Source organism: Mesocricetus auratus, unplaced genomic scaffold, assembly GCF_017639785.1.
Source record: "Mesocricetus auratus isolate SY011 unplaced genomic scaffold, BCM_Maur_2.0 Super-Scaffold_100021, whole genome shotgun sequence".
NCBI lineage: Eukaryota > Metazoa > Chordata > Mammalia > Rodentia > Cricetidae > Mesocricetus > Mesocricetus auratus.
The window spans coordinates 11,028,043-11,169,858 of NW_024429202.1; the positions used below are offsets into that span (position 1 = coordinate 11,028,043).

The window sequence follows — 141,816 nt, forward strand, 5'->3', positions numbered from 1 at the left end:
AGTCTTTTCCACTAAACGCAGCTATAGATTTCCTACAGAATGCCTGGAGCACCTATTTAAAAAGCAGACAATGGCAAGGTGGTAATTTAAGGGGTAATCCCAGAATCTGAAGTACCACTGGCCCATGAAATGTCAATCTTACTGGTTTGGGATTTGCTTTCTCCAGTTATCAAAAGACTTATCCCTGAGGGCGAACTCACCCATAGAGGTTTATAGGTCAGCAGTGTAAACAGAGCCCTGCCCTAGTTAGGTTTTCCATTGCTATAATAAAGGTCATAACCAAAAGCAACTTGGGGGAGAAAGGATTTATTTGGCTTGTACCTCCCAATCACAGCCTACCACTGAGTGAAATCGGCACAAAAACTCAAGTGGGGCAAGAACCTGGAAGCAGGAACTGAAGGAGAGGCCAAAGAAGAATGTTATTTACAGATTCGCTTCTTTGGGCTAGCTCTGTTTGCTTTCTTATGTACCCTGGGACCACCTGCCCAGAGATGGCACCGCCCACAGGAGGCTGAGCCCTCCCACATTAATCAGGAAATTCCCCACCAACTTCAATATGATGGCAGCATTTTCTCACTTGAGGGTCCATATTCCCAGATAACTCTAACTTCTGTCAAGTTGACAAAAACCCCAAATGGTAATCGGGACAGAGGCAAGGCTCAGTGGATAAAGGAACTTGCTGTCAAACCAGACCATCTGAGTTCTACCCCAGGGATTCACATGGCGGGAGGACAAAACTGATTCCTCCCACAAACAGGCAAGTTCAAGCTCACATATATGCAGCTACGCACACACACATAAACAAACAAATGAATAAATAACAAATAAAGTGTTTTGCTTAGTTTTGCTTTAAGATGAGAGGGGCTGAAGATATAACCCAGTGGTTAAGGCCTGTGGTGCTCTTGTAGAAGACCTGAGTTCAGTTCCAGGAACCCATGTTGAGCAGCTCAGAGCTGCTTGTAACACTAACTCCAGGGGATCTGATGTTCTCTTCTGCACTCCTTGAGCACTACACTCATGTTCACAAATGCACAAATATATATAAATATTATATATATAATTTTAAAAAGGAGAAGAATTCAAGAAATCAGAGGGTATCAGGAGATCTAGGAAAAAGACAGGCTTTAAAAAGTGACTCTATAACGTTACGTGCCCATGACCTCAGTAATAAAGAGGCTAGCACAGAATATGCATGAGTTCAAGTCAAACTTGGACTGTATATTGAGAGTCTGCATAAAAGTGTTATTTATAGCCAGATGGTAGTGGTGCATACCTTTAATGCCAGCACTCAGGAGGCAGAGGCAAGCAAATCTCTGGGAGTTTGACGCCAGCCTGGTCTACAGAGTGAGTTCCAGGATAGCCAGGTTGCATAGAGAAACCCCATCTTGATTAACCCCCAAAAAATGTTATATATAAATGCTGAGTTCACTTTAATACTACTTGTGCATGGACCTTGCCCTATCAAAAACTCTTGATAGCAGTTCTATTTATAAAAGTCATAAGCTGGAAACAACCCAGCTCCTCTTTAGTAGGTGAGAGGTGAACACACAAGTCATGGTTCGTTCTTGTAAAAGGACTTCAGAAGATTTTAAGAATTCACCAGAGGCACTAGCTGGACAGTTCGTAGTACACATACAAGGACAGGTTTAGCAACATCACAAAAGCTTCGAGAACTGACTTGCTATTGAAAGATAGCACTGAATGTGCATTGAAAATCATTAACTGGATTCACCTTAGTTTGCTGTCTATTGTTGTGGAAAAGACCGGGACTGAAACCAACTTGGGGCAGAGACTGGTTCTTTGACTCAGAAATCCCAGGTCACAGTCCACTGAGTGAAGCCAAGGCAGGAACTCAAGGCAACAACTGAAGCCCAGACCATGGAGGAATGATGTTTACTTATACCACCCCCTAAAGGCCATTCTGGGGTTTTTAAAAAATGATTTTATGTTTAAATGTGTCTGTGTGTATATGCCACATGTGTGCAGGATGTCCTTCGAGGCCAGGAAAGATCATCAGATCCCCTGGAGTTGGAATTGCAGGCGGCTGTGACCCATCCAACTTGGGTTCTGAATTCAGGAGACTGAACCTCTACAAGCAAGCACTTTGTGGTAGCTTGAAAGAAAATGGTCCCAAAGGGAGTGGCACTAGTAGGAGGCGTGTCTTTGTAAATAAATCCGAAATGCTCATTAGTTCACCAAGTTGGACTTTGGCAGAATTGTACTCTGATCTCTCACTGATGTTCTATCTGGGGTGAGTAGATGTTTGTTTGTATTTCCCCAGGAAAAGATCACAAAAGAATAGGTAATGGGAACTGGGTGGCTGCGGCGAATGCCTTTAATCCCAGCACTTGGGAGGCAGAGGCAGGTGGGATCTCTGTTAGTTTGAGGCCGGCCTGGTCTACAAATTAAGTTTCAAGACAACTAGGACTCTTACACAGAGGAAACCCTGTCTCAAAATAAATAAATAAATAAATAAAACAAAACAAAACCAAAACAGAGTGAGTGATGTGAAGATCTGATTAAACTCTAGAACTCTAGAACCTCTAGAGGTGTACTCTGATAATTCTACTTCACTTAATGTGAAGATAAACTCTACCAGGTCATTCAGATGGTTCAATAGGTGTATTTTTCAGTGTTCTCTAGAGGAACAGAATTTAGGGATTGACTGTCTGTCTCTTTCATATATATGAATGTGTGTGTATTTTTATATTGTATTATAATATGTATATGATTTATTACAATGGCTTATAGGCTGTGGTCCAGCTAGTCCAACAATGGCTGTCTACCAACAAAAGGCCCAAGAGTTCAATAGCTGTTCAATCAATCCATGAAGCTGGATGTCTCAGTCAGTCTTCAGTAGATGCTGAAATCCCAGAGAAATAGGCTGTAATGCCAGTGAAGGAATGGACTTACCAGGGAGGGTGAGAGCAAGCAGGCAAAGAGTTTCCTTCTTCCCAGTCCTTTGTAGAGGCTGCCAGCAGCTGTGTCCCAGATTAAAGGTGAGTCTTCCTGCCTCAGGACAACCGGATTAGAAGTGAGCCTTCCCACTGCAGATGATTCATTAAGAAAAAAATCCCTCACAGGTGAGCGCAGCCATTTGGATTCTAGTTCATTGCAGATGTAGTCAAGCTGACAATGAAGCGTAGGCATCATAACAGGTGAAGACACCCCCTGTCAAGCACAAAGACCTGAGTTCAATCCTGCTCACCTACTTGGTGGAAAGAGAGAACTGACTTCCACAAGTTGTCCTCCAATCTCCATTCTCCACACATGTACACACACACACACACACACACACACACATACACACACACACACACACACACAGTGATTTTAAATGAGTTTTCTAAAATACACTCTGCTGCTCTGTAGCAATCTTTTTGTACACTGCAAATAGATTGGTTAATATTAAGTCTTTGTACATTTATTTTCGGTGTGTGTGAGGTCCCCATGAAAAACTCCAACTACACTCTACCTCTCCAAAGCTCAGGAAACATCAAGGAAGTACAGTAGAAAGTCTAAGAGCCTGGAGAATGCTGAAGTGCAATGGAAGGATTCCTCCTGGGTTTTACGTGACCATGGCACTATTGAAGTCTCAGGAGTGTGGGCATCAACACAAGATTGGGCTGGTCTGTGCTCTTCCCAAGTGGCATGGCACTGATGGTGTGCTATGTGTTTGTAAATCGCCCCTCACCCATGCTCCTGTGAGCATCTCCAATTAAACACCGTGACCATCAAGACAGAAGAGGTCTGACTGGGAAGAGGAGAGGGATCAAAAAGGGATTATAAGGGAAAGTTCCAGATCAGCAGGGTCTACAGTGAGTTTCAGGCCACCCTGGGCTGCACAGGGAATCTGAAACCAGCCTGATTACAGATTGAGTTCCCTAAATTACACAGTGAAGTCCTGACTAGGAAGGAAGAGAGGAAGGGAGTAGGGAGGGAGGGAGGGAAGGAGGGAAGGAGGGAGGGAGAGAGGGAAGGGAGAAAGGAGACAAAAACATTACTGCTTTATCCTCCCCAAAAGGGATATGGGGAGTACTGTGATCAAAATACATTATATACATACATGAAAATGTCAAATGAAACCAATTATTGTATATAATTGATAAATGCTAATAAAAACTAAAATAAAAGATTTTAATGATTTGAGTTCTCTAGATCAAAAACCTCCATAGTAATACCCTTCATTCCTGGGTTTGGTGAGGCATTCTTTTAATCCCAGCACTGGGGGGTGAGGGTGGGGCGGAGACAGGCAGAACTCTGTGAGATCCAGGACAGCCAAGACTATACAGCGAGACTCTGTCTCAAAAAAAAAAAAAAAAAGACAAACTCGTTCCTCTTTCTTCCCAGTGCCGAAAGTCAGCGACACGGTTTCACACGCAAGAACTTCTCAGGTCGGCTGTTTCCGAGTCTTTCCTGGGTCACAACTCTCAGTTCTTCCTCACGGCTGTCATCAGGGTTGGTGACTCATGTCACTTTCCTGTTGTTGGGCTATGTCATTAAAGTTGACGACCTCTGTCACTTTCCTGTGTCAGAGGATTTGGACAGGGTCACCAAAGAGCACAGTCTTCTCCACTAACCCACAGCGAGGCTGCCCTGACTCGGCTCTCAGTTCCCTGTTCTCCAAGAGAACCGCTCTGCTGCCCCCATGGGACATGCATGGCAGGGAAGTGCTTTAGCTCCCCTAAATGTTCTCATGTGCTCAGGAACTTATTTTTGATTTTATCTTAGTTTTATTAATTATATCATCATATTTTGAGACAAGAGTCTCATGTAGCCCAAGCTGGCCTTGAACTCCCTAAGTAGCTGAGGATGACTTTGAACTCCTCAACAAGCTATTCCTACCTCCAATGAGATCATGGGTATGGACCAACAAATCTAGTTTACGGGTTGCCAGGGATTAACCCCACACCTCACGCATTCAAGTCAAGCACTCCACCAACTGAGCTATGTTCCCAGCCCTAGGAGATTCAACCCTGAGGACCTGAAAACTGGAGAACTGGCCACACCCCCTGTTGGTTGCTACAAAGGGGTAAAATCCTGGTGGTGAGGACAAGGGAGAGCTGGCAGACTGACCAACCCTGTAACTATCCCCGCCCAGAACCAGGGTTATGCCTTGGCTCACCCCATCTGTGATCTGATGGGGCACGCGAAGAGACGGGTCCTGCAGATCCAAAGCTGCAGGATCCTCACGACACAGGACAACAGCAGATAACCCAGAGGAGTCCCAGTGAGGGCCCAGCATTGATAGTGTAGCAGAAGCCAGAGGCCTCGAACCAGACAGATGACTCCTTTCAATGAACACTTGCAAGTGAACACATATGGACTACAGGGTTTCCTGTGTGACTCACTGTGCCACACTACAGCGTCTGTGATGAGATTCCACCCCCCTTTGTTTCTTGTTTCTCTTAAATTATATGGGGGGGTGCTGCAATGGAAAAGGGCAGATACTCAGGGATGGGAGATGACTGGGGTCTCCATGCATGATGTGAAATATACAGAGAATAATGAAAAGAAAGGTAAATAAAATGGCTTCCTTGAGGCCAGAAGTTTTGGGATCATTCCTTTTGGGAAATGCCTACCCTAAAGTCTAGTTCACGCTTGACCTCATAGTATCACCCTGTCTATCTCTTCTGTTCTTTAAAAAGGCTAGCAATCCTCCTGTGTTCCAATTCCACTCCCTTCTCAGAGGCAAAAGTTCCTCCCTCAATGGAACACTAACTTCACTTTGGTTTCTGTTTTTGTTTTTTCCTTTTTTCTCGGTTAAGGCAAGGTCTTACATAACCCTGGCTGATCCCAAACTCTATGTAGCTGAAGATGACCTTAAACTCTTAATTTTTGGGTGTGTATTGGTGTGTGTGTGTGTGTGTGTGTGTGTGTGTGTGTGTGTGCTGGTGTGTGTGGACCACGGGGTGTGTGGAAGGACCCTTGCAGAGGACAACTTGCAGGCGTGAGTTCTCCTCTCCTTCCACCTTGTAGGTCCTGGGAATCAAATTCAGGACATCAGGCTTACAGGGCTAGCACTTTGCTCTACTGAGCCATCCCAATGTCCAACTTTGAACTCATGTGCTTTCTACCTCCTCCTCCTCCTTAGGCCTGGGATTACAGGTGTTCGCAACCACTCACAGTTTGGTTTTTCTTTGCTTGTTTGTTTTGAGCTCAGGCTGGCCTGGAACTCACTGTGTAGCCCAGGCTATCCTCAGACTCACAGTCACGCTCAAATCTCAGCCTCCCACATGCTCCACACAGGCATGCCCCAGCTCCTAGGCTTGAAACTAGATGTTTTCCACGAAAATATCTTTGAATCAGAACAAACTAATTGTAACAGAGCCGTCTCCTGAAAAGTGGGGGAGGCATTTCATTTTTGTGTCAGGCCGGTGTTTGTTTATATACGTATGTGTAGGTAACGCATTTTCCTAGTTTGTTTCCTTGCATAATCTGTTTTCCTACCTCTGCTTTATGTTACTTCTGCGGTGTTGGGAATTGAACCCAAAGTCTTGCACAAGCTAGGCAAGTGTTCTAGACCGGCTCCTCCCAGTCCTGCCTTCCAACCTTTACCCCACAGAACACTGGTTCTCTTCCTTTTCATTGTTGCCTGTTAACAATCCTTCTTAGACATTTTTCCCTAACTGACCCATCTCAATATGTCCATGCCATTGATAACATTTATTTAATGTACATTTCTTCACTGTTTTCCATTGTTTTTATATTAATTTTTCATAAGTGTGAGTGTTTTGCCTTCATGAATGTTTGTGTATTCGTCATGTGCATTTCTGTTTCTCTTGGAGGCCAGAAGATGTTGGGGCCTCTGGAATTGGAGTCATAGAAATGAATCCAAAAATGTCAAAAATTTCAGTGCTTTAGCTAGGGTTATGGTTGCTGTGATGAAACACTATGACCACATCAACTTGGAGAAAAAAGGGTTTATTTGGCTTACAATTCCACATCACAGTTTATCATCAAAGGAAGTCAGGCCATGAACTCACACAGGACAGGAACTTGGAGGCAGGAGCTGATGCAGAGGCCATGGAGGGGTGCCTCTTACTGGTTTGGTTTGTTCCTCATGACTTGCTCAACCTGCTTTTTTTTTTTTTTCCTGTTTTGGAGGCTGTCCTGGAACTAGCTCTTGTAGACCAGGCTGGTCTTGAACTCACAGAGATCTGCCTGCCTCTGCCTCCCGAGTGCTGGGATTAAAGGCGTGCGCCACCACCGCCAGGCCCAACCTGCTTTCTTATAGAGCCCAGGACCATCAGCCCAGGGATGGCACCACCCATACCCATTTGGGCCCTCCCTATCAATCACTAATTAAGAAAATGTCCTACAGGCTTTGTCTGTAGCAGGATCTCATGGAGGCATTTTCTCAACTGAGGCTCCCTCCTCTCTGATGACTCCAGTTTGCGTCAAGTTGACATAAAACCAGTCAATACAGTCACTGCAATGGAATGCAAATCCTTTCTACTTGTTTCTCAAACAAACTCAAGGTGAGAGATGCTTCCTTGGAGCTAGACATCTGAGGAATGCACTCTACTTGATCTGATTTTTACAATTTTTTTGGTTAAAAAGTATGAAAAGATACTTTGTTTTTTAGATTGCATTTCAAGATTTGTTTTATTTTTGATTATGTATATGCATATGCGTGTCTCTGGGCGAATATGCATGTGAGTGCAGGTGCCAATGGAGACCAGAGGTATAAAATCCCCTGGAGCTGAAGTTGCAGGCAGTTCTGAGCTGCTCCATGGGGATTCTGGGAACCCAACTGGGGTCCTCTGGAAGAGCAGCACATGTTCCTAAGTGCTGAACTATCTCTCCAGCCCCAAATTATATGTATTTATTGTACGTGTGTACACACATGCCACAGCAAAGGAAAACTTGGAAGAGTCTGTCCATCCGCCGGGTAGATTCTACAGATAAAACTCAAGGCTTGGAAACAAGTGCTTTGCCCTCTGTGATGTCGTGCTGGCCCAGAAAGATACTTTATCTTCATTATAATTAGTCAATCTTTTTAATTGTTGATCACCTTAAAGTTTTCTTTCGTGTGTGTGTGTGTGTGTGTGTGTGTGTGTGTGTGTGTGTGGTATTGTGTTGTTTTCTAACAAGGTCTTACTTTGCAGCCCAGGCTGGTCTGAAACTTATTAGTAGTCCAGATTGGCCTTGAACTTGTGGTGATTCTCCTGCCTCAGCCTCTCGAATGCTAATAATACAGGTGTGAGCCACCAGATTTTGCTACAGCTTAGAAAATTTTTACTTAGTCTTTGCAAGCCATGGTTTATAATATTATGTAAGTCTAATATAAGTGACTGAAGGGGTGAGGTTGTAGCTGCAATGTCATTCTTTTAAAAGTTTTATGGAACCTAAGGCATTTTAATTCCTACTATTTGAGACAGTTTCCTGTATATTAAACTGACCTCAAATTCATCTTGTAACTGAGGGTGACCTTGAACTCCTGCTCCTTCTGCTTCTACCACACAAGTGCTAGAATTACAGGCATGTACCACTGTTGATGTTTGCAATGCTGGGGATGGAACCCAGAGCCTTGTGCATGGTATGCAAACACTCTACTCATTGATCAGCATCTCCTGAAAATTAGGACAGTTCTAGGACATTCCCAGGGCCATGAGGAAGTCCACAAAAAAGTATGCCCTTGGCACTTAAGGCTGCTGAGGTTTGTCTTTCCTCCATCCCACACATGTGTTTCATACACACAGACAGACATAGAGACGGACATAGTTACAGACCTGAGGTCATGAAGAAACAACTTAGGAACATCAGCCCTTGTAAGCTACAGTCTCACAAGAATGGTCACAGAGGCATCACCCTTTCAGGGACACAAAAGCTGCACTTTCCAGTGTTGAGCAGTCCTCATAGTATGTGGTCTTGGGGCCTGACTCTCTTGCCCATTGCTGCCAAATACTGGTCTTTGTTTGTTTGTTGTTATTGTTGATGTTTGAGACAGTCTTTCTCTGGAGCTTTTGGAAGCTGTCCAGGAACCAGGCTGATCTTGAACTCACAGAGATCCGCCTGTCTCTGACTCCTGGGTGCTGGGATTAAAGGCGTGCACCACCACTGATCTGCCAAATACTGTTCTTAAATTCACTTTTTTTTGGGGGGGGGGTTTCGAGACAGGGTTTCTCTGTATTGTTTTGGAGGCTGATCCTGGAACTCGCTCTGTAGACCAGGCCGGCCGGCCTTGAACTCACAGAGATCCGCCTGCCTCTGCCTCCCGAGTGCTGGGATTAAAGGCATGCGCCACCAACACCCGGCTCACATTATTTTTGAATGAAAGAAAATTGTTTCTGCCTGCAGCTATGACTTTTTGACTCTCAGTGTGGGAATGTGTTCTATGGGGGGAAGGCTGGAGTTGTGGCATCCTGTATCTCCCTGAAACGTAAACAAAGAATGGAAAGGTGTGTCAAAACACAGAGGAGCCAGGAAAAAACTAGTGCCCAGAGAGCAGATATGTAAGAATGAGGCTCAAATACAGGAGCCCAGCTGTAAGGCAACATGATGGGGGATGTCCTTCTGTATGCCGTGAATGTACAGACACGAAGTGAGGTGGCTGGGCCGACAGGATCTAAGCAGGAAGAAACAGGATCTCGCTCTCGTCTGTTGTACAGACCTTCAGTTCTCTATGGTTAGCCAGTGCAAGCTCCATTCTGTGATCTTCGGACAGGCTTTCTTTGTACAAGCAAGATACCACAGCAGCAACAGAGCCAGAATCACGATGAATCCAAGGACAGTAAAGCAAAGAATGGATAGTGACACAGAATATAAATCTAGCCCTTGAGAGGTGGAGGCAGGGGTTCAGAAATTCAGTCATCTTTGACCCCATCCCACAAACCAGAAGAAACCCCAAAACAAACAAATGAAAATAACCATAAAACAAATAGGCTTAGGAGATGGTTCCATGGTTAAGATGACTCCTGCTCATACGGAGCACCGGAGTTAAGTTTCCAGCACCCGCATAGTGGCACACAACAAGTTATAAGTTCATTTCTACAAGATATGATGCCCTCCGCTGGCATCCATGATTGCCAGCCACAAGCATGTGCGCAGGTGACACATCCACACATAAAAATATATAAGAATAAGAAGTGGGCCGGGCATGATCAGCAGGCAGATCTTTGTGAGTTCGAGGCCAGCCTGATCTAAACTGTGATTTCTAGGACAGTCAGGTTTACACAGAGAAACCCCTGTCTCAAATAAATTAATGCATTAAATAAATAAAATAAAAACTGGGAGCTTTCCATTTCCTACAGAACATTGTGTAACTCACTAGTCTGGCATGTGGCCATTTCCAGTCAGCTTACCCTATCTCTCTGATGTAGTCCTCATTGACTCGTCCTATATTTTATGCTAGAGCGGCACTTGGCTAGCTCGTATTTCTTAGGCACGCACTCCACCTTCCCTGGTTCATGTTAGTCCTCCCTGGGATGCTCTCTGCGTCAGTTCTCACCACATTCAAATCACTCTGCTTTCCAAAGCCCGGTTCCAATGCCCCTTCCTTCCCCGGCGGAAATGGTTTCTCCCCCGGAGCTCCTGAGCTCTATCTCATGTTACCATTTGCTTTCCATGTTGCCCGCACTCGGGCATGTAACTGCCAGCCCCAACATGAAACCCGAAGCTCACGTTGAACAAAATTCTTGGCATAGAGCCTCGTATATTAAATGTGCTGAACGAAGAGTTGAGTGAAGCAACAATCTCGTAGTTTCTTGTGGGTCAGGAAGCAGGTGAAGGCGCCCAAGAGGTGGCCTGAAATGACACCAAAAGTGGGGTTGCCGTTCTCACTGATACAGGATGCTGTAGCAGTTATTCCTCTGTCGCTGCGATCAAACGTCATGACTGAGGCAACTTACAGAAAGAAGAGTTTGGGTTTACAGTTCTAGAGTTCACAGTGGCCAGGGAGGCATCGTAGCAAGGGGCAGACAAGCTGACACAACCCGGAAGCCGAGCCATCTCAAAAGGAAACAAGAAACAGGGACATCAGATTCAAAGCTGGCTCCCAGTGAGGTACTTCCTTCAGCAAAGTGGCGCTTCTCAGACCTCCCCGGACTGTGCTGCCAACTGTCTGAGGCTCGAGTGATCAAAGCCCGGAGTCTACTGGGTGGGGGCATTTTTTATTCAAACCACCACACGCTTAATCTCACAGAGACACTAGTGAGGCAGAAGCGCTCACAGCGCATGCTGGCAGCTCAGTCAGGTTCTACAAGGCAGAGAGGAGACGAATGTGAGTGACTTTCTTCTCTTCTTTGGTCTTGTCTTTTATCTTTCATCCCACATACTGTTTCTCAAGTCGAGACTATAGGTTGTGACACTACCGCCTGTGTAGGCGAACTTTTTTTTACCCCACCTACCAACTCCAAAATAACCACCCAGAGACTTATTATTAATTATAAATGCTCGACTGGTCACTTGGGCTTTTTACTGACTAATTCCTACAACTCAAATGAACCCATATTTCTTGTCTACGCTCTTACTACGTGACTGTACCTTTTCCCAGCATGGCATATTCATCTACAGTTCTCTCTGAGTCTGGCTGGAGATTCTCCCCTTCTCCCCAGTGTTCTCTTAGTCTGGCTCTCCCTCATAACCTGTTTCTGCCTAGATGTTGGCCAGTCAGCTCTTTATTAAACAAATGAGAGGAAAATATCTTCACAGTGTACAAATGGATTATTGCACATCAGAACTGTTGGTGACTGTTTGGTCAACATTGCTCCTAAATGTCTGAGTACTAATGCTCCCCAAGTGTGACCCAACTAGGTCACAGAACCCTGAAAAGGTTGCTTGTGACTTTGACTAAGATTTGGAATTAACTAAAACCTTCAGATTATTTTTAGAACAACTTATTATCCTCTTCTTTTAATTAAATATTAAATATTATACTGTTCTATCAGTAGACTACTAGAAAAAAACTTCAGTAATTAACATTTTTAGCCTTTGTTTGTTTGTTTGTTTGTTTGTTTTTTCCCCAAGATGGGGTTTCTCTGTGGCTTTGGAGGCTGTCCTGAAACTAGCTCTTGTAAACCAGGCTGGTCTCGAACTCACAGAGATCTGCCTGCCTCTGCCTCCTGAGTGCTGGGATTAAAGGCGCCACCATGCCCGGCCCTTTTGTTGTTTTTAATTTTATAGCATGGATGTTTTGCCTATGTGTACCCCTAATGCCTTTCGAGGCCGGAATAGAGTGCTGGATCCCCTGAAACTGGAGTTAAAGATGATTGTGACCAGTGAATAAACATTTTATTTATTTACTTTTTGACTGTATCTCATTATGTAGCCCTGGCTAGTCTGGAACTCCCTATGTAGACCAGGCTGGCCTCAAACTCCCAAAGATCCATCTGCCTCTGCCTCAAAAGTATCGGGATTGAAGGCGTGAACCAACAACACCCATGACTCAACTTTGACTTTTAGAACCATTAGGAAAAAATACGTGGGAGGCTGGGATGTGGCTCGGTTGGTAGAGGGCTCGCTTGGCGTGCACAGAGCCCTGGATCTGACCTCCAGCACTGAGTAGAAGCAGGAGGCACGGCATAACAAGGTGACGCCAGCACTCATGAGTTGAGGCAGGAGGGTGAGGAGCTTAAGGTCACCCTCCACTTGTTATTGCACTTGAGAACAGCCTGGATGACGGCAGACTCTGTGTACAGAAGGAAGGGAGGATGCTGGGGTAGTGGGAGGAGCATAAGTAATATCTTCAGACATTCTCCTTACTTTTACTTAATTGAAAATAAACACCTCTCCTGTGGTCTGTCCTGCAGGCTAGCATCCATGACTGTGAGAAGGAGAAAGGGTGACTCTTGCAATATGCCTCCGTCAATCACAGCCACACATATAATTAAACATCTACATACTGAGTAATTAAATAGTAGTGCTATATTTTTGTAGATGTAGCCTTAAGGGAAAAGAAAAGAGGGGGGATACACTCTCAGTTTTAATTAAACATCAACAGCCTGATGTTAAAAAAAAACACTTTAGTAATTTATTCTGCCAAAAAGCAAAAACTATGAAATTTAGGCTTCTCAGATGCTATATAAACAGAATAATAGTCCCCCCCAACATGTAAAGTAAGCAAGACGAGGTAAAATGAAACTTCTTTTTTGTTGTTGTTGTTGTTCTAACTCACTTGTCTCTTTTTTATGTAAATTTTTAAAAATTAAAAGCAGTCTTATTTTACATATCTATCCCAGTTCCCTCTCCCATTCTCCCCACCATCTCCCCATCCCAACCCCTATCCACTCCTCAAAGGGTAAGGCCTCCCATGGTGAATCATTGAACTCTGTCAGATCACTTGGGGCAGGACCAAGGACCCCCCCCCCAATCTAGGCTGAACACAGTATCCCTACATAGGCAACAGGCTCCAAAAAGGCCAGTTCATACACTAGGGATAAATATTGGTTCCACTGCCAGGGGCCCCATAGACTGCCCAAGTCCCCCAACTGACACCCATGTTCAGGGAACCTAGTTGGGATACAGATCTAAATAGAGAACTCTCAACAGAGTAATCTCAAATATCCAAAAGGCACTTAAGGAAATACTCAACATCCTTAGCCATTAGGGAAATGCAAATCAAAACAATTCAGAGATACCTGTCAGAATGGCTAAAATCAGAAACACTAATGGAACACTAATGTTGGGGAAAATGAAGAGTAAGGGGAACACTCCTCCACTGTTGGTGGGAGTGCAAACTTTTTCAGCCACTTTGGAAATTAGTATGGCGATTTCTCACAAAATTGGGAATCCATCTACCTCAAGACCCAGTAATACCACTCTTGGGCATATACCCAAAGGATGCACACCCATACCACAAAGACATCTATTCAACTGTGTTCATAGCAGCATTATTTGTAATAGCCAGGACCTGGAAACAACCTAGATGCCCCTCAACTGAAGAATGGATAGAGAAAATGTGGTACATTTACACAATGGAGTACTACTCAGTGGGAAGAAGAAAAAAACCCTACAGCATCTTGAAATTCTCAGGCAAATGGATGGAACTAGAAGAAACCATCCTGAGTGAGGTAACCCAGACACAGAAAATGAAGCTTCTTAATGAAGGTTTTTTGCTTTATTTTGTTCTGAGACATTGTCTTACTTTGTAGCCCAAGGTGAGTTTTTATTTTCAGTCCTCCCAAGTGCTGGGTTTACAAGCATGTACCACCACACCTAGCTCACCAAAGGTCTTCTGAGAAATTTGTCCCATGAAGGAGGGTGACTGCTGTGTATCTTGTCAGGAATCTACAGGAAATATTCTTGGGCCCCTTTGATTTTCTCTTATCAAATGGACTGTGTATGTGTTTGTCCAAAAACTCCAGTGTTGAAAACCTAACCTCAGTGTTACGGCACGTAGAGGTGGGGCCTTTGGGAAGTGGGTAGGATGCCAGGGAAGATGGCTCAGGCGTGGGATTAGTGCCAGCCGGGTGTGGTCTTCCATGCCTTTGAAACACTCAGGAGGCAAAGGCAGGTGTATCTATTAGCTTGAGGCCTCCCTAGACTACATAGCAAGCCAGGGCTACACAATGAGACACTTCTTAAAGGTGGGATGTAGCACTAGCTAGTCCCAAGTAGTGTCATATACATTCAAAAACTTTGAAATACTTGTCATTGGTCAGGGACAAAAGGAAAGAAAGTGATCAGTGGAACATCTGTAATTGCACATGACTCGTAGAGGTGTTAGGACAGAACAGAGGCTGCAGGGCAAGGGGTTCATTCACAGTGTGAAGAAAGCACTGCCCTGCTTGCCTTATGCTCCTCCTCCCCTTCTTCTTCTTCTGCTTTAGCCCAGGCTGCCCTTAAGCTCTCCATCCCGACCCTGCTTCCTCAGCCCCTGAGTACTGCACTCTCAGGTGAGCCTGGCAGCATTTCATGTCTCTCTAACTCCAGGGAGGCTGAAGTGAAGAGAACGAGATAAAGGTAAAGGAGGAAAAAAAATCTGAAAACTAAACATCTGTATCAGTAAGCCTGTATTCCAGGCTTTCCTTCTAGTCGTATCTTAAATTGTTTTTCTTTAACGTATATTTATTTTTTTATGTGTGTGAGTGGGCATGCGTGTGGACGCCAGGGGACAATCTGTGGGAGTCAGTTGTCTCCTTCCGCCGTGTAGGCTCCAGGGATTAATCCCAGCAGTTTTAGCAGCAAGTACCTTGACCATTGAGCCATCTTCTCACTGCCCTTCATTCTTTTCCTTTGTCCTCCTGCTTGGGAACCTCAAAGTTGCTGGCTGCTCCACACATCCTTCCACTGGGAATAGCTCCCATGCACCTCTCCCCAGCTTTGAAGGCCTGGGTGCTGGTGTTTATGAGCATCGGTTGCCAGTGATCTGTAACTGTGCTTCCTAAGCTGCTTCCACATTCTTACACTAAAAGGACGCCTTTTATGAGAATGCGGAGCATGTTTCTTCCTTAAATAGAAAATTCATGTTCACCGTTTGGGGAAGTGGGACTTTCACGATGGTTTGCGCTTTAGACCTCCTGACAGGCATCAATTCACTGTCTCAACTTATATTGATATCTTTGTTCCCCAAAGTAGAAAAGGTCACATTCAGATTCTCATTTTATGCATTGCAGGACACAATTGTTTCTTTTAAGACTTTCACAATGTAACTTATAAATAGAGACAATCAATTGAATTTCAATTTTGTTGCTTAAAGACATCCTATCATACCAGGTGGTAGAGGCAAGTAAATCTGTGAGTTTGAGGCCAGCCTGGTCTGCAGAATCACCTGTCAGGTTGAGCATGGTGGCGAATGACTTTTATCCCAGCACTCAGATGGAGAGGCAGGCAGTTCTGAATTTGAGATTAGCCTGGCCCATAAAGCAAGTTCCAGGCCAGAGGGGCTACAAAGGGAGATCCTGTCTCACAAAAGCAAGCAAACGAGGAACCAGAACAAACCCAAATAATCTCTAGGGGCAGTTTAACACCGAATCTTCACTAGCTAGATATGGTGATGCAGAACTCTAATTCTAAGAGTGGGAGCCTGAAACACAGTGATGGTGACTGTGGGGTCAGCAAGTCCACCATGAGTTCCATGCCAGCCTAGGCTCTATACTGAGACCCTAACTCAAAAAACAACAAGCATCATGGGGGAGTTGGCTCAATGGTTAAGAGAACTTGTTGCTCTTGTGAAGGACCAGCACTCATGTGGCTACTGACAGCCTTCAGTAACTCCAGTCCCAGATATCCAATGCCCTCTTCTGACCTCTGAGGGCACCAGAAACCCATGTGGCCACATATATACACACATACAAAACACTCGTGCACATAAAACAGTAAATAAATAAGCCCTAGAAAGTAAAAAAGCAAATAAGTATGTGTATTGAATCTTCCAAATTTGAATATGTTTGATAGGAATGACAAGTTGTGCTGTTATTCATATGTACTGACATATCATAATATATATGACAGGAATGGCATAAGTGTGCTGGCCATCCATTTCTGTCACTTAACTTGTCAGTTAGTGACTGAGTTGGATGGTAGCTATATTTGTCCTCATCCTAGATTGTATACCAAGAGTGTAGCTTTTTATGCAGACTGATAAGATGACTTATGGGTAAAAGTAACTTGCTACACACACTCCAGGCCACTTGAATTTGTTCCTCCAGGCATTTTTACTGTTAAGTTATCATACCTAGAGTCACCTAGGAAGAGGGAGTCTTAGTTGAGGAATTCTCCAGGTCAGACTGACCTGTGGCCATGTCTGTGACAGATTGCCTTAAATGATGATTGACATGGGAGTACTCAGCCCACTGTGGGCGATGCCATTCCTAGGCAGATGGACCTAGACTTTGTAAGAAAGCTAACTTAATCCAAGCCAGCAAGGAAGCCAATAAGCAGTATTCCTCCATGATTTCTGCACTAGTTTCCTATGTTAAATTTCTGCCTCTTCAATGATGGACTAGGACCTGGACATCTAAACCAAACAAACTCTTTCCTTCACAACTTGATTTTGTTCAGAGTGCTTTTGCCATAGCAATAGAATGGAACCAGGAATCCAGAAAGAGAGAAGCAACTCCAGAAAGTTTTCTTCTGCCCTCCACATGTGCACCCCTGTGTACACACACCTACATGTGATACACACACACACACACACACACATACACGCACACACGCACACGCACGCACACGCACACACACAACCCGGTAGTGATGAATAAAATTTAAAATAATAAGGATACCATGAGGCAAATGTCCTCTTCCTCTTGGAGGCAAGAAGACTTCAGTGAGTGACACAGTTCATTTAAGTTACCTCGCAGTTCCCTTTCACCATAGACATATCCATGTTTTTACTCATTGTACCCTGTGTTCCAGGCAGGCCTTGAACTCGATAAGTAGTTGAGAGTTTTTGGCCTTCTGATCCTCCTGTCCCTCTCTACCTTTTGCTGCGATTACAAGCATGTGCCACTGTACCGGGTTTCCAGGGATTAAGGATTGAACGCAGGGCTTTGTACACACCAGGCAAGTGCTCTACCACCTGAGCTACATTCCCCGCCCTAGACTCATGAACTTTGTCACCCTTTTACATGCTGTGACTCAAATCAGAAAGAGCAATCCGGTCAAAGAAGGAAAGGGAACTGCATTCCAGTTTGCATGCACCAAGTTGCCATCACACAGCACAGACTCATCCTTCTCTTCCCCAATCTGCTGCTTTTGCACTGTTTTGAAAACGAAACTAACTAACCAGTATGAATGCACTGTGCTTGGAAAGTATAGCTAGCCAGGATCTTTGAAAGTGTGCCACTTGGCATTGGTCAGCTGTATGTAATGTTCTAATGTTTCCCTTTCTCTGGGTGCTGGCATAATGAGGTGAAATTAATCTCAAAGTCATACTTGCAGCTGTGGGAGGAAAAACACTTTCTGGTCATCGAGCTCCTGGAATCTTTTCCTGGTTAAACTGCACGTTAAGCAACATATTTCATTCTTTATTTTGTTTTGTTTTTGAGACAAGACCTCACCGCGTAGTCCAGGCTGGCTGGAAGTCACGGAGATCAGCCTCTCTCAGCCTGGCATTAAAAGTGTCTGCTACAACATCCAGTCAGTAATGATTGTGAGTCACACTGCTCTACAGCCTCACCTCCCAACCCTAAAGAGTGTGAGGACATATGGTCTACTATACATGCAAACGCATGCTTATTTCCTTTATGAATGCCCGAAGCACACGAACGCTTCCTGAACAGAGTTGACTAGTCTGAGCCGAAAGGTAAATAGGTGAGATAAGTGATTCTTTCCCATCAGCCAATGCTCTCAGAGTCCTTCCACCCGGCTTTCTGTCATCATCACCTGCTATTTGTATACCAATCTCTAGTCCTTGGTGACTGTTTATGCATAACCACGGCTTTCACAGCTTCACCGAGCTTCAATAATGTGTCAGTGGGTGCTATGTTTTTAGGTGGGAGACAGGTGCCTTTGGAGTAGTCACCAGTCTTTGATGGTGTTAGCGACAGTGTTTTGTAACTTGTCTACCAAGTACCTAAAATGAAACAAGAGCATGGGCAAGTTTTAGTCTGCAGTGTGTGCTGTGGGTTGGGGACTTTAGTCTATAGTGTGTGCTATGGGTTGGGGGCTTACTGTCCTTATTATGCCTCCTTTTTCAATTGTTATTTGGAATTCTTCTGCAGTTCTGGAAGGAATCCTGGGGTGTCCTTTGATAGTTATGCCATCACCACCACTGCTACCAGCAGCAGCAGCAGTAGCAGCAGAGGTAACAGGTTGGCAGTCTGATCCTCAGCCTCCTCCCCAGCTCCAAGCAGAGTCTCAGCATCCCAGCTGGCCAAAGTAGTAGATGCCTATAATCCTATCACTTGTGAAGCAGAGGCAGGAGGATCAATATGAATTCGAGGCCAGCGTGGTCTACAAAGAAAGGTCCAGGCCAGCTAGGGTTGGACTACCTTGCAATAAATGAATGACTCAATCAGGTGGTTTTGGTGTACTATGCATCTCAGAAACTGACGTCTTTTACCTTACTATTGTTGTTGGTGACCATGTTGGTTCGGATGTGTGTCTGCGTTGTTACAGCCTGTACCCAGGGTCACGCACATACTAGGCAAGTACTAGACCACTGAGGTGTCTCCAGATCTTGGTGTTTGAGACAGTAAATCTTTACATGGGAGCTAGGGGTTCAAACTCAGGTCCTCGCATTTATTATGCATTTATTGTGTAGGTGGGGGACACTCATGCCATGGTATTCAAGTGGGTGTCAGAAGACAGTTTTTGGAAATCAGATCTCCATGTGAGTTCTGAGGACCGAACTCAGGTCATCAGGTCATCAGACTTGGTCACAAGGACCTTTACCTGCCAGTACATCTAGCTGGCCCTGAAGGGAGATCTCTTGACAAGACAAGGCAAGGCTTTTATCATAGACATCACACGTTAGGAAAATCACCAGCAGCCAGCATTCCTGCAGTCACTCTGAGTCACTGGGGACCTGGACTTTCTGCCACAGGCATGTCACCCTCCTCCTGGCTCTGGCCTTTTCCCCTAGTCACTGGTGCGGAGTGTATCTAACACAGTGTCTTGCAGCAGCGTCCTTCGTTGGAGTTAGGTTTCTGGTCACGGGTCCGATCATGGACGCTAAGTCGTTTCTTCCTCCACACCCAGCGAATTCTTGGTGGAATCACTGGGGCATATTCTGACTTCCACAGGCACCTGTGGGTATCACTGATCGCTGAGAACTGGGAGGGCAGTCTTCCTGGTTCTAGTCAGTCATTAACTCAGCAGGTGACTTCTCCACTGTGTGTGTGTGTGTGTGTGTGTGTGTGTGTGTGAGAGAGAGAGAGAGAGAGAGACAGACAGAGAGAGAGAGAGAGAGAGAGAGAGAGAGAGAGAGAGAGAGAGAGATACCCCTTCTACAGAGCAGTCCCTGACTCTAATTGTCACATTAAGAAAGACAAAAGTTACCAGGCGCCGGTGGCGCAGCCTTTAATCCCAGCACTTTGGAGGTGGAGGCAGGTGGATCTCTGTGAGTTCAAGGCCAGCCTGGTCTACAGAGGAGTGCCAGGACAGGCTCCCAAGCAATATAGAGAAACCCTGTCTCGAAAAAAACAAAAAAAAAAAACAAAAAACAAAAAAAAAGAAAGAAAGACAAAAGTTGTTCCCAATTCCCACACAAATCAGGCATTCCTTTGCTAGAAAGGGGAAATCCACAGATGTATGCCTGTAACATGAATAATAAAAATCCAGGGACAGATCAGAAAAGCAAAATAGCCAAGTCCTAGAGATTTCTCACCTCTACCCATGCTCAGACCAAAGGGGCAATTGTGTCCTCTGATTGCATTCCAAACTGCACTGCTCTCCTCAGACTGCAATCCTAAAACTGGACACTAGTCCTAGATCTGACTTTGCTTCTTTTTATAGCTCTCAGATCCTGGGATTAAAGGCGTGTGATCTCAAGTGCTGAGTTCATATTTGTGTGGATCAATTTCATGTAGCTCAGTGTGGTCTTGAACTAACAGAGATCCAGGTGTGTGCCACCTGGCTCTGTGGCTTGTGGCTGGCTTTGCTTTCTGTACCCTCAGGCAAGCTTTTTTTTTGTTTTGTTTTTGGGTTTTTTTTTTTTTTTTGGTTTTTACAAGACAGGGTTTCTCTGTATTGTTTTGGAGGCTGTCGGTCCAGCCCAGCCTCGAACTCACAGAGATCCACCTGCCTCTGCCTCCCGAGTGCTGGGATTAAAGGCGTGCGCCACCACCGCCTGGCCCTCAGGCAACCTTTAATAAATCATAAATAATGCATCACCACATGTGCCCAGGCACAGTGCTCTGGGGTAAACTTTACCTTAGGGTGGGGTAAACTTTTCCACTCGGTTCTTTTAGCCTGTGGGAGTCCAGAGGTCCATACTCTGACACATGCTTGTAAGATACTGCAATTGAAGTGGCATTTCGAGCACACTGCAGAGGAAAAAGCCCCAGATTGCTATTTCTACTCACTTCCCATGAAAGACATCAGGATGTGTGTTGATTCATGGTCAAGCCTGCCCAATGACGAGCTGGCTAATAAAGGTTTACAGGTGTCTGTGGTTACTATGCCCGATGTTACTATTTTCCTGTCCTCTCTTTAAATTTGGGTCTCTTAACTGAGTTTTCTATTTCTGTTTAAGGGACTGTCTTTTTGTTTTGTTTTGTTTTGTTTTTCGAGACAGGGTTTCTCTGTGGCTTTGGAGGCTATTCTGGAACTCGCTCTGTAGACCAGGCTGGCCTCGAACTCACAGAGATCTGCCTGCCTCTGCCTCCTGAGTGCTGGGATTAAAGGCATGCGCCACCAACGCCCGGCTTAAGGGACTCTCTTAATGTGTAGACCCCTGCTTGTAACCTCAACATTTGATGAGGTGGGAGTAGGAGACTCAGGAGTTCAAAATCATCCACAGCAATATAGAGTTTGATACCAGCCTGGGCAATATGAGACCCTGTTTCCAAAAAATAATTTCTATCCTGGTTGGTTTTTGTCAGCTAGATACGAACATAGACATTATATGGGAAGAGGGAACTTCAGTTGAGAAAATGCCTCCGTATGTTATAGGCCCATAGACAAGTCTGTAAGGCATTTTCTTGATTAATGATTGGTGTGGGAGGACCCAACCTGTTAGGGACAATGCCACCTCTGGGCTGGTGTTCTTACGTTGTATTGGAAAGCAGGCTGAGCAAGCCAGTAATCAGCATATCTCCAAGGCCTCTGCTCCAATTCCTGCCTCCGGGTTCCTGCTCTGACTTCCACTCACTAAGGATGTAAGCTGAAAGGTGAAATAAATCCTCTGCTCCCCAAACTGCTCTGGGTCATTTGTGTTTATCACAGCAATAGAAACCTAACTAAGACAATCTCCAAGAAGCATCCTTGTTTTTGAATAAAACAACTCATTATTCTCCCAAGTCAAAATAGTACCTCCTTTGAATTTTCACATTTTTATCCCCATTTCTCAGGCTCTTTGGTTCAGTATTGCACTTAGCTTACTACTCAAGGTTTTCTCATGGTTTAATAAGTTTGACTATGTAAGACTGGCCTAAGGTCCGTTCCTATGTTGGTTTCATTCTTTCGACCTCACAGTTTTCAGCACTGAAACTGTGGTTCTTGCCTTAGCCAAAAGAGGGACAATTGGTAGTGTAGCGTAAGTCACCCTTCTGAGTGTATGTTAGTTACCCAGCCATACTAAAATATGAGGAAAGAAGCAATAAACCCGAACAAAGTTCAAGGGGAAGAGAATAAACAGCAGGCCAGTGAGGCGGCTCCCTGGGGGAGGGCTGCGGCTTGACACCTGACAGCCCTAGTTTGGTTACCCAGACGGGCAAGGTAGAAGGAGAGGCCTGATGTTCATGCGTTTTCCTCTGACCACCACACAGACTCTGTGGCTAAAAAACAGAAAGACTTACACAATGTAGACAAATAAATGAGATGTTTAAGAAGAAAATGAAAAGTTGAGGGTGCCAGTGTACAGCTTAAATCCTAGCACTGGGGAGGCAGAGGCAGATGATTCGTTACGAGTTTGAGGCCAGCCTGGTCTATGCAGTGAGTTCCAGACCTGTCAGAGCCACACAGTGAAATCCTGTATTTAAAACAAAACAAAACAAACAACCCAGGCAGTTGCTGACTGCAGTCCCAGCACTCCGGAGGCTGATCTCTAGTTCCAGGGCAGGCAATGGTATGCAGAGAAACCCTGTCTCAAAAAACAATACACAAAACAAAGCAAATCACAATAAAAACAAGTAAACAAAGGCGAAACACACATGCATCATGCACAAACAATAATAATAATAATTCACAAAAGCTAAAAAAACACGTCAGGTCTTTTTATTTTTGTTTATTTGATTTTGTTTTACCCTCTACTACTTAGAAATGCTCTTGTTTTGAATAATCATGCGTAAGGTTGCAGATTCCAGTAGTTACAGGTGAAAGGCTATAAAGTGAAAATAAAATATTCCTCTACCCACCTTCAGTTCTCTCTGGCTATGTCCACTGTGCTGGTATCTTAGATTTCCCTCCACAAAGACGCAGTCTACAGCTGGAGTCCCAAGCACCTACTTCCTAGCAGGTGTCTTGTTTACAATGTTTAGCATCTGTCCCTACCGTTTTCTGCATTTCCAGAGGCAAGCAAACTAAAAATAGAAACCCAAGACAATACTAGAATCCACATTCCTGGGACATAGAGGGAAGCAGATTTCTGAGTTCAAGGCCAGCCTGATCTACAGAGTGGGAGAGTTCCAAGACAGTCAGAGCTACACAGAAAGCACACTGCCACCACCCAAAACACCCAAATTCCTCATGCAATTTAGTTTTCTCTACTTGGATGTGCTTGATTCGCACCTGCTTTTGAAACTCAGCTAAAAGACAGACAGCATTAGTTGTATTGGTGTGGGTTCTAACAAGGGTCACATGGCTCAACAGCATTGTTTTGTTTTGCTTTGGGGACAGGGTCTCCCTATGTTGTCCACGTTAGCCTCCAACTCACATCCTCCTGATTCAGCCCAGAGACTGCCCATCCCATCGCCCAGCCACAGGTAGCGTTCTGAGAGGAGTGGAGGTGATGTGCCTGCTACACACAGTTGCTTGCCTCACAAGCTCAAGATTCCAGAGATTACAGCCCAAGAGTCAAGTCACTGGTCACCTAGTTCTGCACTGCATTCTTTGGAAGTGACTGTGGGAGGCTTAGCTAAGTTTAGTTAATTAGTCAGCCAACAGTTCCAAGGCCTCTGGAACAAATTCTCTGCTCAGCCCAGAGTAGATAATATTCTTTACAATCGACCTTGACAGTCTTGGTCTACAAAAATGCATAAATATATTTGACATGGTAGGCAGAATAATGCCTCCTGGTGTCTATATCCTAATCTCTGGAAGCTGAGAATATGACATGTTACATGGCCAACGGGGATTTAAATGGAATTAATGCTGCTCATTTGAGCACCCTAGATTGTGTCAGTGGGCCTAAAGTAATTGCAAGTGTCGTTAAAAGCAGCGGGAAGACGCTGGTATGATGGTGAGAGCCTATAATACCACTTAGGAAGTCAAGACAGGTGAATAGTAAGTTTGTCCAGGGGCTTGGGAGACCTCAGTCAGTAAAGCGCTTGCTGTACAAGCTTGAGGACCTGAGTTTGATCCCCATCACTCACACAAAAAGCCAGTGTGGTGTTGTCCACTTGTAATTTCAACAGAGAGGAGGTAGTTCACCAAGGGACCCTGTCTTAAAAACCAAGATTGGTAACTCCCGAGGAGTGGTAGCTAAGGCTGACCTGCCTCCCACATGAACACACCCAAACACGCTGCCCCCACTCCACATGTAGATGTGGGCAAAGGAAGAGTACTCGTCAGAGGAGGACTGAAGCTTGACAAGAGAGGGCCTAAGTCGTTGGTTCTAAGGCTGTAAAAAGGAGACAGAAGCCAAGGGATGTGTGCAGCTCCCTGCATAGAGAGTAAAGCTGAGTGTTGAGAAAGGGTAGTGGGGAAAGCATCCTATCCTTTCCAAGTCAATGAAGGTTTCACTTTTCACTGATTCAAACATTTACAAATTTTATGAAAAAAAAGGCGGTTCTAGGAATAACTGCATGGCTTAGAAGATTAAGGTGTGCATGGTGACATACAGCTGTCACGCCAGCATTTTGGAGGCTGAGGCAGGAAGACATAAAATCCTGGAATATGTTAACAAGAGGGCCTATCTCAAACCGGAAAAGAAAGTGTTCTGGGAAGACAACACACATCCTTTGGTCTACAAGACAGGTCTTTGTCAGTTATCACTGGGAAAACAAGGAAGCTCATAAAACTGGTAGCCATAATACAGGAGCACTCTACCAGGCAAGGACATTTGAACCCTGGATCCTAGTCACCCACAGACCATTGTTAAGATGTGCATGTACGCGTCTGGTGGCGGCGCTCATTCCTTTAATCCCCAGTACTCGGGAGGCAGAGACAGGTGGATCTCTGTGAGTTCGAGACCAGCCTAAGTCTACAAGAGCTAGTTCCAGGACAACCTCCAAAGCCACAGAGAAACCCTGCCTGGAACCCCACCCCACCCTGCAAAAAAAAGGATGGACATGTACAAAAACTGGTAGAAGATACATTACAATGACTATGGGAGCACTAGAACAGGCAAGGGCAATGAAAAAACGGCCCTATAACGTCAGACTAAAATATTAGACTTCCAAAATGTATTCAATATTTTCACTCTTATCGCATTCATTATTAGCATGTACAGTGTGTATGTGCATGATGACGTGTGTATATGCGTGTAGGTGCATGCCCACCGCAGCACACGTGTGGAGGCCAGAGGACAACCTGTGGAGTCAGCTCTCTCCTTCCATTGTGTAGGGTCTGAAATTCGAACTCAGATTGTCAGGCTTGGTGACAAGAACCTTTACCCGCTGAGCTATCTCACCGCCTGGCACATGTTTCTTTGTGCACGTGTGCACTTGTGTTTGTGTGTGAGAGAGCAGGTAGGTGTGCACACGCATGTGAATATGTGTGGATGAATGTGGAAGCCAGAGGTTTCCTCCTCAACCACTTCCCAACCTTGGTTTTGGGGATGGAGTCTCTCACTAAACCTGGAGCTCCATGACTCAGGCTAGCTGGCTGACAAGTGACAAGCCTCGAAGGGATCCTCCTGCCTCGGTGGCCTCAGCACTAGGCTTACAGGTGGTATAACTGCCAAAGCATCTTTTTAATATGGGATCCGAAATAGGATCCACATCGATTGCACGGCAAGCACTTTATCCAATGAGCCATTGTCCAGGCCCTTGCATTTTATTTTTATTATTTATTTTTCAATTTAAATTTAAATTAGAAACAAGGTTGCTTCACAAGTCAGTTCCAGGTCCCTCTCCGTTTCCCTCTCCTCCTCCCATCAGGCCCTTACATTTTAAATAATAAAATTGGAATGATAATTTTTTTCTGAGATAAGGTTTCTGTGTAACAGTCCTGGCTATCCTGGAACTAGCTAGGGTAGACCACGACTTGAACTCACAGACATCTGCCTGCCTTCGTTTCCCAAGAGACGGGATTAAAAACATGCACCATCACCACCACCCAGCTTGGAATGATAATTTTTTTTTTTTTTTTTGGTTTTTCGAGACAGGGTTTCTCTGTGGCTTTGGAGGCTGTCCTGGAACTAGCTCTTGTACACCAGGCTGGCCTCGAACTCACAGAGATCCGCCTGCCTCTGCCTCCCGAGTGCTGGGATTAAAGGCGTGCGCCACCAACGCCCGGCGGAATGATAATTTTTTTAACAACAAATTTGCCCTTATTCTAGTGTGACAGGATTTTAATCTACGATACTGGCATCCAGCAATGATCGTTTTCTGCTAAAACGTGATTTTACCACTCCATCTGGAATTTAGCCAAAGTGTGCATTTGCTATACTTACAATGCTCAGCTGGGCTACTGCTTTCCTGGATATTTACATATGTCAGGACATGGTGAGGCTGGCAGGCAACAAGAGGATAAACATCACATCAGCTCGGAGCTATACAAGACAATTTACCTGGCCAGAGCTTGGTTTTCTGTTTTGACTCATTCTTTCTTACAAGGGCAAGTCCCCTGTATTAGTCTACACATTTAAAGCAATTTACGTTCTGATGGCCAGTCATCACCAAAAGGAGATGTCCAACACAACTGTGAATTACACATTATGAAACAGTGAGGCTGGGTATGGTTGCTCATGCCTGTAATCCTAGCACTCAAAAGGCTAAAGGCAGAAGGATTGCTGTGAATCCAAGGCCAGTCTGGGATATATAGAGAGAAACATCTCAAACGGTGAAGAGTGCTTACTATTCTTTCAGAATCCATGAATTAGGGTCCCACTACTCCTATTGGGGCCTCAGACTCATAGATCTGCCTGCCTCTGGCCCCTAAGTGCTGGCATTAAAGGTGTGCACCACCACTGCCCAACAAAAACCTTTTAAAAAAGAGAGAAAATCCATCAAGTTATATACTTATGATATATATATATATACACATATATACTTCTGTGGTTATATATTATACTATATAAGAAATATCTTAAAATGAAAGATTTGAGAATAGATAAAAATTGCCTAGGGGTGTAGCTATAAGTACATGTAGGAATGTACAAGGCCCTGGATACTATCCCAGCATGACAAGAAAAAGGGTTTGTCTCAAAGTCTTGGGAGCTAGGGAGATTGGTCAGCAGTTGAAGTTCTTGTTGTATAAGTCTGAGTTCAGATCCCCAGAACCCACATAAGTTCCAGGCATTCATAGCAGCCCATTACTTGAAGGTAGAGATGGGGTCCCTGGAACAAACTAGGTAACTAGACCAAGAGGTGTTGGTTTGAGTGAGAGACTCAGCCTCAGTGGATAAGAGGTTGAGCTATCAAGGATGACTCCAAATGTCAGCCTCTGACCTCCATGTGCATGTACATATGTGCATATGCCCATATATAAGTGAACATGTACACACACACACTCATGCTACACACATGAACACATGCAAAAACAAAGCTTTCAAGCCTCTGTAAAAGTATTAATAACATAACTTCATGCAACTTAATATCTTTTCTTTTTCTTTTTTTAGACAGGTTCTGTATGAAGGCATATTTTCTGTGATTGGTATAATAAAAAGCTAAACGGCCAATAGTTAGGCAAGAGGTAGAAGAGGAATTCCCGGGGGAAGTAAGGAAGAGAAGGAGATTATAGAGGCTCTAGAGAAACTCCAGGAGATAGGGAAGAAGACATGGACCGTACATGACAGAACATAGATTGATAGAAATAGGTTAATTTAAGAGTTATAAGAGCTAGTGGGACAAGTGTAAGATAAGGCTGAGCTTTCATAACTAATAAGAAGTCTCCATGTCATTATTTGGGAGCTGGCTGGTGGGACAGAAAAAGACTTGTTACAAGGTTCTTCATTTAGCCCAGGCTAACCACAAACTCTATAAAGCAAGGTTGGTTTTGTGCTCTGGATACTTCTATATCTCTACCACCCAAGGGCTGGGTTTAGAGCCCTGTGCTACTATCCCAGATTCAATTTTTTAAAGGGCATAAAGACACCATGGAATGTCAAAAACCAATCAGACAAATCCTAAAAATTAAACATAAATCCAGTGATACTTGACTGAATACATCAAATAGCGTCCAACCAGGAAAAGAAAGTCTACTCCAAGTGTCTGCTACAGAGACAATCAAGTATAAGGTTTGCCATCAGAAGAGTTGGGAAGCCAACAAGAAGGTCTGGTAAGTACAACAATGCATGGCTTCATCACACTGGAACTGGAGGGACAAAGTTAGATGTGTATCCCAGCAGCCAAAGAACAGAGCAGCCAGCTGAGTCCGAACACTACAGATCTCATCAATGGGAGCATAAGTCAGAAGGGATGCACCATGGTTGATGAAAGTGGTCTCGGTGTAAAAGAAGTGTTCTGACTGAGTTCAAGCCCTGGAACCCATATGGGGGACAGAGAACCAACTCCCCCAAATTGTCTTCTGACCTCCACATGAGTGCTGTGGATCTCTCTCTGTCTCTGTCTTTGTCTCTCTCGTACATAAGTAAATGTAAGAAAGAAGTGAGGTCTTTGGAATTTCTAGAGTGTTGTCTTTTTACCTATTTCTGGGGTGAGTTTGTTCAAAATCAAATTACTTTTAAGATTTTATTTTTCCTTATGTGTATGTTTGTGTGAAGGTATGTATACATGTGGGTATATGTCTGGGGAGGCCAGAAGAGGGTGTTGGGTCTCTAGGAGCTGGAGTTTTGTGAGTCTCTGGTGTGGGTACTGCTAGTGGTCTACTCCTCTGGAAGACAGGAAGTGAGTGCCCTTTACCTCTGGGGCATCTCCCTAGACCCCCGTGGAGCAATTTTTGCACTATGAGAAGAGGAGGAAACTGAACTCTAGGGCTTCTAGTCTTGGTCCAAGGCTCTCAAAACAAAACAAACAACAAACAAAAAACAACTTTCCTTTCCCCGATGAATGGATGGATAATTAGAAGTGATTTTCTCAAAAAAAAAAAAGTGATTTTGTGATTTTCTCGGAGGCCTGTAGTTGACTGATATTTCTCCCTCACAAACTAAATTTGTTTAAACTCAAATTCCTCTTTTTCAAGGTTCTTTCCCTCAAAATAAAGCTGTCCCCTTGTACTTTCGATTCCTGTCTCTTCGAAGAGTCAGCAAGGACATTCCTTTCCCTTTCATTTTGATTTCAGAAGCATGCCAATGGTTACTTTCATTTGGGGAAGAGGCTGGTCTGGGACTTATGTTAGACATGGAAAGCCCTTGTCAGCAATTTCTCATGAATCATGTCACTTTCCAGGTCCTTGGAAAAGTGTTGATATGTGGTGATTAGAAGGCCTTTTCATTCTGCCAATCTTCTGAAACATCCAATGTGTCTATGAAAACTGACTTATTATTTGACATTTGGTTTTAGGTTAAAACACAAAAGTAGTGATTACTTCTCTAAACAGTAGGTCATGACTCTTGGATATGTTTGGGGTAAGAGGTTGTAATAGGCTGGATTTCTTCATTCTTTGCTTTTTTTTTTAAACAGGTGAGAGGTAAGTTTTGAATAGGGTGTCTATTCTATGGTAGATAAACACACACACACACACACACACACACACACGAGTGTAAACACAAGTATGTGTTAGTACGCACAGAAAACAGGCTGCAGAAGGCCAGCTTTCTTCTGTTAGGACTGGCTGCTCAAACGGGGAGCACTGTAGAGTCAGACGCATTCAGTATCACACACAAAGGACATTTATTTCCCTACTCCTTTGTACCCAGTAGCTCTTAGCAACGTTTATGACCTAATAATAAGAAGATATACCTACTCTTCCGTTTTAAAAATATTTATTTGCCAGGACATGGTGGTGGCACATGCCTTTAATCCCAGTGCTTGGGAGGCAGAGGCAGGCAGATCTCTGAGTTTGAGGTCAGCCTGCCTGGTCTACATAGTGTTCCAGGACAGCCAGGGCTACACAGAGAAATCCTATCTTGAAAAACAAACAAACAAACAAAAATGTATTTACTCATTTATTTACTGAGACAGGGTCTTACTATGCAACACTGACTGGCCTGGAACTCTCTTTGTATTCTAGGCCAATTGCTGGCATTAAATAATTTCAAATTTATTTTGTTGTATGTGTATGAATGTTTTGCCTGTGTGTATATTTGTGTTCCATGTCTCTGCCTAGTAGCCACAGAAGTCAGAAGAGGGTGTTGGATCCCCTGGAACTGGAGTTACATGTGGTTGTGAACCACCATGTGGCTGCTGGGAACTGAACCCGTGTCATCTGCAAGAGCAACAAGTGCTCCTTTTTTTTTTTGTTTGTTTGTTTGTTTGTTTTGTTTTTCAAGACAGAGTTTCTCTGTGTAGCCTGGGCTGTCCTGGAACTTGTTCTGTAGACCAGGCTGGCCTCAAACTCACAGAGAACTGCCTGCCTCTACCTCCCAAGTGCTGGAATTAAAGGCACATACCACCACTGCCCAGGATGCAACAAGTGGTCTTAACCACTGAACCATCCCTATATCTTTTTTTGAGAATCAAATACCCTAACCCACCCTCCCTCCCTTCCTCCATTCCTCCCTTTCTTCTCTCCCCTTCCTCCCTCTCTATTGACTGAAACTGTAGCCTAGTCTGGCCTTGAACTTCTTATGTAATAGAGGATGATCTTGAGTCTGAATCCTTCTGCCTCCATCTCCCAAGTTTCGGGTTAGCAGGTATGCTGCTACTGTTGATGGTTTACGCAGTGTTGGGGACTGAATCCACTGCCTTGCTCAGGTTAGACAGGCAATCTACCAGTTGAGCTAAATTCCAGTCCTTGGAATGGCATTCTAAATAGAATATAAATATGTAAAAATTAATTTTAAATTATTGCTTAATTGTCTAACATGTAGTATTTACCCTGAAAATGATAATGATACACACAGGAAGCATGAATCATAAGTAATCCTAGCTTGGGCAACATCTTCACCAAGAATTTGTTATTAAGTCTCATTCATTCATTATAAGTGTTTGCAGTTGGGCACGGTGGTATGTGACGGTAACCCCAGCACTTGGGAGGAGACTGAGGCAGGAGGATTGAGAATTTAAAGCCACCCCAAGTTGTCTCACAGAAACAAAGTTTGCTGTAACCACTGAAGCAGTAACTCCTTGATCTGAAACCTTTTTCCAAATGCTGCTGTATTTGGTTTAGTTGTTGTTTTGTTTTCTGGTTATGCTAGACACCCAGGACCTTGTTTGTATATACGAGGGAGGGAACTGCTCCCCACTAAACAACAAACAACCCTGTCAGTGCCTTACCCTGCCACCCCTGGGAGCCTTCCATGTGCTGTAGCTGATGAGAACAGAGACACATGAGGCGGTTCAAGACTTGAAGGGCTCCCCCCACATAACAGGAAATGAGAGCTATATGAAGATAGCCATTTTACAAGAGAAAATGCACCGAATATTCCAGGAAAGGTTTAAGCACAGGGTTTTGTTTTGTTTTGTTTTGTTTTGTTTTGTTTTGTTTTGCATGAGAATCCTATTCAAGAGAATCTTGGAGAAAAAAGTAAGAAACACCAGAGAGGGGAATTGGGTTGTAATGAATCTGGACTCCGTTTTATTTATTCAGTATTTGTTTACTTTGTTCCCTTGAGTCAGTGTTTTAATCTTAGCTCAGACTGGCCTGGAGCTCACTATGTAGCCCAGGCTAGACCAAGTATCCAGAATGCAGGGATTACAGGTGTAAGCCGCCATGCCTGGCATTTAAGGTACCCAGTTCTGTCTACCTACCATCCTCTTTTATTTTTATTTTTAAGTGTGTGTGTGTGTGTGTGTGTGTTGGAGGGGTAGTACGCACATAAGTACAGCTGCCTGGAGCTGAAGTCATAGATGGTTAACTGCCCCGGTGTGGGTCCTCTGCAAGCGCAGCATGTGCTCTTAACTGCCGAGTCATCTCTGTAGCCCCTAGTCTTGTTCTGTGCGACAAGGTGTCATTCAGAAGGCCAGGCTGGCATAGAACTTACTGTGTAGACCAGGCTGTCCTTCCTCAAGGTTGGGATTGTGGTGTAAACCACCACTTCTTGCTCTGCTTTAAATTGTAAGTGCTCAGGGTGAACGATGCCTCCTTCGTATCTTTCTCTACCCATCTATACAAGCACCTACGCGGTCCCTGGCAGAGAGTCGGTCTTCAGTGACGATGCAGGGAAAATGAGCTGGTCTCACAGAGGATACGTAATCTGTGCCCGGCAGTCTCCTGGCTGCTTCTCACAACAGAGAAGGGGGAGGGGTCCCTCAGGACTTCCATCCACCCCTCTCCCTCTTTCCTCCTCTTCCTTCCACAAAGAATCCCAGTGCAAGGAGCAAATTGACTTAGATCAGGCTAGAGTATCAGCTAGAGAATTGGTCTTGCTGTTTTGTTCAGGACCTATCACTTCCAGCTCGTGCGATCTTAGGCTGCTTAAATACCCTTTGAGTTCCCTTCGGTCCCACGGCTTGCTCAGAGAGGGGCGATGAAAGGCATGTCTGAGGAGGTATATAAAGTGTCTGGGACTCCAAAAGGACAGGCGATGGCTGCTGTTATCGGTGTCATTGCTGCTCTTACTGTCGAAGTAGAAAGAGCGTTTCCTCCTTCAGTGACGGATTTTTGGGGCTCACATTGATATTATAAGCTGTTACCTTGTAAAAGGCCAGTGACTTATAGGGGTTGCAGTCGAGTCCAGCATTATTCTGTGAAAAAGACAGCCAGCTGGCTAAGGTCATGGGTATTCTGAGGTAGGGTTAGAAGATCCAAAATAAATAAATAAATAAATAAATAGAAAAGAAAAATGCCACTTAGGTAGGGTTCACTGACCTGGGAAAACAGGACTGGCGATTTAAAGAGAGTACTGATAAGTCAGTGAAGAAAGGTAGGGATGGAAGAGAGGAAAAGGATAAAGATATGGCCTAGGAAATATAGTTGTCGGGGGAAATGATAAGTCCAACAACTTGTCATCAGAGATGCACTTTTGATGGAAGGAAGAGGGTGTGCTGGTTATTTCTGTCACCTGGAAGAGGAAACCGCAGCTGGGCAATTGTCTCCATCAGATTGGCCCGTGGGCATGTCTGTGAGGCATTTTCTTTTCCTTCCTTCTTTGTTTCTTTCTATCTGTCCTATCCATCTCTCTTTTTCTTCTCTTTCTTCCTCCTCCTCCGTTTGCTTTTGTTTTTTTTGTGACAGGGCCTATAGAGTCCTAGCTGTCCTGGAGCTTCCTATGTAGACCAGGCAAGCAGGCACACACTCATAGATAGAGATCTGCATGTTTCTGCCCCTATAGTGCAGGGATTAAAGGTGTGTCTTGATTAATGACTGACACAGGAGGGCCCAGCCCACCGAGAGTGTTGCCACTCCTAGGTTGTATAAGAAAGCAGGCTGAGCAAACCATGGAAAGTGAGACAGGAAATGACATATTCTTCCAGTCTCTGCTTCGGTTCCTGCCTCCAGGTTCTAGCTTTGAGCTCCTGCCATGGTTTCCCTTGATGACAGACCGGAACCTATAAATCAAATAAGCCCTTTCTTCTCTCCAAGTTGTTGTTGCTCAGTGTTTTGTTATAGCAATAGAAAGTAAAGTAGAACAGAAGGCATAGTCCGTGTCCAAGGAGAAGCAATTCTGTAAGAAAGTAGACAGGTGTTGGAGGCGATTTAGGATGACTCAGTTTCCCTGGTTATAAAGTTGGAGTATAAATAGAAGCCTCAAGGATGAGGAGGTTGAAGTTGCCTTGAAGGTCTGAGTGTTCCAGTTGAAGAAGCCCTGCTTTGTATAGATAACCAGGCGTGATTAAAGGCAGAGGAGGCCTGGGCTGACTGCAGGCTGGACAGCCTGGCTCATGAGCCACATATAGAATGTGGTGCGGCTGTGGGAGTGGCCGGAAACCAGCAGAATGGAATGTGAGTGTCAGGAATGAGCAGAGAGGAACGTCTTGGTTTATGAGCTTTTTCTGCTTTGGCAGGCATTTAATTCTTGGCATCAAACTAATGTCATTCAGTGCTCAGTAACACACACACAGATACACATACAGAGACACACAGACACATAGACATTCCCAGCTCTATCCACATACACTAAATCCCCAATATTATACATATACATTCATACAACCTTCAGTCCCATATCCCCCACATTCAATCTCCAGAACCACACCCCTACACACACACACACACACACACACACACACACACACACGGTTGGGGGACATATTTCAAAGTTTCAGTGTCCTATGAGAGATCAAATCTTCTCTGTCCTCAGCACAGTTAGGGAAGTTAAATGGGGATCTAAAATAAAGTTTCCACTTCTTGTTTCAGAAACAGACGATGGCTGTCTGGGCAGAAACACATCAATATAATAACGTAATGAGTGCCTTTTAGTACTTATTAGGCCAGATGGTGGCCAGGAAATAACAGCACGTGTGGGATCTTCTGCTCAGAGTCCACTGAGTCACTATTTTAAGAAGCCCTATCATGTAATTGTCTCCTGAGTGCCGGGATTACACAAGTGGGCCACCACGTCTAGCTTGTGTTGGTACTGGAATCAAGCCCAGGGCTTCATGGATGCCAGGCAAGCACTCCACTAACTGAACTTCATCCCCAGGACTTTTTTTTGGCTTTTTAGACATGGGTTCGTGTAGCCCAGGCTGGCCTCAAACTCACTTAGTAGCTGAGGATGACCTGAGACTCCCAATCCTCCTTTATTCATTTCCCAAGTGCTAGGATTCAGGCAAGAGCTTCTATGCCTGACTTTCTGTGTAATTTAAAATAGTTTCTGAGTAATGGAAACACAAATTAGTAATATTATTCTCTTTTAAAAAAACTTCCTTGTAGTAGAGTGATTTGTGGTATGTACAACCTGACTTATGGACAATACAGCAAATAGTATTCATTGTAAACAACTCAACCAATTCATGGGTTAATGAAATGGAAAGGTAATTCTCAAAAGATTAAAGTACAATGACTAATCAATATATGAAAAAAGTTTAATCTCACTATTCCTCAGAGAATGCGAATTCAAACGACGTTGAGATTCCATCAAAACCCAGTCAGATGGCAGTCATTCAGAAAACAAATAATAAGGCATCCAAGTCTGTAATCACAGGGTTCAGCAGACACGGGTGGGAGGATCAGAAGCTCAGCATTGTCTGTAGCTACAGAGCCAGTAGGAAGCCAGCCTGGGAGGCATTAGAAACAAAACAACCAGCAATAAATACGGGAAACCTCTCTGGGCCTGGTGGTTCCTGGTTTACTTTCAGCACTCAGGAGGGAGGTGGAGGCAGGCAGAGCTCTGTGAATTTCAGGTCTGCCAGGTCTATATAGTCAGTTCCAGGCCAGTCAGGGCTATCCAGTGAGAACCTTGTATAAAAGAAAAAACAAAACAGAAACTGGGGGAAACCCCATCTAATGTCGATGGAAGTAGTATAGCAACTATGGAAATCAGCATGAAGGTTCCTCAAAGTATTCAAAACAGACATGTACTTATGACCCAATTGTACTACTCAGGGTACTTACCCATAAGACTCCAAGCCAACATGTCACCTCAACGTTTATTTTAGCACTAGCCACAATGGTTACGTGATGGCTCAAACCTAGGAGTCTATCAACATAGAAATGGATATCAAATGTGGTATATGCAATGAAGTTTTTTTAGTCATAAAAAAGAATGAAGTTATTGTTTTCAGGAAAACAGATGCAACTGGATACAATATTAAGCAAAGTAAGTCAGCCTCAGAAAAGTAAATATTGCATGTTTTGTCTTATTTGTGATTCTTAGGTTTTATATAGATATTTGACATTATGCATGTGCTATGGTTGAAGGTAGACGTGAAACTGTGGAGAGGAACAAAAGGAATTAAGGAGAAAGGGGGTAGGAGGAAGGGGAGAGGGGGATGGGAGAGGGGGAAATAACATGAAAATATACCTTAAATGAAAAATGTCCTTATGTAATATAGTACCATGTAGAACAAATATACACACATGAAAATAGAAAACAAAGCAACTGGTAGTCAGAAGGCAGAAAGTTAACTTAATTTCTGTAAATTAAAGGCGAGTCTGGTCTACATAGTGAGTTCTAGACCAGCCGTTGCTACACAGTGAGACATTGTCTCAAAAAAAAAAAAAACAAACAACCAAATCAACCAAGCAACCATATCTGAAAACAAAACACAACAACAACAATGACAACAACAAACCAAACCAAACAAACAAGAGTGGGGGAGGAGGAGAGAGTTCACATTTTATTGGTCTGCATCATGTTCATTCTCAATACAGCTTTTTATTTTTAAAATAGGGAATCTCATTTAAACAACAGCGAATTCATTATACTTGCAGGCAAAATACTCAAACACAAAAATAAAGAAATCTTCAAAAAATAAAAAAGTATTTCTTAATCAATGGGGGTCAGTTTAAGTATGGAAGATCCAGGTATTGAGAGCCTCGAGTGGTAGCTACATATTTAGTCCTAGCACTGGAGAAGCAAAGACAGGAGGATCTGTGAGTTCCAGGCCAGGAGAGACCTTGTCTTCAAAACGATAACAACTAACAAAAAAGCACAGAATGGTAGTATAAAAGGAGTTCCAACATTTGGGAGGAGAGGCAGGAAGATCACAAGTTGGAGATCAACCTGGGCTACAAAGTGAGAAGCTGTCACCAACTAAGAGCTTTAATATTAGGGCTCTTGAAAGAGACTCCTGTGGAGAGCCTTCTAGTCTCCCGTGACCTGCCTGTGACACTGGCATCCAATCAGCTACAAATAGCATCCTTAGAAGGATTCCTGCAGTATGCAGAATGGCCATTTGTTTGAATGGGGCCATCATGATTTTGCTTTTATCTCTCTAGTTTATTATTATTATTATTATTATTATTATTATTAATGAATTAAGGACAGGTTTTCAGGGCTGGGGATGAACCCAGGGTTTGTGCACACTAGGCAAGCAACCTACCACTGAGCCTCCCCACCAGGTCCAGAGTTTAAAACTTTTAAAAGAACTATAATAGTGAAAATGCTTAGAGTGGTCACATGCCTCAGCATATCCCCTAAATTGCTAGTGGAGTGTCCTGTCTCATGCTGATGGATGGGACACCAGTTTGGGCAGAGGGTGGGGGGAAGGGAGGAGGCTGGATGCTAATTTTTATTTTCATGAACTCACAGTATAGGCTTTGTGATGATTAAGATTATAATTTCCTACAATTGTTTTCTAAAGTGGGATTAAAAAAATTTTTGAGGTGGTAGGAACTTAACTGCAACAGAAATTAGCCAAGCCAAACAAGATTAAAACACTGCTCAGGAAACCTAGAATTTTGAACTAAGGACAAAGAAACAAAGAATTAGTTTTTGGCAACTTTGAGCTCAACAAGTACTTAAAAACAAACACTGAATTTTCTTTCTTCACTACACTGGTCCATGAAAGGCAGTTTTTGCCAATAGGAAAATAATAGGTGATATTTCTTTTTCTTTTTTTTTTTTTTTTTTGGTTTTTCGAGACAGGGTTTCTCTGTATTGTTTTGGAGGCTATCAGTCCAGCCCGGCCTCGAACTCACAGAGATCCGCCTGCCTCTGCCTCCCGAGTGCTGGGATTACAGGCGTGCGCCACCAACGCCCGGCTAATAGGTGATATTTCAATGCAGTTATTTTCTGAGTATGTCCTAAGAAAACCTCGGGAAAACATGACGGTAGATAGGCATGAATTAGAAATTAGAAATTGTGTCAGTCACAGAAACGGTAACAGTTTTGAAGCTAGAATTAAAATGTTCACTGTATAGAAGGAAAAAAGGACAAATGGTCAGAGTGAAATGAATCCCTTGCCCTGGAATACAAAGAGCTGAGAATTGATGAACTAACATTGGCACACTTGGGAGTTTGGAAAGTACTTAAAAAGTTAACTAGGAGCATGTGAGTCCTAAGGATGGAACTCATGTTGTCAGCCTTGGCAGGTGCCTTCTCCCAAAGAACCATCTTGCTGGTATAGATGACTGTGAGCCACCCACCATGTGGTTGCTGGGAATTGAACTCACGAACTCTGGAAGAGCAGCCAGTGCTCTTAACCTCTAAGCCATCTCTCCAGCCCCCTACACACGATTTTTAAAGCTTAGAAACATATTTCTGGGGGCTGGAGAGATGGCTCGGTTGTTAAAGGCACCGGCTGCTCTTACAGAGGACCTCGGTTTGGTTCCCAGCACCCACACTGGGTAGCACAAAATTGCCTGGAACTCCAGCTCCGGGCTGGCCTCCACAGGCACTGGCACACGTGCTACACAGACATGTAGGAATTCACACATACATGTAAAAAGAATGCATTTCTGGCTTTCAGGGTTTTATCTTTGGAAGATACTGCCAACTGTAGGATTGATAGTTTTTCACTGTTTACCTCTCCGATGTCCTGTTCCCCTCAGTGAGCCTTGCCTTGTTCATAACGTATTTTCCTTTCCGCTCCTATACACCTGACTTGTGTCTACTTTAGGCTGCTTATTATGTGTTTATGTTTTGCCTTTGGCTTACAAAGCAAAGGCACTGAAGATAAGGGCTATGAATTTTTTATTCCTGTCACTGGCTGGATAGGAGACAGTGAACATATTACTCAATAAGCAGTCCCTGGCTAACACAAGGCCATCCTCTGTGCTTTGCTTCCTATGCAGCCGACTTCTTGTGTACTCGTGCAAATGAAATGTTTACCTTGTTTCTTCTTGGACACAACTAATTGTCAACGTTTTATCCACCGTGAATCTTAACAAATTCCTGTTTTAAAAGTCACTAAGGCAACCGTTTCAGAAGCAGTAAAAGATGCCCACAGCTGGTTTATAGGAGCTAGTGAGCATGGGTAGATACAAAGTTACTACTCTCGAGCCAGATAGGGTTCCACATCGTAAAGATTTCTTTCCACTCATTTAACAGCTGAAGCACCAGTCAGGTTCTTCCACCCAAGGACCTACAAAAAGTAAATGGCAGGGTTGAGTTTCAGACATCCCAGCTCGGCCTGGTTCCAAAGGGCAAGGCAGTTTTAAGTGTCAAGTAGCTGTGAGAATCCAATGACATAATTTCTTGAAAAAGCACTAGGCACAATAGTTGGCAGTGGACACATGTTGCTTCCACACAATTTGCTCAGGGGCTGAAGTCGATTTCTTCAAATAGGAGGGGGAAAGAAAAACAGAGGAAAGAAAATTACATTGAGTTGATAAAATTTGTCTATAGTTCGAAGAAAGCTCCTGTCTAATTACAATAATCCCAAACCGGACTTCATATTTGCTCTAGGGGGAAAAAAAACCCCGACAAAAACAAACCATCTGGCAATGTTGCAAATCACAATGCCTAATTTAGAATAATTTCTATTTCAAAAGAGTGGGGGTAGGAAGTCGTCTTTGACCAAAAAGAGACTCAAGGAATACAGTAACGTATTCCCATGAAACTTCATTTCGTGCCTCCCCCACCCCAAAGAAGAGCGAATGCCTGTGGCCCGCAGGGAACTTTGCAGGGGGACTGTGGGGTCCCCACATTATCCGGGCCCGCCTGGAGCTTCGAAATCAAGGCGCTCGCTCGCTCGCTCCTCCAGTTTCCCCCTCTTGGGTCTCCCACAAGCTAACATCTTTGAAGAAAACAAAGCGGGACAACCTGGGCTCCTTCTGCAGAACCCCTCAGGTACCTGTCTGGGACCCGACGCCAGGGGTCGCGCGCCCCAGGGAGACCGAGGCCCCCGCCGCCCGCCGCCCGCCGTCGCCGCCGCACCTGGAGGAGGGCGGCGCGCGCCCCCGCCGTGACGTCACCGCACCTGGCACCAGCGGCGGGAGCCAGGGTGGCGCGGGGGCCGCGACGGGGGGGCGTGGCCGGCAGTCCCAGACCATTCTCGCGAGATTTCGCCCCAACCCCGGGGGCCCAACTCTCCCGGCTCCGGCTCGCGGATTCCAGCCGGGTCTCGAGCTGGGGTGGGGGGCGCTCGGCCTGTGAGGGAGCCGGTGCGGGGCGGGCTGTGGGCGAGAGATCCCGCCGGAGCCTCAGCGGCGACCGGAAGCGACCCCCGCGCGGGGGTGCGGGGGTGTGTGGGGGAGAGAACCCGCGGGCGAGTGCGCCCCGTGCGCACGCGCGGACGCCGCTCGCTCCCGCCTGCCGGGGCCGCGGCGGGGGCCGGGTGAAAGGAGCGGCGGAGCGCGCGCCGCGGGCGGATGGAGGCGCCTCCCCGGCGCGCCTGAGGCCGGTGCACAGAAGAGGCCGCGCGCGGGGCCGCGCTCTCCCCGCCAGAGCCGCAGCATGGGTAAGCATGGTCGCGTCGGGGGGCTCGCACGCGGGTCGGGTCGGGCCGGGCGGTCCTGTGCGGCACAGCGGGGCTCGAACCCGTGACCGACCGGCCTCCCTTGAGCGCCCCTCCGGGAGCCTGCGGCTTCGATGGGGGAGGGCGATCGCGAACTTGACAAAGTGGCGCGGGCAGCTCTGCCCCTCCGAGGCTGGGCACAGATTGGGTTTTTTTTGGGGGGGAAGAAAGAGCGCTCACACCCCCCCACGTCCATTATATGCACACACAGGCGTTTTGTCACAGATAATGGGAAGCGCAGAAACCCCCCAAGCCTCCCTTTTGCGGTTGGCTGGGGTTGGCACTGATTTGCGCCCAGGCTCGCACCTTCCCCCCTTTGACGGGTTCGTTGGGAAGCCGTTCTCCGGGCAGCCGCCCTGGTCAGGTGTGTTGGCATTCAGCAGCAGCACCTCGAGTTTCCTCCCGAGGGCTGGCTGCCTGGCTGGCTTGGGGGCTCCGCGTTCGAGGATTCCGCGTTGAACCTTTGGAGGAGCAGTTTCCTGTTTGGAGCGACACTTCCTTCTCGGAGGGGAGAAAAAGCACCGGGCCACAAGGTTGTTTTCTGTGCCTCCCTCGGCTCGGCTTTTGGACTTAGAGAAAGCCGGAGTGTGTGGCCGCGGTCTTTGAGAAGGAGTTTTGTTAAGTGGTGTAACAGTTCTTTTTTTGATAACAAAGTTGCTTCTGGGCTAGGCACTAACTCCCTCAAGTGTTTACAAATTAAAAGTCATAGTTTAAAAAAAACCCGATTAAAACTGTTTCTTCTTTTTCTTTTTAAAATCAAATTTGTGCCGCCCTAAGGCAGGAAGAGTGTGTTCAGTAAGTTGTAAAACCCGAATTTGAGTTTGTGGTATAAATCAGAAAGGCGTTCTCACTTCTCCGTTGAGACCCGGTGCTGCTTCACCCATTACTGAAATTAATAATTCATGGAACTAGCGGATGATTTAGAAGCACGACACAAACAGGAGCACTGCTGATGTGGCACCCTGTGCCCACACTTTGTTTTGTGGGAGACGAATTTAGCTAGTTTTACAGACACTGCCTATTCTGTTTTCCTAGAGTTTCTAATTTTATGCTCCCTCTGCTTCCCTCCCGCTCTATGTACCTTTTCTATACCAAGTGCTCCTCAACCCAGGAGCCAAGCGTTTGCTGTTACGGACTTTCAAATGGATTCCTTTCCACTTGATTAGTTGAGTTTACGGGGTAATTGCAGGCTTATTTAAGCATCAAAAGCTAGCTTAACTGATTTGGATGAAAAGCTGAAAGTAAGTATACAATTCTTATCTGTCCTAAGTCAGGATGCAGAATGTAATTAAGCGTCTTTTGATGGTCTAGACTCACCATTTTGTGACTTTGACTTGCTGAGAGCCCTTCTAACCACCTGGGACCTTGTATAGACTGTTGGGCCCAGTGCTAACCAGCAAACTTACTTCTTTGCACTTTGAAGTTATTTTAAGTGCGAGTTGTCCTGCTTGTTACTGAATGGGCTTGTAACTGTGACTAGTGTCAACTTTCACCGTCCTCTTTCTCATTTGTGTTTCTAAAAACCGTGGAAGTCATCTAAATTTGTGATTCATCATAGGGGAAGTCAGTTCATAACTTGAATATAAGTTGTACTTCTTTTTCTTTTTTTTTAACAAGACAGGCTCTTACAATGTAGTTCTGGCTGTCCTGGAACTCACTTTGTTGACCAGGCTAGCTTTGAATTCTCAGAGATCCACCTGCTTCCCAAGTGCTAGGATTAAAGGCATGAGCCATTCCCCTAGCTAAAGTCTTTTCTTAAGAAAAATAAATGAAAAATATTTTACCTTGTAATACCTGTATTTATTGTTCACAGGCCCTTTCTTTGCTACTTGCTTTGGTCTATTTAGGTGAGTTGCTAGCGTATCTTGGGAAAGTTAATTGTTTAGCATACTATCAATATATGCGTTTAAGGTCTATTATTTTGGGTATTTTGTCATTGTTTTTCGTATAGAATTTGTGAAACATTTGCAGATGACTATGTACTTAAAATTTGTTGGTTGTGTAATCATTAAAATCTTCTAAAATATAAAATCCTCCAAATTCCTCTAGTATATAATTTGTTTACTTTCTTACCTGCCATTGTTCTTTTTCTCCCATTTTTAAGACAAGAACTCACCTCCTCACCCTGTGGTCCAGGCTTTGAATTAAAAGTGATCTTCCTGCCTCGGCCACCTGACTGCGGGGATTATAGGTCTTAGCTGTAACATCCAACCAGTTTGTTGGCTGCAGTTCTTGTAATACATGGCAGATCCTAAGATCTCTCTCTGTTCTCTAAAAGGACTCTAATTTAGTTCTCAGCATTCCTATTCAGTGGCTTACAATTGGTTGTAACGTACAAGGGATCTGATACCCTCTTCTGGTTTCTGAGGGCAACACCTTCCTTCCCCCATAGTGCTTTTACACACACACACACACACACACACACACACACACACACACACACACACACACACACACACACACACACACACACAGAGCTCCAGATACTCAAATGTTTTATCTAGTTTGTTACAAAATAAAAATAAGTCGTTTTGCTTTGAGACAATCATGGATACTTATGAGGTGATGGTTACTTAAAGGATACATACACCCCTAATTAAGAGAGTTTCTGAAGCCTAGATCTGTGCCACTTTGAAAGTAGAAGCAGGAATTGAAGAATTGAAGGCCAGCTTTGTTTACACAGCTCATTCAAGGCCTTCCTGGTCTCTGTGAAACTGTCTAAAAAAGGGAAAAAGGGCTCTGAACAGGGACTTCCTGAGATCTTTACCTACAAGCTTTGCAACTTAGAAAGTGATTTAGCTTGTCTGTGCTTCAGTCTTCTGATCTGTGAATCAGTGAGAAGGGCCGAGTACAGGCTGTAGGAGAATGAGTGAGCTAATGAGGCTTGGAATATTGCAGGAGCAGACTTGTATGTTCAAAGATCTTTGCAGTTCACTAACTTGTAAGTGAATGCAGAGTTTTGCTTTTCAAGAGCCAGTAAGATGGTTTTATGTTAATACAGAAATTGAATTCTGTATAACTTGACAAAGTTGTTTTTCAATATTGATTACACTGTGAGAAACAATTATTCATTTGAAATATTTAATTGCTTGAGGAAAAACTTAAGAGTTTCTACTCTTAAGTTGTGTTAATGTTTTTAGTTTCTACATTGAATGTAGAGGGAAATGCCTGTCAACTTTTAAGGTGAAGGCTTTAGGAAGAAAGGATTTTAGGCAATACCTTTAAAAAAATACCCGTTTGTGTACTTTATGCATTTGGGTGTTTTGTCTGCACTGACATCTGCACAAAAGAAGAGGGCCTCAGATCCTATGGCACTGCAGTTAGATGGTTGTGAGCCACTATGTGGGCGCTGAGAATTGAACTCATGACCTCTGTTAGAGCAGTCAGTGCTCTTAACTGCTAAGTCATCTCTCTAGCTTCCAATACTTTTTTTTGCCCTCAAAAATACAGATAGTCATTTTGGACTGAAATAAGACTAAGTGAATGGCTCTCTCTCTATATTTGAAAAGGTAAGCAGATACTTAAGACTTAATGTTTCTCTTAATTTTAGATAAGAATTTAAATTTTGTTTTACTGTAGGATCTGGCTGAAACAATAAAATTTATGCTCATGAAAATAATGGAACCTTTCAGTGTCAGATAAAAATGTGTAGGTTTTTGGATTACTGTAATGACTTATGTATGGATTGTGTGTGTATACAAACTCTACTGCCCTCAAGCTGTGTGTGAGGGGGTACATGTACCCGTGCCCATATGTGGGTTCCAGAATAGGGTGCTCAGTGCTTCTTCAACCTCTTCATCAATTCCTTTGAGGCAAGGCCTTTCTCTAAACTCTGGAGATCTTGTTTTCCTGGCTGGGATTAAAGACTAAGCCTCAGCAGTTCTATCTCTGCCTCCTTGGGAGTTATGAGTGCTTGTGCTGGCCCCAGTTGGTTACGTGTGTGCTAGGATTTGAACTTCGGGCCTCAGGATTGCTGAGCAAGTGCTCTTAACTGCTGAGCTATCTCTCTAACTTCTGTGTACAGACAGACGCCTTATCTTATACACTGGTAATCTCAGGGTTAAACATTTAAGGTTTTTGATAGGCACCTGTTTTCTCACCTACTTGGGGGTGGCTGTAGGAGGTGATCATGAATTTCAGGGGAGCTTGTGTGCATAGCAAGACTGTTTCAGAAATTCATAACTGGGAGAAGTACAGATAGATACTTTTTTCCAAAAACTTGAAGGTTTTGAGGTAAAAGCAAGCATGCACTTTACCTTATTCAAGTCAGCTGAATGATTGGATCCTCTGTGGGACAGATGATTGATACTATTTTGTTTTGTTTTGTTTTGGGTTTCTTCGAGACAGGTTTTCTCTGTGGCTTTGGAGGCTGTCCTGGAACTCACTCCGTAGACCAGGCTGGTCTCGAACTCAGAGATCCTCCTGCCTCTGCCTCCCAAGTGCTGGGATTAAAGTTGTGCGTCACCAATGCCCGACTGATTGATGTTATTTTACAGCATCAAAATTGCATATAAATTTCTGCAAAAGAGTAAAATTTGTTTTGAAAGCATGTTGTGTGTGTTTAAAACACACACCAATTTACTTTTTGAGACCAAGTTTCCACTCTGTAGCCCTGACTGGCCTAGAATTCACTGTGTAGATGAGGGTTTCATTCTGAGTGGTGGGATTACAGGTGCAACCTTGCTTGGCTGAAGTTTTTAATAGAAATTTACAGTTGGTTTAGATGATAAATGTCCTTCTATAGTGACTGATTTTTTTCTTTTACTTTGTAACTAACACTATACTCATTTATACAGATAATATTTGTAAGCATAGATATCTTATGATTTACCAGCATAAAAAAGAAAAGCTTTCTTTCAAAGATGAATCAGCAGTCTAAGCCTACTCTTTAATTAGAGTTTGCTTCGTTCATGATCAGATTATTAAAACTTTTTAAAGTTTGAACACCTTTTATTCTGTAAAATTAATATCTGACATATATTATATATACATATATTGAACACAAATAGACAGTAGTCAGTCATGAGTCTTTCTCGGTGAGGTAGTGGACAGACATAAGTTTGGGAGATTTTAGATAGAGGTTCCTATGTGCCTAGAGTCAGCATATGAGCTGTGCATGTGGCAGAATGCAGTGCGCAGAAAGATGGGTGGGGCGGAGCAGGTCAGATTGGTGTGGGAGTGAGATGTAGCTGGTGGCAAGCACTAGGTAGAAGTTCAGACTGGAGTCCTGGGCTGACAAGACCCGCAAAGACCTCGTATAGGGAAATGAGGTAAGGGAAGGTATTTTCCTTTTCTCTTCCTCTTTTTTCTTTTTGTCTGTCTGTCTTTGTTTGTTTGTTTGTTTGTTTTTTGAGACCTTTTCTCTGTGTAGCCTTGGCTGCCTTGGAACTGTCTCTGTAGACTAGGCTGGCCTTGAGGTCAAAGGTCCACTGCCTCTGCCTCAGAAGTAGTGGGATCAAAGGTATTCACTACCACTGCCTGGCTAGGTCCAATATTTTTCTGGGAGAAATACAAGGTAGGTGTATCTTTTGTCCTCCCTCCCTCCCTCCCTCCCTCCCTCCCTCCCTCCCTCCCTCCCTCCCTCCCTCCCTCCCTCTTTTAGCAACAGGAGCCTGATTTACTGACTGAGATTGTTTCAGATGAGCCCAAAAGTATTACTGACAAGATGCTGGAGCCTCTCTGTTATGGATCTTATACTGCATAGTGTATGTCTTGACATTATATTAGTCAACAGTGGTGGTTGAATGTATGAGTATAGTGATATGAACAGCTTTGGGTTTTAAATCTGTCCTCTGCTTATTAATGTTTGAGACTATTCTTTTATCACAGTCTAGCATCCTCTCTTACTTGATCCTAATGACTTGATTTGATGTACCTGCTTCCTAAGTCCCTACCCCCCTTTGGAAACTGGGTCCTGTTTTATTCCTTAGAATGATCTCAGACTTCTGTACGCAAGCTGTCTGAATGTGCCAGACACTGTATTGGGTGTATTTTAGGTTACTCTAGATGTTTGAATGTCCAGGTAATTTGTGTTCCAAGGGAGTGACTGTGGAGGATTTAATCACTAGGGATTTCAGGTAGAAAAATATTCTGAAGTTTCATTGAATCATACACAGTTACCACCAGTTTACAAGAATGGTGTGGGGACTGGGACATATTCATCATAAAAGTACTTACCTAGCTTTGGTTGGCTGTGAATCGTTATCCAAAAAAGAAAGTTATTAATGCAAGGCCTTATCAAGGAAAGGAGCTGCTGCTGCGAGATTAGTTAAGAAGTATTGTTTTTCTTTTTAAAAAAACAAACCTTCTGACAACTCATGGATTCTGATATGAATGTTCCTTTCTCTTCCTGTTGTTATGGTGTTATAAATCTGTTGGTATGGCTTATTAGTGTTGTACTAGAATTAGAATGTAGCAATAGGAATGAAATAACATGGAACTTCATTAGAAACCCAAACCAGGGATTGTGGTGATTTAAGGGGATAGTTCTGTGTTCCAGTATAAAAAAATGTTAAAAGTGTAATGAGAAGAATAATGGCTAGTTGGAATTTTTGTATAGGGAGGAAGTAGATAAAGTACTTGGTAGATGTGACTGTTTTCTGTTGCTGTGGCACAAACACCAGAGATAATCAGTTTAAGAGGAGGAAAGGTTTACTTGAGCTCACAGTACAGAATTTCAGTTTATAATTTATAGTCTCTTGACTGTTGCTTTAGGACTGGTAGCATCATTGTGTGAGCACATAGTTGAGAAAGTCTGTTGTCTTTATGACTGTTATTGTTATTTTTGTCAACATAAGCTAGAGTCATCCTGGAAAAGAAAATGCCTTTATCCTTTTGCTTGTAGGCAAGCCTGTGGTGCATTTTCTTGATTAATGATTAATATGAGAGAGGACTTACTCCATTGTGGGCAGTGATCCTCTGTTCAACAGTGGCTGGTAGTCCTCTGCTGTATAAAAAAATAAGCTGAGTGAGCCATAGAGAACAAGACTGTAAGTAGTGTTCTTCCATGGCCTCTGCTTCAATTTCTGTCTCTAGGTTCCTGCCTTGAGTTCCTGCTCTGACTGACGTTCTTTTATGGTGGACTGTGATGAGGAATTATAAGCCAGATAAACCCGTTTTAGTCTTCGTGTTTATCACAGCGATAGAAAGTCAACTAAGACAATAATGTTTGGAAAACATAAGAGAGAAGCAGGAAGAGGTGACCCTGAAGGGAATGTGTTTAAGTTAACTCCCTTCCAGTCACCTGCTGAAGTTTCATCACCTAAAAGGGTCACGGTGGGGGACTAGGTCTTCAAAGCACAAGAGTCTTTGGGACATTCAAGATCCAGATGTATCAGCAGTAACTAAGATACTTTTAAGGTCGTCTCTGACATCAAGTCTTCTGATTAATGCAAGCCTTCACTTGAGGTGATCACTTTGAGGAACTTTTAAAATTTGAAGTATTAACACTGTCTTATGGATATTACTGACATATTGGTACCCCACTATTGAAGAGGCTAGAGGTCTTTCCAGCCTGCAGACTATGAGCTATGAGTACCATACTCAAGATTATGGTAATGGTTAAGTACAGAACATTTTGGGTTTTAAATACAGAAGTTTGTATATTTATAATTTTGAATTTGGATAGTTTGACTTTTTTTTAAATGGAGTATGCACAGTGTGCTGTGTTGTTCCCCCAACTCCCATGGTAGTAATTGAACCCTGGGCTTCAGCACATGCTAAGGAAAGCTTTGCCACTGTTGTCATTCAAATACTTGCCATCGTGTTGAAGCAACTTTTACTTTACTTAAAAATGGTTTCCTTAGCTAGTGTGCCCACATCTGTAAATCCAGCACTTGGGAGGTGAAGGCAGGAAGAGGATGAGGAATTCAAGGTCATCTTCTTGGTTGCTTAATATGTTCAAGGCCAATTTGGAATCTCTAAGACCCTATCCTATCTCAACAACAAAACATACAGAAGAAAGGAAGAAGTCTGGGGAGGTGGTTTAGTTGCTAAAGTGCCATTGGAGACCTGAGTTTGGGTCTCCAGCCTTATGTTAAAAAGCAAAACAAAACAAACCAGTGCACCTGTAATTCTAGCACTGGTGAAGTAGCCCTGTGCCCAGCAGAATTGGTGGAGTTCCAGGTTCACTGAAAGACCCTGTCTCAGAAAATAAAGTAAGTAAAGGTGTTTGTCACCGGGCCTGATGACCCATGTGGTGGAAGGAGAGCACCGACTTTGCAAATTGTCCTCTGACGTCCCCAGACACACCGGAACCCTCGTCTTCATCCCATTCCTACATTAAATAAATGTAAGCCAGATGGTGACACATACCTTTATCCTCACATTTGTGAGGCAGGGGCAGGCAGATGTCTTGATTTGAGGCCAGTTGGTCTACAGAGCTGAGCTATAGGACAGCTGGAGTTACACGGAAACCTTGCCTCTAAAAACAATCCCCCCAATAAATAAATGTAACAATAACAAAAGGGAGTAAGTGCAAACGAGGAAGAACACTAGTATCTATCTCTGGCCTCCATGTGCACATGCACAAATATACAAACATACCACCAAAAAAAGTTCTCTTAAGATCAAAGTCTTGCAGTAGACATTAATTAAAATTCTCTGCTATAGGAGATTAAATTATGAGTATTTTGCTATGCTGCTTAGTGTGTGTATTTACTTGTGTATGCATCACATAAAATGAGAATTCATTTTTACTCAAATACTGATAAAGCTCTTCCCTTTCTTTCCTTTCATTCTTTCTTTCCTTTGAGATGGTCTCATTATGTAAACTTGCCTATCCTGGAACACACGTAGATCGTTCTGGCCCTGAACTCTGAGAGATGTGCTTGGCAGAGTGCTGGGCTTAAAGACTTGCCACCATCATGTCTGCCTAAGCCATTCTTGTTTTCTTAATTTTATCACTGATATACATCTGTTGGGACTGGGCATCCCATGATCAAATTCTCCATAATGACCAGTTGTGTGTGGTTTTCTGCTATGTCTGTATTTGCTGCAGAGATCTGCTTTGAGGGTTGAGAGCCACACCAGGCAAAGATGACTGGTGAACCTAATTGTGCATTTTTAGAATTTGAAGCTTGTAGATTTTTGTGAGCCTAACGGGAGAATGTATGAAAATATTTCTGAAGTATTATTTTTTTGTTAGATATTTAACTGGTGCTGGTTTATTATACTTAAGTGTACTTTCTCATGGAAATTAAATGCAATAGCCTTCAGGCTTGTTTCATTCTGTTTTCTAAATAACAGTTTCTGGCACGAATGTGACTTACTGGTGTATTAGAGTAGTTTTAACTTTTTCCCAGTGAAATTTTATATCCTCCTGAGAAATTTTTATATGACCCCAGATATGCACACATATATAAAATAGGCATACACATTGTCTTAATAAGGGTTACTGTTGTTGTGATGAAACACCATGACCAAGAGCAAGTTGTTATACTTTCACAGATAGTCCACTGGGGGAAGTCAAGATAGGAATTTAAACAGGGCAGGGACCTGGCTGGAGTCAGGAGCTGATGTAGAGGCCATGTAGGAGTGCTGCTTACTGGCTTTCTCGCTCAGCCTGTTTTCCTATAGAACCAGGACCATCTCTTCAGGGTTGGCCCTACTCATGGTGGAGTGGGCCCTCCCACATCATCACTAATTAAGAAATGCCCTGCATCCTTGTCTGTAGCCTATTCTTACGAGGCATCTTCTCAATTGGGATTTCCCCCTCTCAGATGACTCTAGCTGTGTCAAGCTGACATAACATTAGTCAGCACATAAACATTAATGAAAATAAGCAACAGAAATTTGTTTTAAAAAATTTCTTTGGGCACAAGCATGTGATGGTACATGCTTATAATTCACATGCATGTAATTTGAACTTTTGGGAGGCAGAGGCAGGTGGAGCTCTGAGCTGGAAGCCAACCTGATCTACTGAGAGAGTTCCAGGACACACACACACACACACACACACACACACACACACACACACACACACACACACACACACTTAAAACTACCATTGTTGGAGGTGAATGCAAATTTATATCCTAATGAGATAATTTTGCTTGCTTTTAAAAATTTAGTTTATGTGTATTAGTGTTTATCTACAAGTATTTTTTTGTTTTGTTTTGTTTTTTTGAGACAGGGTTTCTCTGTAGCTTTGGAGGCTGTCCTGGAACTCACTTTGTAGACCAGGCTGGCCTGGAACTCACAGAGATCCGCCTGCCTCTGCCTCGCGAGTGCTGGGATTAAAGGCGTGCGCCACCAACGCCCGGCACCTACAAGTATTTTTATGTGCTGTGTGTGTACTTGGTGCATAAGGAAGCCAGAAGAAGATGTCAGGTCCCCTGGAACTGGAATTGAAGAGTTATGAGTCACCATGTGGGCGCTAGAATTGAACCCAGGCCCTCTGCAATAGCTGCCGGTGTTCTTAACTGCTGAACCATTCTTCCAGCTCCCATGCACATGAATTAAATCTTGTCAGAATCTTTAATACTGTGTGATGTAGAACATCTTCAGATTTACAGCTGATTGGTAATTTTGATTTTTCTTTTGTAAGTCATTTCTTACTATAATCCTGGTTTGCCTGGAACTTGCTCTGTAGATTGATTTGACTTGGAATTTGTTAACCGTCATCTGGCTTCTGCCTCATGAGTGCTGGAATTACAGGTGTGAACCACTATACCTGTCTGATACTTGATCTTGTAATTGTCAGTGCTGGGAGATCACTTTATGTAAATATGTAGTATAAAATGACAGAAGTGTGTTCAGAGCCATGACAGAAATTGTTGGAAATTTTGTCCTAATCCAAAACCAACATGCATTTGATTTTTTTTTTAATGAAATGCAAGTTAGTTTAAAGAACACTTGTCAGGTCAGACATTGTAATACAATTCTTTCCTGTGGTATGTTTGCTTGATATTCATACACTGAGGAGTGATAGTAGTCTTTTGTTTTCTGTAATTAAACTGTCTTGTTTCTATAAGGGACAAAAAAACCTCTACAGTAAACACTGCAGTTCATAAAAATAACAGTGCTCTTGAGTCTGAGCAGTGTTCAGGTAGTGGTAGTTAGTGTTGCCTGACATGGCGCATGTGCAGTGCAAAGTAAGCATGGTATGTATTTAGAAGGCTCATGGAAGTTGTGTGTGTAACATGGGTGAGTGCCACCACGAGTGTCCTAGATTCATTTTGTTTGACTTTTGAGCTAGTCTTTGGTCATGGTGTTCAGAGACCCCTTGCTGTTGCCACAATGTTTTTGATGTGCACATTCACATCAAAAACATTGAGAATGTATATTTAAAGCTTCTAAACAACATTTAAAATTGCTATTTATAATTGTGGTTTAGCTTGATAATACTGTATTTGGTAATACTTTAGAGTAGAATTTTTTTTTTCTTCCCTCCTCAGGCTGTCCCAGAACTGGCTGTGTAGCATAGCTCAGGCCAGCCTTAACATATGATGCTCCTGCCTCTGCCCCTCAAATGTTGGGATTACCATGTGGACTACCTCCACCTGGGCAGGAAGCATTGCTTGCTTGCCTGCTGCCTGCCTGCTGCCTGCCTGCCTGCCTATTTGAGAAAGGGTTTTACTAAGTAGCTTTGTCTGACCTGGAACTTGCTGTGTAGATTAGGCTGGTCTCAAACTCTCAGAGAGAGATCCACCTCTGGAGATCAGCCTCTAGTGCTGAGGCTGAGGTTTCAAACTGTGTGTCACCATGCCTTGCCAGTAGCTATATTTAAAATAGCATCAGAGATCGAGGTATTAGTGTTTGCCTACAAGTATTTTTTTTGTTTTGTTTTGTTTTTTTTGAGACAGGGTTTCTCTGTAGCTTTGGAGGCTGTCCTGGAACTCACTTTGTAGAACAGGCTGGTCTCGAACTCTTAAGAGATCTGCCTGCCTCTGCCTCCCGAGTGCTAGGATTAAAGGCATGTGCCACCAATGCCTGGCCCTCTGCGACTTTTTTCAGGAACTTTTTCAGTGAGGCCTGTAATCTGAAAAGAGTTCTGAAGAACTTTAAATAGCAGTTTGTGCTTTACAATTCCATCATTTGTTTTTTTTTAAATTAATTTTTACTGTGTGCTAGTTCTTTTTAACCAGTCATACTAATTTTTTCTCAGAGTAATGGTAACTATTATCCCAACATTAAATGCTTTGGGTAAGTCCATTAAATATGATTTGAAACCTTTGTCTATGTCATTGCAAACAGAAGCACTCAACAAATGGTGAATAAGGGCCTGAAGCCCAGTTGCTAGAAGTTTCCAATCCCACCCCAATGCAGAAACAAGGCAGAGTATGGAATGGCTCTAATCCCAGTCCTCAGGAGGTGAAGATGGGAAGATCAGAAATTCAAGGTCATTCTTACCTGTGTGAAGAGTTCACAGCCAGTCTGGACTGCATGAGATTCTGTCTGTCTGAAAAAAAAAATGGACAGAATACTTGTACTCTAGATACTCAGTGAGAAGAATGTGATTTGTGTTAATATTTATAGTGATTGCTTATTGTGTATTTCCGTTTCAAGTACATTTTAAAGCTCTTTCTTAAGTATCCTTTAATTCTCACAAGTCTGTTCATTTTGAGTACTGTTATTAATCTTTGAAAAACATTTATATTGTATGTGTGCACGTGTGTGGGAGTGTGCATGTGCCAAGGTGTATGTGTGTTGGAGAACAACTTCTTAGAGTTGGTTCTTTCCTCTACTGGATGGGTCCTAGGAGATTGAACCCAGTTCATCAGACTTAGTGGCTGGCATCTATACCCATTGAACCAATTTCCTGGCCTTGCTAGTCTTACAGTTGGGGGAAAACAGTGCTGCAGCAGTTAATTCAAGGTCAAGACTTGAACGTAGGCAGGCCTGTTCACTACTTGAATTTTCCGTGCTGTAGAATAGAACAGCTCATTCTTTCCTTGGGAACTATTTGGGTTACAGGTTGTAGACATTCTTGATCTATTCCTGCCCTATTTTTTCTTACATTCATCCAGATTGTAACTTGTTTTAGAATTTCTTTTATTGTCTCCTTCCCTTTATTTCTTGGTGCTGAGGATTGAACCCCAGACTCTTAGCCTCTGAATTATATCCCCATCCTATTTAATCTTTATTTCTGACTCATCAGGAGTTCAGAGATCTTTGTTTTTTTCTTAGATGTATCCTAAATGTGCTTAGACCAACTTATTGTTTTTTTTAAAGGAATAACCAGGCAAATATTTGCTGAATGAAGATTGAACATGATTATGCATGTTCTATTACATATGAAAACTAAATTGACTGGAAATTATAGTTAACAAATTTGAAATGAGACATTAAAATTCCATGCAATATATTTTAATTCAGTGCTACACATAGCTATTGATTTTGTATTATGTCAGGCATCATAAAACATGGTGGCCCATGCCTTTAATTCCAGCACTCGGGAGGCAGAGGCAGGCGGATCTCTGAGTTTGAAACCAGCCTGGTCTACAAGAGCTAGTCCCAGGACAGCCTCCAAAGCCACAGAGCCACTCTGTCTCGAAAAAACTAAAAAACTAAACAATAACAACAAAAAAATGCTTCCTTGCTCTTTTTGTCTAAGAATTTAGTTTCTTTTTTAATAAGTGTTTTTGAAGGATGCCTAGGAGATGCAAATGATTATTTCAGAAATTTTCATGATCCATGCATCTGATGTTACAAGTGTTTGCTCTTGTCTGCTTAGTTTGTTTTCCTAAGTTAAACTTGTCTCTTAGGCGATATTTTGCCAGTTACTCACATTTGAAGTATACTTACCATGTTAGGTATTGCATTGAGCTTTTAATCTCCACAAGAGTGTTGTGGCAAAAATATTGATGATCTCAGTCTTTAAAAGTAGAGAGATTGTTGCTTGCCCGACGTTAGAAGACAGGATGGGGTGGGGGTCAGGCTCAGACTTGCATTGGTCTGGTTTGATAGTAAGTCTTAAACATTTAAAACATTTTAGGAAGGGGAGGAAATGTTGGTTAAGCAAAGAAAATAGTAAGATTGAAACAACTACCTTATTGTATGCAAATAAGGATGCTTAGCTAGGCACAGTGGCACTCTGAGACCTGTGAATCTCGGCTACTCTGAAAACCTGGGAGACCAAGCTTTCTCAGTACAGAAACAGAAACAGTTCAAGCAAAATTCATTCTCCTAGAAATTGTGGATGGATACCATACACTGTCCAAGTGTTTGAGAAACTCCTTTCTTTTAAGATACTTTTAACAAATATTCTGCATTACACATTGCCTTTGTCTTGGTGTTATTTTCCCGTGAAGAGACCATGACAGCTCTTAAAAGAAAAACGTTTAATTGGGGCTTACTTAGAGTTTCAGAGGTTTAGTCCATTAATGCCATAGTGGAGAGGCATGGCAGTGTGCAGGCAGACTTGGGGCATGCCCTCCCTCCCTCCCTCCTTTTCTCCCTTCCTCTCTCTGTCCCAGTATGGGTTTTGTGTGTTATTTTGGGAGAAGGGATTGATTATATGCATATGACAATTTCTAGTCCTTGTAAGATCAAAGTAATTTTTAAGTTTTGAGGTTGTTTTTGTGGGTGTGTCACCAATTGATCTGTAATATTAGAAGGGATAGACTACTATGGAAGCATAGCTGATGAAATGTCCTGAGAAATGTGGTTGGAGTACACATACTATGTGCACCTTCACATGCTACTTGAGCAGAAAGAGGAAGAGTTATAGCTGGAGTCTGAACTGTCCCCAGAAGCTCATGTTGTGTTTGGTTGCTCTGAGCTGGTGGAACTTGTTGAAACTAGGACGTGAGGCTTGATTGGAGGAAGTAGCACTGGGGTGGGTCCTTGAGTGTATCTTGTTCCTGGCATCTTCCTGTCAGTGTCGTGTGTACTGTGATGTGAGCTGCTCTGTCATGTGTTCTCTGTTGTTGCTTACTGAATCTTATATTTTGGTTGTGAGCCTAGCCTTTAACGGCTGAGCCATCTCTCCAGCCCGCTTACTGAATCTTAAGAAATGCTTTTGAATGTGTTTGTGGCAGCATTAGAAAAAATAACCAATTCATGGGGTGGTTTTATGTGCAATTGTTTTGGTATCTTAAGAGTGACTAGAGCTCAGGATGTAGCTTAACTGATAGAATGTTTGTCTGTTATGCTCGAAACCTTGTGTTCAGTCTGTAAGACTAGATAAACTTTTAGGGTGTGGTGGTACACACCTGGGATTCTAACATTTATCTTCCACTTGCAACCCCAATATTGGAGGTGGAGGTTTACCTTGAATAAGTAGGACCATGTATCTAAATAAAGAGATAACTAAATACACAACCAGAGGGTAGGCATAGTGGATAGTGTTCTAATTCTAGCACTCAGGATTGCTGGGAGTTTGAGGACAGCCAGTGTTACATAGTTTCAGGACAGTCTCAGCACTGTAGTGTGTGGTCCTGTTTCAAAGACAGACAGGCAGACAGACAGATACACCTCAAATAGAAGAAAAGTACTAGATTTACCTCTATTGAAAATATGTAAGAAATGCTGCGTTTATTCTGAATTTCACGATCAGTAACTGATAAAAGGGGCTTTAGGGATGATACTGTGACTTTTGATGAATATTTTCACATGGATCTAATTTTGTAGAATTTAAGGAGATACAGTAACATTAAACAATACTAGTCAGTTTTGTGTTTTATAGTGTTGTTACTGGATGTGAATTTAGGTCTAGAAACAGCACCATAGTCTTTAGTTTGAGGCTTGTGTTTTACCTGGTTTGGACTTGTAAACTGTTAAATGATTGCTTAAGCTGTAGGTCCCAAAGAGTTCAGATTCCTCTAGTGTCTTAGTTTGATCTCCCTGCTTGTCTTTGAGTATATTTAAATACTCAGATAGAATGTGCATCTTTTGACTCTTTCAGTTACAGTCCACTGTTACTGGAGTATCAGTGTAGCTGTAAAAGGTGATTAAGGGTATTATTCTTTGATCACAAAATTAAGTTTCAGTCTTTCAGTGGGTGTAAGATTGAATCTATATTTTGCGCTCTTTCTGCTGTAACTCACTATATTGGAGTCTTTTGGGGGAGTGATATATGAGGTGGATATCCTATAATCTTTTTCTGTATTATATTCATTTACTGTGTGGTGTCTGTGTGGAAAAATATATACATACATACATACATATATACACATGCATTGATACATGGAGGATATATATATATGGAGGAAAAATATATGCACATACATGGGGGCTATATATATTATATGGGCTATATATATGGAGAATATATATTATATATTATATATGTATATGGAGACGAAGGGTTGAGTGTCTTTCTCAGTTCTCTGTTTTCTGAGATAGGGTTTTTCACTGAACCCGAAACTTACTCATTTGACAGAAATCCTTCTGTTTCTGAGATACCATACTTTTTTTCCTCTTTCTTTCAGTCGTCTGCCTGCCTGCTTGTCCGCGGGCGCATGACATGTATGCGTGTGCCTGCCTGCATGTGCATGTTGGGGATCCAAACATAAAGCGCCTTACTGACTGAATTGGTTACCGTACAGAGAAACGGGTTTCTTTGTGATGCTTTCTTTTTGTGTGTGGTGGTTGTCTTCATTTACTTGTCTCCTTTTTAGACTCTGATAAGTTGGATTCACTATTACCCATGTCTATGCTTTCATATTTTTTGGGGACTGACCATCCATCCATCTACCCATCCATCTACCCATCCATCTACCCATCCATCCATCCATCCATCCATCCATCCATCCATCCATCCATCCACCCATCCATCCATCCATCCATCCATCCCTCCGTCCATCCTGTTTTTTGAGACAGGGTGTCTCTGTATAGTCCTGGCTATCCTGGAATGACACAAAAGTGCTAGGACTAAAGATGTGTGCCACAGCACCTGGCCATAGTGTTGTTTTCTGTTTGTCTTTTTTATTTTGAATGTTTTCTTGGATTTATCAAACATTTGGCAAATATTTTAAATTTAAAGCATTGCCAATATTATGAACTTGAAGACAAAACTTAGTTGATATATGTTTACATTTAGTTTGCTTCTGGTAATTTTTAAACGTATGTGTGGTGTATGTGGGGTGTGGGTGTGGATGTACTTGGGGTGGTGCTGAGAGGAGGATGTGTCATGTGTCCTCTGTCATCCTCTATTCTCCAGACAAGGCTTCTAACTGAACCTGTAAGCAGGCTGCCACACTTTTTTATTTGCTTACTTATTTATTTATTTTTTAATTGCTGGAAATTTGAACTCAGGTCCTCCTGAGAAACCCATTTCTGCAGATCTAAGTTATTTATTTATTTTCCATTTTTTTGGTTTTAGTTTTGAAGTAATCAATTAGTTTTAAAAGTTGGTAGCTTTAAGCTTGTTCCTGGCTTTATCAGTTCTGCTGGCTCTCTTACTGTATCTTCACCTCCAGTAGAAATTCTGTCTAAGATTCACTTACAAATTAAATAAAAAATGACCTCACTGGGTAGTGATGGCACAGGCCTTTACTCTCTGTGAGTTTGAGACCAATCTGGTCTACAAAGTGAGTTCCAGGATTGCTGGAGCTGTTACACAGTGAAACCCTGTCTTGAGGAAAACAACAATATAATAAACAAAAAAAAAAAATGACTTCATGTAACAAGTGTGGGGCATTGCAGTTGGGCTTGGTTAGTGTAGCAGCTTGATAAATCTGTTTGTGTTCTTGTCTTCCTTTCTGCCTTAATCATATCTATGGCTTTCTTTACCTGAGACTGGCGCAGTTTGGGGAGTCACTTCCTGTATTTATTTTAGATATGCTTTCACTGTGTGGTCCAGGCTGGCCTCAGGGTCGTGCTCTTCTCCCTCAGTGTTCTGGGTAGTAGATTTACAGGCGTGTGTCACCATGCCTGGCCCCCCCCCCCCCCTTTTTTTTCCGAGACAGGGTTTCTCTGTGGCTTTGGAGGCTGTCCTGGAACTCACTTTGTAGACCAGGCTGGCCTGGAACTCACAGAGATCCGCCTGCCTCTGCCTCCCGAGTGCTGGGATTAAAGGCGTGCGCCACCAACGCCCGGCAGCCCTTTTGTTTTGAATACATGTGTGTTTGTGATTGAACTAGAACCTCCTGCTTAATAATCGGACACTACAACTAAGCTATACCCCTAGCTCTGTGTTTTTGCCTTTTAGGCCAAATGAGAAGGAAAATCAGATTCCTGAGTGTGACTGGGTGGAATTAGAATGATTATGAATGAATTGTCTCTGCACTTTTGCCTCTTATCAACAGCTTAGATATCTCAGTTTTGATCCGCCAGTCTTTAAACAAGATTTCCCAGATGACTTGGTTACACTTAGTGCTTGAGAAGTACTGATCTAACGTGGGCTGCAGGATGCTTTATTTGTAAACCTAGGGTTTCAGACTATCTGAAAAAAATTAAGAATCTGTGAGAAATGAGAGGGGTGTGGTGGCTGTCAATTTAAAGTATACTTTTCTACTTATATTTTTGGTTGAAATGTTTTTTTCCCTCTTATGGTTGTAGGTGGAAGAAATGATAATGGGTATAACTGGTAATCTGTTATCTGACATAGGGAATCTGTTCTGCTTTTTACAACTGAACTTTATAAAATGAACCTATATAGTGTCTGGGATCAGAAATCCTATAGTTAGGGAATGCAGGCTTGTTTCAGTGTGCTTTTGTTTTTCATTTGTTCTCTAATATTGTTGATACGATTTAGTAGGTTTAAAACATTATGTAGGGAGGGGCTAGAGAGATTGGTTTAGAGGTTAAGAGCATGTACTGCTGCTGTTGCACAGTAACTGAGTTTGGTTCCCAGCACCCACACTCAGCAGCTCATAATCACGTTTCACTCCTGCCCCAGAGGATCTGATACCCTCTTTTAGATTCCTTAGGCATGTGCACTAACATGCGTATTCTCTTCCTACCATATAATTAAAAAATAAAAAGGGAAATATTACATAGTTACCAGTTTCTGTGGTTTTAGAGTCTGGACACAGTGTTTTTCTGGGTCCTCTGTAAGGCTATAGTAAATATGTTCACAGGGTTGGGTTCTGTGGATGAACATTTCTAAACTGCGATCGTTGCTGTCATTCAGGTTCTTTGCTTTATTATAGTGTGGGCCTTAGCCAGACGTCTCTCTCCATTACTTGCTTGTGGCTCGTCTTAGCCAGCATACTAATGTAGTGTCTTGTGTCTTCAAAGCCAGTAATAAGTAGAACTGGCCATTATGGTATTATTTCATTCCATGTAGTTTATCATCTTTGTCATAGTCTGTTGACTACAACTTGGTCATAGGGCATACTCAAGAAGGAATTTTATAACGAGGTGAATATAAGGGTGGTTTCATGTATGAGATTTTGGTACCACTCCACAGTGTGGCACAAAGCTGAACTGTAAGAATGCAATGTGTAATGAATATGCATTGTGTTTCTCTTGAGGCTCTCACTTAAAAATGTATTAGGGCTCTATATTTACATGATGTGATCAAATGTTTAAACCACTGAGACAGCCTTATTTATATCTTTGCAGTATTAGTTGTTGCTACATAGATTTTGTAGATGAAAGTTTGTTAATCTGGTTTATAGAAATTTTGTGAATTAGACTTAGACATTGTTTTCTCCTTTTTTAGTTGACTATATTGTAGAGTATGATTATGATGCTATCCATGATGATGAATTAACTATCCGAGTTGGGGAAATCATCAGAAATGTGAAAAAACTACAGGAAGAAGGATGGCTAGAAGGAGAACTAAATGGGAGAAGAGGGATGTTCCCTGACAATTTTGTTAAGGTAAGTATTTTCAGTTTAATTTCTTGCTTTTGCTTCACAGAATTAAGTGTATATGCCAAGAAATACATGCTTAAAATGAAATTACTTTAAAATGTTTACTCTTGACATTTAGAAAAGCGCAGCTACAGATACATCTGCAACAGATTTTCCTGTTGATTGGTGGCCTGCTGTACAGTAATGCTGTGTGGTTGTATGTGTGTCTTTGTCCTTGTTTATGTTTATATACATGTATCTACTTGCCATAGATAATAGCTTTTGGTTGGGTTGCACTTTGAGCTGGTGTCTCAGAATTGTCCCATAATTCTTCCATTGTTTTTTGTTGCTTTTCTCTCAGATTTATCACATGCATCTTTGCAAATATTTTCTGCTGTATATTTTCTTCTTCTCTTGGTGTATTCCCCCCTTCCTCTTTGTGTGTGTGTGTGTGTGTGTGTGTGTGTGTGTGTGTGTGTGTGTGTGTGTATGTATATAAAAGGTACACAAAATTTATTAGAGATGAGCTTGGACAATGACCCAAGAGACCATTGCAGTAATGTACACTTTGAAAGGGTAAGAATGAACAGTGGCCAAGGAGACTATGTGTCCACCTACATTTTAGGCTGACTTTATACCATTTCTAAAGTTCATTTGTTTGTTTGTTTGTTTGTTTTTTGAGATAGGGTTCTCTGTATTGTTTTGGAGGCTGTTCTGGAACTCACTCTGTAGACCAGGCCGGCCTCGAACTCACAGAGATCTGCTTGCCTCTGCCTCTCAAGTGCTGGGATTAAAGGAGTGCCCCATCAACGCCCAGTCATTTCTAAAGTTTCTATAGCAGACAGCTTTCTTGTTCATATGATTGACATGCCCCATTTGGATTGCCTTTTTTCCTTCTTGAGATGGGGTTTTACTGTGTAGCCCTGGATGGCCTCATGTAAACACAGATCTGCCTACTTCTGCCTCCCTCCCCATTTCTAGGATTTAAAGGCATGCCACCATGCTTGACTGAATTTATTCTCTCTGTATTTGAGACAAGGTTCCAGTATGTAACTCTGGCTGTCCTGGAACTCACTATTGTAGACCAGGCTGGCCTTGAACTCACAGAGATCCACCTGCCCCTGCCTCCTGAGTGTTGTAATGTACTGACATAGGATGGGACAATGGTATGTCTTTGTTACTAGAAAGCCTTCATGGAGATAGTGATCTCAGTACTTAGTTTTTAGTGTTAGTTATCTATTAATGATCTTCTATACAGGTCAGAATGTTCTGTTCACCACAGGCCACTGCTATTTCAGACCTATTCATTTGACCAGTAATTATAGTACTGCAGTTTGAGTCCTTGGTTTTAATGGGTGCTGATTATGAGGGAGTGGTCCATCCTCAGTGACATCTTAACCTGATAATATATAACTGGCTACAACCGTTCCTCAAGAGGTGAGACCTAGACTAGAGGGATGGATCAGTGGTTAAAAGTGCTTCTTGTAGACGCCTGACAACTTGGGTTGATCCTTGAACTCATGTAAAAAAGATGGATTAGGTTGCTTGTCTCTGTAATCCCAGCATGCCAATAGGGAAACGGAAGCTGGAGGTAGGAGAATTGCCTGGAAAGTTATGGGCCGGCCAGCTAGCCTGTCAGAAACCAAAGAAACCCTACTTCAGCAGAGGGAAAAGAGAAACGACTCATGAAAGTTATCCTCTGATCTCCACTCATGTACCATGACACTCTAATAATAGTAATAGGAATAAAGGAATCGAGACCTCAGAATAACTGTGGAGATGTGAATCATCTTGGTCTGACTGAAGTGAGATATAGAAGTGTATAGAGATTTCAATCTTGTTAACTTAGACCTTGAATGGCAATCAAGGCCACACCCAGATATATGGACTATTACAGAGGAGCTGAGACTTCAAGGTTTACCGGAGACTTCATCCCATTTGTTGTGATTTTTCAGTTGGAGGCCACTTTATTCAGGGGCAACATCAGGGGCTCTGCTCTGAGCATCTTTTGATTGTGAGGGCAGTAAATCCTCTAGTACCCTGTTACATTGAGGGCAAGGAATCCCAGTACACTCAGTATTTGGGCACTTTCTCTCTCAGTGATCTGAGTGCTTACAGTTTTAACATTAATGTGTCATTGTATTTCCTCTTATGGAGGAGTCAGTGGGAAATCTTGTTAACCAATAAATCTACAAGAAGTTCTGTATGCCCTTCATTCTCATATTCTTTCCCTGTCTTGTATATTAGCTTTCTTTTGTCCTAAACTTTGTTCTTTTTGTTGGTGCTGGTTATAGGTAACAGAATTTGCTATCTTTTGTAGGTTATTAGTAGTGATCTCAGACCTCATGGGTAGTATTTGTAGTTATCTTCTAATGTCAAGGGCAGATTGAGTAAGAAATTTGTCTTTGAACTCACAAGAGATCTGCCTGCTTCTGCCTCCCAAGTGCTGGGATCAAAGGTGTGCGACACCAACACCTGGCTAAATTCCGTACTCTTGCAGATGATTCTTTTGGTTATTTTGGGACAGAGTTTCTTTATGTAGCATTGGCTGTCCTGTGTTCACTAGGCTGGCCTTAACTCAGAGATGACCTGCTTCTGTCTCCTGAGTACAGGGATTAAAGGTGTGTGCCACCACTGCCCAGCATTCATTTTATTATACCTGTGAATTAGAACATGGAGCCACTAAGTTAAACCCTATAGGATAGAATCTAGTCATTGGTTTGTACAAGACCCATATTGTAAGGTTGCTAGCTAAGATTTTTATAATTGAATGGGGGGAAAATTAAGAGAGTATTAAATGATGTGTAAGATATGTGAAAATTAAAAGATCCCTCCCCCTTTGTTTTTTGGAAATAGGGTCTCATGTAGTCATGTTGGCCTTGAACTCTCTGTGATCTCATAGTGGAAGACAACCTCAAGCTTCTGATTCTTTTGCCTCTAACTCCCAAGTGCTAGGATTGCAGATGTGGACCATCATGCCCAGTTTGTGTTCACGAATACTTTTAGAATATGTTTGAGTTTAGTTATTTAAGTATACAACTACATTTGAATTACACATAATAAAACTGATATTGGAAAGAGATTGCATGGCCTGGTAGCCAAAAACATTTAGTATATAGTGCTTTATAGAAAAAGTTGTGTACCCTTGACTTAAAAATATGTGTTGTTTGTTTGGTGTTTCAGGCTTTTCTTGTGTATGTTAGTGAGGGGGGTTGCAACTCTTTACCTTTTCTTCAGTTTCATGTAAACTTATACAATGTAATGCTTGGCAAATGATCTGCATTCTTCAGATATATCTGAGTACAAAAAAAGCTTAAAAATAAGTTACGTTATAATTTATTTAGTAATTACTGTAGGTATGTCTTGACATTTTACATTTGAGAAACAGAGTAGGGAGGCTAAGGTTGGAGGGTTACAGTGTGTTCTAGGCTAGCCTAAGTTACATTTAAAAAAAAATAGAAATGTTTAAGAATGTAAATTGAATAAGATACACTAAATTATTTCCTTTTGATTTCCTTTTTTATAGGAAATTAAGCGAGAGACAGAACCCAAGGATGACAATTTGCCCATCAAACGGGAAAGGCATGGAAATGTAGCAAGTCTTGTACAGCGAATCAGCACTTACGGACTTCCAGCTGGAGGAATTCAGCCACACCCACAAACCAAAACTATTAAGAAGAGTATGTGAACAATTTCTTTCCTAGTTAGTTATGTCAAAATAGGATATTTATGACTGCTCATAAATTCAGGAAGATAAGTTCAGTCTTCTACAGCCAACTTCAGTAATTAAGTTAGTATCATGCACTGATGATTGACGTACATAGTTTTTATGCTTGGTCATGTTGAGTCAATAACATTGCTAATCCAGCTTGAGAAGCTGGCAGCCATATACAGGTCTTGCTCAGTAGCTTATATTGGCCTTAGATGAGATTCTCCTGCTCTGGAAAGTTATTTTTCTGTAAATAAGTTAGGGAAAAAATTGACACAGAAAGAATACTATGTTTTATTGAATTTTTTTTTTAATTCATCATGTGCAGAGACCAGAGGACAACGTTATAGAGTTGGTTCTCTCCCAGCTTTGTATGGGCCATAGGGATTGATCCCAGGGTACGAAAGGGAAGCTTCCGTAAAAAGACAAATGTTTATAGGTTGTTTTTAGGGATTATGTTGCTTTAGTAAATTAGGGGTGGTGTTTTCTCTTCCAGTAACCATGATTTCATTTGTACTGAATAGTTAGGTTTTCAGGTATACCTCTTGGTTGCTTGCTTCCAAGGCACACGTGCCACTACTATTCCTTTAGGGTTATTGGCCAACATACTTTAAGTTGTAGAATTTTGATCTCTTTTATGGCGTCAGATCACTTAATTTACTTGAGGTTTTTTTCCCCCTACAATTAAGTAAACTCTGTTAAACAGAGAAACCCTGTCTCAATCTGCCCTCTCCCCCCAAAAAGAAGTATTAAATGTGCAAACAATTACAGTTTTTATGATAATGGATACTAAGTATTATAGTATTCTTTAAAAAGCCTGTTAAATTCCACATGGGATAGTTAAATTTGATTTACTGAGAAGAGTGGGTATTCTTTTTTTTTTTTTTTTTTTTTTTTTGGTTTTAAGAGACAGGGTTTCTCCGTTTCTCCCTATTGTTTTGGAGGTTGTCGGTTCAGCCCGGCCTCGAACTCACAGAGATCCGCCAGCCTCTGCCTCCCGAGTGCTAAGAGTGGGTATTCTTAAAAATGCATATCCTTACATCTCTCTGTCTGTCTAGTGTGTGTCTGTGTGGTAAACCATGGTGTGTATGTAGTCAGAAAACCACCTGGGGTAGTTGGTTTTCTCTTTCTGCTAGATGGCTTCTGGGGATCAAGCTCAGGTTGGAAGGCTTGGTGGGAAGTGTTTTTACCTGCTGAGTCACTTTTGCAAGCCCATAGTTGTTTAACCACACTTACCTTAGTTATTGAGATTATAATATCTTTGAAATTTTGGTCTGGTCTGTAACTCCCTTGTGGGATGAAGTGTTTGGCAATAAAGAAGGTTCTCCCTTGAACTATATAAGGGTGCTAATGATTTGCATACAGGCTTTTTACTGTCACGATGTGTTATTTCCCATGTCATTGCTTATTAACTTTGGGGAAACTGCTACTTCCTAAATTATAGCACTGTGTTGCATCAAATTTTTTTTGTGAAGAACAAAGATTTTTTTTGAGACATGTTTTCTCTGTGTAGCCCTGACTGTCTTGGAACTTGCTTTGTATGTCAGGCTAGTCTCTCCCCAAGTCCTGGGATTAAAAGCGTGCATCACTACTGTTGGCCAAACATACATATCTTGACCCTAAGATCAATTAAAGTTTTTTTTTTTAAATTCTTTGTGTCCCAGAAAAATATGATACTCAGGTAACATTTGTGCATCACCTGCCCTGCAGGTGGACAGTTTTAGCCATTTTAGTGATCCTGGACTGTGAACTTCCTGGAGACTAGTGACAAGTAGTGGAGATGCACAGAGCTGTACCTTGTGTGTAATTTCTGTGCTCTGAGGACTTCCAGACCAATGGAAGAGTTATGTATGATCTCTGCCCATTATAAACACCCTACCTTTTAATTCTGTGTTGTTGTTAAGGAACATATCTTTAGCACAGGCTAGACAGAGTTTCAAGGCTATGAACACTAAAACAGAACACCCCCCTTCTTTGTTTATATGTTTCTGACTGTGGGGTGGGGTGGTTGTAGGGTTTCTTTGTGATTTTTTTCTTTCCAGCTGACTAATGATATGATAGGAGCTAGGCAAAGTTACTACTACTTTTCTGTTGCTGTGATAAAATACCACAATCAAAGGCAATTTAAGAATGAGTTTATTTTGGCTCAGAGTTTGAGAGGGATGAGATGTCATCATAGCTGGGAGGCATAAAAACAGGAGCAGGAAGCTGAGAAACTCACATCTTCAACTGCAGACATGAAGCAGAGACAACTGGAGTTAGGGTGAGCCCCTACCCTCCAACATGCTGCCTGCAGTAAGGCCACATCTCTTACACCAACCCCAACAGTACCAGCTGCTGGAAACCAATTCTTCAAATACTCTGGCCTGTGGGAATTAGGTCTTATTCAAACTACCATGGTTCCTCTCAGTTTTGGTATTTAGTGAGGGCAAGACTACATACAACACAGGTGAAACCTATGGCCAGGAAAATTTTTGGATACATGTGACCTGCCAAAATGCAAGAAAATATAAAAAAGAAATTCAAGATAGACCCCTAGTGAGTAATGATAGTGAATCAGTAATAAAATTTACCAACCACGAAAAAAAGCCTGGTACCAGAAGAGGCTGCACTGTTAAATGTAACCAAACATTTAAAGAAATAACACCAGTGTTTCCCAAGCAATGCTATATAATTGAGAGAGCAAGAACCCTTCCAAATTCATTCTGTGAGGCCATTCTGGTCTCCAAACCCAATGGGAGAAAAACAAAGAGGAAAAGAAAAAAATCCCACAGTGTCTTTGATGGGGGGGGGGAGCAAAATTCTGGCAAATTCAGCTCTACAGGCTTACCACAAAGATCACACACCAAGTTTCCTTCCAGAGACGCAAAGACGTTTAACATATACAAATCAGCAAACATATAATCATCTCAATAGATGGAGAAGAAACATTTGCTAAAACTCAACATCCCTCATGGTGTGGCTGAGGTGGGTACAGAAGATTCATACCACAGTGTGCTGCAGGCTGTATACATAGAGTACTGAGTGTGGAAAATTGAAAGCATTTCTTGTAAGGTCAGGAACGAGACAAGGGTGACAAGATTTGCATGGTCAGGGATGCAGGCACTTTTCATGATATATATATATACACACACACATATATATAGACAGACAGACAGACACCGACCGACCAGGCATATGAGCAGAAAAGGAGAAAGTCAGATTATTCCTGCTTTCAGATTATGATATACAAAAATTTAGAGACCCACCAAGACAACATGCAAAAATTAGTAATCCTGTAATTTTGGTACTTGAGAGTTGGGATCAGAAGCTTAAGGTTGTTCTTGGCCATAGAGCAAGTTTGAGGACATTACAGGACACATGAGACCCTGCCAAGTCTGATAACCTGAGTTTGATATCTGAGACTCACATGTAGAAGAGAAGTGACTTCCACACGTCCTTCAAACTTCACATGCACACTATAGACCCCTTTCACACGTTAAAAAAATAAAGTAGAATTTAAAAAGAAAAATGCTTAGTACTGTCTTCAAAGTAATTCAGAATTATAGCAAGATACCATTTTATTCCATTTATAATGGATGTAATGAAAAAACATAAAAAAGTGGAAAAAAGGAAGATGTGCACACTGTTGGTGTTACATAAATTAATTCAGCCATTTTGAGAAACAGAGATACTCAAATAGTGCTTTGCCAGGCAAGTAAAATGCCTCGATGTGATGTGCAGTGTAGATAGGAGAAAAGAGGCTCTGCTTTACTTCTCCAGCTCTGGTCCCTTTCCTTAGCACATACACTGAGGTCCTGGATTTGTCCAAAATGGGAAATATAAGCATCTACCTGGAACTCTAGCTGGGTGTGAGGTTTTTTTTTTTTAAAAGAAAAAGCTGATTGTTTTTTTTTTTAAAGTTCAGACTGTCTACATCACTTTCGATTTTTTTTTTAACTACATTTGTTTACTTACATGTGTAACATAGCACACATGTAGAGGCCAGAAGACTTAGTCCCTCCCTCCCTCCCTCCCTCCCTCCCTCCCTCCCTCCCTCCCTCCCTCCCTCCCTCCCTCCCTCCCTCCCTCCCTCCCTCCCTCCCTCCCTCCCTCTGTATTGTTTTCCAGGGATCACACTATGGCTGTCAGGCTTGGTGGCAAGTACCTTTACCTGCTGAGCCATCTTGCTGGCCCTCAGCATTATTGATTTTCAAAGAAAAAGGCAAGAGATTCAACCTTATCCATTTATCTTGGTACAGGAGAGAGCAGGGATTTGTATCCACTGTCCAAAGCCATTAATGGCTAACCTGCATTGAAGGAGGGGAGACACTGAGACAAGAGTCTACTTTAGTTTTTTCTAGTTCTGTCTTGAGAACATCAGTATGCTTTTAATTTTTCTTCTGGATTGTGACTGGATGATCTGTGCATTGAAGACTGTGGGGTGCTGATGCCCTCCTGGTACTTACTGTTTATTTAGTTTGAGACAGATCTCAAGTGTTCTTGCGTAACTTTGAACTCTTGATCCTCCCTCTGCTCACCCACCATTCCTACCATAACTGTCTGGCCTTCAGGGTTTATGTTGATAAATCTATCATTAGTCCAATAGAATTATCTTTAAATGTGATCTGGCATTTTCTCTTGTGGGTTTTAAGTCGTTCTTGTGCTGTCCTTTTGACAGCTTTAGTACCATACATTGTAGAGAGGATCTTTTTTGGTTTTTCGGGTTTATATAGCAATCCTGTTCCTGATTGTGCATGCCTTTCCCAAAATTAGGGAAATTTTCTGCTGTTTCATTTGGTTTGCTTTGCCCTTTTTAAAATTTTGAATATGTTGATGATTGATCTTCCCCCAAATCTTTTATTTTCTTTTCATTCTTATTTGCATTTTTATATAAATATGTTACTTCCAAAAAGAGGTTTTCAAGCTGTGATATTTTTTCTTTTTGCTTAACTAACTGCTGTTGAGGTTTTTTTTTTTTTTTGGTTGAATTCTGTTTGATTTACTGAGCACCATTTCCTGGATTTCCTATTAGTGCTTTAAAAAAATATCTCTCTTTAGTGAATTTCTCTTTCATATATTCCCTTGTTTTTCCAGTTTGCTTAATCATTCCATCTATATTTCTTTGGATCTCATTAAACTTTAAAACAACAACAAGAAAACATTATGAAATTCTCTATCTGGAATTTCATCTTGTTCAGTATATTTTGAATCTGTTATTGCAGAGTTTTGCCTTTTTTTAGAATGTGCTGTTTATCTTTTTCATATTTTTATTTATTTCTGTTGAGATTTACATGTCTGGTAAAATGAGTATCTTCCCTTATTTTAGTGAAGGTAAATCTTGGATGTAATAGTTTGTGATGCAGAATTGAGTTTATTTCTAACTGGTTACTATAATATTGTCACTTTATTCCTTAGAGTTTCTTTGGGTTTGATTATTGAGTTTGGGCATAACCCATGCTTAGTATTGGAGTTGGATAGACCCTACTGATGACACAGGGACAGAGAAACTGTAGCAGTCCAGGCCTTATGTGGTAGAGAACATCCTGTGTAGCAGCTCTTACCTACAATTGGAGAGGTAGTCTCTATTGGTGATGGAGGTTTCCTCAGACACTGTTTATATCGACTCTGTTATTTGAATATGCAGCTCTAGTCCTCATATAGGGTCTAAAAGATTTATTCTTTGAGTAGGCATTGGTGCAAGTCCAATGGTTTCCTAGGAAGGTTAGAAGAGAAATCAGCACTCCTTTGTGCCCTTGATAATTAGTCTTAATAGGAGTGTGTGATTGTACAAGATATTGTGAAGACTGAGACTGAGGACACCTGTAGTTGTAATGGAAGCAGGAATGGTATTCCTCTGTTCTGCTGCTGTAATCATGCCCCTCCAAGAGTGGGACCATCTCCCCTGGTGTGCATGCTTGCTTGGGATGGGCTTTTCTTCCTCTGAAAAATCAGTTGTACTATCTATCTACCAGTGTTGCAGGAATGGTTGCAGCTGGAGCTTTGCAGAATTCCTCTCAGTTTTAGGTGCAGACGGAAATGAAGGAGAAAGAACACATCCAGACACAATTTCTCTGCCAACTTTAGCTGTGAACCAGTGGGCAGCACTGTGACTGATGGTGCGATGACATTGCTTGAAACCGCCTGTACACCTGTATGGATTGAGAAAACAGTCTTGGGGCTCTTTTCTTCATCTTGTTAGAGACAGGAACTTGCTGCGTGGAACTGAGAGCTGAGTAGGATCTACACCTTCATCTCAGTTGATGGGCTCTCTAATCAATTTTGTTTTTGTGGCTAACACCATGCATTCACTCTGCATCCCTTACACCGAATTCTCACAGTGTATCTCTGTTGGTGGGTTAGTATCAATCAGTGTCTTTCCGCTGAGTCAGGTCTGACCCTCTGAAACATGGCATTCCAGATTCAGTTGCCTGTTTCCAAGAAGCCTCTGGGTTACTGCATCCTGGGGAATTCCTGGGGAATTCCTGGGGAATTCCTGGGGGATGGAATCCTTTTCCTAACTATTCTGGTGGATAGATTCAGATTCTCTTTAGAAATTAAGCTCCAGGGTTGTGAAACTTCCAAGTAGGTAGGAGTGTCGTGTCTGTCTGTGCTGATAGTTTTCTAATTCTCTTTCACCTTTATCCCAGCAGAAGGGAAAGGGTTTCAAACTGCCGAGCTAGGGACATGGGTGTTGGGACACTTTTCTCTTTGACTGTGCAGCTGTCCCAGGGCTCTTGACTTCACAACACTTTCATTTTTCTGTGGTTGAGTGCCAGTCTGTCGTCTCCACACGCAGCTGTATGTCTGTTACCCGTTGCCAGCCTGCTCCTCCCCATTTCTTTCCCTTCTCCCGCCCCTCCCCTTCTTATGTGGAAGAAGCGTGTGAGTGCAGGCGCTTCTCTTCGGCCCTCTTTCCTTCCCTCCATCAGTCACTCACAAGTAGTGCATTTTAAATACTCCTAGGCTTTGATCAAGAAGTAATCTGAAAATTACCACTGGGAGGAATGTCTCTGTAGTCTTAAAAGTTGGTTGTGGATATTGTGTAATTGAAGGGATCAGGTGTATCCATGTTTTCTGTGACCAGAAACCTTATGCCTTATCTGGGGATGAACATATTATGCTGTGGGAGAAGTGTTTTAAAAAAATCACCCAGTGCTGTTTGTGATTACCTGTTTAAATACTTACATATTCGGGTTTTTTTCCCCCCTTTTACACATCCTGTAACTATAATTGCGGTGTGTGAATAATGGTGCTATTTAGAAAAGTGATCTTTCTTAACGTATTTTTAAAAATGATTTCTTCTAGAGACAAAAAAGCGTCAGTGTAAAGTTCTTTTTGACTACCTTCCACAAAATGAGGACGAACTGGAACTGACAGTTGGGGATATCATTGATATTAACGAAGAGGTAAGGACCTTAAGGACTTTGTGCATTTGCAGTAGTACAGCAGCAGGTGGTATAGCTTCTAGAAGAGGGCTTTGTCAGAATATTAAAATTTATAAAAATTTATGCCAACTTTAAGTAAATTTGAAGACAGTCTTTGTTAGTTGTCCTTGCTATATACTATTTGTGTGTTTTCCTTAAGGAATAAAAACAAACTTTTTTTTTTTTTTTTTTTGGTTTTACGAGACAGGATTTCTCTGTATTGTTTTGAAGGCTGTCGATCCAGCCCGGCCTCGAACTCACAGAGATCCGCCTGCCTCTGCCTCCCGAGTGCTGGGATTAAAGGCGTGCACCACCACCACCCGGCAAAACAAACTGTTTTTAAGCTTAAAATTAATGTTCTGTTGATAGGATAGCTCACCCAAACCTGGCTACCTGATTTCCATTGTAACCCATACACAGGTGGAAAGAGAGAATTGACTCTGCAGTGTTGCCCCCGACCATATGCATGTTGCATGCGCAAACTCATACTCACAACATGCACAGATAGGCTTGTAATAATCCTAAAAACGTAAAATTATTTGTTATTTAAACAGCCCCGAACACTAGAGAATCTTGTCTTAATTCTCTGTTGGCACAAGACAGTAACAGAAAAATTTCCTTTTGCATAATACAGGAATGCAATATAGAATTTGCTTTAAAGTCTGTCATGAATTGTTGTATTTAAATACTAGCCAAGTATGCTTTTTTCACAGTTTAATACTTCAGAATGAAATATGAAAATATTTCTCATTTCTCACATCTGCTTTTCTCATTGAAGGGATATAAGTGTTTTGCTGTGCAGTGAAGACGCTGTTTTCAAAGAGAGCACTTTGATAAAATATATTGTAGCAGGAATTGATTTTGTGTCATAATTTCTTACTTATCACTGCGTCTGTAATAACGCTGAGAATGCTTATACAAAAGGCATTCTGATCTACTCTATCTGATGGCACCATCAGTTAGTGTTTATTTGGAAGTACTGTGCTAAAATAAGTTTCACATTTATTTCCTTTAAACAACAGTCTAACAGAAAGGAATATTTATCTTTATATCTCAGAGGTAGAGATTAAGTCACATTGCTTATTGTTGTTGCTCATGATACATAAGAAGCTACCCCAAAATTAGTGGCAAAAACAACTGCTATGCTTGTGGGTCGTGTGGCTCAAGTATCAGATAGAGCACAAGAGGATTGACTTGTCTGTTCTGTCGGAGCTCAGCTGCAAAGGTTCAGGGTAAGGGGTGGTGAGTGAGGGAGCCTTGTAAGAAAGCCTCTTTAGTCACACCTAATGCCCGATAGCCACTTAGACAGCTATTTAGTGTCCTTTCCACTTGGGTTGGATTTCTTAGAGAATGGAATGCCTGGGCAGTTGATCTTACAATCTTGAAATGGTCAAGATTCTGAAACCTCTTGACTGCTTATCTAATAATCAAAAAGCTTCAGATTTTGGGTAAAGTTAATGTAACTATTCCATAGTTTGAAATCTGAAACACATTTCGAGTACAGGGTGCTTGCTTTGATTTGCAGTTTCACAACTCTTAAGTGCAGCTCTATTAGCAAACAGGGTGAAGTGCCTCTTACAGTCTAGCCTTGGAAATGATAGCTACTTACAAACCATTTAGAAGTCGTCAGGAGTGAAGTGGGAGAGCTCAGAAATTATCGGTTCTTGATGGGAACGGTGTCAAGACCATATTTGTTGTGTGAGATACCTTCACTTTATATCTGCCTGACATGCAGTGGCCTGAATTTGAATGTGTGTAGCTTGTTGTCTTGTTGTACCTGCCTTGAAGGTTCCCCCCAGCCCCCATGGAGGATGTGAACCCAGGGTTCTGTGCATAGTGGGCCCTTGGTTTTTTGAGCCAGAGTCTGGCCTCAAACTTGTCTTCCTTTTCACCTCCTGAGCATTGGAATTGCAGGCATGTATCAGGTTGCTAGACTTTGCAGTCTGTTTTCAAATGATTGCTTGCTTTTTGTTTGTTTGCGTCTTAGAGACTGGTTCTTATAGCCCAGGCTGGCCTTAAACTGGTCCTACTCCCTTAGCCTCCTTAGGGATGGGATTACAGGCATGTTCATCCTTTATCTTAGTTTTTTCTTCCTTCATTCTTGGAGACAGGGTCTCACTCTGTAGTCCACTTCCTGGAGCTCACAATTTAGCTTGGTCTAGCTTTATGTTCAGAGCAGCTCTCCTCCTGCCCTATGTCCTGAGTGCTGTGGTCAGACATGAGTCATCATGCCCAATTTCATACTGCCTTAAGACTGCTAAAACCTCTGAGCTCTTAATGTTTGCTGCTTTACATTGCCATCCCAATGTACCTAGCTATTTGTTATTTCCGACATATTGTCTGTAACCGTCATGTGTTTTGATGTGACTGTTTTTTTTCCCACATGCTTTTAATCTAGAAGATTCTTATTTATGCTTACTGTTGAGCTTTTTGGTCATTTGCTTTTAGGGGAGAAAACTGATATTTTCAAGCTTATGCCCTAATTTCCTATTGTACTTTGTTCCCACTTTGATTGTAGCATTTATTTTTACATTTCATTATTAATAGTTCTTTTTTGTTTGTTTATTTTGTTTTTTTGAGACAGGTACTCACTGTGTAGTTTTTGCTGGCTTGGAACTAAAAAAGATTGGTCTGTCTCTTTCTTTTAAGTGTTGGGCTTAAAGGTGTGTGCTACCATGCCTAGCAGTTACATTCTAACTATGTGTTTACTGCTTTCTTAGATTGTTTTATTCAAGTGCAGGGATGCTATAGTCTAATAGTTTCTCAGTTTAGCTATTTCAGCAAAGGCAAGGAAGGGATTTCTCAGATGCAAGATTTGAATCTTTTCCTAGCAGTAATTCATGGCTTGTACATAAAGAGTGCCTATTACATCAGTTATTTATTAAAAGTTGGTGTCCAGTCTGGGCATAGTAGCACATGCTTTTAATCTGGAGGCTGAGACAAGTGGATCTTTGTGAGTTTGAGACCGGCCTGGTCTGTTAGTGAGTTCCAGGATAGCCAGAAAAATTACGTAGAAACATAGAGTTTGTCTTCAGTTATGAGTTGGATAATATTGAAGATGATTTATGTAAATGAGATAGTTCTAACTGTGATGTAATGCTGATATGTAAATGGCGACAGCAGTATACTCTACAGAATTTGCTGATACTAAAATCCTTCAGCATCCACAGCAGAAACTGCACATCTGAACAGTTACTGAATTCTTTTTAATAAATTGAGCAGTCTTATTGTTAGTGAGTATAACTGCTTTGCTAACTTTTTTGTGTGTGTGCCTTTTGCTGTTTTGCTGGCATGTGTGTCTGTCTGAGAGTGTCGGGTCACTTAGAGCTGGAGTTAAAGATAGTTGTGAGCTGCCATGTAGGTGCTGGGAATTGAACCCAGGTCCCTTGGAAGAGCACCAGTGTTCTTAACCACTAAGCCATCTCTCCAGCCCCTGCTAAAGCATTTGATTCATGGGGGATATTTCTGTTTGAGTAAGGTGTTTATTAGATGAATTTTGAAAGTGATTTTTTTTCAGGGTTGGAGAGACAGCTCAGCATTTTAGAGCACTGGCTGCTTTTCTTGGAGGACCCCAGTTCATTGTCCAGCATTCACATGGCAGCTCACATAGTGACTCTAGTTCCAGGGCCTCTGATGCCTTCTTATGGCCGCTGGGGCCACTACATGCATGTGGTGCACACACATTCAGGCAAATGTCCATGCACATAAAATGAACAAAGTAATAAAACAAACAAAACCAAAATCAGTTTTTTTCATACTTTGGTTAAGAATCACTTTAACTACAAGGGGGGGGAATAAGATTTTTTTATCACTTTGGAAATGACATCCTTAGAAATGTTTTTACATTTATCATTAAATTTATCTTTAATTATGTACATGTGTATGGGTCTGTGTGTAGGTATGTGCAGGTGCCTGAGGTGGCTAGAGGTTTGTGATCCCCAAGAGATGGGATGCTGTGAGCTGTCTGACATGGTGCTGGGAATTGAACTCTGGTCCTCTACATTCTTAACCCCTGAGCATATTTGCGTGATGTGCTCATGCCATGGCACATGTATAGAGGTCAGAGAACAACTTTTGGAAGTCAGGCCTCAGGGATCAACTTCAGGTTGGCAAGTACTCTAATCTACTGAGTCATTTCACCTGTCTCTTAGAGTTACTGAGCTTTGCCCAAACTTTTTTTTAAAGTAAATAACATACCTTATATTTATAAACAAGGCTCAGTAATGTGTGGGTACCTTTCCAGTCAGGGGCTATATGCCTTTTCAGTTATACATTATACTCTATTCCAGGCAGGAGCTATATGCTTTCTCAGTTGTACATTATACTCTCTCACGTTAATAAAACATTTGCTTCATAGGTTGTAATTGATTGTAAGTTCTCATTGTAAACATTGCAAGTAATATGATTAATTCCATGCACAATTAATGTAGTATTCATTTAAAAATATTAATAAGATTTTATCAACTTAAATACACTTCCCTGTTGTGATTTCTTTCTTTTAAAGTACTTGTTTTGCATCATTATTTGCTCATTTATTTTACAGTTCAGTTTTTCCATAGAGTGAAGGTTTTCATTGACAAGGATTTTATTACATATGAGCTGTGAACTTTTTCAGGTAGAGGAAGGCTGGTGGAGTGGAACCTTGAACAACAAGCTGGGCCTTTTCCCCTCAAACTTTGTGAAAGAACTAGAGCTCCCAGATGATGGTGAGACTCATGAAGGACAGGACGAATCAGGTAGGTGAAAGACTTTACTGTGACTTCATCTTTTGGAATTCTTTTGGGTGCTTAATCAGTTTCAGCTAATCTAGTTTTAAAAAGCAAATTATAATGGGAATAAAAGGGAAAAAATACCTGGTCAATAATTTTTCTTTCTCTGAGTTCTGTTTTATCTGTACTTTTTCAATTGCTGAGGTTGCAAATGGCCTAGCTTAATAAATAGTTGAGAAAATTTATCATAGCAATCTTAACTTTTATTTTCTATATTCATATACCAGATTCTGTTTTTTCTGTAGCCAAATGCCATTTAATTGTTGTTGCTATTATCGTTATTGGTCTTTTGAGATAAGTTCTCTGTCTGTAGTTTTGACTGACATGGAACTCACTGTGTAGGCAAGGCTGGCTTCGAACAGCTTCCCAAATGCTAGGATTCCAAGTGTGTGTCCTACCGTGTGTAACTTAATACATTTGATCTGTTGTCAGAGACACAAATTCATCTTAATGTGCTCACCATTCAAGGATTTGAGGAAAATTTAACCCAAGCTAGTTATAAATTAACACCATTTTAAAAAAATTGCTGTGGTCTTTAGGAAAGTTGCATTAAAAGATTACTTACAATTTCAGTGCAGGTAGAACTGTACATATACTGAGGATTTTAAAAAGTAATGCTTCTATTAACTAGTAATACATAGCCATTTTTTGTTATATATATATGCATATATATATATTCATAGATTTTGAGGGGTAGTCTATAACCTAAGGATGCCAGTTACTTTTTCTTTTAGGGTCAGTATAATGCCAAGGTATTTGTGTGTGTGTGTGGGGGGGGTGTGGGTGGGTGTGTGTGTGGTCCTTTTTTATGTGAGTAATGGCAGTGAATATATGGTATCTTTGCTTTTCTGTAATTAATTTGCAAACTAGTAATGATTTTATCAAAAAGGTATTATATGCAAGTGCAGGGCAGTGTTCTGTTCTGAAGTATTATTTCATCTGACTTTTGTCAGTGTTGTAGTGTTTTATATATGGATGAGCAAATGATATGAAGTGAAACAAAAGCTGTTAATGTGTATAGAATGGATTTCTGAGCTTTAGTGAACTGAATGACAAGAGATCTTTAGAGAAAATAAATCCAAATTTTCATAGAGAAAATTTCATAGATGAGGTTGGAGAGATGGCTCAGCAGTTAAGAGTACATACTGCTCTTTCAGGGCACTTGAGTTTGTTTCCTAGCATGCATGTTGGGCAACTCACACAGCCTGTAACTCCAGGTCCAGGGGAATGTGGTTCCTTGGACATCTGCACTCATATGCACATGCCCACACATACAAATAATTTGCCTACAGTACCATTAATGTAATTGATAAAAGAAATCTAGAGTTCAGTTTTGAAATTATTCTTAAGTGTTGTGCTTGTAGATTTAGTATTTTAGACTTTGAAAAAGAATCCCTGCACCTTTTGTCATTCTTAATTATGTGTTTAGTTTTACATATGAATGGGGTGGTATCTCCCCTAACACTACTACCTAAGAAATTTGGACCATGGAGAGCAGTCAGTCTTTTTAAATTAATTTGTTTAATGTTTATGGGTGTTTGCCTGCATGTTGTGTGTATGCTACATGTGTGCGTGGTTCTCACAGATGCCATAAGGGTATTGGATCCTTTGGGATTGGAGTTAACAGTTGTAAGCTGACATGTGTACTGGGAATCAATCCTGGGTTTTCTGGAACAGCAGCCTGTGCTAGTGCTCTTAACTGCTGAGTCCCCTCCCCAGCCCAAAAATGCAGTCTTACTGAATGGTAGAAAGCATGAAGAAAGTTGATTTTTTTTGGGAGGAAAAGCTAGACTTTTTAAATGGCAGAAAATGGCATGAGGTGTTAAAGTTCAGAAGCATCTAGATCCTAGAAAGTTCTATGAACTCTGTAGTTCCATTTGAGTGATTGATTTTAATTTGTACTTATTAGATTTTTTTCTCTCTCCGTGTGTATGTATATCTGCATGTGAGTATGTGGGTACCCGGGAAGGCCAGAGAAGGATGTCAGATCTCCTGGAGCTGGAGTCACAGGCTGCTGTGAGCTGGCTGACTGATATGGGTGCTGGGAACGGAACTCAGGTCCTCTGCAAGTAATCTTAACTACTGAGCCATCTCTCCAACCCCTAGCCCATTTTGTAGCAGAGAAACTTGACACTGTTATGATTATATGCTTTTATTTTATTGAAGAATCACAGTTTCTAAGAATTTTGTCATTTGAATCCCATTGCCGAGTACTTTTGTTCACAGTGTTGCTTTATAGGACCATCTTTTGAAGCATTTTGTTTGTTTCTTTTTTGTTGTTTTTCTGTAAGGGTTGGCCTCAAATTCATGGTAATCTCCTGCCTTGCCTCCCAGGTACTGAGATTACAGGCACGTGTTAGAAATGTTTTTTTTTAACTTGGGGAAACATTAAATGAAAGAATTCTCATGTATGTATCCTATACCCAGATTTATACAGTTAACAGTTCACCATGTGCTAATTATTGTTCATGTTCTCTCTATATCTGTTTTAGAAATCTTGTTAATCTTTGAGAACTAGTATAGTCTCATAATTACATAATTGTCATTATCAAATCAGGACATTTTATATTGATAATATTGTTTCTCACATAGTTCATGTACAGACTTCTTTGATTCTTTTATGCTGTTAACATGATTTCTTTTCTTCTTAACTTAGGACCACACATGCGGTTTACTTTTCATCTGTAGACTAGTTGCTTTATCTTCTTTTGCTCTTCTGGGCATTGAGACTTTGACTTTGATTTTTGAGTGGATTCAGTTTGTTCACTTAGTATCTGCTGCACTTAGGTTCTGGGGATCCTGGTAGATATCAGAATAAGAGGACAGGGTTTTCTTTCTAAAATGGCATAGAATTTGCATATAATTTAGGCACATCTGATTGTGTATATTAAGTAACTTCCAGTTTTACTTATAATACCTAAAACAATGTAAATAGTTGTTACATGTATGTATAAGGAAAAACTAGAAAAAGTCTGTAAAGATGCAGCTATCTAACCACATTTCCACTTGATTGAATCTGGATACAGAACAGTTGGGTATAGAACTTCCATGGATAGTGTGATCTCACTGTGTCTTTGCTTGGAAGGCTTTTTGAAGGATTCTTACGACTTCTAGTGTCTGACTTAGGATTTTCTTATTAATCACGTGATTATTGATGCCTTTTCTCACTGCTCTATTAAACAAACAAACAAAAAAATCAAAAACCTCAACCCCTTCCCTTTAATTATTGTCTCTTTGGTTTCATTTTGAAGCAGAATTTACTCTTCCTTTTTTGCACACACATACACACTGGCAAGCTACTAATTAAAATATATAAATTTTTATCATTCCCAAATACCTGTTTTTGTGGAATAGTGTGACATGTTGATGTCCAATGAAAGAATAGTACTTTTTGGCATACAGAGAACTTTTTGGACAGTTTAGAAAGTGCAATTTTAACTGTCAAAGGTATTTGTATCATTCTTACTAAGGGTGATGAAATTGGAAGTCTTGATTATCTACTGAGTAGTAAAATCACAGTTGGGCTTCTGTTGCCTTCTTTTATACTACTTAACCTGTGGAAGGCATGGACAGGAAATAAGGTACTAGGTATTTATTAGTATTGCAACCCTGTGATTTGCTTGTTAGATTTTAATTTCCATAAGTCATAACTGAGATTTAAAGCAGTAAGTGTTAAGGATAGAGAAACTTCAGACTTAAGGCATTAAAAACACTAAATCACAGAGACTGTATTAATTATGAAGCTGTTGGCCATTTGTTTGTTTCCTACTGACTATCTCTGACTCAAATATTTACCCCATAATTGTTAATCTAAGTATTTCTTTTACCGGAGAAAGGGTCCAGACCTTTTACTCCTCTGGAGGCTACATCGTGACTGACTCTGCCTCTCTTTCCCAGAATCCTCCTTGACACCTAGTCCCACCTATCTTGCTTCCCTATTGGCCAACAGTGCTTTATTGATATATACACAGGACTTCCCCATCACTGAGTAGTACATTTCAATGGAGGCTTGACATTAAATCTGAAATCTAATAGTCATAGACTGAAGGGAAATTCTGCATATAAAAGCTATTACTATTGACTTAACATCTATAGTTTGTTTACTTTTAGTATATTGAGCGCTTGGCTTGTTGTCCAACATACTGTGCCAGATTCTGGCGATGCAGTGGGGAATAACAAACACCCCCCTTTGAGCTTTTGTTCCATTCAAAATTAAAGGCTACTTATTAAATAAGTCAAAGTTAATGTAATTTGACATGAAAAATATTTGTCACAAGGAACTTCAGAGTACTATAGATGTTATAAGAGGGGGGAGGAGAACCTTTTGCAGAAGTCATGTATTGAGATCTCAAAATGAATGGGCTTCAGCAAACTTGAATGAAGAAAAACCATAATTTTTTTTCATTAATTTAGAGAATTTTGGATTATATAGTTGAAGGCAGTAAGTGTTAAGGATAGAGAAACTTCAGACTTAAGGCATCAAAAACACTAAATCACAGAGAAGGTGTGAAGGCGAGTGAAATGATCAAATAGTTTTATTAAGCTGGATTGTTATGGTTGCAGTGTAGAGGTGCATTGAAGAAGACTTGGCTGGCAGGGCCAGCTGAGAGTGTTTGATGATTTAGATAGAAATGGTACTTGTCTAAACTAGAAGAATGCTGTGGTGATGGAGAGGCATGGGTAGAATGGGAGAGCTACACAGGTTCTGTGTCATATAGGACCTAGTTATGATGGGATGTGGAGAGTGACTGAAGAAGATTGGTCAGAGATTACCAGCCAGTCCTTGGGCTAAGGCAGGTACTCTTTCTGGAGATAGGATTAAGTGGGGGGGAAATTGGTGAATTTACTTTGGAGATGTTGAGTTAGTGCCCTGCTAGGGAATATGAGACTATCCAAGTAAATATAATCAAGATAATCTCTCTTCCTCTCTCTCTTCCTCCTCTTTGTTCCTTCACGTACAATACACAAACAAAAACAAATGAGGGGCCAACTTTGAAAGCTTTTGTATTGCTGTTGTAAAATTAACAATAAACTGGATTGTTTCTATTGATTGTTGTGTTTTCATCAGGTGTCTGTTATATTACTTTTCATTTATACCCAGTATAACCCATGATTGTTTTGTTAATTTTTCAAACAAAGGATCACATTTGAATTTTAAAGATCGTTTTATGTCACTATGTGGAGGTACACATGAAGTAGCTTTTTTTGTATAAATTTAATGAAAAAGTAACAAATTTTAGAGTAAGTAGTGAGATATATATATATATATCCAGTGACTACTAGTGTACATTCAAGCTGTAGCAGAGATGTATTTAATGAGCTATTAAAATGAGATGCTAACGAATAGTGGGACAAACCAAATGAGAGGAAAGGAGTAAAAATAAGTGAGTAAATAAAAAACAAGAAGCAAACTAATGGATTTAAAATCATTAATTATATTAATTATAAATGGTCTGAAAATTGAAAGGACAAGATTGTCAGACTGGTAAGTATACTGTCAGAGCCTCAAAGCAGGTTACAAGAAAAAGAATTTAGTGTTCTGTGTGAGACATATTAAATCTAGGATGGTCATATTAATATCAAATGGTCCTGCAGGAAGAGAAATTCTATCATGAAGGTTCTTTATAGCAAAGTGCTCTTTCATGATCTAGTTCACTTCTGCCAATCCTAACACTAGTGTCAGTCAGTCCTCCCCAGGTGGTGATGAATCAATCAGTCATCTCCTAGTGGGTGCCACCTCTCAAGTGACCCATCAGCTTTCTGTACCATTAACTTCAAGCACGGGAACCTTTAGGAGACAACTGTATCTAAGCTGTAGCACTTGCTAAGAATATTTTGTGTTAGTTTCCTGAATTTCTTAGTCATAATATTAAATACAATTGGAATAGTTACTGCTTTATTAAACACAGAAACAAAAAACAATGTAAAGTACATCTTGCTTGGTTGAGCATTGTGCTATTAATCTTACTGTCTTTGTTCTCTATCTTTTTAATTAGAAAGTATAAGATGTTGTAGAAAGTGATATAAAGACTTTTGTAATTTTGGGTATCATTCTTCATAAACAATTATATTTTTTAGAAATAGCTTTGACTGGCTCTACCTCACCTTTACTGTCTCCGGGGAATGGGAGTGAAACTGCTCCTGGATCAGTTACTCAGCCAAAGAAAATCCGAGGAATTGGATTTGGAGATATTTTTAAAGAAGGCTCTGTGAAACTTAGGACAAGAACATCCAGTAGTGAAACAGAAGAGAAGAAAACAGACAAGGTAGTGTACTAGTTTGGTTCTGCATTCCTATAATCTATACTGACCAAAACTGACTTGGAGGCAGGAGAGAGCTTGTTTGGCTCACATGAGGGAATCAAAGCAGGAAGCAAGCGGGAGTAGAGGCAGGAACCATGGAGTAAAGCTGCTCACTGGCTTGCTTAGCTGGTGTGATCCCTCTCACATCAGTCAGCAATCCAGAAGATGCTTCAGAGACATGACCCACAGGCCAGTCTACAGAAGCAATTCCTCAGTTGAGCTTCCCTCTTCGATGATGCTAGCATATGTTAAGTTGACAAAAACTTAACCGTCACAGGCAGTCACAGTTAACTGTCATAGATAGTCATAGTTAGCCATCACAGGCAGTCATAGTTACATCACAGGTAGTAATAATAAATTGAACTTAGATTAATTTTATTTGTTGTTTCATTTAGCATTTTTTGGAGTGAGGATACTGGTTTTTTGTGATAAGAATTCCCTATGTAGCCAAGGCTAGCCTGGACCTCAAGATCCTCTTGGTATCTCACCCTTATCACTAAGCTTTTTTTAAGTTGTTAAGGTTTGAAAATCTGTTAATTTTCTCTTAGGGGCCATGGGCTCTTACTTATGAATGAAAAGTTTATGGGAAACTTTTCTTTTGATTTGTAATGGTTAATAATTATATTTCAGTGTTATAAAATAAGGTGCTTATTAATTGATAAATCTAAGATAGACTTTTCTTACTGGCAACCTTAGGATCTTTTAGTTATAGTGTAAATATAAAAGTGAAATATTTTCATTTTTGTCTTTTAAAGCTAAAGATTTGTCATTTTTCTTTTAATTTGATAGCTAAAAATCAACTAAAGTGAATTGAAAGTGAAATACTAAATACCTATGTGCTACTTAACTTTTTTCTGGATTAATTTTATTAGCATTTAATGACATTTTCAAATGAAGTTAAGTGAACAATCCATAATTTATAATATCTAATAAAAATCTAAAAAGTAAGCCTTTACATTTTTGTTTTAGGGGGAAATACAGTTTTGAGCATTTCTTTCCCAGTGTCTGTATTTTGGAGATACTGACTGAGCAATTGCTTTAGAAGATAGGAACTTTATCCCTATAGCTCTCATTTAAAAAAATTTATATATACATATATATATATTATATGCTCACGTATGTATATTTGTAATGTATGTACATAAGCCCAGGAATATCAGAAGAGGGAGCTGAACCCTCTGAAACTGGAGTTACACTGTGTTTCATTGAGCTGCTTGAGTTGGTGTTGGGAACCAAACCTGGGTCTTCTTTAAGAGCAGTAAGTGCTCTTATCTGCTGTACCATCTCTCCAGGGCTTGTAATTCTCATTTGTATCTCCTTATCTCTTAAAAGTTTAAAATATTTCATTATTTACCCAATTCAGCTACATCTCCTTTGGTTGGTGAAATACATTGTTATTTATCCCAAGATGGTAGCTTTCAGTGTCTTCTCTGCCAGGTTGCTACATATTTTCCTATTTAATTATGAGTTAGATTCAGGAAAGAGCACCTCTGCTTCCTGCCCTGCCCTATCCTATCTGTGAGACTCTTGGCATTAAGATTTTAGAGTCTAGTTCAGTGTGATGGCATGTATCCTTAAATCTTAGAACTTGAGGCAGAGAGGCAGGAGTCTCTGCGAGTTAGAGGCCTGCCAGACCTACATCTCAATTTCTAGGCCCACCAGGGCTCCATAGCGAAATGCTGTCTAAAAAAAAAAAGAAAAAGGAAAAAAGATTGTAAGGTGTAATGAATTTGATCCTCAGTTTTGTGAAATGGTGTTCTATAGCCTTTGCTCTGTGAGCGATATTGGACTAATGATCATGGGTCCCTTCTAGCTATAAAAAGGGTGTAATTGTACTGAATGACTTATTTGACCAGTGACATTACATTAATATCCTGCCAGTCACAATTAATGGTGTCTACTGCTTAATTGTTAGTGAGAGTAGTCTCCGAGTCATTTAAAGGGAGCACTTGGTATGTTTTAGGTGATACAGTATTGGAAGGTATGGTTAGAACAGGGAGAAATTAAAGTATTTTGGAAGACACGTAAACATAATAGTAGGTTAGTTATCAGCGTGTTCATATTTTTAACCATTGAAATCCAATACCACATGTACTTTTCTGTTTGGGTAAAGAACCCAAGGAAGCAATTGTTGAAGGTGGTGCAGGACCTACCATACTCTGGAGAAATGTCTAAGTGGGCTATGTTAGAGTTATAATAGTACATAAATATTTTCATTCAGATAGTAATGAATTACAAAGTTTTAAAATTCCCTCTTTCAGCATTGGGGTGTTGTGAGAGTGATATAGATGCAATACTCATATATGAGACTCAAACACAGTATATACATACAAGAAATTAAAATACATAAATAGGATGAAATTCCCTCTAATTTTAAGGTTAAGTGTTAAGAGTCAATTTTTGTAGGTTCAGACCTGGGCTCCAGGACTAAAATCACTGCTTTGTTGGGTTAACGGCTTCCTAATGTAAAAAGGAAGAGACAATCCCTGCTTGATGCAGAAAGTTGTAAGGATTAAAGTGTTTATTAGTTTTATTTATTTTAGAAGTTCTAGTATTAAATCATGATGTGCATACCAGAGCCTATTTATTATTTTTAGATACTTTTAAAAATTAGTGGCTATTGGGACTGGAGAGATGGCTCAGTGGTTAGGAGCACTGGCTGCTCTTCCAGAGGACCTGGGTTAGATTCCCAGCATTCACATGGTGACTCACAACCCTCTATGACTCCAGTCTCAGGGAACCCACTCCCTCCTCTGGACTCTATGGACATACACTTGATGCACAGATATACATGCAGGCAAAACACTGATACATGTAAGAAGAAAAAAATTAGCTATTATTTCAGGAAATTTTGAGATTATTAATTTTTTATTGCTGAGTTTTTTTTTTTTTTTTTTTTTTGGTTTTTTGGTTTTTATGAGACAGGGTTTCTCTGTATTGTTTCCGAGGCTATCGGTCCAGCCTGGCCTCGAACGCACAAAGATCCGCCTACCTCTGCCTCCCGAGTGCTGGGATTAAAGGCGTGCGCCACCACCGCCCGGCTATTGCTGAGTTTTTAGTTAGACTAATAACCTGACTAAAAGAACCATTAGGGAGGGCTGGGCAAGTGTAAAAGAAAACTTGATTTAACGGTATTGTTCTTAGGCTGGAGACATGACCTAGCAGTTAAGGACGCATATTGGTCTTGTAGAGGACTAGAGTCCAATTGCCAATATCCAAGTTAGGTGACTCACAACCATCTGTAATTCCAGCTCCAGGGATCAACACCATCTTTTGGCCTCTATGTGGATTCACATAAACATTCCCACACAGAGACACATATACATACATTTAAAATTAAAGTAAAATCTTTTTAGACTTATTTATTTTTGTTTTATGTGTGTGGGTGTTTTGCCTGCTTGTATATCTATACCACATGTGTGCCTCGTACCTTCAGAGGCCAGAGAGCTCCTTGGATTCCTTGGAACTGGAGTTACAGATAGTTGTGAGCCACCATGTGGGTGCTAGGAGTTTGAGCCTGGATCTTCTAGAAAGGCAACAAATGCTCGTAACCACTAAGCCATCTCCCAAGCCTGAAAAGTAAAATATTAAAAAAAATTATTTTAACTTAAACTAATTGTTGCTGTCCTTTTGTAGCCCTTAACCCTGCAGTCACTGGGATCCAGAATCCAGAATGTGGAGGTGACTAAACCAGACACTGATGGCAAGATTAGAGGTAAGTTCTAAAATAACCACTCTAGTATAAATATGCTTTTAAATTACTAACTCATTAGAGGGACTTTTACACTGTACGAATTCCCAGAATATTAAATCCTACTGAATAAAAGCACAGGAGGTTGAGAATTCTGATGTGCCCTGTTCATTTAAGAATCTCTCTTAAGTAAAACTATGTTTTGTACATAACAGACACTGAATAATATTTCAGTGATAGGAAAATTTTTTCTTAACATTGAGTATAAACTTTAAAATTATTAGTTTAACCTTTAATAGCTTAGTGAATATATTACTTTTCATAGAGGCTTAATAAGTGTCTGCTTCATTAATCAATTTGTCTAAGTCACATTATATTCTTTACTTCAGCTAAGGAATATTGTAGAACATTATTTGCCTATGAAGGAACCAATGAAGATGAACTTACTTTTAAAGAAGGGGAGATAATCCATTTGATAAGTAAGGTAAGGTTTTTTTTTTTTTTTTTAGTGAATTATCATTCATAGAAATATCTTTCAAAATTCTTGCATTGCCTATAGAATATTAGCATCAGATGGACTGGAACTTTATCTTGTTTTTGGGCTCTGGGAACATAAATACAAACTCTTACAGTGATTTCTTTTTAAAGTTTTTATTGTCTGTATTGCTTGTAATTGATATACAGTGATGGGTGCTAGAGAGATGACTTAGCAGTTAAGAGCACTTGTTGTGTTTGCAGAGGACCTGGGTTCAGTTCCCAGCACCCACATGGTTGCTTAGAGGCATTGTAACTCTAGTTCCAGGGGATCAGACACCTACTTTTGACTTCTGCAGGCATCAGGCGTGCATGTGGTGCATATTCATACGTGTAGGCAAAATACTTAAACACTTAAATAAATCTTGAAACAGAAGAAAAATGACCAGTGATTACATTGCTTATTTTTATTCCTTAAGAATTGAACATTAGTAAGTTTAAAAAAAAAAAAAAAGAAGAAGAAGAAGAAGAAGATCAGGAGATTTGTCTTTCCCTGGGAAAAGGTCTGAGAAAAACTTCTCCTTCCACCCTGTCGGTCCCTGGGTTTGAACTCAGGTTATCAGACTTGGTGGCAGGTGCCTCTGCCTGCTGAGCCGTCTCACCAGCCTTGTTACACCTATTTTACAGAAAGGAATGATTGTGTAAATTAGAATAAATTCTAAGACAAACATACAAAAAAAAAATCAAAGCCTCCTGAGTTTTAGGTCTTATGAGAGAATGTTAAATATTTACTTTTGCTGTAGCCTTTTGGAGTATTTTGTTTTAAAGTTCATCTTACTGTTCTAAGTTAACTGTTAACATTTGACTTAGTATATATGGTTTTTTTAAAGAAATATATTTATTGTGTACATTTAAAGTATATGTATTAAGAATACAAAAAATAGCAAAAATGTTCATGAAATGAATATATCCAGCATCTCACTTAGGCATCCACATGGTAAAGTAGCTGTACTCCATCCATAGAGTTTAGACTGTTAAAACTTCATAGTTTCTGCAGTGGTCATTAAAAGTGCTAATTTCTGAATCTGCTAGATAAGTGATTTTTTTAGGTGTGCATATAAAATGTTAAGATAATAAAAATTTAGGAATTCCTTTTTCTGTTTTTTTTCTTAACTACTGTATTTTTCTCTTCTCTACCTCCCCTGTCCCATATGAGAACATTTTAACTTATAGATTACATTTAAAAATTGATTTATTTTAAATCCTATTTTTGTTTGGATTTTTTTGTTCTGTTTTTCTTTGTTTTTAATTTTTTGGCAGGGTCTCATTCTGTCTAGCATGAAACTCACCATGTAGACCAGGGTGGCCTCAAACTCAGATCTGCGAGTGCCAGCCCCTGAGTTCTGGGACTTAAGGGTGTGTAGCACTACACCTAAGTATTAAACCCAGTTTTCTAGGTACTGCTTAAAGTAGTATGCTGGGAATAGTTTTTTCCTAAGAAAACTTACTGTTTTTGAGGTTGCCCACCCTGGTCCAAGCCCTTTAAAGACAATGGAATTCATCCTAGCTTATTGTGAACTTTGCCCTCATTTAATGGTAACTACTAGCTTGTGCCTGCAGAAGTAGGGGTAGGAGGATGGTGAGTTTGAGGCAGCCTGTGCTACCTGACAAGTTCCCCACCCCCAAAAAGGAAAGAAAACGTGAGGTTTCCATTAGTGTAACTATTTGGTTTGCATTTCAGGAGACTGGAGAAGCAGGCTGGTGGAAGGGTGAACTCAATGGCAAAGAAGGAGTGTTTCCAGATAACTTTGCTGTTCAGATAAGTGAACTAGATAAAGACTCTCCAGTAAGAAAGTTTTCGTTTGCTTTTTAATGATGATGATACTTAATGTTTGCAGATATTCTTCTTCAAAAAATAGTTGCTGTACATTGCTACTGACTAAACTTCATAGTTGTAAATGGAGTTTACATATATATAGAATGATATTCCCCATCACATAGTTTCAGAAAATTGTACATTTAAGTAAAATTTGATGTGCCCTGAAACATTATTTTATTTCAGTCTTATATTTTATTCTTGACATTGACTATGTATTCTGAAGGCCAGCTGTGACCCCTCCCTCCAAGACTTCACAGGGCTTCTCTGTGTAGCTTTGTAGACCAGGCTGGTTTTGAACTCACAGAGATTCACCTCCCTCTGCCTCCCAAGTGCTGGGATTAAAGTTGTGCGCCACCACCGCCCAGCTTAGCTGTGACTTTTCTACATTTTCTGTTTTACAAAAAAGAGCTGGCTTAATATAAGTTGAATAGAGCCTTAATTTTCTGTATGAAATTTAATGTTAATGATAAGTGTCAGTTTATTTTATGGTATTGTGAAGCCAAGTGCTTGCTTCCTTAAACATGTACGATTTCTGTATTAATTCTCAGAGAGAAATGAGTGAGGCTGAATCATTCATGAGTACTAGACACTTTTTTTTTTGCCTATTCATGCCTTGACACTTTCTCCACATGCAAGGTTCCCTGAACTTACAAATTAGAAGGCAAAGCAGTTAGGTTTACGCAGCAAAATAGGCTGTCATCTTCAGTTCAAGCCCATGCAGAGCATGCAAATCCTTGTAGTCTTTAATCACGTTAATTATTGGCAATTACTTTATAGAAACTTAGGCTGTCTCAGTCCTTTCTTTGCTATATTGCATTCAGTTTTGATTCAGCTTGTTCTTTCCTTAATGGGCACTGTTTTTTCTGCTTTCATTATATTACTTACTAGTTATTCTTAATTTGGAGCGACACAATTAAGAATGTTAGAAACTTTTTAAGACACTAAATTAAGTCCTAAAAGTGAATGAATGCTTAGAAATTGAGGGGAAAGGAGGCCTTTGTTTTTAACTGTGTCTGTGAGTTCTTTAGACTTAAGAATAAAAGCTAGGTTCATTGTTACTGTTTTGTTTTTTTATTTTCTCATAAGTACTTTAAGGTTATTTTTTTGCTTATTTTTTCACAGGTTTGTACATATATAATATGCATTGATCATATTCCCCCTCTATTATTCTCTTTTATCACATCTCTTTTCTCAGAGTCCTTTTCCTTCCCAACAAGCCCTTTTCTTTTTGTTTTTTGTTTGTAATCAACTGTATTTAGTTAGAGTGGCTCCACCACAGAGGAATGACACCTCATACCCAGAAACCATTACTGCCTCTAGCTCCTCTGTTGAGTGAGGCCTCTGAGCCCTCCTCAAGTGCTGATGGGCTCAGTCTCAAGCACACAGCCACTGCTGCCATGGACCATGATGGATGCCCACATCACATCCCAAAGCCAGCTCTTCACAGGGCTCCTTCACACCGTGTGTCTGCGTTCTTTCTTTCTGCATCCACTGTTGTGACATTTCTGAGCCTCGGTGGGGATAATACACATGGACCGCTTGGTGCTGAGTGATGATAAGTAGTTTATTCTTAGCACTTTACCTGTTACAAGTCTCTGCACTATCTGTAGCTTGCTCAGAGCAGAAGCTGCTCTGATTAAGGCAGAGAGCAACACTATGAATATAAATAGAAATATTTAAAAGGCAGTTCTGTATCTTGTCCATATAGAAAACATCAATAGTGGTTCCCCCTTGGGGCCTGTGACTTCCCACTCCATGTGCTTTTGACCAGGTTTGTAGTACCAGGCTCTACCCTATGGTAGAGCAGACATCATTCTAAGTAGAAGGTACTTGGCTACATCCATATAGATTCCAGTGTACCAGTGGGCACAGGCCTTCCCTTCCTTCAACTCTTACCCACTCTTTTCCTCTGTCTCTGAGCTGTGAAGAAGGGACAAATTAATGTTTAGAAATCTAAAACTAATTAGATGAAGTTGGAAAACACTTGCTCACCAAAATTCTTTGATTTTACCCCAATGAATTGCTTTTCTTTCTTTTTTTTTTTTACTTTCGATTCTGGAATCTGTTTGGTTATCATAACTTTTTTTTAGTTATCTTCCTAGAGTTTTTAGGTTCTTAGTATTTCATTGTTCTTGGCAAGATTGAGGTGAGAAACAATATAATTTATACGAATTTATTTTAACTTTAAATAGCTAATCAATTTTAACTTTTTTTTTTTAAACTCCCTCTCAGAAACCAAAGAAACCACCTCCTCCTGTAAAGGGTCCAGGTTTGTAAAAAAAATGTATTATTTAGTTTGCTACTTTTCATAATTTTAAGTTATAAATAGTAAGGTTTAGTTTAATATAAACCAATGAATTTTATTATTAGCAAAACCAGTTAAAATGAATATTAAGGTATTTTAGATCTATGTAAAATTGAATGTTCATATGCATTATTCATCATTGTTTTTAAAAGTAGAAATGTTATAAAGATCCTACTCAGGCATGGTGGTGAATATCTGTAATCCTCAAATTTTTAGGATTGTAAGTTCAATGCCAGGTTGCCTGTATAGTTAGACCCTGTCTCCAAAAATAAAATAAGGATCTTAGAAATAATTTGGATATTTCAGTAATAGGAATATTGAGTTAATACATCGAATTAAGTTTAAACCGTTTTAGAATGACTTAGCACTCGGGAGGCAGAGGCAGGCAGATCTCTGTGAGTTCGAGGCCAGCCTGGTCTACAGAGCGAGTTCCAGGACAGCCTCCAAAACAATACAGAGAAACCCTGTCTCGAAAAACAAACAAAAAAAAAAAAACAACAAAAAAAAAACAAAAAAAAAGAAGACTTAGTTGAAATATATATCCCAGTTACATTTTTGTTTTAATTTTACATGTGTGATTGTTTGCCCGCATGCATGTTTGGGAGCCATGTACATGCCATGCCTGCGGTGCCAGAAGAAGGCACCAGATCCACCCTAGGCCCAGAGGTAAAGATGGTTGTAAGAGCTGCCACATTGGTGCAGGAATTGAACCCTGGGTCTCCTGGAGGAGCACCCAGTTCTCTTTAAGTGTTCAGTCATCCATCAGTCCCTCACCCACTCTACTGTGATTGATTGATTGATTGATTGGAGACAGGGTCTCACTATGTAGATCTGGCTAGTCTGGAACTCATTATGTAGTCCAGGCTCACTTAACTCAGATCTGTCTGACTCTGCATCCCCAATGTTGGGATTAAAGGTGTGTGCCATGACACCTGGCTCCATAGTCTACTTTTTTATTTGGATTTATTTTGAACAAATGCTTCTTTATAGAAAGTATTCCTAGATACCTAAACACAGTTTGGAGGTTTTGTGCATTTCTTTTGTTTTGGGTTTTTGTTTGATTTTGGATTGTTGAGACAGGATCTTACTATGAAGCTGAAGGTGAAACCTGTGCTAACTAGATAATTGATGTTAGCCTCAAACTTATGATCTGCCTCTGCCACCTGACTGCTGCAATTTCAGGTGTAGTATGATAATGCCGTCCCTATCATATGGCTTTACAACAGAAATAAAATGTAATCTTATGAGTATAGATGCATTCATCAGATAAACATGCCAAATCAAGGAACAATAATGGTGTTAATCCAAGTATAGATGAAATTAATTTGAATTCTGGTGTTTCATTGAGTTCCAGAAATTACCATCTTTTTTTTTTCCCCTCGTCTTGTATATTATTTTTAAAAGTTAGTATTCACTTTCTTCTCTACCTCCCAGCTCCAAAGCCTGACCTGTTAGCTGCAGAGAAGAAAGTTTTTCCTTTAAAGTCTGAAGAAAAAGGTAAGGCTGATTCCTCCCTTACCCAACAAGTTGCTTCTTTGATTGTCTCTTAAAGAAACATGACCACCTTAGTAGATCATTTACACTTTCTTTATTCACTTGTTGATACTTACTTTACAGGGTTAGGAGTTTTCTAGTTTTCTAGGGATAAGTATTGTGTCACAATGATACAACATTAAATCTTTCATCACACTGATAATTTATATTCATTAAAAAAGTAAATGAATCCTTCAGTAAGATGTAGTATTTAATTATTGTTCCATATTACAGTGAAAATAAATTTCAAAAAGTTTTTGGAATTTAATTATGGAGACTACTAGGAGTTCTTTAATCTGTGTATGAACTTGGCAAGTTTTCTTAGATACCATATATTTTGTCAGAACATTTTATATTGTTTTTAAATGTAGGAAAGTAAGACTTTTCCTGTACAAAAAGATCTGTGATGTTTGTCTCTAATAGATTGGGCACAAACTGGATTTTTGCTTTAGGATGCTTTTATTTCTATGGCCAATGTTAAAGAATTAGTCTATTATTATCTCTTGCCCGAATTATTGTCTTTTTAACTGATTTCTCCCACTTTAGCTCCTTGTCTGGCTTGTACTTCCTTCTTTTCTTCCTAGCACATTGAGTCACAGAAAGTTGAACCCAGGCTAGCAAGATTGACTCAATAGGTAAAAGTACATTGTTGCATAAACCTGATGATCTGAGTTTGATTCCTGAAACCCACATCAAGGTTGTCTATGACCCCCACACATGTACTATGGCATGTGCAACCCCCTATCATATACTCAGAAATAATGAGAGGAAAGAAAGGGCAATTAAACCAAAAATATAATTTGTCTTATACATTTTCATACACTATAAACATTCTGCATCGTAGTAGTATATTGTTATGACTGGTGGTTATAATTATAATTGACATGCCATTTTCTTCAAGAGTTCCTACAGTTGAGTTTACTGTTATGTTGTAAATTCTGTTGCATGAACAAATGCGTAGTAACAAGTACCCACCATTCTGCCTCCACTCTAGTTTCATTTGTCCTGAACATCTCTGCTCTATCTCAAGATCTCCCTCCAGCCTCATCTTTGGCAGTCACTTTTCCCTCACTTGTTTGTATACTTTTATAACTCCCATTATTTGAAATGTGTGGGCATTTTTATTGGTTTCTTTGATTTACTGTTTATATAAAAAATCTACCCATGGTTTTTCATGACTTGGTATCTCATTTGCTTTTACTACTGTTTCATTGTCTTTGTATACTGAGGAATATTTGGATTGGTTCTAGGTTTTTGCAGTTATAAGCAAAGCTGCTATAAACATGTATGCAGATTTTAGTTTGAACATACATTTTAGTTCATATAAATAAATATCAAGGATGAAATTAGTGGATCATTTGGTAGGAATGAGTTTAGTTTTCTAAGTGACTGCCAAACTATTCCTAAAGTGGCTATATTATGTTATATTCCTGCTAGCAGAGGACTAAGCTAAGCAATGAGCCCTTAGTATTTTCTTGAAATTCAGATTTACCTAGCTGTTACAGCTCTACAAGGGCTATACTTGATTATGGACAGAAATAGGAAGTTTTGTGTTTTCCTCCTGGTGGTATAGGTATATGATATACTGCTATATTTTGAGGCCATGTGAAGATAGACTTTTAAGTAGGCATGGTAGCACATGCCTACAATGCCAGCACTTGGGAGGTAGAGGCAGGAGGCTCTCTGAGCTTAAGTGCCTCCTTGTCTGCATAGTGAGTTCCAAGACAGCCAAGGACTGCATAGAGAGAGCTTGTCTTAAAAACAAAAACAACAGACTTTTGTCTTGCATAGTGATCAGTACTTTAACAGATTGCTATTTTTTCATAAGCTCTAAGGGGATAATTACATATGTGATAGGATAGAGGCTTAAGTGTTTGCCTGCATGTATGTGCACCATGTGCATGCCTAGTACCAAGGAGGCCACAAGAGGGCATTAGATCCCTGGAACTGGAGTCACAGACAGTGAGTTATTATGTAGGTTCTGGGAACTGAACCTGGGTTCTATGCAAGAGCAGCCAGAATCTTCTCTCCAGCCCCTATATTTTATATTTTTTTAATTTTAAAGTGAAATTTGTAATTTTAAAGGAGGTGCTGTGTCTTGTGATATTAGTCCAAGTTTAATATTCACTAGTTTCTGACTAAGAGGAAGTTTCATAAAGTTATTTGTAGACTTTTATACACATTATTTTTGAAGACAAGTACTTGGCGTTGGTCCTAAGTTTATTAGTTTTTAACTGTGTCTGTCACACTCACTACTGTATGGATCTGAACTATGTAAGCACAGATGTCTTGTTAAGTATTTGTGCTTAGTACTTGAAAAATAGGAAGTGAATGTGCTGTATGTAGGACCTTAAGTGTTTGGTACCTTTTATGTTGATGAAGTTGTTTTTTAATGAATGTGTCATACAGTTATTCATAATACTGTTACTTAAGTATTTTTATCAAATAAATGTCGATTTCATTAAAATAGCATTACCACCCCTAATAGCTAACAAAACTTACTGGAAGCATAACAGAAAGCATGTGTTATTTTGTAATCAGGTTTTTAATGAGTCTTGGCTTTACTGGGTGATTTTTTTTTTTAAATACAACCTTCAAACAATGTGTGCTTATACTTATAGAATGTGAAGGTTAATAATGATCTCCACCTTAAAAATCCCTAAATAGTTTTGATTATTAATAAGTATTTTTTAATCATCAGATGAAAAATCACTGCTGGAACAGAAACCTTCTAAACCAGCTGCTCCTCAAGTCCCACCCAAAAAGCCCACTCCACCTACCAAAGCCAATAATTTATTACGGTCCCCTGGAACAGTGTACCCAAAGCGACCAGACAAACCAGTTCCTCCTCCACCTCCAACAGCCAAGTAAGCTTTAACCCTATTTAAAATTAGATGTTGATTACCTCCTTTTGACCTGAAGGGCTCTCTTGCCTTTCTAAGTCTCAGTTCCTGTTTTTCATATACTTATTTCTTTGTAGAATATTAATTCCTTAAATGTTAATCTAATATTCAGAGTAAATGAATTCTCTTAAACTGTTTCTGCATTTCTGATTTTGTTGTGATGAGTCTTAAGGATTAGAAACCTGTGTTTATGGATAGCATTATAGAGCAGATTAAAAATTAGTATTATGTTACACAAAATCTTTAATGCTTTTCATTCACTATTTAAAAGTTCTGTTTTACCTTCAAGTCATTTTTGCATGCTTGTTTTTCTCATTTCAGAATTAATGGAGAAGTTTCTACAATTTCTTCAAAGATTGAAACTGAGCCAGTATCAAAACCAAAGCTAGATCCTGAACAATTGCCAGTTAGACCAAAATCAGTAGACTTTGATGCCTTTATAGTCAGAAACTCTAAAGAAACAGGTAAGCTGGAATGGACAAGGTAGTGCTTTCAGAAAGGAGTCAAAATGAGTTTTAGAAACTTAAGATTTGTATATGCAACTTAGAGAAAGAAAGAGTGACAACTAATTGACATGGCCTTAAAATTTGGTAGCCAGAGTAGAAAAATGAGGATGTTAGGTGAATAGAATATAGTTCTGTCTGAGCAGATCTTACTGGTGAGAAAGAAATGCCCAAGTCTGACATGTTTAGTACTTCATTATGTCTTCATAATGTAATGACCATATCTCCTAAACTACTCAGAGTTGAGTACATTTTTATTTTAAAACTTTGAAATTGCGGGGCCAGTGAGATGGCTCAATGGTTATGATCATTGGCTGCTCCAGAGAACCTAGCTTTGTTTTCTTGAATCCACATAATGTGGCAGCTCATAAATAACTCTGTAACTCCAGGTGACATGAAGCCCTCTTCTGGTCACCATCTGTACCTGCATGCTTGCATTTTACAAAACACAATAATACTAGGATTCAGTGCTAGCAAATACTTTATATTCTGTAAAACAAAAATTTTTATCTTCATCTGGAGAAATTTTTGTTATCTACAAGAAAATATTATTATCAATTGACTTCACTTTTGCTAAAGTGTTTCTTAGGATTTAGGGCTTTTTTGTCATCTTGTGTTGTACATATATACTTCTTGGTTCTTTATATAGCTGGAGAGGGGAAAGCTGGAAGCACAAACATCTTGGTGAACTTTTCCTGTTAAGAGCATTAGATAGTCATTACTTTATGGTAATGGATATTATCTTATATAGTATTTTGCATTCCTTTTTAGTTTCCTACATTTTTAGAGGGCTTTTTCATATATGTTATTTTTTAATTTTTATTGTAGCCCTAGGAAATAGATGTCATTTCCCCACATTATATGTAAACAGGTACAGACACATCAATATGCACGTCATGAGAGAGAGTGCTGAAGTCCTTGCATGTAGATAAATGCTCTCATGTTTCATAGAAACTCTTAGTGTTATAGTAGTCTTTTTGGTTTCAATGCTAACATTTTATATTTGCATTTAAGCTTAAATGGTAATTACACAGACTTTTGTCATGATTTTTAAAAATATGCTATTGAATTTAAAAATTTAAAAGTATAAGCCTGTTTTTATTTTGTCTTTTCAATTTATCAATGCAAAGACTCATCTGATTTAATTATTTAATAAATCCCTTTGTCATATTTGCATCCTTCCTTTTCTGAATGGTGTTACATTCATTACTAAATATTTGTGAATTAAGGTGCTAATTATAGCTTAGAAAAGTTCCCTAAAATATATTCTTTGTGTCTTATTTATTAAAATTGCCCTTATTTACTACTAAATAAAAAATGGAAAAAAATTAAAATTATCATTATTTTTGTAGGCTTTAGTAGTAAAATGATAGAATTGTTACAACTCATATTTTTATGATTACTCAAAATATAGCCAGAAATGTTTTCAAAAGTAATAGTTGAGGAAAATTCAGCTATTTATACAAATTTAATGCTTTAAATTAATGCATGTTGGTATTTCAGTTGACCCAATTTTTGTGTTCTTTATCACAAATCTTAAATTTGGGTACTTTTGGGAATTTAATTTTTGTTTTAAATATTGCATTGTATCACTCTTGAATATCTGTTCTATTTGATTTTAAGGTAGTAGAAGCTTTAAAACACTTCAGACGAAATAAGCTTTTGTTTTTTTTAAGAGAAGACTTTTTAAATTATTTTCAATAATGTATGTGTGTCTCTGCGTGCATACATGTGTGCATCAGGTTCCTATGGAGATGAGGTACATTAGATCCCCACAAAACTGGGGTCCTTTCCAAGAACAGTGTGTACTCTATTTTGTTGATTGAGACAAAGTCTCTCTGTGTAACCCTGGCTGTCTTTTAACTTGCTATATAGACCAAGTTGCATAGCCTCAAACTCACAGAGGTCCCCCTGGCTTTGCCTCAAGAGTGCCGGAGATAAAGGCATGTGCTACAATACCTAGCCTCAGCTCTTAATGCTGAGCCATCTCAAGTTTTCACAGTTTTTCAATATGTACATCCGTAGACGGTCTTTTTTAACATTTGTAGAACAGTTCATTTAACAATTTTAAACTCCTGGTTGGAAAGTAAAAGCTACATGTTTGTTTTATATCTATAGTGGTTGTTTATTCTTCCCATAATAGAGACACGTTGTGGAATAGAGTTTGAAAGGTTATAGTTTTTTTCTTTAATAAGTGAAGAGTAGTTTAGAGGTGCTGTAACTGTCACAAGGCAGGAAATTAGCAGTGAACTTTCAAGCAATTGTCTTTCATTCTTTTTACATAATTTGGTGTACCACATTTATGCTCTGTCTGTAGTAATAATTAATTTTGGGAATTAAGTGCCAGTTCTTTGCTGAGCAGTTGTTCCATCTTTAGTATGCTAGACGCAGGATCTTTAGGATAAAGGTGTCATGGGTGGCAGCAAATAGTTTCTCTTAGAAATATCATTTCAAACAAATTAATTTCATATACTGTATATAATTTTAAATGTTTCCTTAAGGTAATTTGATAATACTTTTAGTGCATATTTGTTTTGACTGTGACTTCTACCTACACCTTGACGCCAGTTGTGAAATCTTCACGTTGCCATTTGAAGGCTTGATTTTCGAGTATTTTCAGTTTTGGGCTTTTAAATCTGTCTTTATAATATAGAAGTGTTCTACCTGTCCTGTGAGTTTTGGGTTGGTATTAGGCTAGAGCCTGGTTTGTAAGTCTTAGAAAATGTAAAATAGGGCTTGGCAAGATGGTTCAGTGGTTAAGACAGAGTATTGCTCCTGTAGAGGACCTGAGTTCAGTTCCCAGCACCCACACTGGACAACTCCCAACTCACTGTAGCTCTAGATCCTAGAGATAGGAAACCCTGTTCTGGTTTGCCTGAGCACCTGTATAGCACCCATACACAGGCACATTCAGTAAAACATACATGAAACGTTATTGAGAGGTTCATTGTCATACATGACATACTACACTATGTCATATCAAATTAAATATTAATTTAATTAAAATTAATATTAAAAAATTAAATTATTTAATTTGATATGACATAGTGTAGTAGACACCACTCTGACTTTAATGTTAAAACTTTGGTTATTGTTTAAAAGGCACATTTATTCCCAGGATCAGTTTGCTTACTTAGCTTGTAACCAAATGAGACTTTTTCTCCCCTGTCCTCCTGGGACACCGGATATGGGGTATCCTGTGAAGATTTTGTCTTTTTAGCCCCTCCACCTTTTAAAATCTGTATTATTATGTTTCTGCTTTGATCTATGAAGGATATGATTTCCTTACCTCATTTCTACAATTTCCTGTTTATAGAGCTACAAATAAAGTGATTTATATATTGTAAGTATAGATGCTTTTAGAAATACAAGAAGAATTTTTAAAAATACAAGAAAGTCATTCCTAGAATTAGTTTCTTGAGTTTTTTTTTTTAATAGTTTGAAATAATTTCAGTTCTTTCACCAGTATGGTCATAATATAACAGTGCTACAAACTGTAGAGCTGTTAGGAACCATGCTTTAATTTCTTTCTCTTTTTCAAATGCTTCATCGGAAAATTAGTTTTAAGGAAAATCTCATTGCCATTACCAATTAATTGTCAGTTATCAGTCAAATTTCTAAAATATCAATTTTTTAAAGAAGCAAAGTAGTTTTCAAATTAGTTTTAGGATAGTAGATAGAAAATCTCTGCCGGGCAGTGGTGGTTCACGCCTTTAATCCCAGCGTTTGGGAGGCAGAGGCAAGTGGATCTCTGTGAGCGCAAGGGCCTTTGGTTTATGAAGTTAGTTCCAGGACAGCTAGGGCTACACAGTGAAACCCTGTTTTGGGAAAAAAAAAAAAAAAAAGGAAAGAATTTACTGATAGCATTTCGATTACATTGAGAAGTTCAGATGAAGTGTCCTTTGATATAAGCATATTATCTCCTTTTTTCCTTTGATAGATTCTTTTAAAATTAAATGTAATTTTTTATGAAAAGCTATATATTTGATACCAAAGCATCCATGACATTGTTGAATAAATTATTCTTTCTCTTTATAGATGATTTACTTTTCTTTGAATTGCTTTTTTAATATTTACTCATTTCTTTGAGGAATAATTTATGATAGAACTTTCCAAATAAGGCTACTATTAAGTAGTAAACATATACACTAAGATTTGTATCCAAATTAGGAACAAAATGGTGTTCCTATTCCTAGTAATCGGTTTGCTTAGTCATGGAGAGCTAGTATTAAGGCCTTACTTAGTGTCTCTTTTTCTATATATGTAATGAGAGATGTTGAAGATTGTGTTGAATCAGATTTATAGTGAAGAATTTAAAAATACTATTTGCTATTTTTATATTTTTATTTTACAGTGTCATAAACTTAAAATCACTTTTATCACTGTAATGCACCAAACACTAGAACTTGACTAAAAGATGGTGTTATTTTAGTTACAACTATCTTATGAGATGTTCAAACATTGATTTGTACCCTTGACCTTTTACAGTAATAAGCTGTCCTTTTAGAAACTGTCTTGGTATTGTTCAGTGAGTAATATAATGCGACTTAAAAATCTTATTGTATATTGAAATTAATAGTAATTGAAAACTTTCCTTTTGAAAGACAAAGGAATAAATCTAAAATAAGTACACGTTTTGTGTAAGTTCAGATAACCTTGGTTGCTAGACATTGCAATGCTTCTATTCATCTACAACTGTTCTTTTTTTCCTGCTTTGTAAAATAATTTTTTTGGTTTAGTCTTTTTTCTAGACATTCCTATCCTTGACTTTTCTTTCCAGATTTTGTTTCCTAGCCTGTTTGCCATGTTTCCTCCCTTCTTACGTGTCAGGAAATTATCCTACCCTTCTCCATTTTGGTAAGATAACAATTTATAAAAGAAATCAAAGTAGTATATTCAATATAAGTAGGTGGTGCACATCAATCCTTTTCTTTGTAATTCTGCTAAAAGTGTACATGTTTGTTTGTCTATTCTAACCCTTTTGGTTTTCCATTTTAAAATAAATTGAAGTTCATTTTTGAAAACCTTCTGTTTTGATTATAATTTAAAATGCTCTTTTGATAATACATCTCCAAAAAATTGGCAGTCGTACAAATCAAATTTTCTCCCACAATTGGCTCTTAAAAACCTGTCCATGTCTTTCTTAGAATATACAGAAGTATAAGTGGCTGTCAGAGTGACAGATGGGATTGTAAGAGTTGATGCCTTTTTACCATTTTTACAGTGTAAATCCATTGTTAATTAATCTTAGATCACTTATAAAGGGTTAGGTATATCATAAATCCAAAATGTGCACTGTTCTGTTTTACTTGATGTCTTAAATGGAGAACCTGAGAGAGTTTTAGAATGGTAAAGTTGTCTTGGTGTTGTAACCCTAAATCACACATATGAAGGCATTTTATATGAGTATGCTGTACTTCGTAAACCTACATTTAAAAAAATTACCCTTTCTGTTTCATTTTTCTTTAATTTCTTCCATATTTTTGTTTTGTTTCTCTTCTCTACAAGTTGCTTAAATATGCATTTGAAAATCATTTCTTTGGTCAGACTGATAAGGGTTTTGCTTTTCAGAGTTTCCCCATAGGCTGTTAATGCACATTTATCAGTTTAACATATTTTTATGCCAATTATTTCTTAATATATTTATAAACAGAATGAGGTATACTTAACATTTAAAACAAACCTTTAGATTATGTAATTAATTTTCTACTAATGTTGCTTATCTCTTCCCATGGTTTGTTATATTTTATAATTAAAATTATCAAAAGACCAGAAAATTAAACTGATTGAAAGAATTATGGCATCTGCTTTGATGTATTTGTCCAAGGTAGAACACACAAAGTAATCCATAAAAAAAGTAGTCAGCCAGTACTTTCAGTTATACAGTGCACGTTTCCAAAGTGATGACTCTGTTTACTTTGTATTCTCCATGTCCTAAATGAAATTTCTGTAAGTTACTTTGGAAATAAAGTTTGATGAATTAAACTTTTGAGTTTGACAGTGATTAGTATGTTTACTTTAGGTGTTTTATAAAGAAATAACATATCATTGAATTTGGACATGTAAGTGTCTGATAAGTTTTACACTGGAAGACTGGGATATTTTGGCTATGGTTGATATTCCTAGTGTCTTATTTGAGCTACTGGAAATTAGACTGACTTGAACAGTATCAGGAATTTACAAAAGAGTTAGTGCCATGTGTTGACATCTGAACTTCAGAGTAATAACAACTAAAGTTTAAGGTTTTCTGGCTACTTTCTAGAACATTCCAGGCAGTGCCTTCCATTGTTGGGAGGGTATGTATTACCATATATGTCTTACATGCCCTTCAACCGAAATTATTTGGTCAACTAGGTTTTGATTGATGGCAGAGAAACACATTAGTGATCTATGTAGCATTTATACTTAATATCTTATTTGCCTTAGATTTAAAACTAACTGATGATTCTTATGTCTAAGTTTTGAGTCCTGACTATAGCATCCGTATATGTCCATATAATAATCTTCAGTTTACATTGAGAAAGCAACATAGAAAGCAACAGGCACAGTTAGATACAATTTAGTCCTTCAAATTTGTTATTAGTTCATAGTGTGAAGTTTAAAATGTTGAACATGTAAAATTTCTCTAAGTTGTAATTAACTGAGAATTTAAATAGATTTTTAAAATGTGAGAACCTTGGATGACAGTTTTTTTAGTCTACTGCAGTTAATGGCACAGAATTCTTCCTGTAAGAACATTTTGCTGAACTTGACTATTGGAAACAGTTCTTACATAGTTAATAAGGTCTTACTATGTATATGTAGAAAGGTTGCTTTTTTTTTTTTTAAGAGCATGGGTGTTATTTTCCAAATGCATATATAAAGCACTGATCAATTTGTGAGCTTTTCTACTTAGTGATGACTTTTAATTCATAGTGTAAGAAACCAGAAATAACTATTTTTGCCTTTTAGAAGGAACAACTCTCTTAGTTGGTGATACTTATTTTTATTCTGTAGATACTGTAAATTTTGATGACATAGCTTCCTCAGAGAACTTGTTACATCTCACTGCAAATAGACCCAAGATGCCTGGAAGAAGGTTGCCTGGCCGCTTTAATGGTGGACATTCTGTGAGTTTCCCTTACTTTAAGAAAACATAATAGATTAAGAACGTGCTAAGTCCTCTTTTAGATGAGAATGAGAGGGTTTATAGCCATATCAAATTTAAGAAGTCTGGGAGAGAGCTTTATGATTGTTTATTTAAGGAAATAACAAGGAAAGAGATATGTTCAGTTCTATACGGTCTTGATTGAAAGATTGCAGAATCAGAAAATAAAGTTGTGTTGAGACTACTGTCGGGGAGCATGGCCAGCGGGGAGCAGGGCCTGTGTTCTTCAGTCAGCACAGCAGGGTCATTGAGGAGAACTGAGCAGCAGATCCAGACTCCAGGGAAGGAGGTACTTTCCCCACCACTTGGGAAGTCCTCCTCTTGTTGTATTTATTCTCATAGTTAAGTAACTTCTTTTTGGGCTTTCTATGTGTTGCTTGGAGTGCAAATCTACTTCAATGTTATTATATTAATCCATCAGCATTGTGTTGCTTTAAAATTACCTCAGTGGAAAAAGGTTTTGCTTGTATAAGGAAAGCTAGTTTTGCACTTCACATATGTAAAAGTGCTGTTCAGTCTGAAGTTCAGACTGCACACATCTGTGAGCAGTGGAAACTGCCGCAGCAATGTTGGCTGTATTGTGCACATGCTTACTAGAGTTTCCTTTTAATAAACTATGTTTCTGGATTTTTTTAATGCTAAACATGTAGCCAACTCAAAGCCCAGAGAAAACCTTGAAGTTATCAAAAGAAGAAGACAGTGGCAACCTAAAGTTGTTGGAGCTTAAGAAGGATACGAGCTACTTGTCAAAGGTAAACCCACCATGGTCTAAGAATTGGTTTTTTTTTTTTTTTTTTTTTTTTTGGTTTTTTACGAGACAGAGTTTCTCTGCATTGTTTTGGAGGCTGTCGGTCCAGCCTGGCCTTGAACTCACAGAGATCCGCCTGCCTCAAGAATTGTTTAATTTTTAAGACGTGTTGTAGCCATCAATCAGAGAAGTGTCCTTTTAGAAAGATTACTTTCTTCTGTTAAAAAATAAAGTTATTATTGCTTTAGTCACATCAGCTCTTTCAATAATAGAAGCACTTACCTTATTTTAAAGAATGTGCTTAATGTTTCATATTTCCAAGGCATAGGTCTGTACATTGTTTCATTATCTTATTGAACATACACTTTGGAATTAGTTCACAAAAAATAATTTGGGGGGTGGGGCCTGTTTTGTTTGTTTTGAGATAGGGTCTCTCTCTGTGGCCCTGACTGGTCTGTACCTTGGTTGATCCTCCTACCTCAACCTCCATAGACATGTATAACCATGCTCAACTCCCATAAAACTTCAGCCTAATTACTTTTGAGGGTGAGCAGGTTGGAAATCATGATTTGTTCACTCGTTCTTTAGTTTGCTTCTTGGCCCTCTCTTTAGCATTCTGTATGTACTGGAATTAGTGGCAGAATAGGCGAATAGTCTCTTACATGGTGATGTTTCTTTCCTAAAGTTAATCATTTTTATTAAGGACAATTTATACATATACTTAAGGATAATGATTCCTTATTTTCATTCTAGAATATTTGGCCACTTTTTGAATTTATCAAGTCATTTAATCTGATCCTCTATATTATCATCAGTCTCTTGACACCTTTCTAAAAGAACTGATTTTAGAGAAATCCTCAAGTGGTCTGTGGGCTTAATTCTTCATAATTACTTTTCAGTGAGGCTTTGGATATTTGTGACAATAAAGATGGAAACAACACCTTGATGTTTGATGTAGTTTTACTTGTAGATGCCCTACTGGGCAAACTATTCACTAGATAAGCCAGTGGGTATCTCCTTCCTTAAATCAAATAAAACCAGATTATTTTTATTTTCCCCTCCCCCAGCAAAGAATACCAAACTGCTTTTGGAATTTCAGAGTTTTACTATTTATCTTTTTTTAAAAATGTTTTTATTCTTCAAGAATTTCATGCAGTATATTTTTTCATATTCTTGTTCTTCCTCCAACTCTTTTCAGACACACACACACACACACACACACACACACACACACAGACACACATACACACCTCTCTTCCTTCCCACCCAACCCACAAGAAAACAAGGAATCTAATTTGTATTGACCAACTACCCCTGAGCATGGGGCCTGTCCTGGAGTGTGGTCAGTATACACTTCACTCCATTGAAGGAAACTGATTTTCTCTACTACCAGCTGTTAATTGATGCAGCTTCTTTGCCAAAGGTAAGGCTATGTGTCTACTTCCACTTCTCTGAGCTGGAAGTCTGTCTGGCTTGAGCTTATGCAGGTCCTGTGCTTGCTATCCAGTCTCTATGAGTTCATGTGTGCACCTGCCCTGCTGTGTCTTTTGAGGTCACCCACCACCCCTGGTCCTTATCATCTTTTTACCTCCTGGTGCTTCGATCACTGAACCTTAGAGAAGGCATAGACATCCCATTTAGGACTGAGTACTCCAAAGTCCCCTTTTCTCTGCACATTGTCCAGTTGTGGGTCTCTGTCTTAATTATCATTTACTACAAGAAGCTTGTCTAATCTGAAGTTCTGGTTGGAATTCAGTTCAGGCTATAAGCAGTCTACATCCAGTGCAGTGAGTCCCATTTATCTCGAAGCATAGCTGAATATCCTTTTCCTAAAATGCTTGAAGTTAGAATTCTGGAAAATTTTCACACACGTAATTATATATTTTTGGACTGGGATTCAAGACTAAACATAAACATAAAATTCATTTGTTTCATGTAATTCATTACCCAAATTTAAGTGTGCCTGCAGTTTGAAACAGTCTGATGTAGAATTTTTAAGGTTAGGGATTTACAAATTAGGAATACTTAATATGTAGTCAGTAATTGTATTCTTGTTGTAAAAATATTGTGACATGGGAATGTAACTCAGAGTGCTAGCCTAGCATGCCCAAAGCCCTGGGTTTAATCCCTAGTACTGTATAAACTGTAATCTCAGTACTTGGGAGGTGGGGAGCAGGAAGATTAGAGGTTTAATATATGAGGATCTGGAGTTACAAGCCAGCCTGGACTACATGTGGACCTGTGTTAAAAATGAAAACCAGAAGGAAGCATAATTTCTGAATTTAAATACATATTAAATATAAACACAAACATAATGAGAAAAAATTTTTGTTTTTCAGCCATCTCTCTCAACACCTTCAAGTGCTTCTAAAGTAAATACATCTGCTTTCCTAACTCCATTAGAACTCAAAGCTAAAGCAGAAGCAGATGATGTGAAAAACAGTTCCCTGGATGAACTTAGAGCCCAGATTGTTGAATTGCTGTGTATTGTGGATGCATTGAGAAAGGATCATGGGTAAGTAACTCTTACTTTTTCCTAAGCCTGCCCCCAACATATGCAAAGACTTCTTTTAGGTGATGTCAGCGGAAGCCCCAATCTCCTGAGTATACAAGTGCACATGTTTTCAAAGACATTTGTATTGTAGCACTTTCAGCAAAAACCTTGATTGGAAACTTGTTGCAGTGGCTCAATTCTAGAAGATCTGTATGTACCTATGTGCCTAGGAAGGAGCTGGCTGGGCACCGGTGTCATTAAGTCTTGAAAATCATGAGAAAACCGCATTGGTGTTTTGGATAGGATCCATATCCTCATACTTATCTCCTAGAGGAAGTTAACCCCTATTTCTGCCAGGCTTACATTACATGGTTACAAAATGAACGGGTTCCAACCCACAAGAGATCTCTAAAGCCCTCCTGTTAACTCTGAAAGTATTTGTTGTTGTCTGTGTAGTGTAGAGCTAGTGCATTTTCCTACGATTGACCTATGTCCACAGCCTTGAAAGTTTTTGATATGGTATATAGTAGTACATAACTAACTAAAAGTTTTAGATGTAAAAGAAGTTCAAAAGATCCCTATTGTAGATCTCTTCCCCCCCCCCCAATGAGGAAATCAGGATGTAGAAGTAAAGCTACTACCTAATCTTACCTAATAATTGCACAGTTCTTCAGTGGCAGAGCTAACACTCAACCCTGTTTCTTATTGGTTTACAGATCTATTGATATTTTAGTGATAATCTTTCAAATTCCATGGATAAATCAGATGAAAGATCAGCTAATGTAATTAAATAGGATGAGCATGCTTATCCCATCTGTATATGTTCCTCCCCCAAAGGATTTCTTAGAATAGGATATAAAATTTCATGCTTAGACCCTGAGTTTCACTATTTCTCTCTTAATATGCACTGGTTCTAGAATTCTCTATGAAGAGTAGTATTAACAGTATAAAGTAGGACCTGGTATTGTGATAGATGCCTTTAATCCCAACACTCTGGAGGCAGATGTAGGGAAAATCTCTTGAGTTCAAGGCCACCTTAATTTACACAGTGAGCAGGTTAGTCCACGGCTGTGTAGACTCTACATCAAATAACAAAATAAAAATAAACAATAGCAGATATGGACAAAAATTTTATTTAGGGTAAGTACTGAAATATATTATCTATTGAATATATTGTGATTATAGAATTTATCATTTGATATGCCAGGTCTTCCTTTAGTCTTTTGGTTGATCTAATTTGAAAAAAAAATTCTGTACTACACATGTTAGAAACTATGTGCTCATTCTTCTCTAAATGTTGAATACCTCCCACCATTTATAAAATTCTCCTGATTTGTAAGTTTTGTTGTTTTACACATTGGATACCAAGTGTGCTCCTTTGAGACATTATACCACATAGCCCTATCTGGCCTTGTACTCAGTTTATTGTGACCTTCTACTCTTGATCCTCCTGTCTCCTTGTCCCAAGTGCTAGAATTACAGGTGTGTGCCACCACACCTAGCCCAGGTTTAGGATTTTTAATGAAGTAGTGCTTGCATACATAAATTGCCTGTAGGGTCTCTTTTTAAGTTATCTGTAGAATGAGTACAATAGTTTTGATTTATTGTATACAATTACATATTTTAGAAATCCTCCAAAGATTGTTTTCAACATATCAAATTTCTCTGGAAAGATGAAGGTAGATGATAGGGATTTTGTTTTGTTAAATCTAAAATCAGAGAGCAGCAGCAAAAGAATGGGTAAATGATATATATTGGTATGCTAATTGAGAAATGTACAGTGTATAAATAATGATGAATGATTGTGGCTACATAAATCATCAGTCAGTCCATGAAATGGAAGGTGGGAACAAATCAGAAATATATATACAGTGTTACTTCTTGTATGTAAATTCAAACACTATGAAACCAGGATAAAATAATATTGTCTTAAGATATGTTTGGGGCTAGTGAGATGACTCTAAATAAGTGTGATGTCTGAGACCTACTTGGTGGAAGGAGAGAACTGACTCCACATCCACACTGCTGTTACCTTATGCTTTCTGTGGGGAAGTGGGGAGTGTCTCAGGGTTTCTGTCGCTGTGAGGAGACACCAAGACCACGATAACGCTTGTAAAGAAAACATTTAATTGAGGGGGCTTGCTCACAGTTCCGAGGTTCAGTCCATCATGGTGGCATGCTGGTGATGGAGCCAAGAGTCCTACATCTTAACTCAGGCAACAGGAAGTGCACTGACTGTCACACTGAGACTGCCCCCACAGTGACACACTTCCAACAGCAGATATGACTTTGATTAAAGGTGTGCCCTCCAGCCTCTAGGTCTGGATTAAAGGCATGTGTCATCCAGCCTTCTCCAGCAAGACCATATTTCCTCCAACAAGGCCACACCTCCTAATAGTGCCACTTCCTGTGAGCTTATGGGGGCCAAATATGTTCAAACTACCACAGGAAGAGGGAGAGAGGACGAGAGAACGTTGAGTGTGCAGCATTTGTAATTATAGATGGTTGTGAGCCACCATATGGGGTCTGGGAATTGAACACCCACTTCTTTATTTTATATGTGTATTGTGTATTGTGTGTGTGTGTGTGTGTGTGAGTGTGTGAGTGTGTGTGTGTGTAATTACTTTGACCATGTCTACCTCTTACTACCCCTTTCTAAGTCATCACTTTTCATGCTCTTCTCTCAGTTACATGTCCTCTTCTTTACTTGCTTTTAATAACCACTGGGTTCAACTGCACAGAGGCGAAGAGGTCGTCCACTGGAGCATATGCAAGCTATCAGGGGCAAAACCCTGAAGAAACTGATTTTTCTCTCAGCAGCCACGAAGCTCATGAGCTTCTTCCTCGGTGAGGCTAGAATGTTAACTGACATAGACAAACCCTTGCTTTCTGTGGTGACATGGCCCCCACCATGTTATCCTCAAGTTCTTGAGGACCTTGAATTTTTGAACTTCCCATTACACCCCCCCCTTGCTCCCAGCTACATCTGAGATAAAAATGCCAGGCCCGGGTTTTTATGCCTTCTATTAGAATTTTTCTCAATAGATCTTGTAATTTTTTTTTCAATTTATTTTTGTTTTATGTTTTTTTTTTTTTTTTTTTTTTGCCTGTATGTATGTCTGTGTATTGCTTGTGTCTGGTGCTTGTGGAAACTAAAAGAGGGTATTGGATCCCCTGAGACAGGAGCTGCAAACAGTTTCGAGCCACCATGTTGGTGCTGGTAACTACAATCCCCTGGAAGAGCAGTCAGTGCTCTTAATACCCCTCCAGCTCCTTTTGTCAGAATTTTAAAGCCATTTATCTGTGTTGCTTTTTAGGAGAATTTATCTAGGAAATATTAAAAGACAGAAATCTATACATGTCAGTTTAGAAATTTCCTATACTAACTTAGTGATGTTATTGCTATGTGAATTTCCCTTTCTTATTTTTCTATGACCCCAGGAAAACTAACCAATAAAACACTAGATATTTGAATATCAAATATCAGTTTAAAATGAAAAAACTGAGTTACTACCCTCTGCCTAATTTGAGTCAGCTTATGCCATGACCTCTGGGTGGATTTTTACTAGCTAAATAAAGTACTTACACTATTTTTTAAAAGAAAGAAAAATAAAAGTAAAATTTAACAGCTTGGGTACATTTTAAAAATTTCTGAAAAAAATATAAAACAAATAGTTACAGAATTACTGTGTAGACATGACCCAAAATATATACTTAACGAATGACTATGTAGATTAGAAGGAATTGAGAGTAATAACATGAGTTAAAGATTATAGATTATTGGCTAGAATATTTTGATTTAGGAATTTAATGTAACATTTAATTGAAAACAATAGAGAGTAACTTGAAGTCCAATTATCTTACCAGATTTGCCTTGTAAATAACCTGGTGATAGTCACCTTGGCATTTGTTTTGAGTATTGGAGTGTCCAGCCTGCAACATGTGTGTTAGGTGATTATGGAGAACTGCTTTTAAAACCATATGTTGTTTCTCTGCTTGTCTTTAGCAGCTTTGAATTTGTCTGTCTGTCTATCATCTATCTATCCATCTATCAATTTATCATCTGTCTGTCTACCCTTTTTTTTAAAGAAAAGTTTCTTTGTGTAGCCTTGGCTATCTTAGAACCTGTGCTGTAGACTGGTATTCAGGCTGACCCCAAATTCAGAGATCTGTCTACTTCTGCTTCCCTAGTGCTGGGGTTAAAGATGTGTACCACCACTACCTGGCTTAATTTCTTTATCTTCGATACATTTGTCACTCTTTTGGTGATTTTTTTCCTAATTTAACTTTCTATTGATTCTGTGTGCTCTTCACATGCATCTCAATCACACTCATCTCCCCACCCTTCACATCTGCCCTCTACCCTTGCAATACTCCTCTCCCCCATGCAAGATAAAACAAAATAAAATTTGAAAGAAAAGAAAAATCTCTTTGTGGAAAATGTAGTGTGTCCTGTTAAGTCACACAGTGTTTACCCTTGAGTCCATTCATCTTTACTTGCAAGTGTTTATTGCAATGAATGAGTCATTGGTCTGGTTCGAGGCCTCTGGTTTCTGCCATGTGGGTACTGGAAACTAAACCCAGGTCTTCTGTAAATGCAAGGACTCTTAATCACTAAGGTATTTCTCAGCCCCACCCCCCAACTTTAGCTCTTTTATGTCCCACCCCTCCCCACCCCCACACACCCAGAAACCTCTATAATAGTAAGTTTTATATGACTTTTTTAAAATCTTTTTTTAATTTGAATTAGGAACAAGCTTGCTTCATATGTCAATCACAGCTCCCTTTGCAACCTCCCATCAGCCCCCCTAGCCCCCCACCCAATCCCCACTCTGCTCCCCAGGGAGGGTGAAGCCCTCCATGGGGGATCTCCAGAGTCTGTCATTTCATCCTGGACAGGGCCTAGGCCCTCTGCCATGTGTCCAGACTGAGAGAGCCTCCCTCGATGTGGAATGGGCTCCCAAACTCCATTTGTATGTCAGGGATAAATACTGATCTACTACCCAAGATCCCATAGATTGCCAAGGCCGCCTCACTTATATGACTTTTTAAATGGTCTTTAGTGTTGTTTATATGGGGAGGGAAAAAGTAATGCCAAAGACATTTATTTTTATTATTGTGTACATTTCTGTGTGCGGTTATGTGCATGTGAGTGTATTTCCTACAAAGTCCAGAGGAGGATATCAGGGTCTTCTGGAGCTGAAGTTATAAGTGGTTGTAAGCCACCTCATGTCAGTGCTTGAACTCAGATCCTCTGGAAGAACAGAAAGTGCTGTTTTTGTTTGTTTGATTTTCATCTTACATGGAATTACTCAAACTAAAGAATTTGAGAATTTCTAAATGAACATGGTCATTGTTCTTAGGAACTTATTCATTGGGTGCTTTGTGTGTGTGTGTGTGTGTGTGTGTGTGTGTGTGTGTGTGTGTGTGTGTAAAAGTTCCAGTTAACATCAGTGAATAGATTGTTTAACTGTAAAACTGAACAGTAAACTTTGCCTTTAGGAAAGAACTGGATAAGCTACGCAAAGAATTAGAAGAAGAGAAAGTCATGCGAAGTAATCTAGAGGTAATGCATTTCTGCTTTTAGAAAATGTGAGGTTTTGCTTTTTTCCATTTCTCCTCAGTATGGTTGGCTCTGCTACAAATTATCCTCTCCTACCTCAAGTGAACACTGTACAATTTCTTAGTAGCAATTTGCTAAGTTTCTTATTGACTCTCTAACATTTTTTTATTCATGCTATTTTCTTTCTGTTTTGAAAACCACACATGAAGAAAAGTTCAGGTGCCAGGCTTTAGTCCCAGCCAGTAGTTGTTACAAGTAACAATTCAGGACAGTGTGTGAAGCACCTGGTATCCAAGGGTCTGGGTAAATAAATAAATACTGTTTTCCCAGCGCCCCCTCCCCCCCTTGAAGGCAAGCGCTTTGTGGCACTCACTTGCATTTGCCACTGGAGAGGTTGCGTTATTCTGGGGGTAGCTGGAAGTTACACTTAGTTTCTTTAACTTTCCTCCTTGTCTTTCTCTTCCCTTGTGTTCTGCCTTCTCTTCTTGGTCACTGCCACACCACCCCTCTTCTACCTTGCTTCATTACTTACCTTCATTGTCTTGTCAGAGAATCAGAAAGTGTGTTTTCTAAATTCCTAACTGAAAAGGGCTGATTCTCATCTCCATATCCAGTGGGTTTCGATATTGCTGGAACCTGCAAGGAGCTGTGAGGATTACTGATCATACTACAAAGGTGAAGCAGGGTTTAGAATGATGGTATAGCAGTGAACACAGCTAGAGGCATGCTCTTCATTGTTTGCCCTATGGCAATCCTTATCCTCTGTTGCTGGGATCAGTGTATGTTGTCTTGAAGGTACTTTGTCAGTTATTACAACTCCATTGATATCTGATAGGTCTGCCTTTGGCACCTTTGTTTCATTATATGAAAATACTCATTTCTCCTGCACTGTTTTATTTAAAGACAAAGCCTTTCTTCATCATCCAGCTTCCCCCTCCCCTTCATCTGTTGTAGTTTTTTTTTTTTTATTTGGGGTTCATTTGCCACAAGATAGAAATAGCTCTCACTCTGCTTGCTAAAAATGTCCTACATTTTCTACCTCAGATTCTTTCCCTTGAAATCAGTATATTCCCCCCTGTAAAGTGAAGCCTTCCTGCTAGACTGATTCCAGAGCCGTATCAGTCCCAAATAAACACACAGGACATTGTATTAATTATGAAGCTGTTGGCCTTGCTTTTTCTTACTGGCGAGCTCTGACTTAAGTATTTATCCCATAATTGTTAATCTAAGTATTTCTCTTACCGGAGCCAAGTGTCTGGACTTCTTATCCCTGTGGCAGCTACATCTTGACTCCCTGTGTTTCTCCTTCCCAGAGTCTTCCTGGACTCCTAGTCCCACCTAATTTGCTTCCCTATTGGCCAACAGTGCTTTATTGACATATACACCGGACTTCCCCAACACCCCCCATCCACCCCCCCCACCCCCTGTTTGATTTCCTGAGGCAGGCTTGCCTTAAACCCACAGCAGCATACCTGCCCATGACCTCCCAAGTACTGTGAATACAAACATGGGATACCACATCCAGCCGCAACCCTGTGCATTTTAGGTTATACTTGCTGATTCCAGATCTGGGTCTATTCAGCTTCAGAGCACGTCACAGTCTTACCATTACCACCTTCTAGAAGGATTTTAGGTTCAGTGCCCCTGTATCCTTCCTGCTTTCTCTTTCCTTTTCCTTTCAAGAGGTTTTTCCTTTCATTGTGTTTGTGTGTAAGGGGTGAACGTGCGTGTCTGGTTTTCTTCCAATACTTAACTTCAAATGCTTGTATCACTTAGCATTGTTGTTACTTTTTTCTTATTCCTTGCTAGTTTGGAATTTACATAACTATGTTTTCTGCTGCAACTCTTATTCAACAGTATTATTTTTTGCCCTCTGGTGAATTAGATTTTGACATTAAAATCAGAATTCCGAGGCTGGAAAGTGTGGGCATGTGGTACAGATAGGCTAATTTAGACTGTACTAAAGGTATTTTATGTTGTACAATTTATGCTTTGTTTTTAGGCGGAAATTGCAAAGCTGAAGAAAGCTGTTCTGTCTTCTTGAGGTGGTATGGACCCAGTGTTCTTAATGCTCCCAGGATTTAGGAGCAACACTATGAACTTAACTGACTTGTTAAGACAACAAATGTGATGTTGTGATGAAGAAATGAGAGGACATGAACTGTGGTATCTATTGAAAAGTTGGGGGGTGACAAGTTTTTTTATATATTTTGTTTTGCCAATATGAAAAAAAGAGGCCTTATTTCTTACTGTGCTGGGATAGCAAACATTTCTGTTGTTTGCTTGAAAATACTACTGAATCTGTATAAAAGGAATGAAAGTTCACCATAGTTTTTTTATTGAGACTTGTATTATTTTTAAAGAGTTCTATACTATAAATATCGTACTATCTTTACAAATAAGCTGTAAGATAAACTATTTGAGATGGACGGGTTAGCTTTATAGTAACTAGAGTCACTGCTTTCCTGTAATATATAAGGACATAAACTTGTATACATACACTACATACACCACACACGCACACACACACATACCTTTAGCTTCTTACCCAGGGTTACACTGTTGTGCCTGTTTGTCTGCAGTGCTGTTTGTATACTGGGTGATAAAATAGGGATTCCTAGTTACCAGGTTCCTCACCCATGCATAATTAACCATTAATGAAATAATGCAAGTAAATTAAACTTCTAGAGTGTTCTATAATGCTCATACTGTAGGATTCATTAAAGGAAGTTAGTTAAAATATACTGGATTAAGCTTTGGGAAAATAGGAGCTTTGTTCTCAATTCATATGGCCTAAGGAATCAAAAAATGTCGTGCTAGTTCTTATTTGTGCCTAGACACTGCAGCACATGCGGAATATGTAAGCACCAGCCTTATTGCTGTTTGTTATGCTCATTCTACAGTTGTAAATATTACTCATTTCATTATCTTATATTTAGCTCATTATATCCCGCCCTTATTTTCCTAATGGGTATCTTAGGAAGCAAAGCCTCTAAACCCAGATCTTTTGAAAATTTCAGAATGAGGGTCCCTATTGGAAAGCTATCATGTAAAGACTCAGGCTTTACAGACATAATTTATCTAATAAAACAAATGAATTCCTAGAGATATTTTGTACTGTTACTTATGCAAACTGTTAAAAGAGTGTTAGTATTTCACAAGTAATAACATTATAGTTTATATAATTGACCACACTGAAGATCATTTCAGAATGGATGCTTAGCCATTCTTCAGCATCACAAATCAGCAGTTAAACATCTTCAGCCAGATCAACTACATTCAAGGTAATATGACTCAGACCAGGCAAACATTTAAAAATACTGTATCTGTAGGGCCACATGTCTAAAAACAAAGAGGTTACTTTTAAAATGGGAAATGCTTTATTTGTTAAAAATCAAAAGTTAGTTTTTAAGGTTTACTTTAGTAAATGAATGAAGGTATCATGCTTCTTTAAAAAAAAAACAAACCAATACTTTTTCTTTACATTTTAATCTTAAAATAGAAAAGTTTTTTTTAATGAGATTTCTTGTGTTGCTTCAAATAAAAGTAGAAAATAATAGAATTGCCAGACTAAAATTACACTTGATTAACTTCTGGGAATGGCATTAATTGTACATCAGTGTTCATTTTAGTGTTTTTGGTTGTTTGATAAAGGGTCTTAAATATCCGGGACAAGACTGGACCTTGTTATGTAGCAAAGATGATTTGAAATTTCTGATCCCTCTGCCTCTGTCTCCCAAGTGGTAGATGACAGACTTGCCATTCTGCTTACCTGTTTTAACCATTTCAAGCCTAAGCTCACCTGTGAGGAGTTACTATTGAACAAAATTGTTTCATTTTATCTTTAAGTGAGTAGTCAAATGAATTACTTTGTTTCTTGTTAATAAATTAGCTCTTTATGACAGTCTTGAGATGAAAGTAAGCCATTTCACCCTAGAGATCATCCCCGTGGAGATTTGTGTCCACCCACATTGCTGGGTGGGAAAGGCTCCAACAGCTCAAGCTGTGCTGTTTTCCCACTGAAGATTACTTTAATAGAAAAGTAACATTCAACAGTAGGCAAGTGGCTAGTGTATGCTTTCTGGACAAATATGTACCTTATAGATGCTAATTAAAATGTAAAAATGTGATATAATTCTAATAGAAGAACAGATAAGAGAAAACAGACTATATGTGATACAAACATGAGTAAGGAAAATAGATGCACAACCCCTTATTGTAAGCCAAATTCTCATGAAAAATTTGGTTTCTTTCTGAACTATTGTGTATCATTCATCTGCTTGGTAATCTTGGCCCTGGCAACATATATTTTAATACTTGTAAGCTATTGAAAAGGATTATTGGAGTCAAGTATGGTGACAGCATGCCTGTGACTTGGAGACTGAAGAAGGAAAATCATGAGTGTGAGGTCAGCCTATATATATGCTGCGTAGGGACCCTGTGTCCACAAGAAAAGGTGGCTGTGGTGGTGGTGGGTGTTTTGCACTTGTCCTACAGTCAGAATGGCAGTGGGTGCTGCAATACATACATGCTTTTGCCTTCTCAGGCAGAATGGAGAAGTCATACTGGCCTTTTTTTCCTTCTGTCTGTTTTTCTGCCTTTAATGAAAGAATTCAGAAAAACGAGCAAGCTTGAGCTTATTTAAAGGGAAAAATGATTCTTTTAAAATAGTAATTTGCCAGTATTTCCCCTTGTATGGGAACTTTTACTATTCCTAAAGTTAATGTCACAAAATGATAGTAACAATAATTTCTATTTTGAGGTAAATCCTCCCCACATATGAGTATAAAAGACAGCATTGAATCTGTCATTGCCAAATTGCTAGTGAATGTATAGTTCAGTCTTGCTGTTCTTGAAACACAATACTACTAATTTTTTAATGGAATTTCAATGTTATTTTGGTGTCTTTGTGACCACTAAGCTGATTTCTTACTATAAAGCTGATACCTCTATGTAACTGTGCAGGACTTCACTGAAAAGTCTGAAGATGCCGAGAGAGAGTGGACCTGGTTTTAACAGAGAACTTTTTTTTTTTAAACAAAACAAAACAAAACACTCCTTACTGTGATCACAGACAAGAGAAACTTTTCAAGTAATCTGTAGATTTTTCTATGAATGTTGTATGGTTGCATTTAAACTTGAAATGTATGAACAGAATGAGACAATCCTTACAATCAGAATTGAGAAGTGTTACAGTTGAATGGCCTTGTGCTGTAGCAATAAAATGACCAAGTGCAATGACTTTAATAAAATCATCTTTCAAAAGTTGCTGCTATGAATATTTTAGTTGTATAATTCTATCATGTGTAGCCTACTTTGCCTTCAGTAGCTATTAATGTGATGCAGTTGATGTTTTGACAGTCTAACATTCCAACCCCCCCATATATACACACACAGGTGTGTGTATATATATATGTGTGTGTGTGTATATATATGTGTGTGTGTGTATGGAATCTCAGAATAATATACTCATTTTTTATAGGTGCTGTTAAAAAGAAATGAAAGAAAGCATGCTTTTCCCTCAAAAGGAAAAATTAATAATAAAAATAATTGTATTGCTACTTGTGTCTGTCTTTATTAGTTATTGTTTATCTTAGTTAACTTTTCAGTTAACTTTTCTCTTGTGATTAAGCACCATGACCAAGGCTTCTTGTGAGTGGCAGCATTTGACTCATGGTTTCAGAGAGTAGAGTCCATGAAGACAAAGTCATGGCATAGGAACATCTGTGCTCACATGATGACCCACAGCAGAAGGCTGAGAGAGACACACACCACAAATCCTCAAAGCCCACCCTCAGTGACACATCTTCCAACGAAGCCCCATCTCCCAGCCCTTCCCAAAACAGTCCAGTAGTTGGGAACCACATGTTCAAATATGAGCCTATGGGGGACAATCTTATTCAAACCACCATGTAGTTCATCATGTGCTGTTTTTAAGAATGATGCGATTTATTTGTATTACTTTGAATTTAAAAAAATGCCAAAGTTATGGCATTGCAAGTTCTGGCTGGCTGGATTTTAATAAACCATTCTGAGTAGCTGTTTCACTTCAACTTAGATAGTTTCTACCTCACAGGATAGGAAAATTCGAGGTTGTGTGAAGTACCTTGTGGAGTTCTTGGTGCAGAGATGGGTCCCATCTCCCTCATCAGAAGCGTTTTATTCAGTGTTGGTATAATGCAGATGAGCTAAAATGGGAAGACTTCTTCTTCTGGTTTGGAATACAGTATTCCTTTCTGGGGGTGGGGGTGGGGGCTGGCTAATATTTGAGGATAGCTGCCCTCTTCAGAGAATACTTAAATCGATGCCAGTTTTTCCCAGGCTGGGATTTTACAGACTGGGAATGAGAACTGTCATTGTGAGAGCTCTCTGCCTGTATTCTTCTGCCTTCAGACAGAATTGAGTTACGAGGAAGATCTAGGATTGCCATTCACAAAGGTCACTCTTGAGCCTTCGGTTGCACACCTCATAACCTTATTGATTTCTTAATTTCCAAAGTCCAGATGGTACAAAAGTGGACAGTAAGTCACTTAGTGGTAGATTACTTGCCAAGTATTTACATAATCTTGGTTTTTTGGCAAAAAGCAACACCCCCCCCCAACCCACATGCCCTGGCTGAAAATGAGCCTCTAAGGTTGCCTTAAATGTTTTCTGGAAGACTGAGAAATAGATGTGCTACATCGTCTAAGTTAGAAATGAGTCATCTTAGTTTAAAATTTTCAAGTTGTTTTGTCTTTTTGCTCTTGGACTGAGGATTGAAACTCAAGGCTTCACATGTTAGGCAAGTAATGTTCCACTGATATCTTAAAACAGTCTTTTTAAAAATGCTTTATTTTTATTATGTGTGTGCCTGTATAGGTATGAATTATGTAGTGTAGTGACCAGTCCCCCATTTTAGCAGCCATTACAGGCTAACATGTGCTTGCATGACCTTGCCGCTCATGTCCTGGTCACTAAGGTCAGATGCCCTCCTCGTGGCAAGGAACCAATCAGAAGTTAGCTGGCAGGGCTGTGTTTTATGGCTCTGGGTGTGCTTTACGGACTGCACAACAGTAACATGCAGAACATAGCAACCGCCCTGGGAGGGCCTATGGGTCATAATAACCAGTTGACCAATCAACACAGGGCAGGTCACCCATACCTGGAAGCGCTCCAATCCTGAGACTGTCTATACCCCTAGATACTCCCCTTACACTGCCCTTTAAGATCCCTGCCTCGAGGTTGCTTGGGGTCTTTCTCCAGCCATTTGCCATGGTGGCAGAGTGAAGGGCCCGAGCTAATGGGGTTAGCTCATTAAACATCTACAATAAAAGACTCTTTACTTTTGCATCGAAATGGGCCTCTTGGTGATTTTGGGGTTCAGGATTTGGGCACAACAGTAGCTTCTCACAGAAGCCATAAGAGAACATTCAGTCTCCCTGAATGTATTGGGAGTTATGAGTTGGCTGGTGGAAACCACTGTAAACACTTGATTGCTGAACCATCTCTCTGTCTTCAACCCAAAACCTTTCAGTCAGAATCACAGGTGGGCCTTTAGTTTGAAACCTTCCAGCTTATCCAAGTGCTGGGATTACAGGATATGATTCTCATTGCTTTCTTGGATCTGCATAAATACAGGGCAAAACTTAGTTTTATAGACAAATGCTGAGCAAGATTTGAGTCATGTAATCTATTGTCTAACTCAATTATGCTTTTGTCTGAAGATAGAATTACTAGATCCAGTTTTAGGAAAAAAGCAGACACCGGCTTAATTGGACTTTTTAGGCTCTATGACCTTGCATTCTAGACTCGAGATAATGGCTACACCCTCACATCTTTACTTCTGGCATTAATATTCTATTACTTGAATAGCACAATGAATTTACTTGGCTTATATATAGAAAGTAAGCTTATAAATAGGAAATAGCAGTTTCATCTTTTTTTATTGCAGTTTTTTAGAAAAGAGCTTGCTTCACATGTGAATCCCAGCTCCCTCTCCCTGCCTCCCGCATCTCCCTCCCCCATGATTCCCCCCAGCCTCCTACCCTATCCTCACTCCATTCCACATAGGGGATATCCAGAGTTTGTCATTTCACTCAGGGCAGGGTTCAGGCCCTCCCCCAAGAGTCCAGGCTGAGAGAGCATCCCTCTTTGTGTTATGGACATACGAAGTCCATGTGTATCACTCCCCCTCTCTCTGTCACTGGGTTCCAGGGGTTCAGTTCAGTGTTTAACTGTGGGTGTTTGCCTCTGCTTCCATCATTCACTGGATGAAGGTTCTAGGATGGCATATAAGGTAGTCGTCAAGTTCATTATCAGAGAGGGGCATTTAAGGTAGTCTTTCCACTATTGCTTAGTTTACCAGTTGGTGTCATCCTTGTAGATCGCTAGAGGTCTCACTGGTGCCAGATCTCTCTTCAAACTTATAATGACTCCCTTTATTATGGTATTTCTCATCCTGTTCTCCCCCTGTACTTCCCCCAACTCAACCTTCTTGCTCCCACATGACCCACTGTCCTCCCCCTCTTTTTTCCAGCCCCCACTTCCTCCCACTACCCGCCATGCTCCCAGTCTATTGAGGTCTTGCCTCATTCCTCTTCTCTGGGGGTACCATGCATATCTAAGGTTCTTTGCTGTTTCCCAGACTCTCTGTCAGTGTAATTGCAGATTGGCACTATCCTGATCCATGTCTAAAATCCATATATGAATGATACCATGTTTGTCTTTTTGTGACTGGGTTACTTCACTCAGGATGGTTTCTTCTAGTGCCATCCTTTTGCCTGCAAATTTCAAGATTCCATTGGTTTTTTCCCCCCCTGCTGAATAATACTCCATTGTGTAAATGTACCACATTTTCTCTATCCACTCTTCAGTTGAGGGGCATCTAGGTTGCTTCCAACTTCTGGCTATTACAAATAATACTGCTATGAACATAATGGAACACACGTCCTTGTTGTATGAATTTGCATCTTGGATATATGCCTAAGAGTGGAATTGCTTGGTTCTGTGGTAGGCTGCTTCCCATTTTCCTGAGGAATCTCCATACTGATTTCCAAAGTGGGTGTACAAGTTGGCACTCCTACCAGAAGTGAGGGAGTGTTCCCCTCCACATCCTCTCCAGCATAAATTGTCGTTGGTTCTGATTTTAGCCATTCTGACAGGGGTGAGATGGTATCTCAGAGTTGTTTTGATTTGCATTTCCCGGATGGCTAAGGATGTTGACTACTTTCTCAAGTGTCTCTCAGCCATTTTAGACTCCCCTGTTGAGAATCTCTATTTAGTTCTGTACCCCACTTTTTAATTGGATCCTTTGGTGTTTTGGAGACTTGCTTCTGGAGTTCTTTGTAAATTTTGGAGATTAGCCCTCTGTCAGATGTGGGGTTAGTGAATATCTTTCCCCATTCTGTGGACTGCCTTTTTGTCTTGTTGACTGTGTCCTTTGCCTTACAGAAGCTTCTTAGTTTAAGAAGGTCCCATTTGTTAATTGTCGATCTAAGTGTCTGTGTCACTGGTTTTATGTTCAGGAAGTGGTCTCCTGTACCAACTTGTTGAAGAGTATCTCCCACTTTCTCTTCTAAAAGTTTCAGTGTGGCTGGATTTATGTTGAGATCTTTGATCCATTTGGACTTAAGTTTTGTACAAGGCGATAGACATGGATATATCTGCAGTCTTCTGCATGCCAATACCCAGTTATGCCAGCACCATTTGTTAAAGATGCTTTCTTTTTTCCATTGTATAGTTTTAGCTTCTTTGTCAAAAATCAAGTGTTCATAGGTATGTGGGTTAAAATCAGGGTTTTCCATTAGGTTCTGTTGGTCTACCTGTCTATTTTTGTGCCAATACCAAGCTGTTTTCAGGACTATGGCTCTATAATAGAGCTTGAAGTCAGGGATGGTGATGCCTCCGGAAGTTCCTTTATTGTGCAGGGTTGTTTTGGTTATCCTGGGTCTTTTGTTCTTCCATATAAAGTTGATTATTGTTCTTTCAAGGTCTGTGAAGAATTGTGCCAGTATTTTGATAGGGATTGCATTGAATCTGTAGATTCTTTTGGCAATATTGCCATTTTTATTATGTTGATCCTACAAATCTAAAAGCATGGGAGATCTTTCCATTTTCTGGTGTCTTCTTTGGTTTCTTTCTTTAGAGACTAAAAGTTCTTGATACACAGGTCTTTCGCTTCTTTGGTTAACATTATCCCCAGATATTTGATGCTGCTTATGGCTATTATAAAGGGTGATGTTTCTCTGATTTCTTTCTCAGCCAATTTATCATCTATATATAATTGGGCTATTGATTTTTTTTTTAGTTAACCTTGTATCCTGCCACTTTCCTGAAGGTGTTTATCAGCTGTTGGAGTTCCCTTGTGGAGTTTTTCGGGTCACTTATGTAAATTATCATATCATCTGCAAATAGTGAAAACGTGGTTTCTTCCTTTCCAACTTGTATCCCCTTGATATCCTTTTGTTGTCTTATTCCTCTAGCTAGAACTTCAAGTACAATATTGAAGAGATATGGAGAGAGTGGACAGCCTTGTCTTGTTCCTGATTTTAGAGGAATTGTGTTGAATTTCTCTCCATTTGGTTTGATGTTAGCTGTTGGTTTACTGTATATTGCTTTTATTATGTTCAGGTATGTTCCTGTTATCCTTGATTTCTCTAGGACCTTTGTCATGAAGGGGTGCTGGATTTTATCAAAGGCTTTTTCAGCATCTAGTGAGATGATCATGTGGTTTTTCTTTTGCAGTTTGTTTATATGGTGGATTACATTACATTTTATTTTTTTATTATTAAATTTTTTTATTTTTAAGTTTAAATTTAGATTAGAAACATGGTTGGTTCACAAGTCAGTTCCAGGTCCCTCTCCCTTTCCCTCCCCTCCTCCCGTGCCCTCCCCCAAACTCCCCCATTATCCTCTCATTTCCCCAGGAAGGGTGAGGCCCTCCATGGGGGTGTCTATAGACTGTCATTTCATCCAGGGCAGGGCCTAGACCCTTGCCCCAAGAGTTCAGGGTGAGAGTTCATCCCACATTGTTGGATGAGAGTCCAAAGTCCATGTGTATACTCGGGATGAATACTGATCTACTGCCCAAGGCTCAATAGATTACCTAGGCCTCCTCACTGACACCCCCATTCAGGGGGTCTTGATCAGTCCCATGTTGGATTCCCAGGCATCTGCCTGGGATTCAAGAGTTAACCCTTGTCAGGTCAGCTGTTTCTGGGGTTAAACCAGCTCAGTCTTAACTCCTTTGGTCATCAGTCCTCCCTCTCTGTTACTGGCTTTCTTGAGTTCAGCTCAGTACTTAGCCATGGGAGTCTGCCTCTTCTTCCATCAGCCACTGAATGAAGTTTCTGTTTCCCAGACTCTCTGGCTGTGGGATTGTAGGCTGGCACTCCCCAGATCTATGTCTAAAATCCATATATGAGAGAGTACATGCCATGTTTCTCTTTTTGTGACTGCGTTATCTCACTCAGGATGGTTTCTTCTAGTGTCATCCATTTGCCTGCAAATCTCAGCCAGTCCTCTGGTCTCCCTGGATCAGCTAGTTTCCTGGTCTCGTTGGTGGGAGAGAAGTCCTGGAGTCTGGGGTGCCCCCCCCCCCGGGATTGGAAGCTCTGTGTAGTTCCCAGGAGATCCCCAGGCACTGGACCCGCGGGAACAGCTGGTCCCCTGGTCTCCCTGGTTCCTCTGGTTTCCTAGTCTTGTTGGTGGGAGAGGAAACCTGGAATCTGGGGTGCTTGGCTCCCACTGGGATCGGAAGTTCTGTGCAGTTCCCAGGCGATCCCTAGGCACTGGAACACAGGCCCAGATGCAGGGTCTGTTTTACCTGGACCCTCCGGAACAGCCGGTCCCCTGGCCTCCCCTACATTACATTTTCTAACGTTGAACCATCCCTGTATTCCTGGGATGAAGCCTACTTGATCATGGTGGATGATTTTCCTGATGTATTCTTGAGTCCGTTTTGCTAGTATTTAATTGAGTATTTTTGCATCGATGTTCATGAGGGAAATTGGTCTATAGTTCTCTTTCTTAGTTGTATCTTTGTGTGGCTTGGGTATCAAGGTAATTGTAGCCTTGTAAAAAGAGTTTGGCAGTGAGCCTCCTGCTTCTATTGTGTGGAATACGTTGAGGAGTATTGGAATTTTGAATTTCTGGTAGAATTCTGCACTGAAGCCATCTGGGCCTGGGCTTTTTTTGATTGGGAGACTTTTGATGACTGCTTCTATTTCATTAAGGGTTACAGGTCTGTTTAGATTGTTTATCTGTTCTTGATTTAGTTTTGACAAGTGATATCTATCCAGAAAATTGTCCATTTCCTTTAAAATTTTGAATTTCGTGGAGTACAGGTTTTCAAGGTATGACCTGAAGATTCTCTGGATTTCCTCACTGTCTGTGCTAGTGATGTTATATTCAGGAAGCTGTCTCCTGTACCAATTCGATCCAAGAGCATGGGAGATCTTTCCATTTTCTGAGGGCTTCTTTAATTTCTTTCTTTAAAGATTCAAAGTTCTTGCGATACAGATCTTTCACTTGTTTGGTTAGCGTTACCCCAAGGTATTTTTTGTTGTTTGTGGCAATTGTAAAGGGTGATGTTTCTTCCTGGGATGAAGCCTACTTGATCATGGTGGATGATTTTTCTGATGTATTCTTGAATCCGGTTTGCTAGTATTTTATTGAGTATTTTTGCATCAATATTCATGAGGGATATTGGTCTGAAGTTCTTTCTTAGTTATGTCTTTGTGTGGCTTGGGGATCAAGGTTATTGAAGCCTCATAGAAAGAATTTGGCAAAGACCCTCCTGCTTCTATTGTGTGGAATACTTTGAGAAGAATTGGTATAAGCTGTTCTTTGAATTTCTGCACTGAGGCCATCTGGACTTGAACTTTTTTTGGTTGGGAGACTTTTGATGACTGTTTCTATTTCCATAGGGATTATAGGTCTATTTAAATTGCTTATCTGTTCTTGATTTAGTTTTGGCAAGTGATAGGTATCCAGGAAGTCGTCCATTTCCTTTACATTTTCAAATTTTGTGGAGTACAGGTTTTCAACGTATGACCTGGTGGTTCTCTGGATTTCCTCAGAGTCCGTTGTTACGTCCCCCTTTTTATTTCTGATTTTGTTAATTTGCATGTTCTCTCTCTGCTGTTTGGTAAGTTTGGACAAAGGTTTGTCTATCTTGTTGATTTTCTCAAAGAACCAATTCTTCGTTGCATTGATTCTTTGTATTGTTTTCCTAGTTTCTACTTTATTGATTTCAGCCCTCAATTTGATTATTTCCTGGTGTCTACTCCTCCTGGGGAGTTTTCTTCTTTGTGTTCTAGAGCTTTCAGCTGTGCTGTTAATTCTCTACCATAACTATCCTCCAGTTTCTTCATGTGGGCACTTAGTGCTATGAACTTTCCCTGTAGCACTGCTTTCAAAGTGTCCCATAGGTTTGGGTATGTTGTGTCTTCATTCTCATTGAATTCTAGGAAGTCTTCAATTTCTTTTTTTATTTCTTCTTTGACCCAGGAATGGTGCAGTTGTGCATTATTCAATTTCTATGAGTTTGTAGGTCTTCTGCAATTTGTGTTGTTGTTGAATTCTAATTTTAAAGCATGGTGGTCTGATAAGATGCATGGCGTTTATTCCAATTTTTTTGTAGCTGCTGAGGTTTGATATGTTGCCAAGTATGTGGTCGATTTTTGAGAAGGTTCCATGTGGTGGTGAGAAGAAGGTATATTCTTTTTTATGTGGATGAAATGTTCTATAGATGTCTGTTAATCCCAGTTGGGTCATTACTTCTATTAGACCCTTTGCTTCTTTGTTGAGTTTCTGTCTGTATTCCTGTCTAGTGGTGAGAGTGGTGTGTTGAAATCTCCCACTACAAGTGTGTGGGGCTTTATATGTGATTTAAGTTTTTGAAGTGTTTCTTTTACGAGTGTGGATGCCTTTGTATTTGGGACATAGATGGTCAGGATAGACACTTCATCTTGGTGGATTTCACCTGTGATGAGTATGTAATGACCTCCTTCATCTCTTTTGATTGATTTTATTTTAAAGTCTAGTTTGTTAGATATTAGGATTGCTACCCCTGCTTGTTTCTTGGGTCCATTTGATTGGAAAAATTTTTCCCAACCTTTAACTCTCAGGTAATGTCTGCCTTTGAGGGTGAGGTGTGTTTCTTGTATGCAGCAGAAGGAAGGGTTCTGTCTTTGAATCCATTCTGCTAGCCTGTGTCTTTTTATGGGTGAGTTAAGGCCATTAATGTTGAGGGATATTAATGACCATTGATTGCTCATTCTTCTTCGATTTGCAAGGGTTGTTGTTGTTGGAATTATGTATGGAATTTCACCCCTTTGTTCTTTTTGCTGTTGGTAGAGAGGGATTCTCTAATGCCTATGTTTTTCTGGTTGTAGTTAACTTCCTTGGGTTGGAGTTTTCCTTCCAAAACTTTCTGTTGGGCTGGGTTAGTGGATATGTATTGCTTGAATCTAGTTTTGTCATGGACTATCTTGTTTTATCCATCTATAGTGATTGAGAGCTTTGCCGGGTATAGTAGTCTGGGCTGTCATCCATAGTCTCTTAGTATTGGTAGAATATCTATCCAGGACCTTCTGGCTTTCAGAGTTTCCATGGAGAAGTCAGGTGTAATTCTGATAGGTCTGCCTTTATATGTTACTTGACCTTTTTCCTTAGCTGCTCTTAATATTCTTTCTTTATTCTGTATATTTGGGGTCTTGATTATTATGTGGCGAGGGGGACATTTTTTTGTGGTCCACTCTGTTTGGTGTTCTGTAAGCTTCTTGTATCTTCATTTGCATGTCTTTCTTAAGGTTGGGAAAGTTTTCTTCTATGATTTTGTTGAATATGTTTTCTGCCCCTTTGAGGTGGTTTTCTTCTCCTTCTTCTATACCTATTATTCTTAGGTTTGGTCTTTTCATGGTGTCCCATATTTCCTGGATGTTTTGTGTTAAGGATTTGTTGGAATTAATGTTTTCTTTGGTTGATGAATCCATTTCTCCTAGTGTATCTTCAACATTTGAGATTCTCTCTTCCATCTCTTCTATTCTGTTGGTAATGCTTGTCTCGTTACACCTGACCGTTTGCCCAGTTTTTCTATTTCCTGCCTTTCTTCAGATTGTGTTTTTTTTTATTGTCTCTATTTCATTTTTCAACCCTTGCAGTGTTTGCATTGTTTCTTGCAATTTTCGGTTTATCTTTTCGTCCATTTGTTGCCTTTTATGAATTTTTTGCTTTGTTTTTTCTTCCATTTCTTGCATTTTTTGCTTCGTTTCTTCTTCCATTTCCTGCCCTTTTTTGGTTTGTTTTTTCTTCCATTTCTCGCATTTTTTGGTTTGTTTTTTTTTCCATTTCTTTGAGGGATTTTCCTATATCCTCTTTTAGGGCCTCTATCATTTTCATGAAAGTCGTTTTAAGGTCATTCTCTTCTGCTTCGTTTGCATTGGAATGTTGGAGTCTTGCTGGTGTGGAGTCTCTAGAATCTGGTGGTGTCATATTTGTTTTTCTGTTGCTGAGTGTGTTTTTGTATTGTCTCTTTCCCATCTGTTCTAGTGGGTGCAGAAAGAGCCCCTTACTGGTCTGGTGGTTAGGGGACCAGAGTTCCCTTTTGGTGGGTGCTAGCAAGTCCAATAATCTGGTAGTTCTTCTATTCCTTGTCCTCGTTCTGGTTCCGTGGGTAGAGAAGAACAGGAATCTGGGGCGCTTAGTCTCCCACCTGGTCCCCTGGACCCTTTGCTGGATCCTGTTGTACCTGATGCTGCCGAAGAACGGAACAGCTGCTTTCCTGGTCTCCCTGGCTCCTCTGGTTTCCTGGTCTCGTTGGTGGGAGAGAAGTCTTGGAGTCTGGGGTGTTTGGCTTCCGCCGGGATTGGAAGCACTATGCAGTTCCCAGGCGATCCCCAGGCACTGGAACACAGGCCCAGAAGTAGGGCCCGTTGTACCTGATCCCGCTGCCGGAACAGCTGGACCCCTGGTCTCCCTGGCTCCTCTGGTTCCTGGACCCTCTGGAACAGCTGGTCCCCTGGTCTCCCTGGATCAGCTAGTTTCCTGGTCTCGTTGGTGGGAGAAAAAACCTGGAATCTGGGGGTGCTTGGCTCCCTGTGGGATTGGAAGCTCTGTGCAGTTCCCAGGCGATCCCCAGGCACTGGAACACAGGCCCAGAAGTAGGGCCCGTTGTATCTGATCCCGCTGCCGGAACAGCTGCTCCCCTGGACTCCCTGGCTCCTCTTGCTGAGTGTGTTCTCATACTGTCTTCTTCCGATCTCTTCTTCCAGTGGGTACACGTGGGGTCTCTCTGTCTCCACTGATCTCCTTCTTTCCTGAAGCTGGGTGCTCCGGGGGTGAGGTCTGGAAGGGATCATTTCTTTCTTGTGTGGGCAGGTCCTCCAGATGCCAGGACCGGGCCGCTGGAAGATTGAGGGAGTGGGTGATTGGCAGGGAAGGGGTCCCAGGAGGACCCAAGTTCACCTGGAGCTGGGCGTGCAGGTGTAGGTAGAGCTGCGTGTTGGGTCTGTGAGGAGTGATGTCTTTCCTGGGTGGGCAGGTCCTCTCAATGCCAGGAGCAGCCCCAGGAAGATTGAGGGAGTGAGTGATGGGCGGGGAAGGGGTCCCAGGAGGACCCAAGCTCACCTGAAGCTGGGCACCCTGGGGATGGGGTCTGGAAGGAGTGATGTCTTTCCTGTGTGGGCAAGTTCTCTCAATGCCAGGATCAGCCCTGGGAAGATTGAGGGAGGGAGTGATGGGCAGAGAAGGGCGGTAATAGCATTTTAAAATATAAACAGTAATTTTAATTTGGAGGCTATTATACAAAGTAGTGGGTTTCATTGTTGGCTGCGTGTGTGTGTGTGTGTGTGTGTGTGTGTGTGTGTGTACATGAATGTGGAGATGTGGAGGCAGGTGCATGTGTATCAAGCCTTTCATTGTCTGTGTCAATCCCATTCTCAGTAACCATCCACCTTATTTTTGAGACAGTGCCTTTCTGAGTTTAGAACTCACAGATTTTCTGGTCAGGAAGCTGTACAGATCCTGTGTCCCATCCCACTCTTTACATGTGTGCTGGGGGTCTGTACTCAGATCCTCATGTTAGCATGACAAGCATTTATGTGACTCAACAATCTTCTTGGCCTTTGGTACACAGTTTTGAGAATGTGTCATACCTTGTTTACATTCGTTTATCTCCCCTGTTCCTCCAGAACCACTCCCCTCTGGTTCCCTCTCCTCTCCCGAATAATTCCCTTCCTGTTTATTACACACGTTCCATTACACTACTTCCAAGGTTCTTTCCCTCTCATCACTGCCATTCTAGTTTCTTGGCCTGCGCACAAATGCACATAATTTCAAGATCTCAACTACTTGTTTAGAGATAAAATATCTTTCTAGGTCTGCCTGGCTTTGCTTAGTAACGACTTCTGGTTCCATTTTCCTGCAACTGTGATCATCTCTATAGCTGCATAATTTCTGTTGTGTATATGAGTGGTTTTGAAGTTAGGAGACTCAACACTGTACACACATTTTCCCACTTGTTACTCCTTGATGAGTTGTTCACTTCATTGGCAAGTTTGTCTCCTCTGATTTTGTTTGAAGTCTTTGTGACCGTACACTGGAATAGCTACCCCAGCTCATTTTGAGCTTCCATTCACTGGCTAGTCCATCTAGTGTGGGGTGCGTTTGGCAGTCAGCTGTGTTGCTGGGAGACTAGAGAGTTGTATTTAGTTTTTCCCTCAGTCAGCCAGTCTGTCATTGGTGAGTTGAAGATGCATTAAGTTTATTATTGAAATAAGCGTACTATGTTTTAAAGTTTTGTTGGTGGTTTTTCTGCTTGTTTGAACTATTTGATTCTTTTTCTTTTCGTTAATTTTAGGGCTTTCATGGTTTACTGTGTTGGATATAATTGGTTACTTCCTAGCTCTACTTTGTCTGTGACTTTCATGAAGTTTTTTGTTTCTGTGATCTCACAATTGAAGCTGTTTTCTCTGTGTGGCATTTCTTTAGATCTTTACTACTGCCTCTGCAGACATGTAGTTGGATTTGTGTTTAAATGTCCTTATTTCTCATCATCTTTTTAAAGATAGCATTGCGGGATATAGTACTCTTGGTTGGCTTGCAGACCTTGAAGTATATATAATTACATGCTTTTCTGTCGTTTAGGTTGCTGGCAGGAGATTCCACAATATTCTGATGTTTTCTGCCATTGTAGGGCAGTTGGCATTTTACCCTTATAGTTTTTAATAGTTTCTTTGCATTCTGTCTGTCTGTCTGTCTATCTATCTATCGTGTTTTTTCGAGACAGGGTTTATCTGTGGCTTTGGAGGCTGTTCTGGAACTTACTTTGTAGACCAGCAGGCCTCGAACTCACAGAGATCTGCCTGCCTCTGCCTCCCGAGTGCTGGGATTAAAGGAGTGCACCACCACAACCGGCTGCATTTTTGATATCTCTTTTGTAATGCATCATGGAGAAATTCTGCTCAGTCTCTGAAAGGAAATTAAGTGAACGCTAGATGGCAGTCAAGGCTCAACGGTTTTGGTGTCTTGTGGAAACCCTGTACTTGACATAAAGCCATTGATGGCTCCATCTACCGATTTACCCAGAACTGGACACAGCCTTTTCATTCCCTCAGCCTGACCACCTCAAGCAGAAACTTAACTGTTTACAGGCATGGGGTTGAGGGATTTTGAATCAGACAACGTGCCTTTGGAAACTGCCTCTCAAAATTAATAGCTTTACCTGCCCGGAAATCCCTCATATTGTGTCATTTCTCTTACCATCAAGATGTACCTCGAAAAGTTTCTGCTATAATTTAAAGCCATTTCTTATTGTCATGCACTGGGGTGGAGTACAGAGGGCAGACAAAGTGCCCTGAGGTTTGGGGGAATACTCAATTCCCATAGCAGCCCAAGAGCTGTCTGTCTGTCCTGTCAGTCCAGTTGCACGGTGATGTGGAGGTGCTTTCAACCCAGGCTTCTGCAGAGACTCAAGTACTCCCTCTGTTTGACTTTGCCATCAACCACCCTTCACTCTGCCATTCTAGGTTCTGCTTCTCTGTTTTGTCCTGTAATGCACTTCTACAGCAACCAAGAAGAGATATGTCTCTTCTACAATTCCTTATGTAATAACCTCACAAGAAGGCGTGCTGTATCTTCTTGGTGACTTTCTGGATGAGGCATCTCCTGTTTTTCTATTCCTCTCTTCTCCCAGGAACCTACAGTAATGCATAGAGCATACCACAGTCCAGGCATGGGGTGGCCTGTAGAGACTGGTAGCAGGACAAGCTCAGAAAAGCACATTTATTTCTTGATTTAATTCTAAGTAGGAAATGACTTTTATTTCCAAGAGAACATAAGCACTTGGGAAGCAGAGGCAAGAAGTGAGTTCGAGGTTAACCTGCTTTCAGGGCTGTAGAGTAAAACCCTGTCCCAGAGGAAAAGAAAAAGTAAAAAGAAACCCCCAATCCGTTTAGGACATTGAAGTGTCCCTCTTGTGATAACAGTATAAGCGCAGGGTCACAGAAGTTGAAAACAGATCTACACTGGAGATGATACGCTCATCTAAGAGGAGACTCTAGATGTGCCGTAGGAGGACCCAGAAAGGGGAGGTGATGTTACACAGTTTTCCAGAAGTACACATCTTGGGAAACGGAAAACTGCCTCATGTATCAGGTGACATCGACTCAGAGCTTACACAGCATGTCAAACGAGAAACTCTTAATGATGCTTCTCGGACTTGGAACCTCCTAGCAGGCACACCTCTGGCACGTATGTGAGGCTGTTTCCAGAGATGACTGACAGGAGGGAAGACCCTCTAAACTCAGACAGCAGCGTTTCACTGACGGGAGTCCCAGGAGGAGTGCAATGGAGACAGTAAGCTGAACAGCAGCTTTTATCTCTGCTTCCTGATTGCATATCCCATACTGTCATCATGCCTTCCCTGCCATGATGGCCTGGTCTGTACCCTCCCTCCATGAGCCCAAATAAATCCTTCCCTTCTTTACATCGCTCTTGTCATGTGTTTTGTCACAGCCCAGAGAACAGTGTTCAGAGGTAAATGGGACTGTTTCTTTAGTTTTGCCAGGAATTTCAACAGTGCTATGGAGGGAAACAAAAACCAGGAAAATGAAGTAAAAATAATGAGCTTTCATTTTAGTTCACTGCACACATTTCTAGTGCTTTTTCACTCCACCAATAATTATCCAAATAACTTGAACCCATTATACCTCTCTCACTCCAGACAGCATCTCTGTATATTGCTACACTGGTTTCAAATTTATGATTCCCCTGCCTTACTCGGCCTCTCAGTACCAGAATTGCAGGCATTACTACTACATGCTGCATCTTTCTTTTTATTTTTGAGACATAGTCTCACATAGCCCAGACTGGCCTCAAACTTACGATGTAATCAGGGATAACCTTGAACTTCTAATAGTCCTGCCTCCATGTCCCAAGTTCTGGGATTATAAGTGTGGACCTCCCAGGCTTGATGCTTGTTAAGCAAGCACCATACCAACTGATTTACCTAGCCTCACATTCTCTTAAGACTTACCTCAGTCTGTGCATGCCTTGAGCAGACAATGAGTTCACCCTGGATGAATGATAACTTTCTACTCTAGAGAACACTCATTCAAGTTACAGTGAGGAGGGAAGGGAAGGGAAATTGAGCCAGAGGACACTGAAATAATTAGATAACACCCTCCCCACCTGGATTTATTGTCCTAAATGGAGCTTTTCTTAATATTTTTCTTGAGGATGAATTTGTTTTGTTTGTTTTTTAAAGCATGGGGCAGAAGACCCTCAAGAGGGGAGTGCTTCAGTTTGAAGGAAATTCTACACTAAAGAAATGAATAGGAATAAGTTTGTCTCTTAGAAAATCAAGTTCTGGTGCCGCGGGCCTTCAGGCTTTGGGAATATCCCGACATCCTCAGACAAATGCACCCAAGAACACATAAAACAGTTCCATGTGCAACATTCCAGTTTCCTGGATCTCTAGACTTTACTAACTGACACTTTTTTATTAAAAGAAACCAGTAATAACAAAGTTATCACTTTCTTATTAAGTAAGAGACAACCCATATAAGAAAGGGTCTCCAGATAATACAAAGGTTTCCTTACAGCGAATTTATTTACCACTGGATAGGGAGGTAGAATTTGAGACTTGATGGCTCCTAACCTGACCTTGTGTTTATCCTCCAAATAGATTTCATTACATCTTTAGGTATGTTTATTCAGTTAGAAAATTAGAAACTTGAGTTTTAAGAGCTAGTGCAACCCTAGTGTAGGCTAGGGGTTGATGTTGGGGGACTTTCTCAATTGCTTTTCACTTTATTTTTTTGAGGTATAATCTTTCCCTGAAGTGGGAACTTGCTGATTGGGTTAGGCTGGCCAGTGAGCCAGGCATTCTCCTGACTCTGCTCCTCAACACTAGGGTTACCGGTGCATGCCAGTGTGCCTGGCATTGCTACATGAATTCTGGGGATCGAATCTGAGCCCTTATGTTTATGTAGCAAGCTTTTTGACTGGACCATTTCCCTAGCACTGAGAAGTAGGTTTCTCTAATGTTTTTATTTGTTTGATTTTGTTTTGTTGTTGTCTGGTAGTTGATATGTCAGGAAATACTGCTCTCAAGTATAAAATTAAGTATATATCATCTTATTAGAAATAAATCCCATTTATTTTACCAAATTACCTTTAAATTTTGAAGACTGGATTGATTGTCAAGATTATCTTTAAAAGATTTTACTTTAACTTTTCATTATGTGTTTTTATGCATAACTGTGTGGGGCTGTATGTACATGATTGCAGTTATTCATGGAGCCAGAAGAGGGTTCAGACATCTTTGAGCTGGAGTTTTACTCACTTGTGAATCTACCCACCATGGGTGCTGGGAAATGAACTCTGGTCCTCTACAAAAGCCTGTGTACAGTCATCTCCCCAGCCTCTGAATATTTTTTCAAGAATTCCTTAATTATTTTTACCTTTGGAAATTCAAAAAGTTCACAAAAACCTTCTTTCCCATATCAGTCCCTCATTAACTCTTTTCCGTCTTCCAGAAGTTTCTAGCTGCATCTTTATGGCACCAGACACTGTCAGCTGCTCGGAGGGTAGGATGTCACTGGCAGGGCAGATGTGAACCTCACCATCTGTAAATAGAAAGGCTTGTCCATCCAGATTCCTCAGGATGAAGTTGGATGCCGAGCTGGCTGACAAAAGCATATGTTTCTTTTAATTGAGGTGCTTCATTTTGGAGGGGAACTCCTAAAGGTGCAGGATATTCTAAACCAGCAGTTTTCAACCGGTGGGATCACATAACAGATAATTACATTACAATTCATAACAGTAGTAAAGTTATAGCTGTGACGTAGCAACAAAACAGTTTTATGGTTGGGGTGTGTCCCAACTCTGAGGGGAAAGGTTTCCCTTACATAAGTTGAAAGGAAAAGTACCCTGGCAGCTGGGAGCCAAGGAATATGACAAAGTCACACCACACACCAAAACTCACACAAGAGATTGATTGGTAGAGACACAAGACGGTGGCTGCCTCTGCTTTTGTGAGACAGCAGAGAACTGAGAAGGAGGCAGGCTTTCTGGGGATGGAGGTAGGGTTGGAATTTTCCAGGGTGGAGACTGGTGAAATTTCAAGCCAAGCCCAGGGATTGGTAGGTTTTCAAGCTTAGAGATTGGTGGGTTTTGGGAAGTTTTCAAACCCAGAAGTGGGCTTTGACCTTTTACCCTCCATGTGAGTTACCACGACATGAGGAACTGTATTAAAAAGTTGCAACGTTAGGAAGTTTGAGAACCACTGTTGTAAACAGAGATAAAACTTTCCATCCTGCAGGGAAGCTGCTTAAGACTCAGAAAATCTTAAAGGGGGTTTCAGAAGTAGGTAACTCAGAAACCCCAGCACATCCCTGAAACTGACCAGATTCACTAGTCCCTCTCCCAGTCTGTTTGTATAGACATTCTCAGACAGCCAGGTTGCCTAGAAGAGATACTCTCCCACTTGTTGAGCTGCCTGGGAGGTATGCAGTAAGTCTCAGGTTTCCAGCTTCATAAGCCATCACCCACGCTGGGGTGGCCTTAGAGTGATGAAAATGCCTTTGAGTCTGTCTGCTTCTGTAAGCAACTCCACCCCCATCCTTGTTGGCTGTTCACTCAGGTGGTGGGGTGGCTTTCCTTGCTGCAAGCAACACTCCCATTGTAGGCCCTGCCCCTGGAGATCTCTGGGTGCCAGACCCCATCCTTAGACTACTCTGGCAACCAGGTCTGACCACTTGAATTGTGAGGCACATGAGTGGCTAGTTTACTCCCACCTCTACTCCCCAGCCCAGGAGCTCCAATGGCTAGGCTCTGCCCCTGAGAAACGCCAACCACCAGGCCCATCCCTGAGGATCTCCAACAGCTAGCCCTACCCCCAACCTCTCTAATGGTGGTAATAGCTGTTCCCAGCCCGTTGAGGTGGAGTGTGACCAGGCCCTGCCCTATAGAAGGAAAAAAAAATCCCACCAATCCCTGATCTTATCCCTAGACCAGGCCACATAATCCCTCCATTTCCAGGCCACCCTGGGAAACTCTGCCTGCCCCCAAGAAACCCTGTAAAAAATCCTGTCTTCTGCTAAGTTCTCTGCTGTTTCTTGCCCAAACAGAGGTAGCCACACTCCTGGGTTTTTCCTTCCCAATAAATCTTTTGGGTGAGATTTGCTGTGTGATGTGACTTTGTGTTATTCTTTGGCTCATAACTGCCAGGATACCTTTCCCATCCCAGCTGGAACACTTACAGTCCTGTTAGTATTCCCAACAAATTCATTCGTTCACTGAGTTAGACTTTGCTGGTCTCATTGCTTTGTTCCACATTTGGTTCCCTCTCTGAACTGAGTAGATGTTCACATCTCCCCAGGACTGTGTCACACAACAGCATGGAAAAGCTTTCAACCAAAGTAAAGGGAAACCATGGTGTGACTGTGACTCACCCTCTAGCAAAATAAAGAGTCCAGGCCCTGTGACACCCAGTCCTGCCCCTGCCACTGGCCACCGAGTATATGAAGGAAAGCAAACAGCACTTCAGGTGATACAGGACACAGACCTCTGGAAACCTGTGCATGGCTTACTGCTTATCAATGCAGTCTAGTGACCTCACATGCCTCCCACCATTTGGACATGACGTTCCCATTACGCTTCATGAGAAGTGATGGAATGCGCTGGCCCTGGTCCTGTCAGCTACGAGCTGGCCTGCCAGGGCACAAGGCAGCTGCACCCAGAGACCGTAGATGCCATCTATAGCAGAGGCTTGGCAAGAAAGCAAGGCTAAGGAGCAGATGCTTAGGATTTATTGCATAAATGAATGGATGCTATGTATTTGGCCCTTCCTCCGAGACTATCCTGACCAACCGACAGCCGCATCATTACCTGTTGGAGGACCAGACACTGTAGCCACTGCCCAAATGCCAAGCCTCCCATGCAGAGGGCCCGATGACTGATGACAGTAAGCTCAATAACATGCTAGTTGAAGTCCTGGAATGTAAGTGACTTTGGCTGTATGGTGCCAAGAGTGAGAGATCCAACAGCTGGGACAGTAGCTGCATTAGCGGCAGGTCCCGATCGAGAGCATCATGGGAATGCCAGCTAGTGCTGCAGGGATGCTTGGTGTGGTACCCGTTGTGTTCATGCATGATCTCTCTTGTCAGAGCAGCCAACTGGACTCAGGCTGATGTGGGTAGACCTACTTGTGGGGAGCAGATGAAGTCCCAGTGCCTCAGACCCATGGGCATAGGTAAAGCCTTCCCCTGGACAGGAACTAGCAAATACTTCTTCTGGACAAGAATGGATGTTACTAAGGACTGACCTTTAGCTAGAAACCAGGTGTATGCAGAAACTGAGCCACAGCTTTCTCCTTCCTCATGACAGCCACATAAAAACTGTTCTCTGCAGAGATCACCTATCTAGACTATCTGGCCTGCCCCCTCGTTCAGCTGTGTGTAATAACCCCGCCTCCTTGTTCAGCTGTATTCAATAACCCTGCCCCCTCATCCGGTTTCTGATCAGTCTCAATGAGAGGGCCCTCCTGATCACAGCCATTCTGTACCTGTGTCTGTGTGTCTGTCCTTTCTTTATTCCCTTGTCTCCTCAGTCAGGTCAAACCCAAAGCTGTTCAGGTAGAGGCACCTCCGTTTGAGAGATGGCTGCCTGGGGAGGTGGCTCATCTGGTAAACTGCTGTACAGGCCTGATGAGGACCTGAGTTTGAACTTCCAGTACCCAAACAAAAGGCTTGGTGTGGTGGAGCACACTGGAATGTCACAGTTGAGGGGACTGGGATAGGAAGATGTCTGGGGTCTGCTGGTCCTAGAGATGCTTGCATTTAAATCCAGAGTCTGAATATGAGAGAAGACGTGATATTTGTCTTTGTGGCTTAATTTGGTCACTGGTCAGGGGTTAAGATGCATCTTTTCTTAAGCTGTGAATCTGGGCTACATTACAGGACTATTTCAAGTTTCCCCACATTATTCTTTCCTGTCTTTGCTTAATAGTTTGGCCCCTGCCCTCCTTTTTTTCCTCTGTGGTTCGTGAAACAATGGCCATGTTACAGTCAACAGCCCTCAGAGTCAGGCCAACATGTAGATGACTTGTCTTGGAATTTCGTCTCTGTGGCTCATGGAGACATGGGCAAGGCAGTTTAAAAGGTGAGATTGCCAGGTTTGAAAACAACTTTAAGTCTAGCAACAGCTTTCAATAACTAAGGGAACTATTTTCATGCCCTTGATGGGCATATAATCAATTCCTGGTTCTCAAGGGCTGCCTCCTAGGGAGGAGGGTTAGGGGAGGCAGCTCCTCACTCCTGAAGAGCTCCATCCAGAGTCCAGTTAGCCCTGCCAGGATTGTTCTTGTATGCTGAATTCTCAGGAAACAAGAAGTGGCTCGGAGTTTCTCTACCAATCACTTTTGCTGATAGGTGTCAAGCATGGAGAGCTCACAAGATGAGTCTTAGATGAAGGGACATTATAGTTAGCATGATTGTCTCCCAAGGGCCCATGTGTTACAGGCACCATAGGAACGTAGTGGAACTTAACACTTGGGACCTAGTGAGAAGCCGTTAGGCTACTGGGGACACTGCCTTGAAGGGGTTTGTGGTGGTTAGTTTTATGCCAGCTTGACAAACTATAGTCATTTCTCAGTTAAGAAAATGCCGCATAAGATCTGGCTGTGGGCAAGCATGTAGGGTATTTTCTTAACTAATGATTGCTGAGGGAGAGCCCAGACCATTGTGGGTGGTGCTTTTCCTGGATTGGTGGTCCAGGGTTCTACAAGAAAGCAGGCTGTGGAAGCTATGAGGAGCAAGCCAGTAAGCAGCATCCTCCATGGCCTCTGCAGCGCCTCTTGCCTCCAGGTTCCTACCCTGTTTGAATTCCTGCCCTCACTGCTTTTGATATGGAACTGTGAGTGAAATAAACCATTTCCTTCCCAAGTTGATTTGGTCGTGGTTTTCATCACAGCAATAGTAACCCTGACTAGAACAGGGGTATTGGGATTCTGGTCCCTGCTCTTTCTCTGTCTTCTGTCTGGGTGAGAGCAGTTCCTCCCATATGCTTTTACTATTACGTGCTTTTCTTTTTTTGCCGCAGGTCCTGAAATTAACAGACTGACAGGCCCTGGATTGAAACCTGTATAGTTGTGAGCCAAAGTCAGCCTTTCCTCCTATTGCATTGAATGAGCCCAGTCATTTGTCACAGGGAAGCAAAGAGAGCCAACAAGTGGTTGTTGAGGAAACGCTAGACATCATGGGTCTTCACTGCTCAAATCACTGCTAGATGCTCGAGAATGCCCGTTTGCTCAGTAACAGACAGCACACAGGGGGCAGACCTGTATGACTCTGGTGGAGATGAAAATGGTCTATCATCTAGTGATACGGCTTTTGTCATGTAGTCCAGCGCGTCGCTTCCGTGTTTGTGGTAAGGAGGCTGTAAAAATCCTACTGCTGTCTGGTTGTGTGAAAGCACAGTACTCACAGATGTGGACTGCAGAACCCATTTCCTTTTCCTTTCCAAGACACACAAAGACCAGGCCATCCTAAAACTCACTATGTGGCTGGCTGATGACAGGTCTTATGCTGCCACCTACTTCCCAAGCACTGGGATTGACAAATACTTCTCTCTCTCTCTCTCTCTCTCTCTCTCTCTCTCTCTCTCTCTCTCTCTCTCTCTCTCTCTCTCTCTCTCTCGTGTGTGTGTGTGTGTGTGTGTGTGTGTGTGTGTGTGTGTGTGTATGTGCTTAGAAGTCAATGTTAGGTGTCTTCTTCAATCACTTCTCTACCCTCTTATTTTGAGACCGGGTCCCTAGACTGGCCGACCAAGAAGCCCAGAGAGCCTCTGGTCTCTACCTCCCCAGAACTTGGATTTGGGAGCATCCCACCACATCTAACTTTTTATCTAGGTCCTCATATTTGTGCAGCATTTACCGACTGAGCCATCTTCTTAGCCCAGGAAACAACTATCTTAGTGTCAGTTCTCACATTTGCAATACTTATTGTATTTTTATTATTTTTAACATACTCTTTCTACTTAAAAAATTAGCATAGGACAGCATGGACTGTAGACTCTGGTAGCAGGCACATATGCCTTGTAGTGGCCACATCTCTTGCCTGCATCAGTAGTCTATGTGGCGGGTCTGGCCTGTGTCAGTCTAGGCTTATGTGAGCACGCACTGGGGCGGCAACACAATTATGAAGTTACAACGCTTTCTCAGAACACGTCACTGCCATGGGAGGCCTAATGGGTGTGAGGAGAATAAATGAAATGTTATATAGAAAGACTTGGTGTTTCCTTAGATAGAATCAATTCGACTTTTTCAATCATAGGTAACAGAAAACTGACAGTGGCTTAAGCTCACAGTGCATCAGTCTTTTAACAGCTTGGAAGCTAATAATTCCAGGGAAGTTTCCAGAAATTAGTGGTGCTATCAATTGTAGCATGAATAATTAAAAAACCCATGATAGATATTGGGGTTCAAGCTGATGGTCAGATAAGCAAAGCAGTCAGTCACTATTTCTTATTTACCTTGGGCTGAAAGGGCTGTCCTCTCCTCAGTGTGGCTGGAGAATAAATCTCCCCATGAGGCCCGTTACATTTTCTTTTCATACCTCCCTAGTGAGGGGATTAAAGGCTTGGGATCTCAAGTACTGAGATGACACTTGTATGGGCTGTTTCTCTTTAGGACTGGATCGATTTCATATAGCTCAGTGTGGCCTTGAACTAATAAGAGATCCACCTGCTTGTCTTGAGTCCTGGGATTAAAGGTGTGTGCCACCACTGCCTGGCTCTATGGCTAGCTAGTATGGCTGCTGGGATTAAAGGTGTATATCATCATTGCCTGGCTTTGTGACTTTGTGGCTAGCTTTGCTTTCTGTACCCTCGGGCAAGCTTTAATAAGCCATAAATAATATATCACCACAATCAAAGACCAAGGGGTTTTCTAACCTCCTACTCCCCACTTCCTACCTCTAGCCCCTGACTCAACATATTGGTGTTCTCAGCCTTGTCACCTCAAGGTTGCAAATGGCTGTCCCAACCTCACACACTTCATCATCCGCCCATCGTTTCCAAACTCAGAAGGAAGAGAGGAAGGTCAGAAATGGTGACAAGGTGGCTATTTTTCTAGTGTACCTAAAAAAATATTTTCATCTTTCAAGCGATTATCCTTCTTAGGACACCAAAATCCCCTAAAACTTATTAGGGTAAAAAAAAAAAAGGTCATCAGCCTATGTCTAGTTCAGTGACCAGTAAAGAGGACCTTCTAGAACTGACTAAAAGTCATTGGGAATAATCAAATGTGGGAGGAAGAAGAGGAGGAGGAAAAAGAAGGAAGGAGAAGAAGAAGAGGAAGAAGGAGAAGGAGAAGGAGAAGGAGAAAGCAATATGGCGTCAGGTAGTCAGCGGTGACAGCGTTGTCATGGAATGGGTGTCTGCTGAGATGGTGTATGAGCTGAAATCACGCAGTAAGGTGGAGACAGCCTTGCGTGCTTTGGGATGCAAAGGGAGAAGCCAGCCAGGGACGTTGGTCATGGGAAGCCTGACAGAGGAGGAGACACTCAGGACACAGGTGAGTCAGCCAGGTGTGCAGCTGTGGGCGGGGATGGGTGGAGGCTACAACGAATGCCAACAGAAAGGCAAGGGGTGGGAACCAGTTTGTGAGACTGGAGCCGGAGGAACAGGATGGGACAGGTGGCTACCTTGGTAGAGGTGGTTTGTGGGGGACGGGGGAGCAGAGATCGGATTTCAGCATTGTAAAATCAGTGACTAGGGGACCTATGCAGAAGTAGGGTGCTGGATTCCATCTGCCTGGACTTTGGACGAAGCATCCTCTAGGAAGTGTTGGGTTGAACCCTGCTCGAGCATTGGAGTCAGTCACAGAAGAGGGGATGAAGGATAGCATCAGCACAGGACAGTGAGGACCAAAACTGGAGGTTCAACGCAAGATAACAAGCCTTCAGCAAGGCACTGCCGGGAGTATCACATGGGAGTCAGAGTATGCCTTCTGCTGCAGCTGGAGCTCTGCTTTGTTTAGTGAAGGCCAGTCTCCACCTTCATAAAAGTTGGGAGTCCCAGGCCCGCCAGTGAGAGTTGAGTTGATTTTCTCCTTTGTTCCAAGAACACTCCCATTGTTTTACATTCTTGGTCTTTAGTAGACGCTGAAAAGTTTGACGAACAAATGAGCTGTCAATGAAAGCTATGCTCCTCGTATGAAGTGAACGAATTCCTCTAGGTCTGGACTGGCCCTGGATGGTTCATGGGGCAGCAGCAGACCAAGCCAGCTTCCAGGCTCCCCTCGCTGCTTTGCAATTGCAATAACTGTCAGGTCTTAGAGAAACACTCAGATGTGCTCATGTGTTTTCTTCCCCTAAGACTGTAAACTCTGGGAGCAAAGAAGGCATCTTTATGTTACTGTCTGAGAATATTTCATACATGCATGTACTGCTTTTGATCAAATTTCCCTGGTACTCCTTCTCCTCTGGTTCCTCCCCTATCTCTGGCCTCAATTTTTCTCTTCCCACTTCACCTGCTGCTGTTAAAAGCCACTGTTAAAACCATCTACTGGAGCATCCATCAGCCACCATCAGTTTCCATTAGCACCTCCCTTAGGGGTGGAGCTTCATAAGCCCTTCCAAAGGGGCATCTTTAAGGGAGTCTGCAAATCCACATATTTCTGATGTGTCAGAAATCGTTCATATTGAGAAGGAAACTGATTGATGAAGATATGTCTGTGAACTTCTTTGGTTGTAATAAGTATGACACTAGCAAGAGCTGAGATGGAGATAAATGAGAGATCTTGTGCTTTTAAATTAAAGCTCTTAAGTTAACCTTTTTATATTCTCAGGTCAATTCCAATGGGAACCTAACATTCTAAAAATAAAATATGCTAGAAAATAGAATTTTCCCATTTGAGGTACTTAACAAGATTTCCATTTGGGAGTGTTTACTCCAAAGAGGATTTTGAAATCTAGAGCTTGTAAAAATGCAAAGCAAGTCAGTACCTACT

General features: G+C 40.8%; 2 protein-coding genes across 3 annotated transcripts; one reads left to right on the top strand and one right to left on the bottom strand.

The window, feature by feature from the left end:
- Nucleotides 1-36,123: 36,123 nt before the first annotated feature.
- LOC110341266 lies at nt 36,124-39,888 on the bottom strand. 2 transcript variants are annotated; one of them, XR_005870033.1, is made up of 2 exons: nt 39,549-39,622; nt 36,124-39,030 (listed from the first exon to the last, which is right to left on the bottom strand). XR_005870033.1 is itself a non-coding variant. In XM_040729163.1 (2 exons), exons 1-2 carry the CDS (start codon nt 39,745-39,747, stop codon nt 38,910-38,912), a joined length of 237 nt encoding a protein of 78 aa, XP_040585097.1. In that variant the 5' UTR covers nt 39,748-39,888; the 3' UTR covers nt 38,761-38,909. The 2 variants fall into 2 exon arrangements, 1 of the variants encoding a protein (XP_040585097.1); XM_040729163.1 differs by lacking the exon at nt 39,549-39,622 and adding an exon at nt 39,632-39,888 and having other exon boundaries at nt 38,761-39,030.
- A 56-nt stretch (nt 39,889-39,944) lies between these two features.
- On the top strand, nt 39,945-116,591 carry LOC101832452 (CD2 associated protein). The gene is made up of 18 exons (XM_005072297.4): nt 39,945-40,154; nt 59,764-59,924; nt 63,424-63,577; nt 70,894-70,994; nt 75,628-75,748; nt 81,860-82,047; nt 85,720-85,798; nt 86,164-86,258; nt 87,990-88,094; nt 90,360-90,396; nt 91,867-91,929; nt 94,667-94,832; nt 95,190-95,332; nt 102,368-102,480; nt 103,169-103,270; nt 105,606-105,781; nt 111,263-111,326; nt 113,326-116,591. The coding sequence occupies exons 1-18, from the start codon at nt 40,151-40,153 to the stop codon at nt 113,365-113,367; spliced, it is 1,914 nt and encodes a 637-aa protein (XP_005072354.1). The 5' UTR covers nt 39,945-40,150; the 3' UTR covers nt 113,368-116,591.
- The last annotated feature ends 25,225 nt before the right edge of the window (nt 116,592-141,816 follow it).

Excerpts from the sequence above, each read along its gene's own strand:
- LOC110341266 (XM_040729163.1), bottom strand. The coding sequence starts at position 39,747 with ATGGTCTGGGACTGCCGGCCACGCCCCCCCGTCGCGGCCCCCGCGCCA. Across the intron at positions 39,031-39,631 it reads CGCGCGCCGCCCTCCTCCAG|AAATCGACTTCAGCCCCTGA; the intron begins GTGCGGCGGCGA and ends TCCTATTTGAAG.
- LOC101832452 (XM_005072297.4), top strand. Across the intron at positions 82,048-85,719 it reads AAGAGAAGAAAACAGACAAG|CCCTTAACCCTGCAGTCACT; the intron begins GTAGTGTACTAG and ends GTCCTTTTGTAG. Across the intron at positions 85,799-86,163 it reads CACTGATGGCAAGATTAGAG|CTAAGGAATATTGTAGAACA; the intron begins GTAAGTTCTAAA and ends TCTTTACTTCAG.